The following is a 121,767-nucleotide window of genomic DNA, read 5'->3' on the forward strand; positions in this document are numbered from 1 at the left end:
GCTGAGGAATTCTGGGAGTTGAAGTCCACAAGTCTTAAAGTTCCCAGGTTTGGACACCCCTGGCTTATGACAAGTGAATGACTTATAGATGAAGGAAGACCTGTGCCTCACGGAGGCAGGCATCCCAACCGGTTTGACAAAACTTTGATTTATTTTTATTTTATTTTTTTCTATCCCTCCGCTTATTTTTTGGTTATTTTATTTAGTATGTCAAACATGTAAAAGGTAACGGGTATAAGTACAAACATAAATATGAACCCAGGAAATGGGTTCGAATAAATGGAGGCAGTAGAAGAGGGACGGTAGGCACACTGGTGCATTTATGTGGTTATATATATCAATATAAATATGCGCTTATATTTATCACACAAAAAGACTCCGGCTAGGACACTTTCTTTGGATAGCCGCAAGATGGCTCTCATTTTAAATATTAATGACCTCTCAATTAATGTCTACGTATATAGCTGGTGACTGAAGCGAATAAACCATTAATCATGTACTTTATACGGACAGTCAAGACGCCTCTCTACTTTCTTGGCTCTAGGGGAGGGCGGGGCTGCCAAACCTCGCTCCAATCAGAGCCCGGAGAGTAGAGGGGTGTGGTGAAGGGCGGGACTGATGGCAATGATTAGTTTAGATCAGGGGTGTCCAAACTTGGGAACTTTAAGACTTGTGGACTTCAACTCCCAGAATTCCCCAGCCAGCCATGGTGGCTGGGGAATTCTGGGAGTTGAAGTCCACAAGTCTTAAAGTTCCCAAGTTTGGACACCCCTGGTTTAGATTTTTCCCCCTCCTTTTATTCCACGGATTGTTCATCAGCGGAGCAATTTCAAAGTTTTCTATGACTGGAGTCCAGTCCCATAGCTCCGATTTATTTCTGGAATGGCATGGGTGTGATTTATGCTGGGATAGGTTTCTTCCCGTTTGGAACGCTGGTGTGGAAAAAATCTAGACCCATTGCAGATTTATTTATTTATTCATCCATTCATTCATCCATTCATTCATTCTGTTGGAATGGATTCAGTTTGGGTTCAGCTCCAAGTGGGGAAAAAGACACTGGAAACATGGAGGCTGCTTGGAAAGATGAACAGAAAAGGGGGGGGGGGTTGTCACATGTTTCCAGATGTTGGCTAAAGAAGAAAATAGAACCAGATGCTGAAAGTTTCTGGCTTTATACTCTCTGACAGATTCTAGTGGGGCCCTGCAGGGGCAACTCTTTAGGCTGCGTTTTGAGTCCAAGTTTGGTTGAGTTCCCAGATGCCATGTGGTGAGTTTTTATAGAAGGCTGATCCTATCTTTGTTATGTACAGTAAACTAGCTCAAGGCCCCTAATGGGGCATTGACAAAGGTGGGGGCTATTAAGAGTGAGCCTCCTTCCTGCCTAAAACATGTTTCTCCATTTCTGATTCAGGGAAATATAATATTCTGCCTTTTTCAATATTTCCCAGGATATTTCATTTTTCTAAGAGAAGGGTGGGTGCTAACTTCCTACAATTCATTCATTCATTCATTATTTCTCTATGGATTTAAGGAATCACTTTCCTCCCTGACAAGCTTTTTAAATAGTATGCCATTTAAAAACAAAATAGAAAGGACTTTGATTGTGGGCTGTCAAGTCCACGTTGACGTTTGGATTTTCTCCAGGTTTATTTATTTATTTATTCCTCATCCCACCTTTATTATTTTTTTATAAATAACTCGAGGCGTAACTTTTCTCCGTGGCTGGTGTTCCTGAGCCCGTTCATCTTGCAGCTGGCTGCCTTTTCCTGCCTTCCACTCTGCCTGGTTGGGCCCTGTAGATTTCTCAAGAAAACTAGAGCTTTGCATGTACACTTGATAGCGTAATTTGCTAGACCGTTGCATTTATACTTTATCCCTGGGATGAGAATTCGTTGACTTCTCATACGCGAATGTGACTTTCCATTCTCATAACTCTTGATAAAACACCACTCCGAAGAACGGTCGCCTCTTCCCTTTACTCCTTTTGATTATATCTAAGGGCCGCCGTCTCCCGGGTGACGCCGACGCGGGTGCAGGCCAGGCGCCTGAATGCGCATGCGCCTCCCTTCCCCTCCCCCTTTTAATCGCCGCTCGGTCTCTGAGGGGAAAAAAGATGCAGGTAAAGGCCGAGGCGGCGGCGGCGGCTTTGGGCTGATGGGGCGGGGGTGGGGGGCGGTCGAGGGGCTCCCTCCGGCCAGCCGTGGCCCGGTTTCCTCTGCCAGGAACGCACTCAGCGCCTTCCTTTCCCTTCGCCTCTCGGGCGCCCGCAGCTTTCCCGGTTGGTTAGGACAGGCGGCTATTCAACCGGTGGGGTTTGCTTCCTCCTGGAAGAAGGGGGTGGGGGGGTGAGAAACCTGTGGAACGCTTGCCTGCCTGCTCAGAGGCAGCTGGGGGAGAAGGAGCCTCCGTCGCTGAAAAGCCTGGACGGCGTTTGCCTGGAATGGTGTATCGGGCTGGGCTGGATGACCTCGCAGACCCCTTCCAGCTCTGTTAATTCTTTTCGAACCATTGCGGCCGTTCCTCTTTCTCCTTTTGGCCTTCCATCTTTCCCAAGACCTCGGGCTCTTCTCATTCGTTAGATGGCATAAGAAATAATAATAATAACAATAATAACAATAATAATAACAACAATAATAACAATGATAACAATGATAACAATTATTATTATTATTATTATTATTATTATTATTATTATTATTATTATTATTATTATTATTATTATTATTATTACAAGGTCAAATTGATGAATGGTTGACAACTGGAAAAACATACTTGATTCAGAAAGATGCAGCTAAAGGAACAATACCTGAAAACTACAGACCAATAACATGCTTGCCAACAACCTTCAAATTACTCACAGGCATTATTGCAGATAACATTATGGATTATTTGGAAACAAACAACATCTTGCCAGTAGAGCAAAAAGGCAACAAAAGAAAGAGTAGGAGCACAAAAGATCAGCTCCTAATTGATAAAATGATATTAGAAAATTGTAAGAAAAGAAAAACGAACTTGAATATGGTCTGGATTGATTATAAAAAGGCATTCGACTCATTGCCACATAGTTGGATCATAAAATGCTTAGAAACAACTGGCATTAGTAAAAATATTACATCCTTCACTGAAAAGGCGATGAAACAATGGAGAACTGAGTTGGCAGTAGGGAATGAGAACTATGGAATGGTTAATATCAAGCGCGGAATTTTCCAGGGTGATTCACTTTCACCTCTTCTCTTCATCATCGCGATGATCCCACTATCAGTAATCTTAAAAAAAATGAAATTAGGCTACCAAACAGCCAAAGAAGCTGAAAAAATTTCACATTTATTATGTATGGATGATTTGAAACTCTATGGAAAGTCAGAAATAGAAATCCAATCACTGACAAACACAGTCCGAGTATTCAGCACCGATATTTCAATGCAGTTTGGCATGGAAAAATGCGCCACTGTATCCATAAAAAGGGGCAAAATCACTACATGTGAGGGAATTGAAATGCCCAATGGCCAACTAATTAAATGCAACGAAAATGAAGCCTACAAATACTTAGGCATTCTGCAGTTGGATAACATCAAACATGGAGAAGTAAAAACTATTGTCAGGAGAGAGTACAGGAGAGAGTAAGGTGACCAACTTTTTTATAATGAAAAGGAGGACAAATAAATTGGAAAAAATATATCGTAAATAAAAGAAATATTTTATTCATTGCAACAATACACTAAAATATGATATATGCATAATAAAAACATTTGCAACATTTTACATTGTAATTATGCTTACATGCCTGTTCATTATTATTTAAATGAGTACTTTTCCATTGAATTAATATTTTTTGTCAATGTATCATCTTCTAACAATATACTGGAAATATCTGAACAAGAAATATCCTTCATATGGAATTTTACGGCAAGTGCTGCAGCTAGAGTATCAACATTCAATCTCGATTTCTCACTTGTCGAAAAATCATTGGCAATTGAAAAAAACTCTTTCAACTGCTGCATTAGTTCCAGGACAGCACAACGTAAATTGAACAAGTATAAATAAATGTTCACATGGAATATGTTCATTTTTGAAATGGCTGAAAATATCCACCCATCTTTTATCAATTTCAACATGTTGATTTCCCATTGTATTAATTTTTCAGAATTTAAATATACATTCAGTCTTCTGATTTCTTCAAAGAGACAATTGTCGTCTATTTTAGATGACAAAGCCACTTGCACGCGGCGCTCTCTCTCAAGGTCTCCCGTGCGGAGCGCATGCGTCTCATAATCGCGTCTTATACCGCACTATACCGAGTCTTGACGAATTGTCATGTCAAATACAAATACGTCACATAATGCGCAACAGATTAGTCTTCAAATATCAAAAAGGAGGACATGTAGGAGGACACTTTTCAAGGGAGGACAGAACTTACAAAAGAAGGACTGTCCTCCCTAAAGGAGGACGGTTGGTCACCTTAACCAACAGAGTTAGGAAAATTTTGAAATCTAAATTAAATGGTGGAAATACAATCAAGGCCATAAATACCTGGGCAATACCAGTTATAAGATACACATCTGGTATAGTTAACTGGACACAAGCTGATTTGGACATTTTGGACCGAAAAACCAGGAAACTAATGACAATGCACTACAGTTTACATCCACGTGGTTTAAGCCCTCCGGAGGCTTCAGGGACCTTCAGGAGGCGTCCCTGAAGTCTCCAGAGGGCAAAAAAATGACCCTATGAGTAAACCGGAAATTACTTCTGGTTTGCTTGTAGGGTTAGTGTAAGCCCTCCGGAGGCTTCAGGGAAGCCTCTTGAAGGTCCCTGAAGCCTCCGGAGGGCTTACACTGACCCTACAAGCAACCTGGAAGTCCATTCCTGAACTTCTGGTTTGCCCATAGGGCCGTTTTTTTGTGCTCCGGAGGCTTCAGGGAAGCTCCTGAAGCCTCCGGAGGGCCTTCAGCAGGGTGGGGGAGGCTCTTTTTGCCCTCCCCAGGCTCCTCTAAAGGCTCTGGTGCCTGGGGAGGGCAAAAATGGCTTTAAAAAAGGCTGAACTCAGCTTGCCAACACGCACATGCTCACTGGCCAGCTGACAAACGACTCCACATGCCACCTGTGGCACGCCTGCCATAGGTTCACCATCCTGGCCCTATAGCATCGTTTTGAGGGTAGAAGTTGAAACAATTTATGTTCAGGATGTGAGGCGCCTGTTCTACAGATTGAAATAAAGCCTTAAAAATAAACTTACACATGTATATCCCAAAGGTGGTTTTTTTTAGGAAGCAACTGGACTTTTTTTTTCTTTTGAAGACGTTTCGCTTCTCATCTCAGAAGCTTCTTCTGCTCTTCCAGGACGTTGGGGAATGGAAGGATTTCTATTCCTTGCAGACAGCTGGTCATTTGTGTCTTTCTAGAGGGTCCTTGAAACCCTTTGAGGTTTATCTGTGTCCTCAGGGTCACCTGAGTGGCGCTCTTGCTTCCTGTAGTCTTCAATTCCCCCTCCTCTTGAAATGTATTCCTCCTCCCACACCATCCCAAGGGGGTTCATCCCAAATTGTATAGCTAAAAGTCAGTAGAGATTCTCGGTCATCCAGACCATGGAATAGAAATCCTTCCAGTCCCCACTATCCAGTCAGAGCTGAAGAGGCTTCTTGGATGAGAAGCTAAACGTCTTCAAAAGAAAAAACCAGAAAGTCCAGCTGCCTCCTGGAAAAAAAAGCCCCTTTGGGACAACCATGACCTGGAGACCAAGAACCTCTATAAACTTACAAATGTATAATTGTCACTTTCCCTCCACAGCGTATATTCACCCTGTCAGAGAAGGATGCGCCCAGTGCCCCTGTGCAATTTGCCTGGCAAAAAACCTTAGGAAACTACATTGCGGTTACAGGGTAAGATAAAAAAGAGAAATGAATTAAAGATCCTAGGTGTCTGGATTTGATATTGCAGAAATGAAAATTGCTTGTATTCCTTTGTTTATCTTCTTCCCAAGAGATGCAAAAATTTTGTCACTGATTTTAGATGCGCGTGAAAAAGGTTACTGTAATTCTTATGAACTTTTCTTTTATGTGTTTAAAGGTACAGTCATACTGTCAAAGTCTTTGATCGCCATGGTCAAAAGAAAAATGAAATTATTTTACCGGGGTAAGTTTTAAATCTCAGTTGTTGACCTTAGTTGATGATTGGTGGTCTAAATTCAGTTGATGATCTAAATGTAAAATCTCACTTGTGGATGATCTAAAACAGGTTTTGAAAACAAGGTATCTACCCAAATAGATTTTCTCCATCTAGTGTGCCAGTATCTTTATGTGTAGTTTGGGAACAGGTTATAAAATATGTGTAAGGCCGTAGTGTTTATTAAAGAGCATCTGGATATTTTTGTCCTTTGACAGGAACTGCATCGCTATGGATTGGGATCAAGATGGAGATACTCTAGCAATTATTGCTGATAAATCCAGTGCTATTTATCTGTGGGATGCCAATACAAATAAAACCAGTTTGATGGATACTAGCATGAGGTAATTTATTTATCAAATTAATGTAATGTAATGTGATATATTAGCAATAGCACCTTGAGACAGTCAGGATCAAACTGCTGGTAGTTGGCAGAATTAGTCTGAAATGCTGCATTCTAACCATTGCGCCACCACAACTTAGATAGCAATAGCACTTAGACTTATATACCACTTCATAGTGCTTTGCAGCCTTCTCTAAGCAGTTTACAGAGTCAGCCTCTTGCCCCCAACAATTTTGGGTCCTCATTTTACCGACCTCGGAAGGAGGGAAGGCTGAGTCAACCTTGAACCTGGTGAGATTCGAACTGCCAAATTACAGGCAGCCAGCAGTCAGCAGAAACAGCTTGCAGTACTGCATTCTAACCACTGTGCCACCACAGCTCTAGAATTATATAAATATATCAGGTAAATTATATCTATGTATTTAAGTGACATCAATCTGATTAACATCTATAATATCTCAATCACACATTTTTAAGAACATTATTTTTAAAGGTAATGTAATGCCATGTATTTCAAGGGTGTCCTCATTTGGTGTAAGCGTCCATCTCACTTCCACCTTGGGAATTTGATTATTCTCCATACGGAGTAGATTACCTGCAAGTTGGCATCCTCTGTGTGCCACTGTGTTATGTAATTTGCATGAGGAATTACAAAAAACTTAACAAAAGACATCTTCCAATAAAGATGTCTGCGTTGAATCCTAAAGATTTGCTGTTTGGTCCATGTTGCTAACGAAGAAGTGCTCCAAAAGAGTTTCTCCTGTAAATAACCATAATACAACACAACACAACAATATTCATGCACGTCTACCTGTATAGACTTACTCTTGTACCTGAAGGAGTTGGAGTTCAGTCTGTTTTTAAAATACTTTCCCTTCACCCTAGTCTTTTGTTGTCTTCATGGTTATGGATAATTTCTCCAAAGTCGTCTCCTTGGATTATTATCGTTTCTTCCATCTTATTTCACTTCTTCCTTCTCTCTCTTAGAAGAACAATTTTAAGCAAGGGCAATGACTGTATTTTTAAAGAATTTATCCAAATGCAAATGTTGTTTGAATTTGGTAATTTAAAGGTATGGGGTTTGATATGAGAGTCTTTTATCGTTCTATTTTCTGTTAATTTTATGAGTCGTTCGTACCAAGAACTGTGGATAAATATTGTGCACATAGTTCAGGGGTGTCCAAACTTGGCAACTTTAAGACTTGTGGATTTCAACTCCCAGAATTCCCCAGCCAGCTCTCCCCAGCCAGTTGAAATCCACAAGTCTTAAAGTTGCCAAGTTTGGACACCCCTGGTTTAGGTAAAAATATATATATCCAGAAATCGTAAGTTTGGACACCCTTGACATAGTTTATACTGCATTTTCTATTACTTTATTTATAATTGAATCATGCTAGTTACCTGCTCTGGTAACTAGTCTCTTTTGATAGAGGGACTGTTTGTTGTACTGTTTATTCCTCAAAAATAAAGTTGTAATCAGCTAAATATTGTTTAATTCAACAGAGGTTATTTTTTATTTTATTTTTATATTTAAGGGAACCAATGTCTTTCTTGTGTTGGTCAAAAACTGAAGCCTTACTAGTTGCTGGAACAGCTAAAGGAAATGTACTAATATATAATCGCCAGACTTCCCGCAAGATTCCTATCCTTGGTCAGTAGTTTGAAAACTGTGGAGGGGTATTTTCTGAAGAGTGGGATTTCAAATGTAACAGGTTCAAATCGGAAAAAAGCAAATGTGTTACCGATAGCAGAGAATACTTGCGGTTCAGGATTGAACTGGGGAGTTCTTGGTGTTCTCTGACCTGGGTGGGTTTTTTGCAGATATTTCATACCTAATGTGGGGGGGTTTGCTACCAGACGCACTGAAGAAGTTACCTATTTTGGAAATGAAACATCTGCGAGAAAAAAAGCCAAAGTCAGCACAAAAGCAAATGTGTGCAAGGGAGAAGTAATTTATATCCAATAGGTAAACAGCTCAAGAGTGCAGCTGCACACAAAAGTTGTGCTTTAAAACTGTTCACTCATCATCCGGTTCAGAAACAAAAACAGAAATAATTTATTCCCAAGTTATTTCAGCATTTCTTACACCGAGAATGTTTGTGGAATGTTCAGGCTGACATATAAATTGCATTTTTTTCCTTCCGGCGTTTGGCCACTGGAATATCTCGCTGGAGTCAATAAAAGTGGGGACATTTCCTTTTCTAAAGCCAAGTTGGGAATTTATTTTTACCATCCTACAACAAATTGGCAGAGGTTAGCAGTATTAAGATAGCTTATCTTTTTCAGGTTATGCCTTTGGCTTAGTGTTTTTTCCCCCAATCATTTTGGAATCTTTCTCTCATTCCTTTATTTAAGTTTTATTAGTTAATTCTGTTGAAAGCTATTCCAAGCTTTTGGATTAAAAGGATGAATATCTTGATAACCATTTTTAGGCTACTCCAGAGCTTCGTTTTTGCAATCAACTTGGCATTTATCACAGGCCTTTTGCTTTTACAAGTCAAGAACATACTCAGTCCATATTTTGGAGACAAGACAGGTTTCTCCAGTATTTTCCTTGAAGACAGAATTTTAAGCATGAGGAAAAAAGCAGAATTTTACCCACAAAGTTAATTACTATTTAAATAATTATATAATTAATTTTATATTATATTTTTTAATATTAAAAATTGCCTCATTTTCCTGGGCGTTATCTGAAATACTAGTTATGTTTTTCTCCTTTCATGAATAAATACTCTGTTCTCACCTTTAGAAACAGCCTAATTTGGCCCTTGTGTTTGCTGGCTCTGTTGGGATATTTTTACTGATTTTTCTGCTTCTGTTGTAAATGAGATGTTGTGGTTTATTCGTCTTCTTTGCATTTCAAACATGTCTTCTCATTCTAAAGCTGTTGAAAGCTTGGGCCATGATAAAGAGTTATTAAGAAGCAAAAAGTGAGAGGGATATTGGAATCCTAGTCGACAACCATTTAAATAGGAGCCAGCAGTGTGCAGCAGCTGCCAAAAAAGCCAACACAGTTCTAGACTGCATAAACAGAGGGATAGAATCAAGATTACGTGAAGTGTTAATACCACTTTATAAGGCCTTGGTAAGGCCACACTTGGAATTCTGCATTCAGTTTTGATCGCCACGATGTAGAAAAGATGTGGAGACTCTAGAAAGAGTGCAGAGAAGAGCAACCAAGAGGATTAGGGGACTGGAGACTAAAACATATGAAGAACAGTTGCTGGAACTGGGTATGTTTAGCTTAAGAGAAAGAAGGACTAGGGGAGAGATGATAGCAGTGTTCCAATATCTCAGGGGCTGCCACAAAGAAGAGGAAGTCAAACTATTCTCTAAGGCACCTGAGGGTAGAACAAGAAGCAATGGGTGGAAACTAATCAAGGAGAGAAGCAACTTAGAACTGAGGAGAAATTTCCTGACAGTTAGAACAATTAATCAGTGGAACAGTTGCCTCTAGAAGTTGTGAATGCCCCAACACTGAAGTCTTTAAGAAGATGTTTGTCTGAAATGGTGTAGGGTTTCCTGCCTAGGCAGGGGGTTGGACTAGAAGACCTCCAAGGTCCCTTTCAACTCTGCTATTGTATTGTAAAAAGTTTAGGATTTTTCTGCCTGTCTTCTTTTACCAGGCAAGCACACCAAACGGATCACCTGCGGTTGCTGGAGCAAAGAAAAATTAATTGCATTAGGCGGAGAAGACAAATTAATAACAATTAGCAACCATGAAGGAGACACTATCAGAGTGGTAATAAATTTATATTTTTGCTATGTGCAAGAGATGAAAAAAAATACAGGAAAGCTTTGCACTTTTCCTCTATTTATTATTTCCTCTATTTGTTCTTTATAGGAATCCCCAAACAGTCATATTTCAAATCAACACCATAATCGGTTTAGGATTTGTTTTGAAATTACAGGTTATTAATGCAAAACATTAATTAAAACATTAAACATTAAAGGGACGTGGTGGCTCATTGGCTAAGACGCTGAGCTTGTCGATCAGAAAGGTCGGCAGTTCAGCAGTTTGAATCCCTAGCACCGTGTAACGGAGTGAGCTCCTGCTACTTGTCCCAGCTTCTGCCAACCTAGCAGTTCGAAAGCATGTAAAAATGTAAGTAGAAAAATAGAAACCACTTTGGTGGGAAGGGAACAGCATTCCGTGCGCCTTCGGCATTTAATCATGCTGGCCACATGACCCCGGAGATGTCTTCGGACAGCGCTGGCTCTTCAGCTTTGAAACTGAGATGAGCACCGCCCCCTAGAGTCAGGAACGACTAGCACATATGTGCGAGGGGAACCTTTACCTTTAATGCAAAACATCACTATCAGATAACTATAATTATGAAATACACCTTAACTGAATTATTAAATATACCTTTCTTAGAGCAAAACAAAAATCAAATCAGTGTCTCTAAAATACCCTCCAAAGGGTTACTGACAATTTCTCAATCAACCCGTTAGTGCCCTACTTCTTTCATTTTCCCATTCATATAATTCTTTACAAAGAGATGCTATAAATTCAGTTAATCCGGAATCTTATTCTTGCAGACAGCAGTGAGAGAAGACCCCAGCAACATGGAGTTTGTCAAGATGATGACAGATGAAGAGACAGGAGGAAGTGAGACCACAGTAGGTTATTAATGACCATCTAGAACTATATTACACCAGCCTTGCTTCATCTGCTGGAATGAAAGACCACTGAAAAAGAAAGAAATAGGAAAAAAAAGTTAATGCTGAAAAATCCATTTGAAATTAGCAAAACCAACCTCTTTTGCTCTGATTCTTAATAAGGCAGCTTGTTTCTGGGAGTTTAACCTGCAAAAGTGAAGTATATTCAATATTTTGCCACTCAGCTAATATATATATATATATTTGCAAACATCCTGTTTTTTCCATGAGACATTTACCCCTAATGTCTTGTTCAGATTTCATAGGTCAGGGGTGTCCAAACTTGGGAACTTTAAGACTTGTGGACTTCAACTCCCAGAATTCCCCAGGCTGGGGAATTCTGGGAGTTGAAGTCCACAAGTCTTAAAGTTCCCAAGTTTGGACACCCCTGTCATAGGTGATATGGCAGTATCGTTATACAAAAGATTTTGGACTGGCAAAAAATTACTGTATTTTTCAGTGTATAAGACACACTTTTCACCCCTGTAAAAGAGGGTGAAAATTTGGGTGCGTCTTATACACCTAATGAAGCCCCGCCGGCCCCCACCCTTTGACCTCTGCCTCCCAGCAATTTGTCTCCTTGCAGCAAACAGCAAACAGCCTCTTTCAGTTTCAGCTTCAGCACAGCCTGATTAGCACAAGCAGCTGATTGTCGGTTGGATCAGCCTCCCAACCATCAGCTGTTTCAGGCTGCAGGGATTGCCATTGCAGCCTCCGTGTGCCCCATTTTTGGCCTCCGCATCCCATTTTTGGCCTCTGCGTGTCCTATTTTCAGCCTCCGCCCGCCCCATTTTTCACTCATTCTGAACCCCGCCAGACAAGAGAAAGTTTTGACTATTTATATTGGAAACATTCTTGCCGTCATTCAATAACTTTTCTCTTTTTTTTCTCAGGTGTGCATTGTAGTTGGACAAAAAACATTATATTTTTTTAACTTCAAAGATCCAGACAAGCCAATTGAACTGGCATTTCAAAAACGTTATGGAAAGATAGTAGCTTACAAATTGTAAGTAACCCCTAAAGTAGTAATGTTTCTCTGGAGTGACTGTATTGGTCAGTTGCAACAAGAACAAAAAGAACAAAAGAGTACTATGTAGCAACTTAAAAACAAATATGTTTTGTTTTGTTTTTATGAACTGAAGCCCACTCTGTCAACCTATGGCAGTTTAATTCATAATTTTAAAGTTTGAGTTTTGGTTGTTTTATTTAGTTAGATTTTGGAGGATTACTGTATTTTTCAGAGTACCAAAGTTTTGAAGAGGCAAATTAAAAAAATTTTTTTTGCACTCTGCAGACCTCCCAAAAACGGCTCGTTTTTCTCGAAAACAGGCCGATTTTTTTTTCAAAAAAAGGGCATGAACAGCCTTTAGGAGGCTTGTAGAGTGCTCTTGGGGTGGGGGGATGGGACAAAATTGGGCAAAAAATGACCCATTTTTTGCTCATCTCTGTCCTCTGCAGCCCCCAGGAACACTTTGCAAGACTCCTAAAGGCTCTGCATGGCCATTTTGGTGAAGAGGGGGTTTCCGGAGGCAAAAATGCTGTATTCAGTGTATAAGACGCACCCAGATTTTCAGCCTCTTTTTTGAGGGAAAAAGGTGCATTTTATACTCCAAAAAATATGGTGTATATATATATATATATATATATATATATATATATATATATATATATATATATATGTGTATGTGTATGTGTATGTGTATGTGTATGTGTATGTGTATGTGTATGTGTATGTGTATGTGTATGTGTATGTGTATGTGTATGTGTATGTGTATGTGTATGTGTATGTGTATGTGTATGTGTATGTGTATGTGTATGTGTATGTGTATGTGTATGTATGTATATATATATATATATATATATATATATATATATATATATATATATTTAATAAAAGATTTGAATACTTTACAATCTAAAATGTAATATCCCTGAAAGAGATATGCAATTGAGTCTCTCTCAGCACCTTATCTTTTGGTAGAAATGTAAGTTAATTTTTGGATAATTTTTGTTTCTCTGATCACGTTCAGTTCTACAGTCATTTTGCAATTTAAGATGATTTCCGCATTGTTTCTGCCAGGAGTTACAATGCCTGCGGGGTTTTTTATTTTTGGCTCTATTTATTGTTTTTGCAGGTATGGTGAAAATTATATCATGATTGGTTTTTCCCTGGGCTATTTTGTGGTGATTTCAACGCAGGTTCAAGAGATTGGCCATGAGATCTTCCAAGCTTCTGATCATAAAGATTCCTTGGCCGGCATTGCGATCACTGAATCATTAAACAAAGCTGCATCATGTGGAGATAACTGGTGAGGCATAATATTTCCACGTAAGGTCACTTGAATAAAAGTACGGTTCTCAGATAATTTTTTTTAATTTCATGAGAAGACATGCTCTTAGTACCTTAGAATTTTACACATGCAGAATTTCTTAAGAATGGAAAGGGTTCCTGAGACCCAAATGGTTTAGAATTGCTAGCCTAAACAAAGTAGCCAAACGAAAGACTGACTGCGCAGCTCTATGTATTTTCTCACCATTTAAGTTTAGCTGTGAGAGTTAGGTTTTTTTAAAAAAAAAAATCGATGTTGCCAGTTCAATTTTGCAAGCAGCTCTCAAGAAATTCTGTATTTACATAACTCTTGTTGTGCAATTTATTGTTAGAGTGAGACTACTGAAGCAATCGATTTTCTTTTTATTGTAGCGTCAAGATTCACAACTTGTCAGATCTGACGGAAATGTGCGCAATCATAAACTTAGAGGATGAAAATAAAGGTTTGACAGCTTCCCGATCTGATAGCTTTCCGGTTTAATAGTTTGTGTTGGATTAAGCAAGATTGATTTTTCAGTATCTTGGGAGTCTTTGGAGGACTGAGAAGGAGCAGTATCAAATGTGATCTCAAGTGCTTCATCCTGCTATTCGGTTCAGTTTCCAGCTAATAACAAATCTTAGAAAGCCCTTAATACTGGAATCACTGCAAAAAAAAAGAAGATAGTTTGCTGAAGCTATAGCATCCCCCAAGTCAGGATCTTTAGGAAGTTGGGAATTTTTAATTTCTTCCCCTCTGTATGTGAAGGGAAGAGGGCAGAACACAAGGCGAAGTACCAATGCAAGTGATTCCAACTTTAGAGAATTATTGGATTGGCAGAGCTCAGGAATTTCAGGAGTCCTCCCTACCTGTGTACCGTAATTAAGGTCTTAAAAAGAAGGTCTGTTTCTGCAGAATAAGTAAGAAGCCATAACCAAACAATATCTTAGACCCAAGCTACCTGCAGGGCCACCTCTTTTTGGTCAGTCCATCCTGCAGGATTCCCATTTTTGGAAATCACACCAAGTTAGGCTTTTTCTAAAGATGGGATTCTTAGTGTGAAAGAAATGTCTGGTGAGGTTGAGATAAGTTCCCTTTTCATGACCGTTTGGCAGAGGGATTAAACCTTCCTTTCTACCATGTCCTTTTAGAATTTCAGAGATTTATCATATTTAAGTATTTACTTTAGTTTTATAAATGTTGGAATCCTAGTGGGCAACCATTTATATTTGTGCCAAAAAAGGCAACACAGTTCTAGGCTGCATCAACAGAGGGATAGAATCAAGATCCCGTGAAGTGTTAATACCACTTTATAAGGCCTTGGTAAGGCCACACTTGGAATCCTGCATCCAGTTTTGGTCACCACGATGCAGAAAAGATGTGGAGACTCTAGAAAGAGTGCAGAGAAGAGCAACAAAGAGGATTAGGGAACTGGAAACTAAAATATATGAAGAACAGTTGCAGGAAGGACCAGGGGAGACATGATAGCAGTGTTCCAATATCTCAGGGGCTGCCCCAAAGAAGAGGGAGTCAAACTATTCTCCAAAGCACCTGAGGGCAGGACAAGAAGCAATGGGTAGAAACTAATCAAGGAGAGAAGCAACTTAGAACTAAGGAGAAATTTCCTGACAGTTAGAACAGTTAATCAGTGGAACAGCTTGCCTCCAGAAGTTGTGAATGCCCCAACACTGGAAGTTTTAAAGAAGATGTTGGACAACATTTGCCTGAAACGGTATAGGGTTTCCTGCCTAGGCAGGGGGTTAGACTAGAAGACCTCCAAGGTCCCTTCCAACTCTGCTATTCTAATGTGTTTTTGTAAACCTGTTGGGGGATATAGACTTATAAGTAAGCAAATGAAGCGTACGCATGATAAAAGTTATTCCTTAAGAATCTTTTCTAATCTGCCAGTCATTGGATGTATTGGAAATACAACAGAAGCAGCTCAAAGATACAGGGGTTTGAAAATGTATTTTTGCGTAAGACCTTCTTTTGGGGGGGGGGGGGCTTTCCAAGACAAACGTAACTATTCAACGTGGCATCATTAATATTTTAGGTCTAGATCAGTTGTCATGGACGGATGATGGACAATTGTTGGCAGTGTCTACCAAGCGTGGATTCATCCACGTATTCTTAACCAACCTTCCCATCCTCGGAGCCTCGTATGGCACAAGGATCGCCTTCCTCACCTCCCTTCTCGAGGTCACGGTGGCCAACTACATTGAAAGTGTATGATGCTTTATTCCTTTATAAAGTTCCAGTTGGGATAAATTAGCCCCTCAGGACAAACCATGTGGTCATTTGAGGGGCTGCCACAGAGAGGAGGGGGTCAAGCTACAGTATTTCCCAAAGCACCCGAAGGCCAGATAAGGAATAATAGATGGAAACTGATCAAGGAGAAATTCAACCTGGAAATGAGGAGGAATTTCCTGACAGGGAGAGCAATCAGCCCATGGAACAGAAGTTGCCTTTGGAAGTTGGGGGAGCTTCATCCCTGGAGGCTTTCAAGAAGAGACTGGACTGCCCTCCGTCAGAAGTGGTGTAGGACAGGGCTGTCAAATTTGCGGCCCACGGGCCAAATGTGTCACGTGCTGGGTCACACCCACTCCTGCTTTAGCAAAGGGAGAAAAAGTCGTGATACATCATGTATCATGTGCCCGGAGATTGCAGTTGGTCCAGAATGCAGCCGTGCGGGCAATTATGGGGAGAACGAGGTTCTCCCATATAACACCTCTCCTGCGCGAGCTGCACTGGCTTCCTGTGGCCTACCGGGTGCGCTTCAAGGTGTTAGTTACCATCTTTAAAGCGCTCCATGGCACAGGGCCTAGTTACCTGCGGGATCGCGTTCTGCCCCACACATCCCTGCGACCTATTCGCTCGCACAGAGGGACTTCTCCGGGTGCCGTCCTCTAGAGAGTGTCAGAGGGCGGCGCCCAGGAGTAGGGCCTTCTCTGTGATGGGCCCTACCCTTTGGAATGACCTTCCCCCAGACATTAGGACAACAACTGACCTCCGCTCCTTCCGCACGAAGCTTAAGACTCACCTGTTCCGACTAGCCGGCCTGGCTTAATTTAGAGCTTCTCCACCTCTTGGGCATTTTTAATTTTTAATTTTAATTTTTAACTTTAACTATCATTGGGGTTTTTAATTGTTTTAAATTATTGTAATTTATTTATTTATTGTTCCACCTCCTCCATATTGTATTGTTGTGACCGCTGCTGGTGTACGTCGCCCCGAGTCCCTTGGGGAAGAGGGGGCGACTAAGAAGTCAAATAAATAAATAAATAAATAAATAAATAAATGTGACGATGCCCTGACAACGCAAGTTTGACACCGCTGGTGTAGGGTCTCCTGCTTGGCTGGGGGGGGGGGGTTGGGGTTGGACTAGACCTGCATGGTCCCTTCCGACTTTGTTAATCTGTCTGTCCTGACAGGAACCACCGATAAGAGTTTCTGTTGAAGTTGAGCCCAACTTTGTTGCCGTTGGGCCCTACCACTTGGCTGTGGGCATGAATAATCGGGCATGGTTTTATGTCCTTGGAGAGAGCAGTAAGTATATCACTGGTTCCCTTATTTCTCAGGAGGCTTTCCTCACTCAGCTTATCAAATGTCATCTTCATCGTTTAATGCCGTGCTGTTTTTTACCTGGGGGGACAGCAAGGCTCAGTGGTTAAAGGCGCTGAGCTTGTAAGCTGAAGAGCTGGCAGTCCGGGTTCGAAACCTGAGTTCCGCAAAATAGGGTGAGCTCCTGTTCCTTGCCCCATCTGCTGCCCACCTAGCAGTTCAAAAGCATGTGAGTAGATCAGTAGGTACCACCTCAGTGTGAAGATAACTCTGTTCCGGGCTCCTTTGGTGTATATATTCGTGCTTGGCTAAAATGATCACGGAAATTGTTTTTAGACAACGTTGCCTCCCTCAGCCAATGAACGGAGATGAGCACATGACTGACAGGGAAACCTTTACTTTTACAGGTAGTCCTCAACTTACGGCCATGATTAAGCCCCAAATTTCTATTGCGAAGTGAAATGTTCGTTAAGTGAGTTTTGCCCCATTTTACAACCTTTCTTGCCACAGTTCTTAGGTGAATCGCTGCAGTTGTTAAATTGGTAACCTGGTTTGTTAACCAAATCTGGACTTTGCTTGTCAGGTGGTCGCAAAAGGGGACATTGCATTTGTCATAAATATGAGTCAGTTATACCACATGGTCAAATTTTGATCACATGGCCATGTGCAATGGTTGTAAAGGTGAAAAATGCTCTTAAGTCACTTTTTTTTCAGTGCCATTGTAACTTTGAACAGACACTAAGCGAACTGTTGTAATCCGAGGACTGCCTGCACTTTTGTACCAGAATTTGTCACTCTGGAGGCTGTGATATTTCATCTTCGCAGATGTTAGATAGTCGTAAGCTTCACAAGTTCAATCTACGCTTATCAAAGGTTCAGAGGTATTTTAAATTGCTTGCATTTTTTTTTTTAAGTATAAAAACATTTTTTTTTGCAGGAGTAAAAAAGCTCAAGGACATGGAATATCTGGGAACAGTAGCCAGTATATGTCTTAATTCTGATTATGCCGCTGCACTTTTTGATGGTAAAGTCCAGTTGCATATGGTAAGTGTGTTAAGAACTTTGAATCACCTGTAGTTTGTATGAAGTATGGATAAACAGACTCATTTAAACACTGCAAGCAGAAAACTGAGCCAGAAACTTCTGTTATATCACAGACAACAGTAAATTTATTTTTATTCCAATCGAGGTGAAAAAGCCAAATTACATTTTCCAATGTAATTTGGTGGTAGGAGAGAAAACAAGAAGATAGATTCACTAGAACGTTTGAGTTGAAATGATAGAATTACAGGTCAAATACATAGCTCTTATTCAGGGGTGTCAAAATCAAGGCCCGGGGACTGGATCTGGCCCACCAAGTGCTTAGATCTGGCCCACGGAACTTCCCTGGAAACAGCGAAGGACCGGCCTGCGGTGCCTCTGCTAGCGAAAGCGGAATCCAGAAGGCCACACGCGGCTCTCCTGAGCTCTGTTTTTGGCTGCAGCAGCCTCCTGCAACCCTCTGTCAGCGAAAATGCGCTCTGTTTTTGCTGACAGAGCGCTTCGACCACCACAGGTGCCCCCGACATGAGTGACATCAAGCTGGCCACGTCCCTCCTTCCCGAGGTGAAACACAACCCTGATGTGGCCCTCAATGAAATTGAGTTTGACACCCCTGCTCTAATTGGTTTGGTTTGAAAAATCTGAAGGTTTTAGGGCAGTTTGTGCTTTCCTTTAACAAAAAGAAAGGATGATTAAGTTGATTTCTGATTTCCTTAAATTGAAATTAGGCATAAATAAAACCTGTTAGGTTATTATTCCGAAACCAAAAGTTCTTATTATTATTTTAGATAGAAAGTGAACCTTCGAACACTCAAGAGGAGCGGGAGACTAGACTGTTCCCAGATACAGATGATAAAAGTAAAATTCTGTGCCATTGTTTAACGAGTGAATTCCTCATCTATGGTACTGATGTAAGTATAGATCTGTTTCCACTCTCCCATTCATTACAGCAGCGTTGTTTTGATACGTATATTATTGCCATCTTTTGGCAGTCATAGAGTTTGTGATACTGATAGAACCGTGATGGCGAATCTATCGCATGCCACAGTAGCACATGGAGCCATTTGTTAGGGCACACGAGGCGTTGCCCTGACAGCTCCAGCACCAGCTCACTTTGGCCTCCTTTTAATGCCGTTTTTCGCCCTCCGGAAGCTTCAGGGAAGTCTCCTGAAGGCTCTGGAGCGCGAAAAATGGCCCTACAGGCAACCTGGAAGTGACTTCCGGTTTCACCTTAGGCCTGTTTTTTGGCCCCCGGAGGGCGAAAAATAGCCCTATGGACAAACTGGAAGTCTGGGTTGTCCATGGGGCTGTTTTTCGCCCTCCTGAAGGCTCTGGAGGGCGAAAAACAGGCCTACAGGCAAGCCGGAAGTCCATTTCTGAACTTCCGGTTTGCCCGTAGGGCCATTTTTCATGCTCCGGAGGCTTCAAGGAAGCCTCTGGGGGGCCTCCATGGGGGACGGGGGGAGGCTGTTTTCACCCTCACCAGCCTCCTAGAAAGCTTCTGGAGCCTGGGAAGGATGAAAAATGGGTCCATCACGGGCCAAAAGCGGGTGGGGGGGAGGGGGGAGAGCAGGGGTTGTGCATGCAGGGGATCACATGCATAGCATTATGGGTGTGGGCATGTCCGCACACGACCCCCCTGTGCTCCCCTCGCTTTTGGCACGCGATAGGAAAAAGGTTAGTCATCACTGTGCTATATATAATATTTTATGTGTTTGTGTACATTTTATACACACACACACGCATCTTGAAAGGTACCGTATATGTTTGAAATTCAGTACATTTTTCAGATTAAAAGTCTTTTACAAGTCACATATAGACAACAAATGATACATTTATAATCATATGGTTTATATTTTGATAAATTCATCTCTTATTATTATATTTGTTTGCTTTCCCTTCCTTTCCTTCCCCCTAGACTGGCCTTATTCAATATTTTTACATTGAAGACTGGCAATACGTCAATAAATATCAGCATTCAGTCGGTGTGAAAAAAATATTCCCAGATCCCAATGGAACCAAATTAGTTTTTGTGGATGCCAAAAGTGATGGGTTTGTTTACTGTCCTGTAAGTCATTCCATTTCCTTTGTCCTTATATATTTTCAGTTGGTTTCTGCATGTATTGCACTCTTACCTCCCTCCACCCCAGTAACTTCTTATGTGACTTTTAACAAATAATGTAAATTTGTTGACACTTTTTTTCCAATGAACTATGTATCTTCTTCCTCTAAATAGAATTTACCCATTATGGGATCAAGATTGCAGCTGAATTTCTATGTCAGCATTATATGAAAAATTTGATAATGGTTTCAATATTCCTGAAAGGCTTCAATGTTATCCCGATTTTTTATACTTAAATAACAGTGCATTATTTCTGTTCATAAAATAAACACTTTCTATTTCGAGAGTTTTTATTTTATGACCAAGAATAATGTTTTTATATCAATAAAAACATCCTCTATTTGAGGGGAGGAGCCGAAGTTGCGACGACACGACGTGCGATTTCAATGCTCTGAGATCGCAGTCGATACTTTTGCCACTGGGTGGTCCAAATGGACCTAAACCATCCCGCAGAGACCGTGAACAGGAAGAATACATCTTGCAGATCTCAAGGACATCACAAAGTCCCTGATTGATCCAAGAGAAGTTCTTCAAGCCGGTGACAAAAAATCCAGCCATTTGGCTGATGAAGTCGGGGCGGCTCCAAAATGGAAGGATATTGAAAGAGAAAGTGTTTCCAGCTGGTGAGGAATTTTTATTGTTTTAAAAGTGACTGCCTATAAAAAACCTGAAAGTTAATTTAAATAGGAGAACAGAAGAAGCCATGGAATTAAATTTGGACTGGTTTTGGACAGTGGGTTATCTTACTTTTTAAACGCTATCCTCATGGATGGAATTTATGCAAGCCTTTTAAAACGAATGGATTAAGTTTCCTTCTTCTATTTTTTTTTCTTTTACTACTCTTTGTAATCAATGGACTAAAATTCTCCTCTTTCATTACTCTGGGTGTTTTTCTAACTCATTTAAGAATTGGACTTTTAAAAATTTGAAATACATAAAAGATACAAAAAGAAACAAAGAAATACATTGTAACACTGCTACTCGGAGGCTAGAAATTTGTGTATTGGAAATGAAACACTTTTTTCACTGATTATTCAGGCTTGGCACTCCAAGGTCTCACAGCTTGTTTATAGAGAGTGATAAAAAGAAAAGCACATAGATGTTCCTTTGAAGTAAAGGTGAAATGTTATTGTGATGCTTAATTCTGTTAAAACCTTCTAAACTAGAGTAGCAGTGTTTGTTAGCTGGAGATAATGGCACAATTTCAACAGCAGAAATAAGTTTTAAGTCTGCAAAAGACTCTCAGAAATACAGAAATTATCAGATACACGTGAGAGGATAGAGAAGAAGTTGGAAGTTTTAGTGCAACTAACAGCAAAATAGGATGAAGAAGTTGAAGATACTAATCAAATGGAAAAGGTGATGGTTAAAATCCTAAAAATCAAAGAGGAAAATGAATATAAAGAAATTAAAATTGCTGATATTTATGGCGATTGGTTTGTCTCTGAAAATGGAAAGAGTGGAATACTGAAAGAGGAATTAAATGGAGGGGAAATCTACCCCAGATGGCAAGATACAGAAGAAGGGAAAACAAAAGAATTTGTGGATTTAAAGAGAGAAATCTTATTAGCAATATCATTGATAACACTACTGACAGTCAAGATAAGCTGATTAAGGAAACAGAAGAAGGGCATCGAAATTATGTGAGAGATTCTATAAGCAAAGAGTTGCTAAGAGGAGTCCATACAAAGTTGATTAAGAAGATGATTAGAGGACCAACACCACAAATGGCAGAAGATATGAAACTGTTTTGCTACTGGAAAGATACAGGTTGATAGATGGAAGAGTGTAATTTAAAACTAGCTAAACTTAGTGAAATTTAGTGACAATAGATATAGTTAAATAAATAATTGATAATGATAATAATGTATACAATGTGTAGTGTTATGATAAGTAATAACTGGATATGAATATTGAATGGTACCCATGAAAGGAAGATTAGAAACTCTTTTGGATTATATACAAAGATTAATAAAAAAAAGAATTAAGTTAGATTCAGTTAAGTCTTGATTATTAGGGGAAAATGATATGATGCAGGATATAGTCAAATAAAGGGGGGATAATGGTAATAACGTATATATATGTATGGGTACAACACAAGGAAATGGGATGTAAATTGTAAACAGTGATTTGGAAAGAAGGACAGAAAACTTTGTTATTAAATATTATGGATGTTTAGCTAGAATAGGACATAAGGATTTAGTGTCATTGGAGGATTTTAGAAATAGTAAATGAAATGCCAGTCTGTGGTTATGTATTAAATCTTGGTATATTTTATGATGAAGGACGTTTAAACAATTATAGTCAAATGAAAATGGAGGTATGATGATGGTAACATGTATAAATATCTGAGTTAAAATACAATATGAATTATGCTTGATGACTGTGGAAAAGATGCACGAAAGCCTTTTGTAACCAACTGATACACTTTCTACAGTATGTAAAGAAGGAAGATTTTATGTGTTGTGTTTGTTTTGAAAATTTAAAAAAAACCTTTATAAAAAAAACATCCTCTATTTCCTGATTTTGGATATTGATCTATAGAGCTAGTCCTTGACTTACAATCATTCACTTAGTGACTGTTTCAAGTTACAACAGAACTAATAAAAGTGACCTGTGACCGTTTTTCACACTTACGACCGTTGCAGCATGCCTGTGGTCACGTAATCAAAATCTGGACTTAGCAACTGACTCGTATTTATGACAGTTGCAGCATCCTGTGGTCATGTGATCCCTTTTGCCACCTTCTGACAAGCAAAATCAATGGGGAAGCCACGTTCACTTAACAACCATGGTGCTAACTTTTAACAGCTGCAGTGATTCACTTAACAGCCGTGGCAAGAAAGGTCGTAAAATGGGGCAAAATTCACTTAACAATTGCCTCACTTAGCAACAAAAATTTAGGGGGTTCTCTTGTGGTCCTATGTCGAGGACTATCTATACCTTTGGTCTGCATACACGCGAAATGGATATTAAGCATTTAATGATGCTTTCATATTAAAGTATGTAGATAATGCATCGAAATGACCATGATGTAATAGAGTTAAATATCATGGCTTTGGTTATAGGTTGGAATACAATTGATAAGGTTAAAATGCACTTTGGATAAAATATATCCGTTTACAGATAATATAACTACAAAACATGGAAATCCCCATTTGAGATTAACAATGGAAAGTGATAAGAATGTAAAATAAAGCAATCCTGGTTTATATCTGTAAACAATGTTTGTCTTCCTGTTGCCTTGTGACCAGGATGCTTTTATTGAGATCCGTAAACTGAGATTAATATTTCCCTAATTCTTTTAAGTATGTGAACTCAGAGACGGGAGCTATACCCATCTCATTGCTCTAAAAGTCGTCACGTAGCACACATACTTGAAACTTTTATGTCCGGCTTTATTTACAAACTAATTTTGCCTTGCTGTCTTTGCAGGTAACCGATACAGCCTTCGAAATTCCAAATTTGCAACCAACCATCAAAGGCATTCTGTGGGAAAACTGGCCCCTGGATAAGGGTGTATTTGTGGTCTATGACGATAACAAAATATACACTTATGTGTTTCATAAAGATACCATACAAGGTATTGCAGCTGCGTTGTTATTTCCAAATGATCCTTAGAGTTTTATAGGGTAATATAAGGAAACAAGAAAGTACCAGAATTTCACAACTTTAGAGATTAGGATTAGAAGAAAGACAAAAAGGTGCAGGAATGAGGAGGGGAAAAAACCTCATATAATATGCTAGTTTGTGTATCTTGTTTATCATAATAATGTTCTGTGCGACAATGAAGAACTGTAGAATTTCTGATCTCGTTTATTTTGTTGTTTGGCATTCAGCAAAGTTAAAACAATAGATACAACAAATATTAATTTTATTAAACATTGTAACATTGTAAAAGGCACAAATATATACAGTATAGTGTATCTGAGTGCACGCGGGCACACACACATGTATATGTGTATGTATATAATATATATGTGTGTATATATATGTGTGTATGTATATGTATACATATGTATATGTACATATATAGGGCAATGCAGGGACGCAGTGGCTCAGTGGCTAAGACCTGAGCTTGTCAATCAGAACCTCTGTTCGGTGGTTCGAATCCCTAGCGCCCCATAATGGAGTGAGCTCCCATTCCTGGTCCCAGCTTCTGCCAACCTAGCAGTTCGAAAGCACGTAAAAATGCAAGTAGAAAAATAGGAACCACCTTTGGTGGGAAGGGAACAGCGTTTCCTGCGCCTTCAGCGTTGAGTCATGCCGGCCACATGATCACGGAGACGTCTTCGGACAGCGCTGGCTCTTTGACTTTGAAACGGAGATGAGCATCGCCCCCTAGAGTCGGGAATGACTAGCACGTATTTGCGAGGTGAACCTTTACCTTTTATATAGGCAAAGAGCAGTTGTTAATTACAGTGGAGCCAACTCAATAACTTGCAAGTGGTATCTTTGTAAAAAAAGATAAGGGTAACCTCACTTCAGAGGGAAGAATGTTCCATAAAGCAGGGGCCATTGCAGAAAAAAAATTACTTATTAAGTAGGTATTATTTATTGGAGATGGGTTAGAGTGGTGCGGTGACCCAGAGCTGGAGCTCTCGCTTCACAATCAGGAGACTGTGAGTTCGACCCTAGGTAGAGGCAGATATTTCTCTCTCTGGGCACAATGAGAATATATCTGCTGAACAAAACTCCGCATTGGTGACAGGAAGGGCATCTGGCGAGTAAACACTCAGCTAGCTGCAGTCAGTTGCCCAGACTCCATCCTGCAAGGGATTGTGTTAAACAAAGATGATGATTTATGGGAGATGGGTTAAAGAGGGGGAGTGGAAATCATTTATAACCACTTGCTAGGAGCATGACTTAAAATCTGTGCCCCTCTGCTCTTAGAGCTTAAGGGAAGAGGGTTTGGACACAGTAGAATAACATCTGACTACTTGTACCGGAGAATCCAAATTACGACCTAAGCAATCCCATAATGCCTTCTGGTGGACATTGTCACCTCTTTGAATGATTCACATATTATGCTAAACCAGAGCAGGGCATTTTATGACCTATGGGCCACATCTCGCCTTTTGACTGTCACAACGGTGGTCGAAGGGGTGACAGCAAGGGAGTGGTAGCTCCCCTCCATAACAGTCCCAGTTTCTCATAGGACTCCTTGGGAAAATTAATTGCTCACCCCCGTGCCAAACCATGGGGCTAGCTTTACACATTATTATAAATCATGGTTTATAAACAACCACAAGTGGACTCACGGCTATATAATTTTTAGCAACAGAGCAGCATTTATCAATTGGTGGTTTTCATTCCTGACTGATTCTTAGGCAATAAGGAATGTGTACATTGTGTGTGCGTGCATGTGTGTGTGTGTGTTTACCATAGAAACGACTTCAAAGAAAAGCCAGAAAGTCCAGTTGCCTCTTGAAAAAGCATCTTTGGGGTTTACCATAGAGTTTTGCAAAGACTAGTTGTAAGAAACCGAAAACAATGCTCTTTTTCTTCGGAATACAATCCTTTGGTGTCGAGGTCATTTTACACAAATTGCAAATTCTATTTCATTTTCTCTCCTAGGATCTAAAGTGGTCTTGGCAGGAACAACCAAAGTTCCTTATTCACACAAACCTCTGCTCTTATATAATGGAGAATTAACCTGTCAGACTCACAGTGGGAAAACCAACAGTATCCTCCTCAACACACATACTTTTCTGGGCATTCTAAAAGACCAGAGCTGCGATGAATTGAAACAAATGCTAAGCCAGACGTTACTTTTGAAAAGGTGAGTCACCCCTTGATTGCAGCGTGGAATATTTTCAAGTGTACGGAGGTGGCCTCAGCCTCGTCGTTAAGTTTTAATGTTACCCGAACTAGGTTTTCCGAGGCTTGGGAGATATGCAAAGCTCTGAATCAAGTGTCCAGTTGGAATGAGCTAGGCGAGGCCTGCCTTCATCACATGGAAATAGAATTTGCAATACGGGTGTACAGGACAAACAGAAACGTTGGAATGGTTACGTCCTTAGAGCAAATCAAGGTATGGATTTCTGTGGTTAAGTATTGACAATTCTGTCTTTTTTTTAAAAAAAATCGTTTAATTCAAATTTTTAAAAACTTTGCGCTTGGGCTGGGCAGTAAATTAGCACCATTTGCTGCCCAGCCCAAGTGCAAAGTTTTTAAAAATTTTGAAAAATGCCCTTAGGAGATCATTTAGCAATTAAAAATAAATCTGGAGACATTGTGCTGAAAATAACGTCCACCGAGCAAAGCTCAAATATTCTCAAAATGCTAAATCTTTTAATGTGACGATTCCCTGTATGTATTGGTTTTTTTATTGAGCTATATCTGCACCAGATAGAGATTCGGTCCATCATTCTCATCCAGTGCATTTCTTCACTTTATGCTGTTTTTTTTCTTTGAGGAAGAAGAAGATATTTCACTTCTCATCCAAGAAGCTTTATCGGTTCTAGCTCCCACCATCTTGTCAGTACCCATGAAGCTTCTTGGATGAGAAGCGAAACATCTTCTTCTTCATCAAAGAAAAAACAGTCTCGGTGCCTTTTGAAAAATTATATTTGAGTCTCCTCTTCTCTCCCCTCCCCTCCCCTCTCTTACTTCTTTTCCCTTCCCTTTACATGCCACTTGTCTCGCTGGCACGCAACTCACAAGATACTGTTTTCTCTATTTCATTAGTTGTTGTTTATTTTACTTCTACGTAACAGTAATTAACCACAGAACTACATTCGTTTTAATAAAATTTGAGAGCTGCCCACGTCTTCTTTTTCAGGGCATAGAAGAACACAATCTTTTAGCGGGACATCTTGCCATGTACACCAATAATTTTAACTTAGCTCAGGATTTGTATCTGGCATCTTCTTCTCCCACTGCCGCGCTTGAGGTAAAAGCTTAACCACCCGATATTTCACTGGAGGTCATCCCTCCCCCCTTTAAACAAATACACTGTATTGCTTGGGGAAAGGTAGTTGTAATTGGTTAAAATCTGTACTATTTGTGACATTAGATGAGGAGAGATTTGCAACAGTGGGATAGTGCCCTTCAGCTGGCTAAACGTTTGGCACCGGATCAGATCCCCTTCATCTCCAAGGAGTATGCTGTGCAGCTGGAATTCACGTATGTTCTCTCTGAAGTGGCTAAATATATTTGATACATAACAAATTTTGATTGTTATATGGTTGAATTAACCATAAGAATCTGTTTTCAAGAGTCTCGAATTAGAAAGCCTCGCATTTGTTTAATATCTTTATGGTGTCAAGACTGAGGCAGTTCTCGATTCCTGCAAATAGGATATTTCTTAGAGAGAGAGAGAGAGACTGGAGTGGACCCCTGGCCCATCTAGCCCAGCAGTCTGTTCTCAAAATGGCCAACCAGCAGCACAAAGAAGCCCATTGGAGTTATGGGCAAAGCGCTTTCATTGTCAGTCACTTCCATCCTCAAAACTTCCATGAATGGATCCAACCTTTTTTTTTGGGGGGGGGGGGAAGCCAGCCTTGTTGGTAGTCAGTGCCACATCCTCCTCTTTTAATGACCCCATAATCCCTTGCGGGGTGGAGTCTGGACTACTGAATGGAGCTGGGGGTTTACTGGCCAGATGCTCTTCCTGTCGCCAGTGCTGAGTTTTATTCAGATACATTCTCATCATGGCCAGAGAGAGAAACATCTGCCTCTACCTTGGATCGAATTCGAACTGAACTGTGAGCTTCAAGAACTCCACTAGTCAGACTTCCAGTCTTCTCCCAGCGCAGGAGCTCTCCGCCACAGAGCGCAGCGACGTTTAATTTGCCGGAATTGACTATCGAAGCCGGGTGGAGGCAGATTTGCCCAGTAAAGCAAAGAACGGCCTCATTTCAGCGGGGCGGCGTGCGGCAGAGCTCTAAGAAGCCCAAGCCGCTTGATTTGTTTGATTTTAAGCGCACGCTGCTGCCTCAGCTAATTTTGAGAACATTTCAAGCTGCAGCAAGGATGTTGAGAGGCGAGAGCTCCACCTCTAGGCCACTGAATCACTCGGTAATCAGGACCACATCTCCTGTGTATAATGACTGCAAATGCCAGGGAAATACTCAGACATCAGGCTCCCTTGATATGTGTCCGTTATACGAGCGGTCCCAAACCTTTGTGGCTTAGCAGCCCAGCTGGGGGTGGGAAGGGGAGAGAGGAACCGGGCCATGGGAATAGTGGGCCGGCACTCACATGAATGAAACTGTGTGTGCACCGCCCGCCGGTCTGCTCTCACATGAATAGAATTGCACATGTGCATCGGGCCGCTTCTCACGTGGCCTAGTTCCAAATAGGCCACAGACTCCTGCATTATACCCACGAAAGAGAGGGATGTATATTTGTATGTGATGCAACATTCAATAGTTTGGTGTGTTACATCTTTCCTACTTCAAGCCACAAAGCACATCAACAACATCACACCAGCATAAACACAAAGACCACTTTCCGAGTTTTACTCCTGTCGCTGGGGGTCTTTCCAAACGCTCTTGCCATAATCTCTTTCAACGTCTTCCTTGTTTTGTAACCTTTCAGAAGATTCTAAATGTGGCTGACTTTTAATTTTAGGGGTGATTACGTGAATGCTTTGGCCCATTATGAAAAAGGACTCACAGGCAACAATAAGGTAATCCCCTCTTGGTGAGGGCTTCAGGGTGGATATTCACATGTCTAATTATATTAACTTTAGGATCTCAAATAATTTAAAAATTGATTGTGCCTTGGCTACATTAGAAAACTTGGTCAACTGAGCTGTGAATATTGAAGCAAACTCTGTTAAATATTTGCAAGTGCATAAAATCTTATGATTTCTGGATATATATTTTTTACTTAAACCAGGGGTGTGCAAACTTGGCAACTTTAAGACTTGTGGACTTCAACTCCCAGAATTCCCCAGCCAGCTCTGCTGGCTGGGGAATTCTGGGAGTTGAAGTCCACAAGTCTTAAAGTTGCCAAGTTTGCACACCCCTGACCTAAACACTATTATCACCATTTGTCAAAGAAAATAAGTGTGTTCTTACACAGATTCAACCGTACTTCATAGCACTATTTTTACAAATAGTGATTTTTAGAATAATTATTTTGTTGAGGCCTCTTTCCACGAGAAACAAAATAGTCTTTCTTTAGTAGGTGTGTTTCAGAATTGGTGTTATTTATATCCAGTGTGAACAAATGTACTTGAACCAATACAATTTTGAAGGTGAAGTAGAATACTGTATATAATTCTGAAGTGAGTTAAGTGCTAATCTTTAATACAGGCCCAACATTGCTCTTACTCAGCGAGATGATTCTTAAGTGAATTTTGCCCCATTTTACGACCATTCTCGCCACAGTTGTTAAGTGAATCCTTGCCGTTGTTAAGTTAGTAACAGGGTTGTTAAGTGAATCTGACTTCCACATTGACTTTGCTTGCCCGAAGGTCGCAAAAGGGATCTCGCGACCATAGGATGTTGCAATCGTCATAAACGTGAGTCAGATGTCAAGCATCCAAATGTAAATCACATGACTGTGGGGAGGGAAGGATGAGGCTGCAACGGTCATAAGGGTGAAACTGGTTGTGAGTCACTTTTTTCAATCCCGTTGTAACGGTCACGAAACACACTGTTGTAAGTCAAGGACTACTCGTACGGCTCTATATTTTACAGGACGTTTTTTAAAATGGTGCTTTTTGGCTCCGTTTGCGATTTTTCTGTCTTTCTCTTGATTGTCAGTTCCAAGAGCACGATGAGGCCTGCCTGGCTGGAGTCGCGCAGATGGCGATTCGCATGGGAGACATTCGGCGCGGCGTTAACCAAGCCATCAAGCATCCTAGCCGAACGTTAAAAAAGGACTGCGGGGCTATTCTGGAGAGCATGAAAGTAAGCTAATAAAGGATACCACAAATATTCCTCGTTTTATCATTTTGGTTGCTAAGCGAGACAGTGAATTTTGTCCCATTTTACGCCCTTGGTTGCCATAGTTTTTAAGTGAATCACAGCAGTTTTTTAGCCAGTAAAATGGTTGTTAAGTGAATCCAGCTTCCCCACTGATGGGGAAGTTTGCAAAAAGGGATCATGTGACCCCCTGCAATCATCATAAACATGAGCGAGTTTCCAAATGCCCAAATTTTGATCATGTGACACTGGGGATCCTGCAATTTGTCGCAAGTCAGAAGAACAGTAAAAAGTCACTTTTTCAGTGCCGTTGTAACTCTAAATGGTCGCTAAATGAATTTCAAGTGGAGCACTCTCTGTAGACTGGGGGGGGGGGGACTATGGCCCCTTTATGACTTGTGGACTTCAACTCCCAGAATTCCTGAGCTAGCATGGGAACTTGGTCCTTTTATGACTTGTGGACTTCAAGTCCCAGAATTCATGGCTGGCTCAGGGATTCTGGGAGTTGAAGTCCACAAATGTTAAAAGGACCATAGTTCCCCACTTCAGCTGTAGACTAAGAAAATTTTCACAAAATGAATTATGCTAAGCTGAACATCTGTATTATTATTTTTTATATATCTTAGCAATTTTCAGAAGCTGCCCAGCTTTATGAAAAAGGACAATATTTCGACAAAGCAGCTTCGGTATACATACGATGCAAAAACTGGTAAGTGTTATTTTGTAATTGCAGATTATTGTTATTTGCCTTTCATACCATGAATACTTTAGAATATGCTAATTCTCTTGTGTCGTGCAATTCATTTGCAGCAGATTTACAGGCTCAGGGATTGAATTAGTGGCCTTGGAGCACTCTTATTTTATTTTTATTTTATTTATTTTTATCCCAGAAGTTCTGAAGAGGTTCAAGGTATAAAACTGGAATAATGTCTGGCCCAGACTGGGGCTTTATTATTCATATTTATTTATTTGATGATCAGTTTCTCAGTAACTATTGTTATCTGGGTGATACATAACAAAATAAATAAATGTCTCTACAGTAACAATGATTTTTCAAAATAGGCATTTCGTAACCAAGAATTCTAAAACTCATGATAAATACCTCTTGATGAGAGGCACACATGTTCCATGGCATTATTGCGTTAAGACCCACAATGATGCTAACTATTTTGTACTGTTTTAAAATCCCATTGAAATAAGTTGTTGGAGTAATGTCTGATTCAGATAATCCTTGAATTATGACCAGAACTGAGCCCAAAATATCTGCTGCTAAGCGAGATATTTGTTAAGTGAGTTTTGCCCCATTTTACGAACTTTCCCACCATAGTTGTTAAGTGAACCACTGCAGTTGTTAAATTATTAAAACAGTTCTTAAGGGAATCTGGCTTCCCCAATTGACTTTGTTCATCAAAAGGTCGCGAAAGGACATGACATGACCCCAGGACACTGCAACCGTCATAAATACGAGTCAGTTGCCAAGTGTCCGAATTTTGATTACGTGACCACAGATATGCTACAACAGTTGTATGTTTGAAAAAAGTGACTTTTTTTGGCACTTCAAAACTGTAACTCAAGGACTACCTGTATCTAAACGAGAAGTCAAATTCATTTCAAGGTCACCTTTAAAGTTTTGAGTCTTTTGTATTTTTTTCCGTATGTTATATCCTAAATTAATAAAATTGTTGCAACATTAAAAATAAAGTTTTGAAACTCGTAATGTAATTAAGCAAATTATCTTTATGCTTGATCCGATGCAATGAATGGGGAAATGTGCCTACTTAATTTCACTTAAAAAAATACAATTTATTCCTGTTGTTTAGGACCAAAGTTGGTGAGCTGCTTCAGCATGTGTCTTCTCCAAAAATACACCTCCAGTATGCCAAAGCAAAGGAAGCAGATGGCAGGTACACCTTCCTAGAGTTAATGTTCCAATATGTTTGCTACGCCAGCAGTCAGGAAGCCTAGCTACGCTCAGTGGGATTAGATGTGCAGCCACAACATCCACAGGTTTTTACTCCTTTTAGAAGATCAATGAGCACCACATTGTGGTTGAAACTCTGCCTTCCTTGGGCACAAATGCAGCAACACAACATACAGAAGGGCTGGGTTTTTTCTCCTACGCCACCACCTCGATGGCCAAGTGATTTTTTCCCAGTTCTTTTTCTTCGACTCTGGTACAGCGATATCAATCAATTGTACATTTCAGTTTTTGACAGCTGTGATATCTGGCGTGTTGTGTTCCAAATGATGATCTGTCTGTATTCGAAAGTCCCACAAGATCATTTCCTCCTCCCTCCCCTCCTCCTCCTTATTCTGAACTGAGAGGTCCTTGGTGCTCTCTGAACTTGGCTGTTTTCTTGCAGATAACCAAGATTAACCAACTAAGATAACCAAGATTAACCAACCAAGATAACCAGATTAACCAACTAGCACTGAAGAAGTTATTTAGTTGGATAATGAAATGTCTTCAGTAAAAGCAACCAACTTCAGGAAGCACCAAGGGCTCCTTATTTCAACCTTGTGCTACAAATATTCTCCTTTTATTATTATTGTACTGTTTGATGTTGAGAAACTGTGGCAAATATATAAAGCCCAGTTAAAGCTTATTCATATTGCATTAGACCTTAATTTAAGATGCTGTCTGAACAGCTGCAAAATAACACCCAATAAGATTTTAAGATGCAAAAGTGATTATGACTTAATGCAAATTACTGGACATAACTACTCAATGTGACGAAGAGTGTTATTTATAACTCTGTCAACCAGGGCAATGAACTATGTGCTTATTGGCAGCCTTACCAGGTAGACCAGGGGTGTCCAAATTTGGCAACTTTAAGACTTGTGGACTTCAACTCCCAGAATTCCCCAGCCAGCTCTGCTCTGCTGGCTGGGGAATTCTGGGAGTTGATGTCCACAAGTCTTAAAGTTGCCAAGTTTGGACACCCCTGAGGTAGACAAACAGGGAACAAAAGTTAAGATAAATCTACTTTATTGTAAGAACAACAGTAGCAGAATCTTGCAGGTCTAAAAATACAGTTCTCACACTGTCTCTTTTATAACTTGAGATGTTAAGGATCTCTTGTTCCGCTGCAGGCTCGTGCTCTCTTGTTTGTCTGTTCCCCATGCAGCATCCCTTTGCCCCGTCTCCCAAGGCTACGTGCCATTACAATTATTTAATGACCATATTTTTACACATTTAATTTAAAATTAGCCTTAAAATTCCCATGCCACAGTTGAACTTACACTAATGCCCGATGATACGTCCTCTAGATACAAAGAAGCTGTTTTGGCCTACGAAAACGCTAAGCAGTGGGACAACGTGATCCGGTTGTATTTGGATCACCTGAATGATCCAGAAAAAGCTGTAAGCATCGTCCGGGAAACCCAGTCTCTTGAAGGAGCCAAGATGGTAGCCAGGTAATCGAATGATAATTTAGTTATTATTTAACGATCTCTGAAATCATTAAAGAATTGAGTGCATTCTTTAATAATTTAATAGATCTAGGAATATATTAATGAACGATTTAGTAGATTTAGGAATACAACCAAATTAAATCTGTTGAGATACATTAGACTGACTTGAATGAATGGAATGAATGGATGAATGGAATGAATGGATGAATGAATATATATGGATACTCTCAGTCATCCAGGACATGTCTGTCCCAAACGGGCTTTTTCAAGAGGCAATTGGACTTCGTTTTTTTTTCTTTGAAGACGTTTCGCTTCTAATCCAAGAAGCTTCTTAATGAATAATGGAGGAAGCTGAATAATGGATGAAGGAAGGAGAGAGACAAAGGAGGGAGGGAGGAAGGAGAGACAGGAGAGAGGGAAGGAAGGAAAAGAAGGAAGGAGAGACAGAGGGAAAGAGGGAAGGAAGGAAGGAAGAAAGGAAGGAAAACTGTGTTCTCCTTTCCCTACCTTACATTTCCAGGGAGTTAAGATGGAGTCAGCTTAAGTTTCTAATGTCGTCTTTAACTCCCATGCTTAAAATATCTTCTGGTAAATGTCACCACGTGTTTTCTGTAAGATCATCACTCTGGTTTTCCAGAAAAAGCCCAACATATTTATTTCCTAATGTTGCAGGAATAATTTTCAGGATTAATCGAATCTCCCTAAGTATGTGTCTTGTGTGAGTCTGAGTGTCTAAAAGTCCAAATTGGGGGCTGTGACCACAAAGTCAATTTCCTGCTTTTTTTTGACATCATAGAGCTTTTCAAAAAGGAGCGGGACGTTATTCTCATAGTCACTGCTATCTTCCTGACTTTTTTGGACATAACAGATGTCCCTGGAAAGATGGTTCAACACTCCAGTCTACAGAACGCAGAGCTTTGCATTTTTAGAACAATCAACACATTCACAACTGGTATCCACTTAGCTTTCATCATCGTTTTTCCGGCTGCCATATTTGTGCACGGGATGCTTTAGGGGAGGGCAACCTAAATTCGTATTTAAGCACAGCCCAGTGGTATATTTTTTCCCCTCTCTGTTGAGAAATATATCGGGTATAATTGAACTTGGTGTGATTGCCATTTACGCAAGCTAAAAAGCAATTAACCTATGAATCTTTAGCTGACTTTGCTGCTAATTATGTTGTGAGTTCTTGCTGTCAGCATACTTTGGAAACAAGAGTATTCCTCTATGGGTTTTTTTAAATAGAGAGATAATTTGCAAGGTATGCATGTCTTAAATTGCGGAATCCTGGACAGCCTCTAGAGGTGTTAACATCAATTTAATAATAATAAATTAATAATAATAAATTTATTATTATTATTATTGTTATTGTTATTATTATTATTGTTGTTATTGTTATTGTTATTATTAATAATAATAACAATAATAAAAATAAAAACGGTAATTTGGGGAATGAGAAGATTGCGGAATCCTGAACAGCTCTAGAGGTGTTAACATCAATTTAATAATAATAAATTGATAATTGATAATTGATAATCGATAATTGATAATTAATAAATAATAATAATAATAATAATAATAATAATAATAATAATAATAATAATAATAATAATAATAATAATAATAATAATAATAATAATAATAATAATAATAATAATAATAAATATAAATAAAAATAAAAACGATAATTTGGGGAATGAGAAAATTCTTCTGTGGCAGTTATTTTTGTGTTCAGGTTTGCGCATTCCTGTTTTGAATTGTTCTTGCCTGCTTAGGAACATAAAGCTTTGGGATTCTGTTCACTTTTCCTTTTAAAAAAACATAACGAAGCCTTTATTCTTCTTAGATTCTTTCTGCAGCTGGGTGATTACGAGTCTGCCATCCAGTTTTTAGTGATGTCCAAGTGTAACAACGAAGCTTTCGTCCTGGCTCAGCAGCACAATAAGATGGAGCTCTATGCTGACATCATCAGTGAGTATTGCAGCCTCATGTACCGTATTTTTCGGCGTATAAGACACACCTTTTTTCCCTCTAAAAGAGTGTGGAAATGTTGGTGCGTCTTATATATCGAATACAGCCATTTTGGCCTCCTGAAACCCAGCCCCCACATTCCATATTTGCGAAAAACGGAGACATTTTTGCCTTCCCCTAGCCCCCATAAGTACTCTGCAGGCTTTAGCAGGGCTGAGGGAAGGTAAAAATGCCCCCATATTTGCAAAAAACAGTCCCTTTTCAACCCATTTTTTGCAAAAAAACGGGGGTGTTTTTGCCTTCCCCCAGCCCTGTGGAAGCCTGCATAGCTCTTCTGGGGGCTGGGGAGGACAAAAACTTGTTTTTCTTACTTACCTTTTCGAAATCTTGGTGCGTCTTATACACCGGTGCGTCTTATTCTCCGAAAAATACGGTAATTCTACAGAGCAGGTAGAAGAAGCAAGAGGAACAAGTTTATTTATTGGTTAACTTGAGTTGCTGTCTATCTCGCCGTGGGGGCTACTCTAGGTGACTTGCAACAGTTTGCAACACAGCCACAACAGTGTCATTGTCGCATGAGCTACTGAGACCCTGGCATGGGCTGACAACATTTATGTGATGATGTCATTGTACATTTGTCGTGTTGGCATCGTCACAGTTTGTTGCAGATGCGGCTTGTTCAAGTTTTTAGTAGTAAATTAGCTTTTAACGACTGCATGGCATTAGGATGTTGCTGTTCAACATTTATTCAGGAACCTTTTAAATGCAGGCAATTTCAATGAGGTGTAACATTTTGTTAATTCCAAACAGTTTGTTAGGAAGCACAGTACAACTTACTCCTTAAGTATTTTCATTAAATTATTATTTGGTAAATTCTATCCTATTGCAGTACGGTAGAAATTGTAAAGTTAGTGGTTCCTACACATTTTTTTGCAAAGTATTCTTTATTAATGATTGGAGACTTGGTTTAATTTTTTCAACCTTTCCAAATAATTCTAATCCCTTGTGAAATGTCCAAGAGCATATTTTCAGAGCCCAGGAGATGGAATTGGTGTGTGTAAGACATTGCAAACCTCGCTTAGTGGGTAGCTGCTCCACTCACAGGAAGAAAGAGTAATGTTCTTGGTGCTTCCTTCCCATTCCAGGTTCTGAGGAAACCACTAACGACGATTACCAAAGCATCGCCTTATATTTTGAGGGAGAAAAGAAGCATTTTCAGGCTGGCAAATTCTTCCTACTCTGTGGTCAATATTCCAGGGTTAGTACAACTTTAAACAATACCAATAGCACTTAGGCTTATGTATACCGCTTCATAGCGCTTTTACAGCCCCCTCTAAGCAGTTTACAGAGTCAGTCAATTGACCCCTACAATCTGGGTCCTCATTTTACCGACCTCGGAAGGATGGAAGTCTGAGTCAACCTGGAGCCTGGTGAGATTCGAATTGCTGACAGTGGGCAGAATTAGCCTGTAAACCTGCATTCTAACCACTGTGCCACTAGGGCTCTTTAATTCTTGTTTTGTCTTTAATTCTCTTTAATTCCTGTTTGGTCTTTCTGTGCCTCTCCAGAAAATTCATCAAACAGGGAATGGGTGGGGAGAGATAGTTATTTCCGGGTGTCAGTTTTCAGTGCGCTAAATAGAAATATGAATCAGTAGGCAACTTCTTTCTTCAGCTACATAGATAGTCCTCGACTATCCTCATGTTACGTGTTCCCCTTTTGCAACCTTCTGATAAGCAGAGTCAATGGGGAAGCCAGATTCACTTAACAACTGTGTAACTAATTTAACAACTGCGGCAAGCAAGGTCGTAAAATGGGACAGAACTCACTTAGGTGTCTTGCTTAGCAGAGGAAATGTTGGGCTTAGTTATGGTCATTAGTCAAGGACTACCTATGACTCAAATGTCATCCCTTCCTTCACTCTTAGACATACCTGTCTTGTAAACGAATCACTTCCAACACCATAAATATTTTGCCAGATGATCGGATTGGATTTTGATGCAGATTTTAAGAATGAGAGTTGATATGAAATTTGAAGCAATGTATGTGACACCTTTTCATCAAAATGTTTCTTTCTACAGGTTAAATATTAAAACAGATGGTTAACAGAGGAATTTGAAGATTAGTATAATGTTTGGGATAACCTAGTTTTTTTTTTTTACATATATACTATGGTCAGATGTTGGGTTGATTTGATTGTCAAATAGAGATCCCCTCACCTGGAATATTTATTTAATACAATATTTTTGTTAAATTGGGATGGAAAACCTTATATTTGTAGCCCATTATGCAAAGGGGAGGAGAATTTTTTATTCTTTTTTTCTCAGCATACTACTAAGGTGGATTCTATATATTTAATGTTAAATTTATTTGATATTTAGGTCATTTTTTCCCCTTTCTTGTATATGTTTTTTTCTTTCTGTTGTTATTCTGTTTTGCATTTTATTCTTGTTTATAAAACAAAACAAATATATGTATTTAAAAAGTCTGTTTCTTCTAGTAGAAAACAGTATGTGCGAATCTTATCTCTTGTTTCTATTATTGTTATTCTAATTTGCTATTCACCGATCACATGAAGGGAAGATGTGGGGGAAATAAGTTATTAGCCATTTAATGGTATGTGGTCTTTTTTTTTTCAGGCGCTGAAGCACTTTCTGAAAAGTCCAAATACAGATGATAATATGGCCATAGACATGGCAATTGACACGGTAAGATAATGTCATTTAGGAAGAAAAAATGCATCTCGGAGGTGAAATCTAGCAGGTTCTGACAGGTTCTGGAGACATTTTGAGTGTTGAGAGAACCGGTAGCGGAAATTTTGAGTAGTTCGGAGAACCGACAAATGCCACCTCTGGCTGGTCCCAGAGTGGGGTGGGAATGGAGATTTTGCAGTATCCTCCCCCTGCCACGTCCACTAAGCCACACGCATCAAGCCACACCACGTTCACCAAGCCACACCCACAGAATTGATAGTAAAAAAAAATTGCATTTCACCACTGATGCATCTGACCTTTTTTAAAAAAACCAAACTTCAATGCCACCACTACAGTAACATTTAATATAACATAAAGTTATATTTTACACCACTTTTTCAGTTTATATCCTGCTCTTGTTTCAGACCAAAATTTATACTGGTTATTTTTCAATATGCAATGGATTTTCAAAATGCAGTATGAACAGAACGCTCCCTCCTGGTGAATCACTTGTAAAAAGTCCTCAGTGGCAGGCTGATGCTATTTTAATTCGCCTTTATAAAAGTTGACTTTCCATTATTTCTGCCTACTTTTGTGATGTTCCATTCACTTGTTTTCGGAACAGGTGGGCCAAGCAAAGGACGAAGCCCTGACCGACCAGCTGATCAACTACCTTATGGGCGAGAACGATGGTATACCAAAGGTATGGACATCCAGCCAGAACTCGTCATCCTATTTTTCAACTATATCTGTAGCACGTTTAATTTTTTCAAACTGGTTTACTGGCAAGTGAAACCATTTCAGGATTTTAACCCTAGAGCACCAGGAGGCCTGGCCCTGCACTCCAAAATACGACCCAGGGAAAATTAGCATAGGTTGAGCCTTTGCTGTAATATTTACAGTGCCTTTCCTATATATGGATATTTGGAATGACTGTACTTTTATTTTTAATTCTGATAGGCCATCGTATTGTTCGCAGGGGTCTGTAGACCTCTCTAGATAAATATTGATATTAAGAGCAAAGAGAATAATTTTTAACACAGCTAAGGATGATTTCAGCCTGTTTTATCTGGCTGAGGGAGTTCTGGAGTTGACGTCCACAGGTCTTAAAAGTTGTCAGGGTTAGGCACCTCTGACCTGTCTTTTTAAAAATATCATATTTTTCGGAGTATAAGACGCACCAAGGTTTTGAAGAGGCAAATTTAAAAAAAATGTTTTTCAACTCTGCAGACCTCACAGAAGGCCCGTTTTTCGTGAAAACGGGTCCGTTTCCCCCCTCCCCCAAAAGGGCATAAATAGCCTTTAGGGGGCTTGCAGAGTGCTTCTGGGGGGCTGGGGGGGCAAAACCGAGCAAAAAGCAGCCCGTTTTTCACAAAAATTGGCCTGTTTTTTGTCAAAAAAAAAAACCATGCATAGCCTTTAGGAGGTTTATAGAGTGCTCCTGGGGACTGGGGGGGGGGGGCGCAAAATTGAGCAAAAAAACCAGCCCATTGTTCACTCATTTCTGCCCTCCCCAGGCACCAGAAGCACTCTTGAAGCCTCCTAAAAGCTATGCAGGGCCATTTTTGCAAAGGGGGCAGGGTTACGGGAGGCAAAACATGCTGTATTCAGTGTATAAGACGCACCCAGATTTTCGGCCTCTTTTTTTAAGGGAAAAAGGTGCGTCTTATAATCTGAAAAATACGGTAAATCACATCCTCTTATATACCATACAGAAATACAAGTAGTCCTCGTCTTACAACCATTCATTTAGAGACCGTTCAAAGTTACAACGGCATGGAAAAAAGTGACTTACGACCGTTTTTCATAGTTATGATCTTTGAAGCTTCCCCATAATCACCTGATCAAAATTCAGATACTTGGTTCGTACTTGTGGCCGTTGCTATGTTCCAAGATCAGGTCATCCCCTTTTGCGACCTCCTGACCGGCAAAGTCAATGTGGAAGCTAGGTTCACTTAATAATTGGGTCAGTAACTTATCAACTGCAGTGATTCACTTAACAATTATGACATGAAAGATTATAAAATGGGGCAAAACTCACAACAAATGGTTCACTTAAAAACAGAAATTTTGGTCTCAATTGAGGACATAAGTCGAGGACTACCCGTAACTTTGAATTTGGTTCAAATTATGACGCGATCCACAGATATTTTTCAGAGTCCTCCTCCCAGTGCAGTAAACAGGCCTGCTACTAGTTTGAAACAAGCAACTACCGTTTTTGGAGTATAAGATGCACCTTTCCGCCCCTAAAAGAGGGTGAAAATTTGGGTGCTTCTTATACACTGAATGTAGCCCCACCCACCCACTGGCCCCCACCCTTTGGCCTCTGCCTCCCAGCAATTTATCTCTTCGCAGCAAACGGGCCGGATGCTTCAATAGGCTATAACAATCCCTGCAGCCTGAAATAGTGGATGATTGGGAGAAATTGAAGGTGAAACTTGCTGTTTGCTCCACGAGGCAAATTGCTGGGAGGCAGAGGCAGATATTTTTTTTCTTGTGCTAATCAGGCAGTTTGCTGTTTGCTGCAAGGAGGTAAGTCAATAACTATAAATACCTATAGAATGTTCAAATTATTAGACTTATTTTTGAAAGATTGCTTTATTATTATTCTAGACAACTTAACAAAATGAAGAAGCTTTTTAAAATACTGTAAATGTTTGATCTGAAGAGGCCCAATGCTATTGTTTTAAAAAGTGCTATTCTTTTAAATAGCAGAGAATAACATACAGTGGGGCAAAAAAGTATTTAGTCAGCCACCAATTGTGCAAGTTCTTCCACTTAAAAAGATGAGAGAGGCCTGTAATTGGCATCATAGGTAGACCTCAACTATGAGAGACAAAATGTAAAAAAAAAACCCAAACAATCACATTGGCTGATTTGGAAAGACTTTATTTGCAAATTATGGTGGAAAATAAGTATTTGGTCAATATCAAAAGTTCATCTCAATACTTTGTTATATATCCTTTATTGGCAATGACAGAGGTCAAACATTTCCTGTAAGTCTTCACAAGGTTGGCACACACTGTTGCTGGTATGTTGGCCCATTCCTCCACGCAGATCTCCTCTAGAGCAGTGATGTTTTGGGGCTGTCGCTGGGCAACATGGACTTTCAACTCCCTCCAAAGGTTTTCTATGGGGTTGAGATCTGAAGACTGGCTAGGCCACTCCAGGACCTTGAAATGCTTCTTACGAAGCCACTCCTTCGTTGCCCGGGCAGTATGTTTGGGATCATTGTCATGTTGAAAGACCCAGCCACGTTTAATCTTCAATGCTCTTGCTGATGGAAGGAGGTTTGCACTCAAAATCTCATGATACATGGTCCCATTCATTCTGTCCTGTACACGGATCAGTCGTCCTGGTCCCTTTGCAGAGAAACAGCCCCAAAGTATGACGTTGCCACCCCCATGCTTCACAGTAGGCATGGTGTTCTTTGGATGCAACTCAGCATTCTCTCTCCTCCAAACACGACGAGTTGTGTTTCTACTAAACAGTTCTATTTTGGTTTCATCTGACCATATGACATTCTCCCAATCCTCTTCTGGATCATCCAAATGCTCTCTAGCAAACTTCAGACAGGCCTGGACACGTACTGGCTTAAGCAAGGGGACACGTCTGGCACTGCAGGATCTGAGTCCCTGGTGGCGTAGTGTGTTACTGATGGTAGCCTTTGTTATGTTGGTCCCAGCTCTCTGCAGGTCATTCACTAGGTCCCCCCGTGTGGTCCTGGGATTTTTGCTCACCGTTCTTGTGATCATTTTGACCCCATGGGGTGAGATCTTGCATGGAGCCCCAAATCGAGGGAGATTATCAGTGGTCTTGTATGTCTTTCATTTTCTAATTACTGCTCCCACAGTTGATTTGTTCACACCAAGCTGCTTGCCTGTTGCAGATTCAGTCTTCCCAGCCTGGTGCAAGTGTACAATTTCGTTTCTGGTGTCCTTCGACAGCTCTTTAGTCTTCACCATAGTGGAGTTTGGAGTGTGACTGTTTGAGGTTGTGGACAGGTGTCTTTTATACTGATAACAATTTCAAACAGGTACCATTGATACAGGTAATGAGTGCAGGACAGAGGAGCCTCTTAAAGAAGAAGGTACAGGTCTGTGAGACCCAGAAATCTTGCTTTTTTGTAGGTGACCAAATACTTATTTTCCACCATAATTTGCAAATAAATTCTTTCCAAATCAGCCAATGTGATTGATTGGGGGTTTTTTTACATTTTGTCTCTCATAGTTGAGGTCTACCTATGATGCCAATTACAGGCCTCTCTCATCTTTTTAAGTGGGAGAACTTGCACAATTGGTGGCTGACTAAATACTTTTTTGCCCCACTGCATACTTCCAGAAAGCACATCAATTTTAACAGCATCTGTATAAGTATAGTCTGAATTATAACACTACAAACAGTTGTCTGTACTGTTTGCTGTTTGTTGCAAGGAGGCAAATTGCTGGGAGGCAGAAGCAGATTTTTTCCCCCTTCTTTTCCTCCCCAAAAGCTAGGTGTATCTTATACTTCGGAGCAGCTTATACTCCGAAAAATACGGTATTTTAAAGGCTGCATTGTGTTATCTTATTTAATCTTAGTCATTGTAACATTTTATTTTTATTTTTTTCTACCAACTGTTTTGTTTACTTACCCAAACCTCATTTTTTTCCCCCCAATGGCTTTACTGTAACTTCTGTAGTCTGTTTCTGTGAGTATTTTTATTTTAATTATTCTAAACCATGATAGTTGCTACTTGAAGATTTTGAAAGAAGTGTTAATGCCGCATCCCTTTGGCTGTGCGTTGTAGAGTCACTGTATTCCTTCCTTCCAAATGGGCTACCCTCACTTGACCCAAATGGTAGCCAAAGCTCTGAATCCAAAGACTGATGCTTTTAAAGAGGCTTTATTAAGCTGGAACTGGGCTATTGGCAGGAGTTTTTATGGCAATATTTTAGGTTGGTTCAGTTAGCTGTAGAGACTAATGGAGGTGAACTTAAGAGAAATGCCCAAGTACCACTGCTTAGCCCAGGAGTGTCCAAACTTGGGAACTTTAAGACTTGTGGACTTCAACTCCCAGAATTCCCCAGCCAGCCATGCTGGCTGGGGAATTCTGGGAGTTGAAGTCCACAAGTCTTAAAGTTCCCAAGTTTGGACACCCCTGGCTTAGCCAGTTTAGTTCAGTTTATTCATTAGCCCGTAGGCCATATACAGAATTCCAAGTACAATTTTTTAAAATAAAGCCTTATAAAAACAATTTAAAATGAAATTAAATGCAATAATTTGATAGATTGATAAATAGGATAAAATGATATTCCAGGATCCCCCTTGCAATGTACCCCAATCAGTCCCACATATGCCGATCTCAGCCGAACCACTTTACTCAAGTATTGTGCCGTATTAAAAGTTCTTTTCAAATTCTGGGTGCATATAAGGCATGTCATTTTATATATTAATATTGCATATTAATATCTGGTTCCCAACGAGTCACTCATTTAATATACTAGGTGACAACCCGGCAGTGCCTGGGTATTTATTTATCCCAACCCTCCTTCCATGAATGTCGCTGCAATTTCTAATGTTGGATTTTCTCCCTTACCAGAGGGGGGGGGGGGCTTATCGAGCACTGTGAAGGCATTACCATGGCAACTCCACTGTGCTGTACAGTAGAAACCATTTTAAGGCACAACAGGCTGTATCTTAACAGAACACACACCCCAAGGTGTGTCTGTGTGTGTATATGTGATATATATATATCACAATATATGTGATATATATATCACAATCAGACTTGCAGGATTCTGTTATAGCGCTAAATGAAACAGGGAACTCTATCCTTGTGAAGTAGGACCACAAGAACATTTATATCAACTATTTAAATAAGACTATGAAATGAGAGCAGACCCCACCCCCTTCTAGCACTGATGACATTACCTTGTTTGGTAATGAAACATCTGCAAGAAAACCACCAAGCTCAGAGAGCACCAAGGATGCACACTCTTCCTCCTCCTCCTCTCCTCCTCCTTTCTCTTTTGCACAAACCCAACTTCCTTCTAGCACTGATGATGTTACCTAGTTTGGTAATGAAACGTCTGCAAGAAAACTACCAAGCTCAGAGAGCACCAAGGACCCCAGAGTTCTCCTCCTCCTCTTCCCTCTTTCCACAAACCCACTCTTCCTCTTCTTCCTTATCCTTTCTGCACACCCCACTCCCTTCTAGCACTGATGATATTACCTAATTTGGTGATGAAACGTCTGCAAAAAAGCCACCAAGCTCAGAGAACACCAAGGACCCCTCAAATATATTTTTTTAAACTTTCTGACAGATTGCAGAACCACCTGCCCTGGCTGCCCTATGCTTGTATGGTATAGACATTGATGGTAATTGAAAAATGCCTCATAAAAACCTTGCCTGGCACCATTGCTCACTGTGCGCTTAGCCAGAACAAATGCAAAGCGGGTTTATTGTACGAAGCCTTCCTAAACATCCAGCCGGCGATCGCTGGAACTTGGCCTACTCTGAGATGCAACTCTCTCTTTTTCATTCTAATGAAGGAAGCCAAATATCTCTTTCGACTCTACATGGCATTAAAGCAATACCGGGAAGCTGCTCGGACAGCGATCATCATCGCTCGAGAAGAACAGTGCGCAGGTATGGCTCTTTGGGGGGTTCATTTCTGGACAGCCAATCTGACCAATACGACACAAGAGGTCACGGAAGAAAGTGTAAGCTTCCAGCAGTTTCCCCGAGCTTCTGAAATGCCAAAGAGACGGAGACTTGCAAAAATATCAGCTTTTATTTATGGCCATAGCAAACGCTGGGTGACAAAACTATATCCAAAACATAGAAACAAATGCACAGAAGGAATAGCCGCCCCCTGCAAGAGGGGCTCAGAGGATTATATACATTTTAGGCAGATAGAAATAAAGTTTATCCAATCAGAGACAAAGATTCGTTGCCAACATGATCTTTAAAGCGTCCTTTTGTTCAAGCTCCTGTCTCCGTCTACCTTATCTATGGAGTATTCCTATAGCCTTCTGTAGGGGGTGGCAGCCCTCCCTTTTGCCAAGTTGTTTTTCGGCACAATGCTTTAAGGATTTATGAGCCAGGAAAACTCCCTAGTTGGGTTCCTTTATCTATGGGACCTGATATTTCCGCGTAACAATTTCTTCTATGTTTTCAAGAATGTGCCTAGTTTTGAAGCCAAGGATAGAAGCGAGGCACAGCAGTGAGATAACATTTGCAGTAATGCCATCCAGTATTAAGGTTACCATTTGCCAGGCTAGAAAACAACTAATTTCTAACAGTATACAATAATATAAGCAGAAGCCAATAACAAAGCTTAATTCTTAATAAATGATTTCTAGCAGTCTATCATATCAGAAGCAAACTGCAAATATCAGTTTAATCAGTAACAATTACATAGTAACATAAGCAATTCATAATAAAAAGAAATAACCAATATTGGTTCATATTGATTCATATACTCCAGGGGTGTCCAAACTTGGGAACTTTTAAGACTTGTGGACTTCAACTCCCAGAATTCCCCAGCCAGCCATGGCTGGCTGGGGAATTCTGGGAGTTGAAGTCCACAAGTCTTAAAGTTCCCAAGTTTGGACACCCCTGATATACTCCTTCAAAAGAAAAGGGGACACAGGGACATGGTCTTTCCACTGTTAAACTTAAAACGCGTTAAAGGCAGAGTTTATTTTTCAGCGTTTCCTCTCCTGTTTATTAAGAGCGTTAGCTGTGCTTTCCCTTGCTCTTATTCAAGGTATCCAACCTTGGCAACTAATACCTGTGGACTTCAACTCCCAGAATTCCTCATAAATGGCTGGGGAATTCTGGGAATTGAAGTCCACAGGTCTGAAACATTGCCAAGGTTGGAAACCCCCTGGCTCAAAGAGGCATAACCACATTTTTTTATGACAGCATTGCTCTGGATTAAACCAAATAGTTAGTTTAACCTCCTAAATGCCCAGCAGGCATCTCATTTGGAGGATAACATCACTGGAAGATAAGTCTATTTTTGACTATTAAATTTTCACATACTGTGGGCATTCCACAAACCTTTAAATTTAAACCGTTTTCCCCCCTTTGTTGCTGGACTTTAACGTTTTATAGTCAAGCACCTTGCTCATGTGAATTTGTGGATCAGGCATTGTGGCTGTAATGTCTTGGACAAATCAGTAACTAAATTTTAATATTTAGCTTGATCTTTTAGCATTTAAGAATAGCCTATTTTACTGAAATTTAATTGCTGTTTTGGTTTCCTTTCTCTCCATTTTGGTTTTCTTTTAAAAAGGGCATTATCGAAAAGCCCACGATGTTCTCTTCAGTATGTATTTAGAATTAAAAGTGCAGAAAATTAAAATACCCTCTGAGATGGCTACAAACTTGATGATTCTACACAGTTACATTTTAGTAAAGGTAACTACTTTTATTATATATGTATTAATAGAGAAAGATTAAATCCAAGCTAATGAAACTTAACGCAAACATGATGTGGCCATTTCTCATACTTACTACCATTGCAGCATTCCCCATGGTCACATGATCAACATTCAGAGGCTTGGCAACTGGCTTGTCTTTATGACAGTTGCAATGTTCTGGGATCATGTGGTCCCCTTTTGTGACCACTGACAAGCAAAGCCACATTCTCTTCACGACCTAGTTAGCAACTTAACAATTGCAGTGATACCCTTAACAACAGTGGCAAACAGGCTTGTCAAATGGGACAACACTCACTTAACGAATGTCTCACTTAACAACAGAAATGTTGAGCTCAATTGTGATCGTAAGTCGAGGACCACCTGTATTACAATAAGGGGAAAGAGTAATCAATTCAAGGACTTGTAGCGAAGAAAATTACTGTAAAATCCTGTAAATTGCCACGAAGCTCAACAAATCTTTTAATGATCATCTGCTTTTTTTCCTTGTTTACTCTGAATGGCTCCTAAATATTATGAATAATGCCTAACTCCCGTGTATATTTCAGATTCATGTTAAGCGTGGAGACCACATGAAAGGAGCACGTATGCTCATTCGCGTTGCTAACAATATCAGCAAGTTTCCATCTCGTAAGTGTTTTCCAAACCGGGAATCTGTCCCCTTTGAGGGATTCAGGGATATTTACTTCTTCTTCATTAAAGAATTGAGCATTGCAGCTTTTGTGTTAATAATCGTATTGTGCTAAATACGATTCCTATTCTGTCATACTCGTTTCATTTCCTCGATAATGTGATCTATATCATCTTAATTCTCTGTTTTTATTTTGTTTTGGAAGGGTAACAGGTAAAAGGGATTTTTTCCCCCAAGTTATCTAGACTTTTTGCTATAAATAAAAAATTGCCGTATTTTTCGGAGTGTAAAATGCTCCGGAGTATAAGACGCATGTTAGTTTTTGGGGAGGAAAATACCCTGTTTCCCCGAAAATAAGGCCTCCATGGATAATAAGCCCAATCAGGCTTTTGAACACATGCGCTAAAATAAGCCCTCCCCCTGAAAATAAGCCCTTCCTGAAAATATTGCAACACAGCAGCAGCCATGAGGTGACCACGCCCGCCGTCTCTTGCACCTCAAAAATAATAAGACCTCCCCGAAAATAGGGCGGCAAGAAATATAAAATTCTGCCTCTGCCTACCAGCATCCATGGTATTCATCTGGCTAGCGTCCTGTCAGTGTGTGAGAGAGTTGAGGGCTGTTTGGAAGCCAACAGTATTTGCTGTGTGAGCAACAAGGAAGGAGACAGCAAGGGGCCTGGGCGCAGCTTGTTCTGTACTAAAGCTGCATGCTGGGCTGATATCTGAAACTAAAACTGAAAGTGAAACTTCTCTGCTGAACTACCACATTGGGAAAACTGTTTCTGGTATCGTACATTTACTTAATGCGTTATCTGTATAAATAAAACTGTAATGTTTCTTTGTTCAAAATCTCAAATCTCTGAAAGTGCTTCACCGATTGCTTTGACATTTTGACACAACGTTGCATTCGAATACCTGCATGTTTTTATATATGTATATTATATACTGTAGATGTCACACCTGTGACAGGTAAAAACATGCTTTTCACCCCTTTCCTCCCGCTGGGCCTTTGCTGTCTGAGGCGGGGTGGCGTCCGTGCTATCTCTCGGCCGCCTCCCCCCCGCCCTTAAGCCAGCCTCCCCCTGCCCAGCCCAGCAGAGCTCCAGAGGAGGCGGAGCATCTCCTCAGCCCGGCCGGCCGCGTTCTCTCTCCACCACCCCCTCACAGTGAGCCACCTACGGCCTCGCCAAGGTGGCTCTGACGGGGGGCGGCGGCAGCAGTGTCAGCCTGAGGCGCAGTGGGGCTGGGGTGCCCACTGGGTGCCCTGTGAGGTGGTGGCTGCAGCGGCGGCAGCATCTCTGGATGGGGCCACAGCTGGCGGGGGCTGCCTTGCGTCCTTCCTCCTGCTCCTCAGGGGCCACCGGCTGCCTCCTCTTGCCGCCACCACTGAGGCAAGCTGGGTCGGGGGCGGCAGCCACCTTCTCCTCCTCTCCTGCTCAGCCTGGCTGGGCTGGCACCTGAGGGAGGTGTCATCATCGTCGGTGGCATCGGGCTTTCCGCCAGCCCCAATGCAGCAGCAGCCACAGCAGCCAGACTCAGCGGCGGAGGTGCGAGAGAGGAAGAAGATGGCGCAGCCCGCGATGCTGCCTTGGCGGGCTGGCAGCAGCAGCACCGGCTTGAAGGATTTCCCGCCCGACCTGCTGGCCCAGCCGATGCCGCCTCCCCCGGCCTCCGATGCCGCCTCCATCTCGGTCTCTTCCTGCCCTCCTGGGGCATCTTTGCCGCAGAGCCTGGCACTGCTCTCGCAGGGAGGAGGAGGAGGCGGGGGTCCAGCAGTTGAAGAAGAAGAGCGGCTAGCCTCAGCTCCAACAACAGCATCGCCGTGGACACGGAGAGCTACGACGACCTGGACAAGTCGCACATCGAGGACTTCTCCTCCTCCGAGATCCTGGACATCTCGCTCTCCTGGGCCACCGACTTGGGGGAGCCCGAGCGCAGCTCCTCCGAGGAGATGCTCAACAACTTCCACGAGGCCGACAGCCCCGACACCGTCTCCCCCAACCAGCCTCGCCCAGCCCAGCAGCCCCGAGGCCTGACCAACAGCAGCACCCACCTGCCGCCCCACCACGCCCATGGGAGACACCCCCAGCCTCCCTCCCACGCTGGGGTCTGGAGGGGCCCCATCCAGCCCATCATTCCGGAGGCTGCCCGTTGAGGGGAGCTTGGAGAGCGCCAGGCTGGGGCCTGCGGGAGCGTCCTCTGTGGCGGCTCTTGCAGGGGCCACCGTGGCTCACTTCCACACCTCTGCTGGGGGAGCCATGGCCGGTGCAGCGAGTGGCAGGGCCTGCCAGGTGGGCAAGACCCTCACGAACCTTGCCGCTGCTGGTAACGGCATGGCCCTGCCCGGAGGGAACCATCCTGGGAATGTTTCTTTCTTCGCATGCTTTTGGTAAATGTGCCCAGTCCAACGTCTTTCCAGCAACTGAAAATTGTTTCTCGCATGGACAATTATATGTTGCATGTTCTAGAGCAGGGGTGTCCAAACTTGGGAACTTTAAGACTTGTGGACTTCAACTCCCAGAATTCCCCAGCCAGCAGCTGGTTGGGGAATTCTGGGAGTTGAAGTCCACAAGTCTTAAAGTTCCCAAGTTTGGACACCCCTGTTCTAGAGTCAGCAAACCAGACAATCTCTATATCTGCACAGACAATGGAACAACCAAAAATATTGTATCCCCACAAGCATTGTGAAATTAAACATATTAGAAACTTGCGCTTTCTCTTTTCGTTCTTTTCCATGTAACCAGACTGGGCCACAGCTAGCATTATACATAAAGAGAAGTGATTGACTCCTGCTGAATCAGATGTCTGTTGATTTCCTTTCAGATATTGTGCCCATCCTGACCTCAACGGTAATTGAATGTCACCGAGCAGGACTGAAAAAATCAGCCTTTGCTTTTGCTGCCATGTTGATGAGACCAGAATATCGGAGTAAAATTGACCCCAAATACAAAAGGAGAATTGAAACCCTCGTCCGGTGAGCTTATGCTTATTCTCCCTAACCAAGGTTGGGGAACGCATTGATGCATACCTGGCCTATAAGGCAATCTTATTTATGCTGATTTAGTCCGTCATCCGGTGAACACAGGTAGTCCTCGACATACGGCCACAATTGAGCCCAAAATCTATGTTGCTAAGCGAGACATTTGTTAAGTGAATTTTTGCCCCATGTTATGACCTTCCTTGTCACAGTTGTTAAGTGAATCGTGACAGTTGTCCCAAAGGTGCTTTTTTCAAGAGGCAAAACTGGACTTGGTTGTGTTTCTTTTGAAGATGTTTCGCTTCTCCTCCAGGAAGCTTCTTCAGCTCTGACTGAATGATGGGGGATTCCTGGGTCGTAGATCAGTTGGAAGAAGGCAGATGGAAAATTAGCAGGAAAAATGCCATGAACACATAGCACCACGTTTGAGGTGTAGTGTATCTTATAAGCCAACAATGAGATTGCTCCCAGACCCATCGGCAGAGCCTTGATGTTACCCCACATTCCTATATGGGCTTATTGCAGGGGTGTCCAAACTTGGGAACTTTAAGACTTGTGGACTTCAACTCCCAGAATTCCCCAGAATTCTGGGAGTTGAAGTCCACAAGTCTTAAAGTTCCCAAGTTTGGACACCCCTGGCTTATTGAGTCTGAAAGGAATTAGCTAGATTTGTTTTAGCTATGAATGTACGGAACAAGGAGATAACTCTTCCCGACAATCAATAGCTGTAGGAATAGCACTTAGACTTCTATAGCACTTCACAGTGCTTGATAACTTCTCTAACCAGTTTACAGAGTCAGCCTCTTGCCCCCAACAATCTGGGTACTCATTTTACCAACCTCAGAAGGATAGAAGGCCGAGTCAACTTTGAGCCAGTCAGGATCAAACTCCTGGCAGTGGGCAGAGTTAGCCTGTAATACTGCATTCTAACCTCTGCACCATCAGGGGAGGGAGGGAGGAAGGGAGGGCAATAGAGCTTACACAGTGTGTTACAACCCTCTCTAAGTGGTTTACAGAGTCAGCCTCTTGCCCCCAACAATCTGGGTCCTCATTTTACTGACCTTGGAAGGATGAAAGACTGAGTCAACCTTGAGCCGGTCACGATTGAGCTGCCAAACGACTGGCAGTCAGCAGAATTAGCTGCAGCCCTGCATTCTAACGATTGCACCACTGCGGCTCTAATCGAATTGGAAATAGATTGGAGGGCCAAGAACCTTAACAAAAATTCTTGCAATGTGACTTACCGTAGCAGAAAATGTAACTTATAGGCAAGGAAATCAACTGAGAAGTAAAAAAATGGATCTTTTTTTTCCCCAGAACATTTTTATTTATTTTTTATTCTCTTACATACCATTTTAAGTATACATTCACGTAATTATTTTTCTTCTTTACATTTATCATTCTTATACATTTGTTATTCCATTTTATAGGTAATAATATACATATACAGTTTGGGTTGCTTTGTTTACCATCCCTTCCTCCTTTCTCTCCTTCCCTCCTTCCTCTTCTTTCCCTTCCTTCTTCCCTTCCCTTTCTCATACTCCTCCTCTTCCTCTTCCCCAACCTACCCTTTCTCCTTCTCTTTCTCACCCTACCATCCTCCTCTCCTTACCTCTTTCTTCTTTCCCCCATCTTCCTTTCATTCTCTCCTCCTCTCTCTTTTTCTTTTCTATTATTATAGGTGTCTCTTTCAGGCAAATAATGGGCTTCTTCTTTTGCTATCAGGCGGCCGGACACCTCCGAAGGGGAAGGGGAAGAACCAACCACGCCGTGCCCGTATTGTGAATTCATGCTCCCCGAATGCGAACTTCTATGCCCAGGATGCAAGAACAACCTGCCATATTGCATTGCGACGGTGAGTACATGACGAGCAACGCCAGGACTTCCATCTTTCAGCTCCTGAAACTGAGCCTCCCCTCTTTGCATTTGGAACCTGAGCTTTGAGATCACAAAATCTCAATTGTGTGCTTCAAAAAGCCTCAGGGTCTGATTGAAATATACAGACAGTCCTCAACTTACGACTGCAATCAGGAGCCCAGAATTTCACTTGCCAAGTCGAGACATTTGTCAAGTGAGTTTGGCCCCGTTTTACGACATTTTCTCACCACATTTGTGAAGCGAATTGCTGCCGTTGTTAAATGGGTAACCCGGTGGGTTAAGGGAACCCGGCTTCCCCGTTGGCGTTGCTTGTCAGAAGGTCGCAAAAGGGGATCGCGTGACCCCAGGGACACTGCAACCGTCGTAAATATGAGCCAGTTTGCAAACATATGAATGTCAATCGTGTGACCGGGGGATGCTGCGCTGGTCGTTAAGTGTGGAAAAATGATTGTAGTCATTTTTTCCAGTGCCGTTGTAACTTTGAATGGTCACTAAATGAACTGTTGTAAGTCGAGGACTGCCTGTAATTCCTTCCAAGCAAGGCATTTAGCTGTGGCCCTTTTTCCATTGATGTGTTCCCCCCCTTGCAATTCTTCCAGGGACGACATATGATCCGAGAAGACTGGAGTCTGTGCTCCCATTGCGAGTTCCCAGCCCTCTATGCAGAGTTCAAAACGTAAGTTGTCAATCTTTTTCATTCTCCGATTGCTCACATGCCGAGAACATTTTCTGTTGCGACAGCCTGCCCCGAAATTCTCGAAACTACTCCCACTTATTTCGTCTGGATGCTGGCCCTCGGCAGTTCTCATTTTCACATCGTTTTTATCGCTTTCATCTTCCTACATCATTTATTTCAGCCAACAGCAGCCAAATACAAGTTTGTTGCTATGTTTGTGTTTGCAGGACCAATTTTCGCCAGAAGCGCCATTGCAAAAAATGTCCTATTGGTTGCATTAGGAGTGATCCGACAGCATAGATCCACCTGTGTTTGAGATTTTATTTATTAAGGGATGATTGATTAGGATCACATAATAAAATGATTTCCACTTAGGAAATACCACTCTGACTTTAAACCAATTTGTATAGGCAAATAACTATGTACTCCTCTATTTCCTGAACATTATTTTCCTTGATTATCTGGGATAAAGTCTACCAGCAGAGGTGATAAGTTTAGATATATTGTACATTGGCAGATAAATTTAAGGGGGGGAAAACATCTCTCCCTAAAACTAACACTTGCCTCCATTTAAGATGTTGAAATGTGCAAACCTTTGCTATAACGTTTTTCAGAAATGGCATAAAAATCAGAAATAAACCTAATTTGCTTTGTGAATGTGTCTGTGGTTACACAGACCCACAGAGAGGTATCTGATGTTGTCTGTGAATGTGTTCTAATGTTCAACAGTACGTTGACTTTACCAAAACATTGTACGGTCTGCCAAAATATGACCTAGTATGTCAAATTAGTGACTACGTATATATTTTCCTTCTCTTTGACTTTCTGTCAGTCTTCTTTCTCTATTTGGAAAATGTCTAGTTTGTTGAAACATGGACATATTAATACCCGTGTTTTCCCCAAAATAAGACTGAATCTTATATTAATTTTTGTTCCAAAAGGTGCATTAGAGCTTATTTCCAGTTAGGTCTTAGTTTTTGGGTAGGGCTTACATTACTCAGCATCCTGAAAATTCATGATAGGGCTTATTTTCTAGTTGTGTCTTATTTTTTGGAAAACGGGGTATTTTGGGACATCTGCCCTCTGATTATTGTGACTAATAATAAATTGCAGACTTGCACACTGCCGATTTTATTCCGCTTCTATCAGCTGCTTGGGGACACATAAAACATCATCCATTTTAAGGCACTGAGGTGAATCCGCTCTGCCACCGTCATAGCTTGTGGGAGGTAGTGAAAGTGTCTTCTTTCAATAGTTTGTTGCAGAGCGAAGGCGCCTGTCCCATGTGTTCGGAAAAAGTCGATGCCGCCAGCCTAAGCAGAACAGCCGATTGCACACCGTACCTCAAGCCTGAAGTGGAGCAATAATTTGAATCAAGTGGCTCAATCTTTGTTTTCATGTATAGAACTCAGAATATTATTAAAGAATGTTCATTTGTATGTATCTAAACCAGTAACTGGCCTATTCTCTCGTGTGCGCTCATTTCCCCCAGTTTTTTTTTTCTTCCACGCAACGAAGCTTTTTCCGATGCAGTGTGTATGTGGAAGGACGCTGATCGTGTATGCTGGGCCCTCTTCCACGATACCACCGATTCTGCTCACTGATTTTTCTCTGCTTGACGTCTGGAAAATGTGCATTGGTAGTCGCGTAAATCAAAACCTTCTACGCTTAATGTACAGCTCCAAAGGAGTGAAGATGAGACATCAGGATGTGACCAAGGGCACTGACTCTCCACTCTGCAAGGATGCACTGTACAGTTGAAGTACAGTTGAAGAATGAGTGAGGCCGCTTGTCTTTGATCACTACTGAGCCATGGTGGGGCAGTGGTTAGAGTGCAGTACTACAGGCTATTTTTCCTGATCACCGGCTACCAGCAGTTTGGCAGATCGAATCTCACCAGGCTCAAGGTTGACTCAGCCTTCCATCCTTCCGAGGTCAGTAAAATGAGGACCCAGATTCTTGGGGGCAAGAGGCTGACTCTGTAAACTGCTTAGAGAGGGGTTATAAAGCACTGTGAAGTGGTATATAAGTCTAAGTGCTATTGTTGTGTCCTGCCAGCGGAGCCGATTGCAGACTCAGACAGTGAGGAGTTTGGGGAGGAACATGGGCCAGTCCTGGAGTCTGGGGAAGGCTCTGACGAGGGCTGTGTTGGAGACAGAGACGGGTCCAGGGCCTTCTAACAGTTATCAGCTGCCTTTGGAGTTGGACATTAGTGGGGCAGAAAAACAGCTGGAGCCTGTTGCCAGTATGCACATGAGCGGAGCTGCCAGGAGAAGGGAACATTTAAGGAACAAGGGTCGACTTAGGACTAAGGCCACAGGTGGACGATTAATGTCTCCTCCCATAGGGAATAAAGAGGAGCGAAAGGGTAGTGGAGTTTGCAGGAGACAATCAGTTCAGTTCATTAGGGTGAAGATCAGTTTCTGACTTCTTGCCAAGGAATTGCTGCTACAGCATGGCGTTTGGAAGATATCGGCCTGGCAGCTCTCCAAGCCTGATGAAGGTCTGTAGCTGTGAAATCTCTTGAAAGTCTGTTGGCCGGGACTTTGCTGGAGAGGAATTCACTTTATAAACTAAATAAAAGGGGTTTTATCGGGACGAGGTGTCGGATTTGTGCTTTTGGGAAGCCTAAGTCAGAACAGCTGTTGCTATTGCTCTCCCTGTGTTTTAAATTGGAGCAGTCCGAGTTTAATAAACCAAGCGGGTTTTTAGTGAAATGGTACCACTCAAGATACCGCACAAGTTACTTCAAGTAAATGACTTACGACCACAACGGAGCCCCACATTACTGTTGTTCAGCGAGAGATTTGTGAAGCGAGTTTTGCCCCATTTTACCACCTTTCTTGCTGCGGTTGTTAAGTTCATCGCTGCAGTGGATAAGTTCGTAACGCAGTTGTTAAGTGAATCTAGATTTTCCCCGTTGACTCCGCTTGTCAGGTGGTCACCGAATTCCATCAGTTGTGCAAGCGACTGCTGCAGAGATCAGCTCCCAGGCAGATTATATAGGACACGTTTCATGTAACGTGCAACACATTTTAAAAAATAAAAATAGGTTAAAAATATGAAACTAGTTTTATTGCAACTTTTACACGGTGCTGCGCTGTCATATACAAAAATGAATAACTGATTAGGGTCTGTTCATTATATGTTATATACATGGGTAGCAACATATGAGCATTAAAAAAAAAAGAGGAGCTTTGTGAAGGGAAGCACTAGCAGCTTAGACTCTTTTTCTCCCAGAGCCTCTTTCTGTATTTACAGGAATTAAACAATATAAATTCTATTTGCCTCTTTTTCTGCAAAAAAAAAAAAAAAAAAGAGATATATATATATAATATATATATGTAATATTTGCTGTTACTGTGCAGTGTTTGGCAACAGGTGCAGAGTTTGCCCAATCATTTACTGTGCCCCCAGTCCAATCTGCATAGACAATTTATTTTAGCTTTTTTTCTTTGATTTTCCTTTTTTCTTTTCTTCTTTCCTTTCTGCTTTTGGCGGCTTGGCAGGTTTGGTCTTTTTCTGTCAAAAAGAAGATAATTTTTTTTTAAAAAAAAAATGCAGACTGAATCACGGTGCCTGTAGCTAACTCTGCTTCACTTTTTGGTTGCAAATATTTACTAAAACCTCCCCAAAAGGACACCCTAACATATGTCTAACATTTCCAAACAACCAGCAAATCACAGGGAATGGAAGTAAAATGCAAGCAAAATATAAGGGGGAGAAGACAACAGTAAAAAAAAAAAAAAAAAAAAAAAGGGGTGGTGGTGGTAAACTATGACTAATCTAGAACCAAAAACCTTTTCAAAAATATTGTACAGATCGGTCTTTAAGTCAACCGTAAAAAGATTTCTACGCTATGACGGCTGGAATTTTGAGGAACGGTCACAAGGCCCAATTTGTTCATCACTGTTTAAAGTTCAGACATGTCTCAACATGCGGTCATCCACCGAGGACCACCTGTGAATTTGCATATTTAAACATGCTGCCGAAGGGAGCGATACCTTAATCATTGCATCGTTTTCCAGGCTCCCTTGCTCAGTCTCGACTTCGTTCGATTCCAGTTCTTCACTCATTTCCGCATCCAGTGAGCCCGCTCGTTTCGACTTCGGTGCAATTTGCAGGGAGTACGGCGTAAGATGTGCGACTTTGTTGTAGGCGCGTGTGAATGCCGATTTGACCTGTTGAGCCAAACCAATGAAGAATTTTAAGCGTAAGATCCCATTTTTCGTTCACCACTGATTGACAAGGTGCAAATTGCGTGACACCAGCTCCTTGTTTAGGCACTATCTCATGGTTAAGCAGCCATTTGCAAATACAACAGGAACAAATTCGTTTCCTGAAAAATTTCACATTTACGAGCACATGTTTTTGCAGTTGACAATGCACACGAGTGAGAGTAATACTGACATAGAGGGTGAGGGGACTTTTATCTGAATGAGACAAGAGCAACCAGGGACCTTCTGAGCATATATATTTATATCTTGTATCTCTCTCTCCATCCACCCATGCTGGGGAAACCTTTTCTTATGGTTGCTTATTTGCAAGAGCCACCTCACTTGTATACTACATCAAAGAATCACCATTTAACATCTACCTAATTACACTACCAAAGCAGCTGGTTGGAGAATCAATGAAACCCATATTCTCCTGTGCGCTGCTTGAGGAATCCAAGCACGGGTTAACTTTGCCCATTAGCCTAAAGACTGAGTTATGTAATTGTTGACCACGCCTCCTCTGACTGGGATAGTTCATTTTTTTAACTCAGTCCAGCCTTAAAGAGATGCAAAATTTTTCACTCCAGCCTTGCTAGAGACCTCTCTATTTCCCAGGCTGATCCTCCCTCACCACCACTCAGCCTATAGCGAATCTTCTGTTCTGGGTGAGGAGGAGGAGGATGTTGCTGCCCTGGAGTTGTTTGATGATGACGGTCTGGTGCAAGACACATCTGCCTTATTTAAATCGCTTTTGTATAAAGCTAAGGCAACTACCAAAATGGGAGGCGCCACTACTCAAGTTAGCACTGCTGTGGGCCTTGATTCCACAGACCGATTTTTCGTGGAACAGGTGCAGGAACAAGACGTCATACCCTTCCCGAAGCTGTTTCTGGACGTTCAGAAACAGTGGTCCCAACCGACTGCTGTTCCCCCACCTAGTAATGGTGACAGGAAGCTCTACGCTTTCACGCCTGAACTGAATGAAATCCTTCAGTTCCCTACTGTGGATCCCCCTGTAGCGGCTTTGGCCTCCCCGGCCTTGATTCCTTCTGAAATTTTGGAGGGTCTTAAAGCCAAGGATCGTAAGGCTAAACTGGTCATCCGCAAAACGCACCAGGCGGCTGCCTGGGCGTTACGGGCAGCCACAGTAGGATCTTTCCTTAATAGGACTTTGTTAGTTTGGTTACAGCAGTTGCAGGCTAGGCTTGCCCCCGATGACCTCCGCCTACACCTGGATGTAAATAAACTGGTGGCAGCGCTGGAATTTTCCTCAGATGCTACACTCAACGCGGCCAAGTTCACATCTCGTGCAGTAGCGTCTAATGTAGCATTCCACCGCCTTCTTTGGCTTCGCAATTGGCAAGCAGACTTACGCTTCAAATGGCGCCTAGCTTCCACCCCCTTCAAGGGCGGCCCTCTCTTTGGGGCCGTATTGGACTCTATTTTGATTGAAACTAGGGATAAGCGTAAAGTGCTTCCTTCAACAAACAGGCACGTGGACAGGAGACACCAACCATATAATAGAAGGCAGTCCTTTCGGGCCGGGGACTCTGGGTACAATGCTGCCCCATATGTTCCTCACTACACCAGGCCATTCACTGAGCAACAGGACAGGGTTCAGGACCGCTCCAGTGCCAGAGAAGGGATCACCAACAGGGTCAGCAACAACAGACCCGGTGGCCATTTTGTGGCACTAATAACTGGTCCTTTCGTAGGTACCGGTGACTCACACGAGGTGGGGCCTATTGGTGGGCGCCTAACATCTTTCACCTTCCAATGGGCAGAAACAACCTCGGACAGGTGGGCGCTTCAGACCGTGAGGCTGGACCTCACTCTGGAATTTCTCGCTATTCCCCCGAGGCGTTACATCAGGTGCCCTGTGCCAAGATGCCAGGCAAAAAGATGCCTGATGGACTCCAAAATTGAATATCTCATTCCCATCAATGCTATAGAAAGGGTACCTCAGGGACAAGAAAGGCTAGGCTTTTACTCTATCCTCTTCTTAGTCCCCAAAAGTTCGGGAGGATGGCGAGCCATCCTAGACTTGAAATGGCTCAATCTCTATCTGAAATACCAGAGGTTCAAAATGCAATTGCTCAAAAGCATCCTAGCCTGCATTTGACAGGGTGATCTACTGACCTCTGTAGATATCAAGGAGGCATACCTCCATGTGTCGACACATCGAAGGTTCTTGTGATTCTAGTTTACGGGGCGCCATTTTCAATACTGCGGCCTGCCATTCGGCCTTTCATCGGCCCACGAACCTTCACAAAGTTGTTGGCGGTGATAGCGGCATCCCTTCGGTTGATTCTTGTAAGGGTCAACTGTTATTTAGACGACATCTTGATACTGTCATCTTCCCCAGATCAGGCAAGGAGGGATTTGCAGACTACAATCGACGCCTTGCAATATCACAGCTTTGTTTTGAACTTTCCACATCCCTCCTCCCTCTCAGGACCATCATCGACTCCCAACGGTGCGTGGTGTCACTTTCCAGGAGAGATGCCAAAGCCTTCAGACACTGGTGAGCCAGGTGCAAACGCAGCAATCTCTTCCCCTTGCGGTCCTCTCCCAACTCTTGGGGAAGATGATCTCATGTATAGACATTGTCCCATGGTGGAGGTTTCACGCACAACCTCTCCAGTGGTTTCTGCTCCCGTTTCAGAGGGCTCACACCAGCCGACTCACAAACCAAGGTCTGGTTGCCTCCCAAGGTGTTGTGATCGCTCCGCTGGTGGACATCCTCCAAGGGTGCCTCTTCAAGGAGCCGGACTGTGTTGTAGTCTATTCGGATGGGGTGCCCATGCCTTGGACCGAGTGACGCAGAGTCGCTTGAGCGCCAAGGAGTTGCGGAACAGCATCAACTGACTAGAGCTTCGAGCAATCCGCCTAGCCTTTCGCAACTTTCGAGACCTGGTGACAGCTGACCATGTGTTGGTTCTCACGGACAATGTTGCTTCCAAGGCACATGTCAACCGCCAGGGAGGCACCAGGTCTCAGGCCTTGATGCTGGAAGCGGAACGTCTTCACCACTGGGCATATCATAGACTCACCTGCTATCACTTCGGACAGATCACATATCGGGCACAGCCAATGTACAGGCGGATTGGTTGAGCAGGACCACAGTAGACCAGACGGAGTGGCAATTCCATCCGACTCTATTTCAGGTACTGTCTCACCGCTTCGGCCATCCCCAAGTGGGTCTTTTTGCTCAACCACACAATACAGGTACGAGCCCATTTAAGGACGTACCTTGTGGCATTGAGAGCGGCCAAACGTCAATACTGTGCCACTCTCATTGCATCCGCGGAGAACCGCCCTGCCGCCCTGTTTCGGGTGTCCCACTCCCTCTTGTTTCAGAGGCCGCGGGAGGCCCCTTTACAGGGCAGGGCAGAGGAATTTGGTAAATATCTGCAGGATAAAATCGCTCAAATCCGGAGAGACTGGGTTCCTGTCAGTGATCCAGTGGAGACGCCCATGGCGAGTCTTGAGGCTTCTATCTGGGAGGAGTTTGACTTGGTTGCCATCGAGGATTTGGACAGATTGCGTGGACGACTGCGACCCACCACATGTTTATTGGACCCGTGTCCCTCCTGGCTTGTACTGGCATCCTGGGAGGTTACACGAGACTGGCTCCTGGGCCTAGTGAATGCTTCGTTGGGAGAGGGGTCTCTCCCGGCCGCCTTGAAAGAGGCGGTGGTGAGACCCTTGCTCAAGAAGCCTTCCCTGGACCCTTTGGAGCTGGCCAATTATCGTCCTGTCTCCAACCTTCCCTTCTTGGCGAAGGTTGTAGAGAGTGTGGTGGCCTACCAGTTCCCACGACATCTGGAGGAAAATGATTATCTAGACCCGCGCCAGTCCGGCTTCCGCCCCGGTCACAGCACGGAGACGGCCTTGGTCGCGTTGGTGGATGATCTCTGGAGGGCCAGAGATAGAGGTTGTTCCTCTATCCTGGTCCTATTAGACCTCTCGGCGGCTTTTGATACCATCGACCATGGTATCCTGCTGCGCCGGCTGGAGGGGTTGGGGGTCCGGCAAGGGGGGCGTTCCGCCAGGTTCGCCTGGTGCGCCAATTGCGCCCCCTACTGGACCGGGATGCCTTGCGCACAGTCACTCATGCGCTGGTGACGTCTCGCTTGGACTACTGTAACGCTCTCTACATGGGGCTTCCCTTGAAATGCACCCGGAGGCTGCAGTTGGTCCAGAACGCAGCCGCGCGGGTAATTATGGGGAGTACTAGGTACTCCCACGTGACACCGCTCCTGCGCGAGCTGCACTGGCTTCCTGTGGTCTATCGGGTGCGTTTCAAGGTTTTGATAACTATCTTTAAAGCGCTCCATGGCTTAGGACCTAGTTACTTGCGGGATCGTATTCTGCTCCATACATCCCTGCGACCAATCCGCTCGCACAGAAAGGGCCTCCTCCAGGTGCCGTCCACCAGACAGTGTCGAGGGGCGGCGCCTAGGAGTAGAGCCTTCTCTGTGGCGGGCCCAGCCCTGTGGAATGACCTCCCCCCGGATATTAGGAATACCTCTGACCTCCGCTCCTTCCGTATTAAGCTTAAGACCCACCTATTCCAAGCAGCTGGCCTGGCTCAACTTTGATTTAACCATATCGCTCCTGACGGGTTTTTAACTGGGTATTTTAATTACATTTAATTTCTAGGGGTTTTAAATACAGTATTTTAATTGTTTTTATCAATCGATCTCCTCCTTATGTATGTATGTATGTTTTAGTGTACCTTTGTTATATGTTTGTTTTGTTTACATATTTATTTTGAATGTTTCGTTGTACGCCGCCCCGAGTCCTTCGGGAGAGGGTGCGGCTAAGAAATAAATATATTATATTATTATTATTATTATACACACCTGTCGAGATTCTTCACCAGGTTTTACATACCGGAAGCAAAAGGCACCGACGCCCTTCGCAGCCCCTGGTCTTCTATACGCTTCCTGCCTCTCCCACTCATACTGCTAGTCATCCAGAAGATTTTGTCGGAACAGGCGGAAGTTCTCCTGGTCACACCAATGTGGCCCAGACGCCCTTGGTACGCCGACCTCATCCATCTTTCAATATCCCGACCGTGGAGGATTCCAGACAACCGGATAACTCTTTCTCAAGGGGCTCTCATCCATCCGAACCCCCAGGTACTACAATTAGTTGTGTGGCACGTGAGCGGGCTATCCTGATTCATCAGCACCTCTCTGACAAGGTCATCGCCACAATCCAAGCGGCTCAGCGTCCATCCACGACACGGACTTATGAGGCTACCTGGCAGGCCTTCTGCAGATGGTGCCAGTCAGTCTCTGTGGACCCGATTATGGCATCCATCCCACAGGTACTAGACTTCTTACAATCGGGCATGGACAAAGGGCTAACGACCAGCACTCGCCATCAGAAAATTGCAGCATTGTCGACTGTGACTGGAGGTGGCCAGGGCTGCTCCCTCGCTCACCATCCGAGGGTCCGGTCCTTTCTGAAGGGCGCATCTAACCTTAAACCGCCAGTGGTCCACTGTTATCCTACATGGGATTTACCCCTAGTGCTTAGAGCTCTCACGGCTGAGCCATTCAAGCCCATTTGTACCATGTCTCAGATTGTTGACCCTCAAAACCGTCTTCTTGATAGCGATTACATCCGCTAGAAGGGTCTCAGAACTGGCAGCAGTATTAGTACGTGAGGATCTCTGTATATTCCATTCAAACAGTCACCCTACGATTGGATCCAGCATTCCTGCCAAAAATTAACTCACAGGGCACAAGAACTTATTCTTCCAGACTTTTGCCCTCAACCGTCACACCCTTAGGAACGAAGGTGGCACCACCTCGAAGTTCACAGGGCGCTCCATTGCGATGCAAAACACAGGGCGTCATTCAGGAGATTGGAGGTGCTTTTCGTGTCTTTCCAGCTGGCATCCATGGGACAGAAGGTGTCCTCAAACACCATCGGGCGCTGGTTGAAGGCGTGTATTGCCCTCCCATACAAATGCCATAGGAGTGCGGCCACCATGGCAGCCTGGGCAACGCAGGCCTTGGTGAAGGACATATGTAGGGCGGTGACCTGGTCTTCGCTGTCGCCCTTCATCCGACATTATAAAGTGGACAAGTATGCCTCGGCGGAGGCTTCCCTTGGATATGTCTTACAGAGGGTTGTATCATCATCCACGGCCCCTGACCAGCCTATGTCTAGCCCTTGAAACTCATTGCTTTGGCATGTCCCATGCTTGGATTCCCCAACCAGCGCACAGGAGAACGACCATTGACTTACCTGAACGGTCCTTCTATGTGTGCTGCGAGGGGAATCCAAACCTGCCCTCGGCTTTGGCTGGTCCCGGCATTGGCATTGATTTCACACTCACACGCAGGCAACATGTCTACTTACCTACTTGTATGCTGATTCATTTGCTTCTCTTGGATCGGCTGAGCCTTCGTACAAAACTGAAGTATCCCAGTCAGAGGCGGCATGGTCAACAATTACATAACTCAGTCTCTAGGCTAATGGACAAAGTTAACCCATGCTTGGATTCCCCTCACAGCGCACATAGGAGGACCGTTCAGGTAAGTCAACGGTCGTTCTGATCTCTTTATGGGGGGGGGGGGGAATCAGCATTCTCTTTTGCAAGCCGACATTTGTACTATTCTGGTGACTAAGAGACGTAACATGCAAGACATTCTAAATGACAGAAAGATCACACTTTTTCTGCGTCAGTGGCAATTAACCACGAATGTCAATTGCCACGATTGCCTGAGTTTCAAGAACTATGTGTGTGTTTAATTGACTATCCCTTGGGAGCTGGCTACGTATTTTGAAGTGGATTACTCAAAGCTCTTCCTTCAAGTAGTCAGCATTGACTGCAGGAATAACCAATCACGTGCCTTGGAATCCAATTTGGAAAAGGCGCTGGGCTTCCCTGCCCAGCTGGTGACCTCCATGAGGTTTTCGACATCTTCCTTCAACAAGCAGTAAGAATCCATGAAGGTGACAGCGTCCCGGACTCCTTCTGAGCCTTGGCACGCCAATGGTCTCACCACTGCATCTCGCAGGTAGGACAGATAGTCCAGGTTTACAGATCTCTTACTCGTGTGTGTTCTGTGGGGAGGGAGGAATATAGTTTAGCCAGAAGCTGGAATGGGCCCAGACCTTGCCGTAAGCGCCCTCCACTCCCAACTTGAAAGACGTACAATAAAACCCGATAAAATAAAAAAAGGAATGCAACCATTACAAAACGAGAAAGGATGGTAAATCTGGTGAATTCACAGCCACGCCTAATCTGAACCACCTTAACATGAGGCCCAGGAGGACAATCTGGTCTTTAAGGCCTTCTGGAATGTTAGCAAGGTGGGATCTACGGGAATCTCAGAAGATCATTGCGGAGAAGGCATGCTTCCGTGTGCCCAACGGAAGAAATGTTTTCATTGAAGGGATCACAGAATGCAGGAATTCTATGGAATTGAATTGTTGTGGCCCCCCAGTGGAACTGGCAGCAAATTCAGACAGTGAGGAGGTTGGGGAGGAACCTGGGCCAGTCCTGGAGTCTGGGGAAGGCTCTGATGAGGGCTCTGTGTCGGAGGCAGAGAGGGGGCCAGGGCCATCTAACAATTTTCAGCTACCTTCGGAGTCGGAGATAAGTGGGGCAGAACAGCTGGAGCCTGTTCCTGGTGTGCGCATGCGCAGAATTGCCAGATGAAGGGAGCAGCTGAGGAGCAAGGGTTGTCTGGGAATAAGGCCACAGATGGATGGTGAACGGCCCTCCCAGAGGGAATAAAACAGGGGTGTCCAAACTTGGCAACTTTAAGACTTGTGGATTTCAACTCCCAGAATTCCCCAGCCAGCTCTGCTGGCTGGGGAATTCTGGGAGTTGAAGTCCACAAGTCTTAAAGTTGCCAAGTTTGGACGCCCCTGGAATAAAAGAAGAGGAGCAAAAGGGGAGTGGAGTTTACAGGAGACAATTTATTCATTCCTGCATTCTTGCCAAGTATTGCGGCATCTGAAAGATCTCGGCCTGGCCACTCTCCAAGCCTGATAAAGGTCAGTAATTGTGAGCTATCTTGAAAGACTGTGGGAGAGGAAAGACTTTGGTGGAGAGGAATTCATTGTCAATTAAATAAAAGGGGTTTATCGGCACGAGGACTTGGCATCGTGCTGCTGGGGAAGTCTAGGCCAGAACAGATAGATGGGCTTCCAAAGAACCAGAGGCCTGGGCTACGTGGGGCTTCATGGGTTAGAAACAGCCCCTTGAATTGCACCTACAAGCATGAAAGGAAAGATGGCACAAGGGAGTACTAAGGCATGCACATCATTCTCCACTGCATTCTGGATCACTTGAGTTCCCACGTGGTTTTAAGGGACAGTGCCACGTCCAGGCCACTGCAAGCATGAAGCCATGAAGGGATTCGGTCACAAGTGATTGAAGAGCTTCTCGGGCTAGGAAAGGGCACCACTCTGAGAGTTCTGGTCTCCCAGCTCCTGCTTGAGGATCAGGTGACGGCTCTGGCCAGGAACACCTTTGCAATGGGGCAACGTTCGCTTAGCAACTGTCTTACTTAGCAATGAAAATTTTTGGGATCAACTGTAGTCGTACGTCGAGGACTGCCCGTAATTACCTGAGACTCATATGCATGGAAAGCTCCTGTACGATGCGGTCGTGCTTTCCAGTGGATGAAAATTTCCCCAACCAACTTGGGAAACTTGGAAATTCTTGCAAATAGCCTCTCATCAGCTCCCCAGGCAAGACGCTTGAATAAATCGCCTGAAAAAGGAAGGAAACGGTTTTAGCACTTTCTCTATTTTTGCTAAAATACAGTTGAGGCGGCAGAGCGAAGGACCAAGACCAATTAAGCAAAAAGATTAAAGTTGAATTTAATAACTCCATCAGTGATTCAGAATTATTCTATTTAAATTAATAAAAAGGCAAAGATTCCCCTCGCACATATGACCTAGTCGTTCCTGACTCTAGGAGGCGGTGCTCATCTCTGTTTCAAAGCCAAAAAGCCAGCGCTGTCCGAAGACGTCACTGTGGTCATGTGGCCGGCATGACTCAACGCCGAAGGTGCATGAAACATTGTTCCCTTCCCACCAAAGGTGGCTCCTATTTTTCTACTTGCATTTTTACATACTTTTGAACTTGGGAGGTTGACAGAATCTGGGACAAATAATGATAGCTCACTCCGTTACGCGGCGCTAAGGATTCAAACCGCCCAACTGCCGACCTTTCTGATTGGCAAGCTCAGCATCTTAGCCACTGAGCTAATTTTGATTTAAAATCAATAGAAAGGGACATTCTTCTAAAAGCATTATTCTGAAACCCAACAGATCTGTAAATTTTTATACTTGTCAAATCTAGTATTAATTTCACCTGCAGCTCTGATTTATAGCATCTTATCCATAGGAAAGGTCTCAAATGCTCTAGAAATGTGTTTACTCTCCTCGGCCTTCTGTTATTTGAAAAGAGAATATGAAGAATACAAGCCTATACATTGTCTTCCAAAAAAATAAACCATACATAATTATTGTTCTTCTAACAAACATGACATTTACGAGAAAGTAAGTTCTAAATCTGAAGCTAGATAAATTAGCACTGCTTTGAGGTCCTAAAAATGTGCTACTCAAATCAAACTGTTTGTTAGTATGCAATCCAACCACAATTAAACAATTAAACAATTAAAAAAGCTGACATCTCTTGCAAATTATACACTATATTGCCAAAAGTATTCGCTCACAACTGATTCTGATTATATGGATGGGTGAGCGAATACGTTTGGCAATATAGTGCATTTCAAAGCTTATGGTACATAAAATAACTGGATAAAATAAAATATGCTAGATAAAATATTTCAAAGCTTATGCTAGGAAAAAATAAAATTCTGTATTCATTTTCTGATACTTTTCTTTTCCAAGCCACTCTGGTCTAGTGCAGGGGTCGACAACCTGCAGCTCTGGAGCCGCATGTGGTTCTTCAATCCCTCTGCTGCGGCTCCCTGTTGCCGGTTGGTTCCACAATTGCTAGGGCTTTCAGTTAGGCAGAGGAAAAAGGACACTGTGCTAGGAGGAGGCTCTATGGTGGGGGAACCAGACTTATGGTTGTTAAGGGGGAAAAGGATGCTGTGCTAGGAGGAGTCTCTGTGGTGGTGGTGGGGAAACTACTTCCGGTCGGCAGAGGAAAAAAGGAGGCCACACTAGGAGGAGACTCTATGGTGGGGGAAGTCGGCACCAGAATTGAATGTGGGGCTTCCAGTTAAGACCCTTTGTGGCTCTTTGAGTGTTTAAGGTTGCCGACACCTCATTTAGTGGCTAATGCACCAGGCTAGAAACCAGGAGATCACGAGTTCTAGTCCTGCCTTAGGCATGAAAATTGGCTGGGTGACTTAGTTTTAGTTCTGCCTCAGGCATAAAAGCCAATTGGATGACTTTGGATCAGTCAGTCTCTCAGCCCAACCCACTTTACAGGGTTATTGTGGAGAAAACAGGAGAAAGAACGCGCATTCGGTACATTTGCCACCTTGAGTTATTTATAAAAATAAAAAGGTGAGATAAAAATAAAACTGATAATGTGCCATTAAGGCACTATCAACTCCTACTTAAAAACACAGGTAAATCCCTCGGGTTTTGCAGGGAAAAATAACGAAGAATGAAAAAATAATAATCCGAGCTGGCTTTTAAGATGACTGCATTATTATTATTTTGCAAGAAACAACTTTTAACTGCAATCCCATCTACGCCTAGAGCAAAAGAGCAGCGTCACCTGAGTGGGCAGAAGGCTCCAGTTTTGTCGTGTGCGAATCTGGCGGTCAACTAAATCGCCATCGCAGATGCTGTCGGCGGTTTTGCTAAGCAGGATGAGTTCTTTCTTCAAGTTGTTCCTGGAAAAGACAGAAGACTGCCAATGTTTATTGACGGTCTTAAATTCGGACAACTCCTGTCAACATGACGATCCGAAACTCACCCAGCAGCGGCGGGCTTGACGTGGATGTAGTTTTCTTGGACAAAGAGGGGGCCCAGAGAGTAATCGTGGAAGAACAGATCTGACTTGTCTATAAGAGACAGGTGAGAAGTCTCTTCTCCCTTGGCGAAAACCTTCCTCACCACATCGAAAGGACCCTGGAGAAAGGAAAGTCATTGAGGGAAACTGCCAAGAGCGTGGGTCAGATGCGCCCGAAGCACGCAAACCGTCGGTCGGATGAGTTGACACTTGTATCAAACACCCCCTTACAACAAGTGAGTTAGAACTTCATTATATTAAGGGGGTGTTATGTCCTACAGTTACAATTTGCATCACCCAAGTTGGGAAGTAGTGGAGAATAGATCTCCAATGCTCTGAAAAATATACCTTAAAATATATAAAATATAAAATATATATATAAAATATGCCTTATCTAGAATGTGTATTATCATCATTATTATTAAACATGAAACTCAATCAACTGAACATTCAAAAATACCAGTGACTGGTGCTAATGGTTGATAGCGGTTGCTGCCAGCGTTCTAGGTATCAACCAAGTACCTTCTTAAAATATAAGATGTTCCGAGTAGCACAGTTTTTGGCAGTTCTGCTGGTGTGATTGCAGGAAGCTGCAATTTTTGATGTATCTTATAAAATTATTGCACATGGTGCCAAGTTCCCCCATGACAATGGGTATCACTGTTACATGCTTCATCCATCATCGCGTAGTTTCGATGGCCAGGTCACGGTATTGTGATTTTTTTCAGTTCTTTTTCTGACTCTGGCATCCTGGTACCGCGATGTCCATAAATTGTACATTTCGGTTTTCGACAACTGTGGTATCTGGTGGTGGTTGTTGTTATTATTATTTCATCGCACAGCCAGATGTTCAGTCTAGGTTTGGCGTTTTTGTCCAAGTCCTTACCAAGGACCTGGGATAGGCAAATCTGGATGTTTGATGGTGTTACAGTTATCGTCGCAGGATGGAAGCAGTTCCAAGTAAAGGCGCCTTCTGCAATTCACTGAAGACAGCTTTGTCAATGCCAATGGTGGTCTTCAAGTGGTACTCCAGTTGTTTTGGGATTGCTTGCACCCAAGGCACCTATTACTATGGGTATTAGCCTTGCTTGCCTTTGCTGTAGTCGTTCTATTTCTATTTGTAGGTCTTTGTATTTTGTTATCTTCTCCAGTTTATTCTCTTCTGCTGTCTCCAGGCACTGCCACATCCACCATACAGACTTTTTTTGCCATTATTATTATTATTTCTTTTATTCATTAAACATGAAACTCAGTCAACTGAACATTTAAAGATGTGTCACAAATACCACTGACTGGTGCCAATGGCTGATACGGGTTGCTGCCAGCGTCCTAGGTATCAACCAAGTATCTTTTTAAAATGTATGATGATGTTGTTATTGTTATTATACAATATTTTCATTTGTGGCTTTGGTCTCTGAGAAGGATGACTTCACCATCTCACAAACTTAATGATGTCACTTTAGGAGAATCCTGAATTATATTTTTTGCTACGTGCCTATGGAAAGACTTGGTTTTTATGTCCACAAAGCATGGGGTCAACAACCGATGTCTCTTCCAATTTGCAAACCACATTATCTGCATTATCATGGGTTGCATTACCCCCCCCCCCTACTTGCATTGCAATCAGGTGTCATTTCCAAATACGTCAATAAGCAGGGACTTCCTTTCTTCCTCTGCAAAAGTGAGGTTCTTAAACCTGAAAAATCTTTCTTTTTAATGTGATCTGTACCTAGGTGCCACTGAGTTTTTAGTAGTGTCATGCGAAATGTTTCACATTCAAAGCCCTTAAAAGATCAACAAAGTTCCTCTTTGAGATCAAATCGTAGTTCTATTCCAGTTAAAGGCGACTTAAAATAGAGCTTGGAACACTTCTGCAAGTGTTGCTTTGGGGCAGAGGTGGTATTCAGCAGGTTCTGACAAGTTCTGGAGAACCGGTAGCGGAAATTTTGAGTAGTTCGGAGAACCGGTAAATACCACCTCCGGCTGGCCCCGCCCCTGATTTATTCTCTGCCTCCTGAGTCCCAGTTGATTGGGAGGGATTGGGGGTTTTCAGTATCCTTCCCCTGCCACGCCCACCAAGCCAAGCCACGCCCATCAAGCCACACCCACAGAACTGTTAGTAAAAAAATTTGAATCCCACCACTGCTTTGGGGACGTTTCTAGGAAGGTTTAAAGAAGTCATTTCAAACTTAGAAGGATTTTTAAATGCCTCCAAAACCCTTCCTGAAGTGCGTTGCACGGACACGGGCCTTCGATTACACTTACCAGCTTAATATCCTTTTTGGCTTTGTTGGCATCTTCTTTGACACCGTCATAAGTCAAGGTTTTGTCTCTGGCACACCACATGCTAAGATTATGCAGCACCTTTTGACAAAAAGAAAGCACAAAGCTTCAGGCTTCCTCATAACGCCCGTTGAGTAAGGAAAAATCCACATTACAACTTTCTTAATAAACAAATGCTACAGATCAATTATTACCCACTGGCCATCTCGTTTTATAAAATAATTCCTTTCTTTCAACAACCCCCCCCCCCACTCCTTTTCTGTAGCAGTGGCTCCTGCTTCCAATTGCACCACATCAAATGCGTCTGGTATATCAGATGTCAGTCCTGACAGGTAACTCACCTGCCTGATATCCTGATTAGCTGCCAAAATGAGTTCGTTCATTGCCGGTGGTGGAACTTTTAATCCTTCTCTGAAAGCGATGGACATCATGGCACCCTGCAAAAGCCATTTGTTTTGTATGAGCAAATAAGAGAAAAATTGTAAAGGACTTAAATGTAAGGTAAAAGTAAAGGTTTCCCTCGCACATATGTGCTGGTCATTCCCGACTCTAGGGGGCGGTGCTCATCTCTGTTTCAAAGCCAAAGAGCCAGCTCTGTCCGAAGACATCTCCATGGTCATGTGGCCGGCATGACTCAACGCCGAAGGCGCACGGAACGCTGTTCCCTTCCCACCAAAGGTGGTCTCTATTTTTCTACTTGCATTTTTTACGTGCTTTCGAACTGTTAGGTTGGCAGAAGCTGGGACAAGTCACGGGAGCTCACCCCGTTACGCGGCGCTAGGGATTTGAACCACCAACCTTTCTGATCGACAAGCTCAGCGTCTTAGCCACTGAGCCACCACGTCCCTTGGAATTAAAAGGAAACTGTTCATTTACAGAGTTGGAATTGGGCAATATCAACCAATGTCTTCTTTTTCCATTAAACAGATCTGTATGCATTTCTGTAGAAATATGAACGCACAGAAATCTGTCTAAATCCCCAACTGTCTAAGGGTGTATGCAGAGTTCAGGGAAAAGTTGCAAAATAATAATAATAATAATAATAATAATAATAATAATAATAATAATAATAATAATAATAATAATAATAATAATAATGAGCAAGTTCCGCTTCCTGCCCTAGCAACTAACTTTTTATTACAGGTAGTCCTCGACTTACAAGAGTTCATTTAGTGACCATTCGGAAGTTACAATGGCACTGAAAAAGTGATTCATGACCATTTTTCACCCTCACAACCGTTGCAGCATCACAATGGTCAGGTGATTTCCATTCGGATGCTTGGCTCACATTTATGACTGTTGCAGTGTCCTGGGGTCCTTCGGATCCCCTTTTGCGACCTTCTGGCAAAAGTCCACGGGGAGGCCAGATTCACTTAGTAACCGTCGTGTGACTAACTTAACAGCTGCAGCGATTCAGTTAACAAGTTTGGCAAGAAAGAGTGCAAAATGGGGCAAAATTCACTTCACAATTGTCTCGCTTGGCCACAGAAATGTTGGGCTCCACTATGGTTGTAAGTCGAGGACTACCTCTATTCTTATTTCTTCTCCTTGATTGGACAACTTCAAATTGCGGTTAAGAATGTGACTTCAGACACAATGTTCCAAGGGAGATACATGTTAAGTTTGTCAGGAGATCCACAAAGAATGAGGTACTTGCGACCCAAAGGGAGGGACCACTAAAATATAAAGATGAAGAGATCACCATTCTCAAACAGATCCCGAAAAAAATAAGAGATAGAAGGAAGAAATTTTCCTCCCTAGCAAAACAATTGTATGAAAAAGGGATCTGGTTTAAATGGTTGATACCAGAGGGGATGTTAATCTTCTGGGAGGGAAATAGGATCAGAATTAATACAGTTCAGGAGGCGGAGGCCTTCATCAAAAAGAATTTTCTGCTCTCAGAGGAGGAATTGAATGGGAGTAGTGAAAGAGACAGTAAAACACAAGACAGCAAGACTCAAGACGGGAAGGAGGGGGGCACTGAGGCTCTCTCCAGCGACAGGGAGGAAGAAGCAATATCGAAAAGGCTCAGATCACAAAAATAAAATTATTTGGAACAATAGCAGTTAGTGATATATTAGAAAATGACAAAGAGAAACATATAGGAACACAATACTAACAATATAGAGTAAGATTTGGTTTACTGTTTTCTTTTATAATTTTGTCTGTACAATGTTATATATGAGTATCGTGCTGGGATCTCTACCAACAGTATAAAAGCTGCCAAAAAATTTTGTATACCTATTTACCCTCCCCTATATATTTGAAAACCAAAAAAATTTTGTTAAAAAAAAAAAAAGAATGTGACTTCAGATTGTGCCTATAGAAAAACAGCACATCGGGGAACGAATCCAAAAGGCTCCAACTTCGTTTAGTTCAAGTCACAATTTCCGCAAGCTTTATTAAAGGCGTTATAAACCACCTTCTATATTCATTTTCAAAGACAGTGCATCTATTCAGCATGCTAACATGTGCCTGCCCCAACCCTTAACGCAAACCCTACAAATGAATCAATGAATATAGCTGGAGATAAAAACATATTTGTAAGGATGACAGACCAGCCAACGTTCCAAGCAGAACATTTTACAATGTAGGTCCCCACTCAACAAACTGACGAGGGGAAAGTAGCCAAAAATCATGAATGAGTTTTCTTCCAGGGGCCATTATCTTCTACTTCTCAATGAATCACCCCCCCCCATCTAAAAGAAAATAGCCCCCCCCCCCCCCCCCCCCCCCCCCCACGTACAAGAAGAGACCAAAAGCTAGCTTCTGGAAAGGATTCTTTACCTTGATCTGTTCCATCCTCGGCCTCGGAACACGAAGGTCAAAACAATAGTGGACCAGAGAACGGATCTTGGGATGGTTCCGATCGTTACACATGCAAATGATTGGAATTTTTGTGTGCTTAATAAGGTCAATTAGCTCCTGCAAAAAAAGGTGGGATACAATGAACTTCAGAAGTAAAGGTAAAGGTTCCTCTTGCACATATGTGCTAGTCGTTCCTCACTCTAGGGGGCGGTGCTCATCTCCGTTTCAAAGCCGAAGAGTCACCGCTGTCCGAAGACGTCTCTATGGTCATGTGGCCGGCATGACTCAAAGCCAAAGGCACACGAAACGCTGTTATCTTCCCACCAAAGGTGGTTCCTATTTTTCTACTTGCATTTCTTATGTGCTTTCAAACTGCTAAGTTGGCAGAAGCTGGGACAAATCACGGGAACTCCCACCGTTTTGCGGCGGTAGGGATTCGAACCGCTGTACTGCCAACCTTTCTGATTGACAATCTCAGCGCCATAGCCACTAAGCCACTGCGTCCAGAACTACTGTAGTAACTACTCAACAGACTGGTCCGCATTGAATAGGATCTGGCAGATCCAAATTCTGTCACAAAATTAAGATTCCCAGATTTTTTTAAACAGGTAAATTGAAGCAACCTGGATATATGTATATTTATATTTTGGTTAAGTATAAACATTCCTTTACACGCCGGGTTCGTGCGTTCCTTACCTGTATCCCGCCTCTGTCTTCATTGCCAGCCATCCCATCCACCTCGTCCATGATGAGGACGTGTTTTGCGCTGACGGAAGGTGACACCCCTAAGGATGGAGGAGGGGGAAACAGGAAGAAATGGTGTGGAAATCGGATTACTGACCGAGGACGCAGCTGTAGAACTGCTGCTACGGTTTAATGCGGAATTACCATGTTGAAGCAGCAGTTCTGTCAACGAGGAACTGTTTGCGGTCTTATGCGTTTGGCTGCCGTTTAATCCTGAACAGGGACCTCCCCGCCTCCATTTAGATCTTCCAACTTTTAACCAAAAGCAAAACTCCGCAGGGAGACAGTGAGGAAGATACCTGAGCAGAATCCTTTGATGCTGGTGTTATTCAGAGATTCGGCCACCACCTCTTTCAGGCTGTTCTTGCTGCGAGTGTCGCTGGCGTTCAACTCCACGTAACTCAAACCGAGTTCCTGATTTCGGGAAACAATGACGGCAACAGCGTTGGGAGAGGACATTAAATCACAGCTTTGGCCACAGGCTAACTTTTACAAGCAGACAAGAGTCCGATCCACCCAGGGGTGGGATTCGGCCGGTTCGGACCATTTCAGGCAAACCGGATTCTAATTTTACATCTGGTTCGCCGAACTGGTAGTTGCAAGAAGTGGCTGGCCCCACCCTCCCCTCCCCAGTCTCCACACGGCCTGTTTTGGATGCCAGGTAAGTGCAGGGCCCGCATGGAAGCTCTGGGAGGGCGAAAACAGGCATCCTGGAAGTCCGGAAACGGGCGAGCTTCCGGCCTCCAAAGCCTGGGGGGAGGCCACTTTCGCCCTCCCTGAGGGTGGACATAAACCTCTGGAGCCTGGGAGGGTGAAAATGTCCCCCCCCCCCGTCGTGGTGCAGGATGCCAAGTAGGTCACGCCCACCATGGCCACGCCCACTCAGCAACTGGACAGAGAACCAGTTGCTAAAATATTTGAATCCCACCCCTGGATCCACCCCTTTGGCACATCGCTCATTTCAGGTTAGCAATGGAAAACTAGATTAAAGTCATTTTGATTCTGGAAAACAATTTCAAATTAAGCCACCAGTATTAATTGTGTCGGTGGAGAGACCCAAGGCAGTCTGAAACAACACTTGAAGTCTTCCATCTTGGTTTCGTGGTTGCCACAAGCACACTTAATCTGATGTCCAGGGCCAGGTGCTAATTTCGAAAATAATCCCATAATCTCTGTTAAGATTTGCAAGACAATTTGGAACCTTACAGGAGAGGGAAACCAAGAAATCAGGTGGACAACCTTTTAACGGTTGAAAAGCCGTGGTGCGAATGCCGGTGGAGACATTATACAGGTAGTCCTTGACTTACAACAGTTCATTTAGTGACTGTTTAAAGTTACAACGGCACTGAAAAAGGTGATTTATGACAGTTTTTCAATTTACGACCGTTGCAGCATCCTCATGGTCACATAATCAAACTTCAGATGCTTGGCACCTGCTTCATAATTGGACGGTTGCAGCGCCCCGGGGTCATGTGATCCCTTTTTGCGACCTTCTGACCAGCAAAGTCAATGGGAAAGCCAGATTCACTTAACAACCCCGTTACTCACTTAACAAATGCAAGGATTCGCTTAACAAGGGTGGCAAGGAAGCTCGGAAAAAGGGGCAAAACATTTCTTAACAAATGTTTGTTCACTGTTCAGTCCCCGTCCCCCCAAAAAGGAAACCCCATTTCATGCAGATCAGATCTGTCACCTCTTCCCCTGGCAAAAAAACCCACCTGTGTGAAAACCCAACTCACCTGGCAAACTAAAGATGCCGTTGTGGTTTTGCCTATTCCCGGGGGTCCGGAAAGCAAAGCTGCTTTGGAATTAGCGCCATCGTCTTTGCTTCCAAACTTACTGGATTTGACTGCGGAGAAAATGGAAGGAACGTTTTAGCCGGTTATGGGACACTGTGACGACGACAGGTGTAACTCAGTGCCTTCATCCGATAAAATAACTCCGATTACATAGCCTCCGGAACAATTACCATGGCCTCGGGAACATGCCATTCAATGCTCTTTTAAGAGACATCGGCTTGATAAATACAGCAAGAAAGGAGCTTGGCAGATGTTGCCAGATACCCAGTTGAGAAAATGCTGCAGTTGTGAAGAGGGTTCCTTTTGTGCATTCCTGTTACAAGTTTGCCACCAAGCCAAAACAAAGATTATTAACAGACTGTGCATGGATATCTGGGCTTGGCATTTTTAAGGACTTTTCGGCAAACCTGGAAACAGTGACTCAAACGATTGATGTTTCTTCTACTGGTGCTATTTTAACCATGGAATTAAACATGAATGTCTTAAAGATAATGGGAAAGGTTCCCCTCGCACATATGTGCTAGTCGTTCCCGACTCTAGGGGGTGGCGCTCATCTCCGTTTCAAAGCCAAAGAGTCTTTGGCTGTCCAAAGACGTCTCCGTGGTCATGTGGCTGGCTAAAGGCCAAAGTCACACGGAACTCTGTTCCCTTCCCACCAAAGGTGGTTTCTATTTTTCTACTTGCATTTTTACATGCTCTCGAACTGCTAGGTTGGCAGAAGCTGGGACAAGTAACAGGAGCTCACTCCGTTACGTGGCACTAGGGAACCGCCAAACCGCTGCCCTTTCGATTGGCAAACTCAGCATCTTAGCCACTGAGCCACCGTGTCCCTTTTTTCTGCGCCGTTGTAACTTTGAACGTTCGCTAAACAAACTGTTGTATGTCGAGGACTACTACAAAAAGAGCGTGCCCAAAAATGCCATTACCCTGTTTGTCTTCCAAAGAATTCTTCTGCCAGTTTTTAAGCCAACGCAAGAGTTTATTAGCGCAGCTCTGCTCGCCTTGTTGCCCGATGATGCTTTTGAGGGAGGTGGGCTTGTATTTGTCCACCCACAATAACACTTCCCCTCCACTTCTATTCGTTTCACGAGCTGAGCTCTGCTTGTCTTTGGGAACTTGCTTCTTCTTCTCCTCCTCCTCCTCCAGGAACTCCAGCCCTCTCCTTACCACCCCGGCTTCCTGTTTGACGGATTTCAAAGGCTCCGTGTTTTCCGCAAGGAAGGTTTTCTTTCGGGAATCGGAGTTCGGCTTCGCAGGGCTCGGTTTCCTTTGGTGGGCTTTCATTTCCGGGGACGTTTTTTCCACCTTGGACTTTGTTCTCTTCGCCTTCAAAAAAAGAAAAGGAAAACAAGACCTCGTAAACCATGGAACGCAACAGCTCGGACTCATAGATAGGGTGAAGCCAAAATCAAACGTGCCCTTTTTAGTGCTGGGCATAAACCCAATTATTGCAGTCCAATAAACCCAATTGTAGAATTATTTGGGAGCCGATTAGGGGGTTCACTCAATTATATTATACATGCCAAGCCAAGGAAATTCTTCTCATTTCTTTTGGCAACTACCAGATTTATTCTGGTTCATAATGGTTTAGTTCAGATGTCGGTGAACTTAAACACTCAAAGAGCCACAAAGGTCCTAACTGGAAGCCCCCCCGTTCCATTCTGGAGTCAACCAGAAGTCCGGTTCCCCCACCATAGAGTCTCCTCCTAGCCCGGCGTCCTTTTTCCTCTACCGGTCTTAACTGAAAGCGCTATCAATTGTGGAACTGACTAATGGCAGGGAGCCACAGCAGAGGGATGAAAGAGCCACATACGGCTCCAGAGCTGCAGGTTGCCGACCCCTGGTTTAGTTTATAGAGGATAGTTATTGTTCTCGACACACCAGAGAGGCTATTAACACAGGGGTAGCCAATCTTGGCCACATGAAGACCTGTGGACTTCAACTCCCAGACAAAGAAATGTCTCTCTCTTGCCCTCTCAGTTCAATTCTGGGAGTTGTGCCAGAGGTGGCACGGAGCACCCTCTCCGTGGGCACGCGAGCCATCACCCAGTTCAGCTCTGCCGTGCATGCATGCGCCTACTGCCGGCCAGCTGGTCTTCAGGTCCCTGCCATGCATGCGTGGGGTGCAGGGCGCATTGCTTTTTGCGGGTTCAGGGGCATGGACGCATTTGTGCTCAAACACGTACGCTTTGGGCACTTGGTCTGGAAAAGGTTAGCCATCACTGCTCTAGCAGAATTGTGGGGATTGCTGGAAGTAGGAATGTCTAGCCGGGAATCACTCCAAGGGGTACCAACCTCTGTTTCAGCTGCTATTTCATACTTGGACCTCCTGCCTGGCGTATTTCGTATCAGGTCGAACAAGCCATCTTCATCGATAATTTTTGTCCCTAGAGCCGATGCCTGTCAGCAAAATTCAGATTGAGGCTAAGTCATATTTCTACAGTAGCTTCTGCATCAAAACATTTGGAGAAACAGATAGGGGGAGGTCAACCTATTCTCCAAAGCACCAGAAGGCAGTCCCAAAGGTGCTTTTTCAAGAGGCAACTGGGCTTTCCTTTGAAGACGTTTCGCTTCTCAACCAAGAAACTTCTTCAGCTCTGACTGGATGGTGGGTTATGGAAGGATTGATACTCCTTGCAGACAGCTGGAAGTTTGCATTCATTTAGAGACCGTTGAGGCCATTTGGGGGTTTATCTAGGCCCAGCCTTCATGATTTTCTAAAAGAATGCAAATGACCAGCTGTGTGCAATGAATATAAATCCTTCCACTCCCCACCATCCAATCAGAGTGGAAGAAGCTTCTTGGATGAGAAGCGAAACATCTTCAGAGAAAAGCCAGGAAGTCCAGTTGCCTCTTGAAAAAGCACCTTTGGGACAAGCGTGACCTGGATGATGGAGAATCTCCATAGACACCAGAAGGCAGAAGAAGAAGTGATGGATAGAAACTCATCAAGGAGAGGAACAACCTAGAACTAAGGAGGAATTTCCCGACAGTGAGAACCATTAACCAGTGGAAGGTGGAACTATTAACCAGTGGTTTTCCTCCAGAGGTTGTGGGTGCTCCATCACTGGAGGTTTTAAAGAAGAAATCAGAGAGCTGTTTGTCTGAAATGATGTCTCCTGCCTGAGCAGGGGGGTGGACTAGAAGGCCTCCAAGATCCCTTCCAACTCTTACAGAAAGGAAGGAGATCTCCTAATTATACAAGCAAAACATCTCTGCAGCCAAACAGGTTCTACTAAAGTGTCTCAGCAGGTGGAGATGTGATCACAGAGCACTAACTAGGCTTAAGGGATTACTTGCCTTTTCACACTTGGACATGCCACAGTCACGCCCTTTAACAAGGTAATTGGTCTTCTTGCTGATGTTTCCGGTGACTTTACCCCCGTAGCGCTCAATCAGGGACTTGGCCTCGTCGCGTTCAATCGATTCAAAGATTCCGGTAATCACAAACGTCATGCCTTCCAAGCAATTTTCACCACCCTAAAATAACAACAACAACAATAATAATAAAAAGGTGGTAAAGTCCAAGACTTTTACAAGATACATCCACAAATTACAGCTTCCTGCAATAATACCAGCGGAACTGCAAAAAACTGTGCTACTCGGAACATCTTATATCTTAAGAAGGTCCTTGGTTGATACCTAGGATGCTGGCAGCAAACTGTATCAACCATTAGCACCAGTCAATGGTATTTGTAATGCATTTTTGAATGTTCAATTGGCTGAGTTTCATGTTTAATGAATAAAGTATAATAATAATAATAATAATAAGGTAAAGGTAAAGGTTTCTCTCGCACATGCATGCTAGTCATTCCCGACTCTAGGGGGCGGTGCTCATCTCTGTCTCAAAGAGCCAGCGCTGTCCAAAGACGTCTCCGTGGTCATGTGGCCGGCATGACTAAAGGCCGAAGTCACACGGAACGCTGTTACCTTCCCACCAAAGGTGGTCCCTATTTTTCTTGTATTTTTACGTGCTTTCGAATGGTTAGGTTGACAGAAGCTGGGACAAGTCATGGGAGCTCACTCTGTTACGCAGCGCTAGGGATTCAAACTGGCGACCTTTCTGATCGACAAGCTCAGCAATTTAGCCACCGAGTCCCTCATAATAATAATAATACCAGAGGCAAATAAATAAATAAACAATACCAAAGGGGGGGGAAGGGCGGGGGAGGGAAGAGCAGAAGGCTTAAATTGTGGGGTTAACGAACTGCAAAGCCTAGAGAGGCATCTGAGAATATTATTCAAAGGAAGAATTGCCTTCTTGCCTCGATTTTTTTAAAGACTCACTTGGGGTATTTCTTTCGAGCCGAGGGCCTTCGGACCTTCTCGGTTGAGGAAGCTTCTGTAGGCCATGTAATTGGTCCGCTTCTTTTCAGCAGAATCCTCGGGACTGACGGACTTCAAAAGAAAAGAACAAAATCCAGTGTGTAGGAGATATTTTTTCAAATTCTACTTGGGTCAATCTTGGCAAAGGAGGTCTGGGGAGAGAATCTCCAACTTCTGCATTCAACACTCCACCACCCCGAAGTGTTCACACCCGGGATGTCCATCTTTGGTAATGTTAAGACTTGTGGACATCAACTAGTGGGGGATTTTAACTACCCTGACATCAACTGGGAAACAAACTCTGCACCAAGTGGAAGATCCAACAGGTTCCTAACAAACCTAGCAGACAACTTTGTTTCCCAAAAGTAGAGAAGGGAACAAGGGGATCAGCCATATTGGACTTAATCCTCACTAACAGAGAGGAAATGATAGAAGGTGTTGAAGCCACAGGAACCCTGGGGGCAAGTGACCATGCAATATTGGAATTCAACATTATGCAAACACAAGTAGTAGAACAAAGTCAAACTAGAGTCTTGGACTTTAAGGGAGCTAATTTCAATAAACTTAAGAGAGCTTGGGAAGAATGTCATGGATGAGAATTCTCAAGGGGAAAGCAACTCAAGAAGCTTGGGAAATTTTGAAAAATGAGATTACAAAAGCTCAGTCTAGCACAATGCTAATTAAGAAGAAAAATAACAACTCCCAAAAGAAACCAGCATGACTGCATAAAGTACTCTCTGACAAATTGAAAGACAAAAAAGTTAAGTATAAAAAGTGGAAAGAGGGGGACATAACTAAGGCAGAACATCAGCAAATAGCCCGAGCCTGTAAAGATGAAGTGAGGAAAGCTAAGGCTCACAATGAAGAAAGGCTTGCCACAAAAGTAAAAAATAACAAAAAAAGCTTCTTCCAACATGTTAAAACAAGAAAAGAGTTAAGGAAACAATTGGTCCATTGCTGGGAGAAAGTGGCAAGAAGGTGACAAGCAACAGGGAGAAAGCAGAACTATTTAACTCATGTTTTGCATCTGTCTTTACACAAAGGGATAAAACAGTCCAACCTATCAAAAAGAGAACCACAAAAATCAGATTAGGAACACAAGTTGAAATAGGGAAGAAAATGGTAAGTGAGCACCTGTCTACCCTAGACGAGTTCAAATCACCAGGACAGGATGGATTACACCCCAGGGTTCTGAAGGAACTGGCAGACGAGATCTCAGAACCACTGAATTATATCTTTCAGAGATCCTGGAGCACCGGGGAACTACCAGAGGACTGGAAAAAAGCTGATGTGGTTCCCATCTTCAAAAAAAAAAAAAAAAAGGGGGGGGGGGGAGATCCAGGAAACTACAGACCTATCAGCCTGACCTCAATACCAGGAAAGATTCTGAAAAAGATAATCAAGCAACGAATATGCGAACACCTAGAAGCAAACAAAATAATAGCCAAAAGCCAACATGGGTTTGTCAAAAATCTTATTGCATTCTTTGACAAAGTGACAAAATTAGTGGACCAGAGGAATGCCGTCGATATAGTTTACTTGGACTTCAGTAAGGCTTTTGATAAGGTAGACCATAACGTACTACTAGATAAAAGTAGTAGAATGTGGATTAGACAGCATCACCACCAGATGGATTCGTAACTGGCTGACCAACCGCACTCAACGTGTAGTCCTCAATGGAATTGCATCTACATGGAGGGAAGTATGCAGTGGAGTACCCCAAGGCTCTGTTTTAGGCCCAGTACTCTTCAACATCTTCATCAATGATTTGGATGAGGGAATAAATGGGGAACTCATCAAATTTGCAGATGACACTAAGCTGGCAGGAATAGCCAACACTCCAGAAGATAGGCTTAAGATACAGAAGGATCTTGACAAACTTGAACATTGGGCACTATCTAATAAAATGAAATTCAATGGTGAAAAGAATAAGGTTCTACTTTTAGGCAAGAAAAAGGTACAGTATAGGCAGTACCTTGCTCAATAGTAGTAACTGTGAAAGGGATCTTGGAGTCCTAGTGGACAACCATTTAAATAGGAACCAGCTGTGTGCAGCAGCTGCCAAAAAAGCCAACACAGTTCTAGGCTGCATCAACAGAGGGATAGAATCATGTGAGGTGTTAATACCACTTTATAATGCCTTGGTAAGGCCACACTTGGAATACTGCATTCAATTTTGGTCACTGTGATGTAAAAAGGATGTGGAGAGTCTAGAAAGAGTGCAGAGAAGAGCAACAAAGAGGATTATGGGGCTCAAGGCTAAAACATAGGAAGAACGGTTGCAGGAACTGGGTATGTCTAGTTGAATGAAAAGAAGGATTAGGGGGAGACATGATAGCAATGTTCCAATATCTCAGGGGTTGCCACAAAGAAGAGGGAGTCAAACTATTCTCCAAGGCACCTGAGGGTAGAACAAGAAGCAATGGGTGGAAACTAATCAAGGAGAGAAGTAACTTAGAACTGAGGAGAAATTTCCTGACAGTGAGAACAATTAATCAGTGGAACAGAAGTTGCCTCCAGAAGTTGTGAATGCCCCAACACTGGAAGTCTTTAAGAAGATGTTGGATAGCCATTTGTCTGGAACGGTATAGGGTTTCTTGCCTAGGCAGGGGGTTGGACTAGAAGACCTCCAAGGTCCCTTCCAACTCTGCTCTTATATTGCATTATTGTATAACTTCCAGAATCCTGGTTGTTGAAGTCCACAGGTCTTAAAAGTTGCCAAGGTTGGACATCCCTGGGTTACACAAAGAGAGTCCGATTGAATGAATGAATGTGCTTTTTCACCTGCAGCAGTTACTAAATCACATTGGAGCATTTACCGTTCTTATATTGAGTATTTATTGATTAGCCCTTGGGCCATATCAAGGTACTGTTCTTATATGGCTGTGATGGCGAACTGTGGCAGGCAGAGCCCCCTCTGCGGGTACACGAGCCGTTGCCCCAGCTCAGCTCCACCGCGCATGTGCGCATGCCTCCTGCCAGCCAGCTGATTTTCAGGTCTCTGCCATGCATGTGCCTTACTCCCAAGTCGACCCCTGTTCTTTAGCTGTTCCCTTCATCTGGCAACTCTGCGCATGTGCACCCTGGGAACAGGTTCCAGCTGTTCTTCTGCCTCACTGATGTCTGACTCTGAAGGCAGCCGATAACTGTCAAGACGGCTCTGGCCCCATCTCTGCCTCCGACACAGAGCCCTCATCAGAGCCTTCCCCAGACTCCAGGACTGGCCCAGGTTCCTCCCCAACCTCCTCACTGTCCAAATCTGCTGCCAGCTCCACTAGTGGGCTACAACACAATTGCTGATAGAGTTGTCCATCTAACAGTGATGGCTAACCTTTTTCCCATCACGTGCAAAAGCGGGGGGAGCATAGGGGGGTCGTGCACGGGCATGCCCACACCAATAATTCTATGTGTGCGACCCCCCCATGGCCCTCACTTCCGGTTTGCCCATAGGACCATTTTTCGCCCTCTGGAGGCTTCAGGAGGCTTCCCTGAAGCCTCCGGAGGGAGAAAAAAGGCCCAATGCGCAAACTTCAGTGCTCGCTCAATTAATACCCACTGATACCTTTTCAATTTCAAGAAGTCTGTTCCCGAACTTCCGGTTTGCGGGTTGGGTTGTTTTTCGCCCTTCAGAGGCTTCAGGAAAGCCTCCGTAGGGAAAAAATAACGGCCGAAGTTGAAGGCCAAAGTCAACTGGTGCATGCTGGAGCTGACAGGGCAATGCCTCGCGTACCCTAACAAATGGCTGCGCATGCCACCTGCGCCACGCTTGCCATCACGGACCTAGGACATGAATACAAGGGAAGTGCAGTGGTTTTCCTTCAGTGTCGTCTTTCTCTGGTGGTAAAACCTATGAAAAGCTTTTAAACCTATTGCTCAATTTCTTTCAGTTCCATGGACAGACATAGCGATATTTGTAACTCAAGTTTGAACTGTGGGGTCCTTGGTGCTCTCCGAGCTGGGTGCTTTTCTTGCAAACATTTCATTACCAAACTAGGTAGCATCATCAGTGCTAGGAGCGAGTGTATATAATTAAAAAAAAACACCAAATCCCTCCTTTCTCACACTGATGAGGTTATCTAATTGGGTCATAAAACGTCTGCCAAAAAAAACCACACACACACACCCCACACAAGCTCCGAGCACAAAGGAGCTCATAATCATTCAAAAATCTTTCCTCAGGATGTTTCTCAGACCTACCTTGGATTGTTCGGGAGAAACCTTTGTGGGTGTCTTGGTTTTGGGTGAAATGTTTTTTCCTGCTGGAGTCCCAGTTCCTTTCCTGAGGTTCTCTCCTTTTGAGGTCCCATTTTCGATTTTGACAGCCTCTGCTTGCTGCTTGAGAGGAGTTAACCTGGAGGAAGCCTTGGATGAGCCCCTTTTATTCCCCCAATCCACCTCCTCCTTCGTAGTGGAAGATTCTGGGTGGAGACTTGACACCCTGACACTTTCGGAGTGAAGCTGATCCTTGGCGGAATAAGGTTGAGAATCTAAGGCAGAAGCGGTAGGTTTCCCTACAGAGAGAATGACAGTTTTAAGGATAAGCAAAGGTGACACAGAACCTAAGATAAAGGTAAAGGTTTCCCTCGAACATATGTGCTAGTCGTTCCTGACTCTAGGGGGCAGTGCTTATCTCCCTTTCAAAGCCGAAGAGCCAGCGCTGTCCGAAGACATTTCCGTGGTCATGTGGCTGGCATGACTAAATGCCCAAAGGCGCACGGAACGCTGTTCCCTTCCCACCAAAGGTGGTTCTTATTTTTCTACTTGAACTTTTTATATGCTTTCGAGCTGCTAGGTTGGCAGAAGCTGGGACAAGTAACGGGAGGTCATTCAGTTACGCAGCACTAGGGATTCGAACTGCCGAACTTTCAGATCGACAAGCTCAGGGTCTTATCCACTGAGCCACCGCGTCCCTTTACAGAATCTAACAAAGCCTTTAAAAAAAAAAAAAAAAGCAATTACCTTTGTGAGCCTGCTTAGTTTTTTCTGCTTCACCCGATTTTGACTGCTGAAATTCTTCTTTTCGAGGCTACAATAAGAGACAGACATTGTGTCTTGATTTTGCTTTAGTATCACTGGGATGAAGTTATTATTGGCAACAATTTCAGAACAGTTCTACAAGGAGGCCAGCTAACTGATATTTCCCCCAAACCATCCAAACAAAACATTCAACATTCAATTTGTGACACTGGTTTCCCTCGTATTAAGCAGATCCAGAGCAAGCAATGGGATTTAATCCGGAGTCTGGAGACCAGGCCAGACACCAAGCCTCTTTGTTCATCAGACAAATTGGTGGGATGAAGCAATTCAGGGGAAGGAGAAGATAGCCTCAAGTTTCAACTTCACTCATTGCATATCAAACATCAGTTAAGCAATCAAGATTAGAAAACCATTTACTTTATAAAGCAACTAGCTGATAAGCCAGTGTTGCCCAAGCATTTATTTATAGGGAAAAAATGTCTGGACCAAACGTAATTTCTAGTATTGGATTTTCCCCCTTACCAGAGGGAGCCCCCTTGTGGAGTACTGTGAAGCCGTTATCATGGCAACTCCACTGTGCTGTACAATAGAAGCCATTTTAATGGTTTCTACTGTACACAGATACTGTCTATCAGGGCAGCCTCCATCAGTAACCAAGAAAGAAACCACTCAACTCCGTTTTTTTCAGAATTAAGAGTACTTTTATTGGTTATGAGTAGAAATCAGCTAGCAAAGCAAGATCTGAGGCAAAAGCACGTGTAATCATAGATATCAATGTGACCCAACTACCTCCCCCAAGTAACCCCAATCCCCAGTCCAATCCCCACACCCCACAGGTGTCATGTGGGCTGCAGCTTCAAAACCCATCATCAGGTTGGTGTGCCGGATGGTTGGCCTTGGCGGCAATTCCACTATCTGCAGCATGCACAGTAGATGGTGAGAAAATCACTCCCTTCTTCATTCACTCCTGTGCTTCAGCTTCCCCTCCCAAATACCATGTTATCTCCCCCCCTCCCCGTTTCAATGGCAGCCGAAAGCAAGCAGCAAAGCAGAGGCTGACACTGTCCCATAATTTAAAATATATATATATAATTTTTCACTTACCTTTTTCTTTCTGGGCGTTTCATCCAACATAGCCAACGTTTGTGCAAATTCTTCGTCTTCGTGCAATTGTCTTTCCCGCTGCAAAGAGTGCAAAATGTATTGTGAAATTGCCCATTTCAACCCACTGCTGGAGAGAAAAAGGAGGCCGGCTCTGTCTGCCTGTCTCCTTACTCTGGAATAATGGGGGCATACCCCAAAGAATTCTGGGAAACACGTCCCTTTTGCTCCTTTGAGTAGTGAGGGCTTGTGAGGCTCATTGGGAAACTGTTGGGAAAAGAATCCCCCCCCCCAATCTCATTTAATTCAATGGGCTAGAGCAGGAGTCTCCAGACTTGGCAATGTCAATACTTGTGGACTTCAACTCCCAGAATTCCTCATTCAGCCAAGCTGGGCTGGGGAATTCTGGGACTTGAAGTCCAGAAGTCTTAAAGTTGCCAAGTTTGGGGATTCCTGGGCTAGAATAGGAGTGGGTGACGATGCCCCTTTTTATGACCTGTGGTCTTCAGCTCCCACCCAGCCAGGACCTTCAACAACGTTCAACAAGTTCCTATTTGGCTGAGGAATTCTGGGAATTGAAGTCCAGAGCTATATTTATATAGACGCTAGGTGGAGAAAGATACACCATCTTATTTGGAATCAGAGATTTAAGTTTAGTGGCGTTGGAAGAGATTGGGGTATGGAAGGAAGGCCATGCACCCTTCATAGACATGAATAAACAAACACAATTCTGAAACTCAATTATTTCCAGGTGCAAATACAAAACCAGATCTGATTTTCAATGATTCAGTTGAACACAGGGAGAAAAAATGAGTCAATTTTCTTCTTCATTGTGTTTCGACACAATACAACATCCTGTTATTATCTTCTTCTTTTTTTAAAAGAAAACTAACCTGTTTTCTCCAAGTAGCGCTGGGAACATTACCCAAATCTAATCTTCAGCCAAGTATAACCTCAAAACTTGCCTCCCCACACAAGTCTGATATATAACATTATTAGCAAAACTCCCACAGGCTCTATTTTTATATTGTAAGCAGGAGGTTGTTCAGCTAAATAGATAACGTTCATATTTCTTATTTTAGTAGTAAATTGAAGCCAGGCTAACAGTAATTGTAGAAAACAGATAAAGAAATGTATACACACACACACCTCTCTCTCTTTCTCCCTCTCAAAGACACCGACCCAGACATTTAATCTCTCCAAATTAACACAACTCTGCCAGCATTTTAATTCTGAAATGCATACAGAATATTTATTTTCCTTGTGTGCTATAACTTTTTTTTTAATTGCATGCCTATGAAAAATTGAAGCTGTATTGCAACAACCTTCTTCCCCGCTGGCCAATTGGATTGAAAAGAATAGCCATGTGAAAATAAAATGATACATTGCGATAATATGAAAGCGGGAAAACGGATTTACAAAAAATAAATCACTTCATCCTTAGGAGGTAATGATCACCTCTGACCCAAAACTGACTCATACAAGCAAAAGTTTCATATTTTACCACCTCTTTATTTCAATGCATTTGCAGCTAACCTATTTATATCAAAGCCCTTTTCTTAATGACCGCAATAAAGTGATTTGATTTGATTTGTCAAAGCCCAAAATTGCTTCAAAGGAGCTAAATTCATAAGCGAGATCCAACCACTCTGATGTCACATTGGTTCCAATTCTGGACACCATCTCGGATAGAATAATTTCTGGACATTACGACTCTCTCTAACCCCTCATGCTTATAAATTGAATTGGAAACGAATAAGCTCTCAACTGGAAACCATCTGTGACTCTGCAGGCATTGCCAATTTCTGATGGTTTAAACTTTTCACAACATTGAGTATTAAAATCATCGCCACCTTGTTTAAAATCTTCCTGATGTGCTTTCTTAAATAAATGTGTGGCCGGATCAAATACTTGTCAATTTGATTTGCAAGGGAAGTTATTTTTAGATGGTGATTCATCTCATTTTAAACAGTGACTAATTCTCTGCTACTTTTGAATTATTATTTATAACATGGGTCTGTATTTACGGTATATTGTTTTTGAAAAGGCAACCAGCTGGGACTTCTTACTGGCAGAATAAATATTTAACAAGCAATAACAAGAAGTAGGGTGAAAGAGAAGGATGAAAAGACACATGCATGTTTTTTAACCCACAATAATCACAAATTTTACTTTCAATATTACTTTCAACTTCTTTCAATATTACTTCCCAATTATTAAGTCTATTTCTTGTAGAAAGCATTGTGGATTTGTTTTAAAATTTCAATGATTCTCATGCAAGGCTACAAAATTCGTGAGTTTACTCACAAATTTACAGAGAGTTTACAGTTACTAGAACAAAGTTTCAGAAAAAGCTAGTTTACAAAGCAGTTCTGATCAGTACAGCAAAAGCACAAAGCTGATAAAAGTGTATGGCCACAGTCAAGTTAATTACTTAGGACAATATTTTTCCAGGATCTCAGGTTTATAAAATACAATATCGCAGCTACTACCTCATAGTCAAGCATGCAACAGTCAAAGATGTTTCAATTTAAGAATTAGTAAAATAAAATTAGTATAGAATCCTTCAATCTGTGATCAGAATCTCCACTGCTTATTAGTTGAGTTTGTTATGGCAGAATCTCCTACAACAGGGGTCCCCAAACTTGGCAACTTTAAGACTTGTGGACTTCAACTCCCAGAATTCTCCAGACAGCTGGCTGGAGAATTTTGGGAATTAAAGTCCACAAGTCTTAAAGTTGCCAAGTTTTAAGACTTCTGCCCTAGAACCTGCCTAGCCTGTGGAACAGCTTGCCACCAGAAATTGTGGGTGCTTCATCACGGGAGGTTTTTAAGAAGAGATTGGGCAACCATTTGTCAGGAATGGCGTGGGGTCTCCTGCTTGAGCAGAGGGTTGGACTATATGTCCTCCAAGGTCCCTTCCAACTCTGTTATTCTGCTTTTATTTTTGCAGCCTGGATCAAGATACCTATTTTACTCCCACATGTTGACTGTGTGAATGTAACAACTATTTCTTCCTCCCTTCCTCCCTTGCAGGTATGTATCTAGAACAGTGCTGGCTAACCTTTTTGTAGCTGTGTGCCGAAAGCGTGCGCCCGCTCGTGACAGCGCTTGCTCGTGCCCACACTCATAATGTAATGTGCCCCCCACGTGCCCCCCCTCACATGCGCCCCACTCCGCTCACCCACACTTTGGGCTTGGAACGCCTCCTGCACCAACGCGGAAGGCAAAACGGGGTGCAAGGGCGCTGCAGGAGCCCCCAAAATGCAATGCATGCGCCCTTCCCCTGCACATGTGCATGCATGTCCCCCGCATGCACCCCCCCACCTCGCATGCACGGCAGAGACCCGAAGATCAGCTAGCCAGCGGGAGGCGCGCCCGCAGGCATGGTGGAGCTGGGCTTGGGCTGGCGTGCCCGCAGAGAGGACTCTGCGTGCCATAGGTTTGCCATCATGGATCTAGAACGTTGATGCTGAGAATGGATACTGTTCCTGAAGGCTTTCATTAATTCTCCCTAGAATTCTTTTTGGTTTCTGGAAATCAATGTCACTGGGCTAAGGAGCCACTTAAAATCAGGTACAGGTAGACCTCGACTTACGTCCACATTTGAGCCCAACATTTCTGTCGGTAAGAGAGACAGCTGTTAAGTGAATTTTGCCCCTTTCAGGAGCTTCCTTGCCACAGTTGTTCAGTGAATCTCTGCAGCTGTTAAAAGTTACTAACATGGTTGTTAAGTCAATCTGGCTTCCTCGTTGACTTTGCTCGTCAGAAGGTCACAAGAGAGGATCACGTGACCCCGACATACGTCGACCGTCATAAATGTGAATTGCCAACTGTCTGAATTTTGGCCACGTGAATGCTGCAAGGGTCGTAAGTATGAAAAATGGTTACTTTTTTCAAGTGCTGTTGTAATTTTTGAACAATCACTAAATAGACAGCTGTAAGTCAAGGACTAGCTGCATGGAAATTCTACAAAGGAGGATAGGAAAAGCAAAATTTTCATGCTTTTCTCTTATCTTCACATTTATTCTGCCAGCAGCTGCCTTGGACCCAAGTTCTATCTGCGAATGGAAGACTTCCTTCTATGAACAAAAACCCAGCTTGATGCTGGCCAAAATAAAGACGAAGTAAGAATTTTAATTTTTAAAAAGTTTCACTGCTCCATCAAATTACGATGGAAGTTCAGTGAGGATACTAGAAATCCCTCTTGGAAACCATGATTCTAAGAAGAATCCTGCAGAAATAGAGAATGAATGAAAAGAGAGCATGGCACACGAGGTTGAATAGGGAGAGTGTATTACATATCATAACGGCAGCGAGAATAACATAGGCACAAAATTGGAAGAATAACAATATGCCAACAGAGAGGAAGGTTACAATGAAAGAGATGGAAACATTTACAAAAGAAAAGGAGGAAACAGAATATTATATGGTGTGGAATGAGTGGAACATGTGGCTAGAGAACAGGTGCGAAGCTTAAGGAAAGACTAAATGAAGAAGACACAGAAATTAGCAATGTATAAGTAGAGGTGAACAAACATGTATAAACGGAATGCAGGACTGTAAATTAAGGACTGTATATAATCGCATCGTATGCATACAGACAAAGAGAAACTGAAATAAGGGGGGGGGGGAAGTGTATTTACAATGGATGTATACTGAGGTGGAAATGTTGCATAGAAGGAAATTGGGAAAAAATTGTTTTGTCTTTTTTTTTTTAAAAAAAACTGTTTAATAAAAATATTTTATTAAAAAATATGTAAAAAAAGGAACCGTGTATTAAATAGTAAGTTATGTAAGGCAAGAGAATTCTACCCGATGTTACCTTTGAATTCTCTTCCAGCTGTAGTTCTTTAGCGATAGCCTCATCATTGATGGTGGGATCCTTGCTTTGCCAAGGCTGCATCACATCCAAAGAAGAAGCAAAATGAGTTTAGTCCGATGTTCATATTTACATTCTTCTTGTAACTCAGTTAAGGTCATCCTAGTTTAAGGCCGATTTGCTGTTTTGTCTTCTCTATGGGACACATTTTCAAATTACTGCTCTCGGGTTTGTTTGCTCATTCGTTTTCATTCATTCACTCATTCGTTCAATTTATGCCACCCATAACTCTGCCAAGCGACTCTGCCTGGCTTCCAATACCCCAAACGACAGAATGAAACAATTGCAGGACCAAAACACTGAAACATCAGACGTTGAAGTCCAGACGATAAGAACCAAGGTCTAATTTAAGCGGATCACAGAATTTTTTTGTCTCTATAGGTCAGTGATGGCTAACCTTTTTGTTGTCACATGCCAAAAGCATGCGTGCAGCCACGCCCATAATGCAATGTGCAAAGACCCCCCATGCCCTACACCCCCCTATGCATACGTGTGTGATGTCCTCTCGCCACACCCGTGCTCTCCCCGTGCCCCCTCCCCCTGTACATGCATGCATGTCTCCCACATCCCACCTCCCCACGCGGCATAAACCCAAAAATTAGCTGGCCGGTGGGAGGCGCGTGTTCATGCATGGCGGAGTTGAACGGGGGTGACGGCTCACATGCCCAGAGAGGGCTCTGTGTGCCATCTGTGGCACTCATGCCATAGGTTCGCCATCACGGCTATAGATGGTCCTCAACTTACAACAGTTCATTTAGTGACCTTTCAAAGTTACAACAGCGCTGAAAAAAAAGGGGACCGATACCCGTTTGTCACACTTCCGACCGCTGCAGCAATCCCCGTGGTCGCGTGATCAAATTCAGATGCTTGGCAACTGATTCATATTTATGACAATTGCAGTGCGCTGGGGTCACGTGGTCCCCTTTTGTGATCTTCTGGTAGGCAAAGTCAATGGGGAAACCAGATTCACCTAACGACTGTGGCAGGAAAAGTCGTAAAACGGGGGCAAAGCTCACTTAACGAACGTTTCGCTTAGTAACATAAATGCTGGGAGTCAGTTGTGACTGTAAACTGTAAAGGGTTACCTGTGGTCTGTTTACAAGGATGTAAGAATTAGGAGAATTTCTGGCTCATAAATAATATCCCTCAGTCAGGGGAAGCAGTAATATTTCCGCTTTACTCACTTCTTTTCGTTTGCTTGATACCAGCTTCTTCTCTGACCGTTGAACGCTAACCGTCCCAAAGTAATCAATGACGGATGTTGGTGTCAGTTTCACAGGAGATAAGGGTTTGTTTTTGACTTTTGGTTTGGAATCTGGCTGGGAGGCTCCCGTCGTTCCTTGAATCGCCTTCACCGGCTTCTCAAACTGTTTAACTTTCGGAGGGGGGTTCTTCCTAACAAAGTCCTCATCTTCATCTGGGGGGACACAAACAAAACGAAGGGACAGGGATTAATGATTTCCCAGGAAAAGAGACACCCAGCAAGGCCATCTGGTTCTGAGCTTGCGACATTTTCCCCAAAAAGAAAGAAATCTCTCATATCTCTCTTTCAGACTTTCCTGAATAAATTTTGCAAAAGGAGAGAAAAAAAAAATCACCTTTATTTGTTCAAATAGATTCTGCTTTTAAGGTTGAGTGGGAAGGGTGGTGGTTTCAGGGGCAGAAAATCTCCTCCAGGAAATGCTTTAATTTTTAGGTAAAAGTTCCCTTTGCACATATGTGCTCGTTGTTCCCGACTCTAGGGGGCGGTGCTCATCTCCGTTTCAAAGCCGAAGAGCCAGCGCTGTACGAAGACGTCTCCGGGGTCATGTGACTGGCATGACTCAAAACTGAAGGCGCACAGAACGCTGTTCCCTTCCCACCAAAGGTGGTTCCTATTTTTCTACTTGCATTTTTACATGCTTTTGAACTGCTAAGTTGGCAGAAGCTGGGACAAGTCACGGGAGCTCACTCCATTACGCGGTGCAAAGGATTCGAACCGTCAACCTTTCTGATTGACAAGCTCAGCGTCTTAGCCACTTAGCCTTTTAATTTTTACCAGCTGACCAAAATAAGAATTCCTAACAATTTAAAATGGGAAGGCCATCCTGTCTGGAGTTGAATCTGAGACCCAATAAATATTCAGGATTCAGTATTTACACCCCTTCAGAGAGAAGCAACCATCGGTGGTATCTCCATTAAAAAGGTATATTTACAAAAAAATTAATTCTCAAAACTGGCAGACAGGGTCCCTATAGAATCATTTTGGTTCTGAAAATGAATATTTCCAGGCCCAACTTAAAATATGATTAGACCATTTTTCAATTATTGTCCTCCAGTCAATGATATACGAAGAGGATTTTATGCTTTCCTGCAGCGACATTAAAATTGCATGTAATTCTAGCATGAGTAATTCAAGTAACATGATTAAGGCTCTTTTAAAGGAAAAATGTCAAACTCTTAAGCTATAATAAAAACATAAAATTGATCCCCTGAATCTATTCAGGCCTTAGTCTCATTTTTCACCCTAAAGAAACTTAAAACAGATATTAATAGATCTTCAAATTATTGTGACAGCAATTCTAACCACTGCCTCCCGCTATCTTTACATTTTATTTTTTTAAACCTAACAGCACTGTGATTAAGTCCTTCTAGCAACCCTTTAAAAATATTTATTGAAAATTAAAAACTTTAAAATACAAATAACTGTAAAAATAGTTTTGTATAAGTTACAAATCCTTTTGGACAGTGCTAACATAATCATTTGTTATTCAAATACATTTTTATACATTCCTAATTATTCCTATATCTATACATCTACCCTATTTTTCGGAGTATAAAATGCACCTTTTTCCCTCAAAAAAGAGGGTGAAAAACTGGAAGCATCTGATAACTGAATACAGCATTTTTTTTTGCCTCCCGAAACCCCACCCACTTTGCAAAAATGGCTGTGCATAGCCTTTAGGAGGCTTCCAGAGTGCTCCTGGGGGCTGGAGAGGGGAGAAATGAACAAAAAAATGGGCCGCTTTTTGCTCGCTTCTGTCCCCCCCCCCCCAGACCCCTGGAGCACTCTGGAAGCCTCATAAAGTCTATGCATGCCTTTGTTTTGACAAAAAAAGGGCCCGTTTTCGCGAAAAAAGGACCCATTTTTGGGAGGTCTGCAAAGTACAAAAACTTTTTTAAAAAATATGCCTCTTCAGAATCTTGGGCGTCTTATACTCTGAAAAATACGGTATGTTTCTAAGCTATACATTTCATGTTCCTATTATTTATCCATTGATACCAGTTTTCCCAAACTGTATACTATTCTGAGTCTTCGTTGTTCCTTAACTCCAATGTGAGTTTATACATCTCTGCGCAATCAAGAATCTTTTGGATTATCAAACAGTCTGTCGGCATGGTATCACTTTTCCAACATTGTGCGAGCGGTATTCTCTCTGCCGTAATTATGTATCTAGCAACTTTTAAAAGAACAGGCAGCGTAACTTTAAAAAAAAATAGCTCAAAAGAGATAAAACATAAAGAAGATATTTTCTTTAAAAATGGAGCTGGTGTTACAGTTGAAATGGAGTGGAAATAATTCCAATACTGTGTGTGTGTGTGTGTGTGTGTGTGTGTGTGTGTATATATATGCTGGTTTTGCTGTATTCGGGTCTTTTCCCGTGTAAGATTGAGATTGTCTTTGCAATGTTTCAGCGAGATCTCACTCGCCATCACTAAGCCAAAGACCACAGCCTGAAGATGGCGAGTGAGATCTCGCTGAAACATTGCAAAGACAATCTCAATCTTACACGGGAAAAGACCCGAATACAACAAAACCAGTGTGTGTGTGTGTGTGTGTGTATGTATGTATAATATATGCATGTGTGTGTGTGTGTGTATGTATGTATGTATGTATGTATGTATGTGTGTTACAACCCCTGGTATGCCCAAGTATGGGAGGGAACTCACTACTCCCCCTTTCTGTCTATCTGCTCACTACAGGAGACCATCCAGGCAGAAAACCATATTTTTAATGGTGCCTTTTTATATTTGTGTTGTATTTGTGCTGATAAATAAATAAATAAAGGGAGACTAGTATAGATCTATTTCAAGCTATTTAGCTCTCATCAGCTAGCCATACCCTTACTGGGATTCGAACCTGGGTATGGCTAGCTGATGAGAGCTAAATAGCTTGAAATAGATCTATACTAGTCTCCCTTTATTTATTTATCAGCACAAATACAACATATATGTATATATGTGTGTATATATGTTTGAATATATATATATATATATATATATATATATATATATATATATATATGTGTGTGTGTGTGTGTGTGTGTGTGTGTATAAAATGTGTGTGTGTGTGTGTGTGTGTTTTTGTGTGTGTATTTTGCCTACCTCTTTCCAAACTACTTAGCCAATACTGAACATCTTACAGCAGGGGTGTCAAACTTGATTTCATTGAGGGCAGTGTCAGGGTTGTGTTTGAACTTGGGGGTGGGGGGGGCGTGGCTAGCTTGATGTCACTCATGTCGGAGGAGGAGGACGCCTGTGGTGGCCCGAGCACTCTGCCAGTGAAAACGGTATTCGGGAGGGTTGCGCAGGCTCAGTTTTTGATGGCAGAGGGTTGTAGGAAGCCGCTGCAGCCGAAAACGGAGCTCAAGAGAGCCGTGTGCACCTTGGGCCGGTCGTTCACTGTTTCCAGGTCAGCCCCATGGTCCAGATCTAAGCACCCCGCGAGCCGGATCTGAGTTTGACATCTTGATGTCTCAAATCTTTGAATGGAGGCCTACCGTATACTCCGAAAAATACAGTAATTTACTGAAATGAATTGATTTGTGGCAAGGAAATGTATAGAAATATTGTTACAGGAATCGTGTTCCTTGGAAATTAAGAATAGGGACAACACTAGGAAACTCTTAAAGGATTACAATATCCCCATTTTAAGCTCTAACCTTGCTTCAGATTCAGCATGTATGCGAAGACAAACAGCGGAAGACAAGTCCTTCCGACCAGCGATTATTCTGCCCTGGAATAGATTCCTCGATTTCAGTTGGGTCTAGACTCAAGGCCAGGTCATCAATTGTACAGCTAGTCCTCAACTTACAACAGTTTGTTTAGGGACTGTTCAGAGTTACAACGGCCCAGGAAAAAATGACATGACTGTTTTCCACGATTACGACCACGGTAGAGTCTCCATGGTCACGTGATCAAAATTTGCCCGCTTGGCAACTGGTTCGTATTTATGACCAGGGTCACGTGAAAGGAAAATCAATGAGGAAACCAGATTCGCTTAAGAACCCTGGTACTAACTTTAAGAACTGCAGTGATGCACTTAACAACGGCAGCAAGAAAGGTAAAATGGAGAAAAAACCCACTTCACCCATGTCACGCTCGGCAACATAGATTTTCGGCTCAATTGTGGTCGCATGTTGAGGACTACCCCGTCCATGACTAGTAGCAGGCTGACCGTTGAAAAATAAAGTCGATAATTTTTCAAAACATTTGCTGCGGGACCAAGAAACCCAATCAACTGCCAGCAGATAAATCAGCCTGTGTGTGTGTTACAGGTCATTTATTCTTATCACAACTAGACAAAAATGTATTCTGACTTCACAACTGGCCTCGACCAAAGTTTTGGTGCAGATGTAGAAATCCACTTCCAAGGTTGTTTACAGTGAAGACAAAAGAAATCATAAGAGCTGATTAAAAAAAAAACAGTGCAACAGTAACTTTCCGTCTTTATCTAACTGAGATAAAGGCCCTTTGATCGTCGTTAAGATTAAAAGGCCCTGGGAACAATATGTTCTTCGGGGTCATCAGACCAAGAGGCTGTTATCTTGGAATGCAAGGGGATTGCAAGGTTGGGCAGGCGATCTCAGAGAAAAGGCACTCCAAAGTTTGCTGAGATTTGCAAGGGGGAAGAGGCCACTTGGAGGCAACCTCATCCTGCACTTTTGCCCTCCTGGATTTCATAATCAGCCAGGGACACAGCAAAAGTTGTGTTGCAAAAGTCCCCACGCACCCTTTGGAGGCACAAAAGGGCCATCAGACCCACTGGTGAGGCCCGTCTTAACTTTCCATACAATCCTTCTGGTAGAGCTAGCGAAGGCCACGTGGGCAAGGCGCCAAGATTTCCCACCTAGGACAAGATCGTGGCCTCCAGGAATGTCCAAGCCCATCCAGAACCTGTCACTAAGGAACGGAAGTCGAAATATCGCAGGAGCAAAAGGCAACGGAACTGCAGCGTCCAGAAATTCAGGCTGCAAATTGCAATCACGTGACTGCAAGTCACTGTCTGTGCATACACATACATAGGTGTATACATATGTTCATGTGTATGCATATCTATGAATGTGTTTAGGTATGTATGGGTATACAAAGAGACCAAGGGAGGGAGGGGGAGGGAGGGAAGGAGAGGAAGAGAGGGGGAGGGAGGAAGAAAAAGAGGGGGAGAGAAAGAGAGAGAGAGACAGGGAGGGAGAGGAGTGTTCTGCTTGAGCAGGAGTTTGGACTAGAAAACCTCTAAGATCCCTTCCAACACTATTATTCTATGCCCGGGATGGCGAACCTATGACACGCATGCCACAGGTGACACGCAGAGCCATTTGTCAGGGCACGCGAGGCGTTGCCCTGTCAGCTGGCCAGCACGCATGCGCACCCTGGCCAGCTAAGTTCAGCCTTTTTTAAAGCCATTTTTCGCCCTCCCCAGGCTCCACAGGCTTTATAGGAGCCTGGGGAGGGTGAAAAGAGCCTTCCCCGTCCCCCCGGAAGCTTCAGGAGCTTTGCTGAAGCCTCCGGAGCACAAAAAAACAGCCCTATGGGCAAACCGGATGTTCGGGAACGGACTCCTGGTTTGCTCGAAGGGTCGGTTTAAGCCCTCCGGAGGCTTCAGGGAAGCCTCCTGAAGGTCCCTGAAGCCTCTGGAGGGTCTCCGAGGGGGCGGTGAGGTCTCTTTTCGCCCTCCCCAGGCTCCTATAAAGCCTCTGGAGCCTGGGGAGGGCGAAAAAAGCATGGAAAAATGGGGGGGGGGGGGAAACACCTCACTTGCGCACATGCGTACTGGAGTGTGTGTCGCGTGTTGCATTATGTGTGCGGCACGCCCGCACACGAGCCCCCTGTGCTCCCCCTCCCTTATAGCACGCGAGCCAAAAAAGGTTTGCCATCGCTGTTCTATGTTCCAAAACCCTCCAGTCTTAAAAGGTTTTGAAACTACAAATTTCTAGACATTCCGCCAAAAAGGTCTCAGAAATTCCAACAGTTATTAACTACCTTTCTTTAAATATACAGTGATTTAAACAAATATAATGCTTCATATACATTTAAAGCTAAGCCCACTTATTCATCAAACACAAATCCAGTTATGCAGCAACTTTGCAATATACCACAAATGTAATTTCCTCAACCATCATTTTACCATATGACTTCAATTTAAAGAAACCCCCCAAATTTATTTCCAGCGGAACATAAATCTCACACCTTAGTTATGGTGGGTTACCTGTTTCTGAAACGTAAACCACAGGATCCGCCTTCAGCAGCTTAGCAGGAATCGAAGAGAGCTTTCCCTCTGGTGGCTTAGATTTTTTGATTGACGGTACCTCCTCTTCAGAATCTGAATTAAACAGCATTATTTTTTTTAATTTATCCATCCACAAGTAAAAACACTCTGAGAGAAACCCTTCCAGGGCCACTTCGGTGTTGGTCTAAACCTTGGCAAATTTAAGATATCTGGACTTTAACATCCAGAAATTCCCTGCCTAGGCTAGATTACCTGTCAACATTGTTATTGAATTATAAAGTATTATAAAATGCAAAACACAAAAGTAAATAGAAAAGCAGTGGGGAGGAAGAGGGGGAAGAGAAATGAGGAAGGGTGAGAAAAAAAGAAGAAGCAGCATTGACTTCTGACCCTCTCTGTTGCAGTAAAATAAGGCATTAACATCAAATCCCAACTTTTTGCTTTTTCATAATAATACGAACAAGCCACTTCTATAAAGATCTATCAATCTCAAACCCAAAATCAAAGTTTCATTCTTTGATTGAGCCAGCGCTGTCCAAAGACGTCTCCGTGGTCATGTGGCCGGCGTGACTCAATGCCGAAGACGCACAGAGAGCTGTTCCCTTCCCACCAAAGGTGGTCCCTATTTTTCTACTTGCATTTTTTACATGCTTTCTGACTGCTAGGTTGGCAGAAGCTGGGACAAGTAACGGGAGCTGACTCCGTTACGCAGCGCTAGGGATTCGAACCGCCAAAGGGCTGACCTTTCTGATCGACAAGCTCAGTGTCTAAACATAAATGCTGACTACCATAAACTTCTTCACTTGGTACATATCTAAAAATGTTTGTTTTCATATTTCAAATGTTCCAATGTTTCTATATTATGACTGCAGGATAATTGCTTTTTCTGATCCGCCTCATTCATGGAATGTCCTAATGCTGTATCACGGAACAACGGGTACACTAAACAAGAAAGACACACCCTGTGTCTGGGGACTGGAGACTAAAACATATGAAGAACGGTTGCAGGAACTGGGTATGTTTAGCTTAAGAGAAAGAAGGACTAGGGGAGACATGATAGCATTGTTCCAATATCTCAGGGGTTGCCACAAAGAAGAGGGAGTCAAACTATTCTCCAAAGCACCTGAGGGTAGAACAAGAAGCAATGGGTGGAAACTAATCAAGGAGAGAAGCAACTTAGAACTGAGGAGAAATTTCCTGACAGTGAGAACAATTAATCAGTGGAACAGCTTGCCTCCAGAAGTTGTGAATGCCCCAACACTGGAAGTCTTTAAGAAGATGTTGGATAGCTATTTGTCTGAAACGGTATAGGGTTTCCTGCCTAGGCAGGGGGTTGGACTAGAAGACCTCCAAGGTCCCTTCCAACTCTACTATTGTATTATTGTATTATTGTTGCTTTCCAAATATTTTGGATGTCAGTATCCATAATCCTCCATCCTCAACGGGGAAGAGTTATGGGAGTCAGCTTACATATTAAGAGTGTGTAGATCACAGAGAAGGACAAAATCTTAGCAATCGTTTACGATTTAAATCATTTACGATCATTTATGATTTAACTCTAATCAAACCTCAGAATCGCAGAAAGTACAAGAGATTTGAAAAAATGCTAATTCAGAGTTCTTGGATCACATTTGCCAGTTAAACGGAGGACAGTGAGCTGAATGGGGAGCTGAATGGGGAACAAGCCCAACCTAATAGATCAGTGATATTAATGTTATGTTTGAAACTGGTACCCTCCAGATATATATTTTTTACAGTATTTTCCATCATTTCTGGCCGTGATGGCTGGCACTAATGAAAGCTGTAGCTGAAACCATCTGAAGGGCACGGCATCGCGGAAGTCTTTAAATAAAAGTTTTGCCCAATTAATTTCACGTGAGGGGAGTGATTTAATCCTGAATCCAGGGAGGCCTTAATTCTAGATACACACTTTATGCAATTAATGAATGAAAATTATTGAAAAAAACCTATGGAGTTTTCCCAGTTGTTGCTCCCAGGGAAATCTTAGCAAGCAGAAACCATTGTAGCGACAGAAAATAAACCTGGAGCGTCAGTTATAAGGCTTACCTGAATCATAAATGATCCTCTTTTTCTTATTCGCCTTTTTTTGCTTGAAATCCTCTTCGCGAGGTAAACTTTTCACCTACGTAAAGTGGCTCGTTATTCATCAGAACTATTCTGTCAATATTAACTCATTTATGCAATGCTGCATGAATCAATAAACTTACCTTGTACGGGACCCATTTCCATCACCCTAAACTAAGTATTCATAATGAGAGGTCACTTGCATTCCCACTTGCAAAGATCTTGCACTCCTCCTAAAACACCAAGCGACCACGACCCAATTCCAGTGCCTACTTTTCCATCCTGTGTGTGTGAGGGACACAGAGGCATTGAGGGACATGCTAGGCCCATAGGTGGTTTCCCAGCCCCTAGTCTTGGTCCCGTCCTCCACCCAAACGGGGGGTGGGGGTGCCATGACCGGATCCTCCCTGGATACGAGGTGCAAGGTTGCTTTACTGGATGCTCCAGCCCGGTCGGATCGGGGTGCCAACTTGCAAAGCATCCTTGGCCTGCTCTCGAGTTGCCATAGGCAAGAGCCACAACCAGCACATTCCACACATACCTTTCTCAAGGCTGTATCCTAGATTACCTGCAACAGCCTGAGGGGCGTGATCTCTACAGGCCCCAAAAGTGCTCTGTTAATAATAATGTGATTTATGACACACCCTGGGGGGAGGGGGAAAACAGGGTCATAATTGGGACGTAAATTACGTGGGGTCAGAGCTGGCTGCACTTGGTTGCTTGCTGACATGTTGTTCCTAATACATAACTGGATTTCTTTTGAAGCTTGGCTCGAGGCTCATGATTTAATTAGTCGGAACCCTGACAGCAAGGCAGCTTTGACCCCACGCTAGTTTCTTCTCAATCAGAGGAGCTCTTGTGCCAGCCCCTCGGAGTTGGCACAGCGTTTGGTTCTGGGGGCTTGGTCTCCTGCTTGGCAGACTTCATCACTGACTTTGAAGACTACATCACTGAAAGCTTTCAAGAAAAGATCGGACAGCCACCTGTCTCAAATGGCTTAGGGGTCTCCTCCTTGAGCAGGGGGTTGGATTAAAAGACCTCTAAGGTCCTTTCCAACTCTATTTTGATTGACTGATCTTCCACTAACCCACAAAATCATTTATTTGTTTGATATACCTGCCAATCTGGTTTACAACAAGTAAAAGCAACCAAAATATAAATTTAAGGACAGCAACACATGAAGCATAATATCTCTGAAGTATAAAATGATCCAGCCAATCATCAGGGAAAGTCTTGGCAAATTAAACATTCCAAAAAAAAGATACCACTGCAAAAAGATCAGAAAGCCATCATTAAACATATTTTAAACTAAACATTATATACCTACCTTGATTTCTTTTAGCGTCGATGTTCCCCCTGAATTCCTCTCTTTATTCTGGGGTTTCTCCTTTCTCGCAATGTCACATTCAGGTTTCTTTCCTGGAGTTACAACGCCAAAGAATTTACGGATATCCTGGTAAAGGAAGCCATAAAACAACATCAAATTCAATCTTTTCTTCTTCAAAATTTCAGGACGTACACCTGGCATACAATACCTATCGTGAAGCATAAATGCCTGTGATTTAAGAACTGGACTCAATTTTATTTTCCAATTTATTGAAAACACTATAATCTGTTAGCAAATTTAAACAGTGTAACGCTCAGCCATATACTGTAAATCCTTGAATCAATTTCTCTTAGAAATATTGACTGCAATTTAATCAGTACTTGGAATATTTTTAGTCCTTTGCTCTACATCAGTTAGTGGGGACGACACACAGACTATGTAAGCCATTTATGTTCAAATGTATAGGTGCAATCTCAACAGATATAATTTGATGCTTAAACTTCCAATACGTCTTTGGAATAAGATTATTAAAACAAGCTTTGGATCAAAACTAATGTACATCTTAAATAGGATTTAACGAGATTTTTAAAATAGCAAGTTAAAGACCCTAGAGTATATGCGGCTAAATTGTGTTTACTTTGTAAGGATGGCAGCTTTAACCCATTAGATTTTCAACCATGCCATTGAGGTTTCATTTAATACTTCTATTTTGGGGGGAAGTAAGATATGATTTCTCTCTTATTTGAGCCTGTTTGAAGAGCAACTATATAACACCTTTGAAATCTTGGCAGTTTTTAAAAGACAAATATATTAAATCAGGGATCATTGTTACTTGCTTTCAAAACTGTGGCCACACTTAGTAATTAATTGCTAAATAATTATATTTTTGATCCTATATCACGTAAGTTGATGTAGGATCAACTTACATGATGTTATATATTTTATAATTTAAATTTGAAAATAGCAGGAAAGATGTTCCTTTGGAATGCCTAGCGAAGAAACTAGTACATTAAATGCACAGATTTTAATCGGTGTTTTAAAAGAGATTACTTTTGTTTGACTTATGTTAGCTTGAAAAAAACTGATATAATTGAAGTATGCATTAACTACCAATAAAGAATATGGCTTAGGTGCTGACTTCCGGTTCCGGCTGCTGATCGTGACGGGCAGGCTCTGCTCGCCCCGCGCTCTTCTGGTGGGCCCCTCACTATTTGGGGGGCGCAGGATGCTCTGTAGAGGCTCCTGCCGAAGGGGCGGCGTAGCGGGGGATCCCCTGAGTCGGCAGCGGCCGGGGGGGGTCCCGCATCGCCCTAGGCACCGGGAGGCATGATGGGGAGGCGCTGCGGCGTCTTCGTGAGGAGGCAGCTGGAAGAACACACTATCTGAAGGACGCGGTTGCTGTGTGGTGAGGTGGAAATTCCCCCCCCCCCCCGTTCCCTTGCTTGTTTGAAAAAGAAAAAAAAACCTGCCAGCTGCTTCTAGAGTTGTTTTCAACCCAGCTCGGAGAAGCGTGACTGGAGGGAGGGGGATTCCCCCCCCCTCGGACAGGCGGCTATAAACGGTTTTGCTCTCTGCCCTAGAGGAGGAGGAAGGGAGAGAGCCATGCAATGATTTCACGCTCATAACGAAGGCGGATTTTGGATTGTAATTTTACAAATGAGGTGATGATCTGAAAACTTTGGAAACTTTGAAAACTTTTTGTTATGCCCTTCAACTCCAAAGCTGGCAGGGCAAGATGGCACACTTGTCGTCTTTATAGACATTGAAATTTGACTCCACCCATAGAACTTCAAGCTTCCTGTCTTTGTCTCCGTGACACTCGGATAAATCTCTTGTTGTATTGGACTCCCTTGGAACAAAGGATTTTACTATTCTATTGCCAGAAGCTGTAATTAGAAAAAGTTCCCTTCTGCTTGGACTCCTTGCCTCCTAATCTCTCTTGGCGGTTTTCCTCTTTAATTGTTTCCTCTCTATATTGACTTTGAACTTTTTCTGCTCACTATAATGCCACCTAAAAGACCACCCCCGGGGAAGCCGGGCTTTGCTGTCTCCGCCCCGACATCTACAGTATCCAGTCCCAGTGGACAACAGACATTAACCTCCCTGATGCAGCCTAAGCTTTCTGAGACAGACTTCCAACAGATGTTTCAACAAATTTTAAAGGGACAGGAGGACATAAAAAGTCAACTAAAGGAGATGAAAGAGCAGCTTAAAGAGAACCAAGACCAAGTGAGTAAAAATTCCAAGAGACTGGATCTTTTGGAGGGGGGGGACGGCTGAGATGAGGGGGGAGGTGAAAGGGGTGCAGAAGGGGAACCATGAGCTTGAGACCCACCAGATGAAGATGGAATTTGAAAGAATGTCCTTTTTCCTTAAGTTTCAAAATGTGGTTGAGGCAGATGATGAAGATTTAAGGGACATCATGACAAACCTTTTGGCTGAATATATCCAAAAAGAAAAACAACAGATGGGGTGGGACTTGGACCTGATTTATAGAGTAAACTCAGCATATGCTAGAACACACAACGTTCCTAGGGAGGTACACATTAAATTTCTTAGACTACAAGAGATGAGATCCTGAGTGCACAAAGGGGGCAAGCTTTGAAATATCAAGATAGAGAAATAACCATTCTGAAACAGATCCCTAAGAAAGTGAGAGAGAAAAGAAAAAACTATTCGCAATTAGCGAAGAAGTTATACCAGAAGGGGGTGTGGTTCAGATGGTTGATGCCTGAAGGTATGTTAATATTCTGGGAGGACACAAGAGTTAGAATCAATAACACCACAGAGGCTCAGGCCTTTATGGAAAAAAACAAAGTACTCCTGGATAAATCCGACGATTTTACTCCAGATTTACAGGACACGGGAGGGGCCGGAGCCCTGCTGGCGGGGGGAGAAGGGGCAATACCAAGAAAACTCAGATCACAAAAATGAGTAAGAAAATCTGCTTGATATAAATTGGTTGAAATTATTATTTGAATTTACATGCTGACAAAATATTGTTACTTAGTTTTAAACTAATTTATGTATAAATGAACATTATGAGTACGGGGGGTGGGGACACCTTCTACATATTGTAATTGCCAAAATTCGTAACTTATTCCACCACCCCTTTCCTTTTTATTTTTTTAAAAACCAATAAAACTTTGTTTTTAAAAAAAAGAATATGGCTTAGGTGCTGAAGAAACTCTTGAGAGTCTATCTACACTTTAACAAAACCCAACACAATTTTATGAAGTATTTACAAGGTGAAATTAAATTTACCATCAGTTATATTTGATTTGCAGAAGGAAGAATTAGAACAATATTGAATGCTGGAAAATCAATGGGTACATATATTTGAAAAATGCAAACATACGCTTCCGATGATTTCTGAGTGAGTTCCTCAAAAACAAATTTCAGATCTATTGGACCACCCAGAAAAGTGTAAAAAAGAAAGGATAATAGATGTCTTATAATGTCACCAATAATAAAAAAGGGTGAAGGAATTATAAGTGACGTAGGAACCTATGACTTGTATTGTTGTATGATTCTTGATGAATGTATTCGATTCTATTTATCTTTATGTACACTGAGAGCATAGGCACCAAAGACAAATTTCTTGTATGTCCAATCACATTTGGCTAATAAAGAATTCTATTCTATTCTATATTTTGTTCTGTTTCTTATTGCATTCCATTCCTTATTCTATTCTATTCTATTCCATTCCTTATTCTAATCTATTCTATTCCTTATTCCATTCCTTATCCCATTACATATTCTATTTCATTCCATTCCTTATTCTATTCTATTCCATTCCATATTCTATTCCATTCCATATTCTATTCCATTCCATATTCTATTCTATTCTATTCTATTCCATTCCTTATTCTATTCTATTCTATTCTAGTATAGTGTAATGATGGCAAGGGCAGAGATATGTACTGACAATAGAGACTGGATATTCAGGGGAATGGAAGGATCATATTCCTTTGCCGTCATCTGGCGGTTAGCACTCTCCCTGAGGGCTCTTAAGGCCACTTGAGGGGTCATCTTTTCCCTCAGGGTCACCTGAGTCGGAGTGCAGTTGGCTGTGGAGCATGTGGCCCTCCTGAGCTCCATTTTCATGGCAGAGAGTTACAGGAGGCCGTCGCAGCTGGAAACGGAGCTCAGGAGCCCGTTTTTGCTGGCAGAGCGCTTGGGATGCCACAGGCGCCCTGACACGAGTGACACTGAGCTGGCTGTACCCACCCTGGCCATGTCCATACCGGCCCCTTGAGGTCAAACACAAGCCTGATGTGGCTCTCAATGAAATTGAGTTTGACACCTCTGGCATAAAGCATTGCTGCACAATCCAGATTTAATAAGCTTAACAAATGAATTAAACCTGTAAAAGAACGTTGGTCTTACCTGAACGTTTTTTTCTGGAGTAGTGGAGGGAGGGGTCACAGCAGGTTAACACAGCCTGATTGGTCCATTTGACTGAGAGAAAACTTCTTAACCTTCGCCTTCTCCCGTTGGTTCCCAGTTTCCGCGATGTCACGGCCAACAACTGCAAGTCAAACACAAACAAGAACAAGCCCCCCCGGGGCCTCCCGATTCTACACCTCCCGGACCCTGTCTAACTAACTAACTAGGGCGGGAAATGTGACCCCTCCCTCCACTACTCCAGAAAAAAACGTTCAGGTAAGACCAACGTTCTTTTTCCAGTAGAGTGGAGGGAGGGGTCACAGCAGGGACATACCCACGCTACGTCCCCGGGCGGGCCGACTGGGTCCCAGGTGAAGAATCGGCCACCACCCTCTGAAGGACCCTCCGGCCAAAGGATGCCTCAGCCGAGGCATAAGTATCCAAACGATAGTGTCTAATAAAAGGTGTGGGGGAAGCCCAGGCCGCCGCCCTACAAATATCCTCGAAAGGTGCCCTGGTGGCCCAAGCCGCCGAAGTAGCCGCACTGCGGGTGGAGTGCGCAGTGATCCCCGATGGGGGAGTCTTCCCAGAAGCCCCGTAAGCCTCAACTATGGCCAACCTAATCCATCGTCCGATGGTGGAAGAAGACACCTTACATCCTAACGAGCCTGGACGAAAGGAAACAAATAACGCTTCCGTCCTCCTAATGCCCTCAGTTCGCTTTAGGTAAATGCGAACAGCCCGGCGAACGTCCAGCTTATGCCACACCAACTCCCGCTCTCTCGAGGGATTGGGACAAAAATTCGGGAGCACGACCTCCTGGGCCCTGTGAAACTGTGAATTCACCTTCGGAATGAACGAAGGATCCAAGCGAAGGACCACCCTGTCCTGGTGTATTACACACAGGTCACTGCGTGAAGAAAGGGCCCCCAACTCTGAAATGCGCCCGGCCGATGTAATGGCCACTAAAAACACCACCTTAAGGGTAAGCAGACGCATGTGTACCGTCCTAAGTGGTTCGAACGGGGAGCTCGTCAGAGCCTGGAGAACCAGGGTCAGATCCCAGGTTGGAAACCTATGAACCGGAGGCGGACGGATGTTAGCCGCCCCCTTCAGAAAACGCTTAATCAGTGGAGACCGGGAAAGGACGGGGGAACCCTCCCCCCCCAGAATGGTGGCCAAAGCCGCCACTTGACGCCGGAGCGTATTATGCGACAAGCCATCCTCCAACCCCTTCTGGAGGAACTCCAACACGTTTGGGACGGTAGCCCTAGAAGGATCCAACCCCAAAGGAATGCACCACTTCGCAAACGCTTTCCATGTGGCATTGTAAATTCTAACCGTGGACGGCCTCCTAGACGCCTCTAAGGTGGCTATGACTCCTGACGAAAGTCTCTGCCCCCTCAGGATCCTCCGTTCAAGAGCCAGGCGGTCAGATGGAGCCACTGAGGCCCTGGGTGATGTAAAGCCCCCTGACTCAGAACGACCTCCCCCGGGGGAATCCTCCAGGGGTCTGCTACCGACAGCTGGACCAGGTCCGCGAACCAGGGTCTCCTCGGCCAGTATGGTGCTAACAGAATAACGAGAGCCCTCTCTGTGACTATCTTCCCTATCGTACGGGGAACGAGGGGAAGGGGAGGAAAGGCATAAAGGAGACCCGGGGGCCATCGGCTCCTGAGAGCATCCGCTCCTTCCGCCGACGGAGACTGGAACCGGGTAAAGAACCGGGGCAGCTGAGCGTTGTCGGGGGAGGCGAACAGATCCACCCGAGGTGTGCCGAACCTGCTGCATATCTTCCGAAACAACTCCGGGCCCAGTTGCCACTCGCCATCGTCTAGGGTTGTGCGACTCAGCCAATCCGCCTGAAGATTGGACACTCCTGAGATGTGCTCCGCCACTATGGAGGCCAAGTGTCTCTCCGCCCACAAGCCCAACGACTGCGCCTCTCGCCAGAGAGAACGTGAGTGGGTGCCCCCCTGGCGATTGACATGGGCCTTCGTCGCCACATTGTCCGTAAGCAGGAGGACATGGCGCCCCCGCAGGTGATGACGAAAAGTCCTTAGGGCAAGCCGCGCGGCTTTTAGCTCCAGCCAATTGATGTTGTGGCGGAGATCCGAGGCAGACCAACGTCCCTGGGTCATGTCGGAGTCCATCACGGCCCCCCAGCCGAAGAGGCTGGCATCCGTCGTCACTGTGACTCTCTCGGGCTCCCAAAAACAAGCCCCCTGTTGCAGTGCTGGGGACAACCACCACCGAAACGAGAGTCTCACCTCCACCGGTAGAGGAACTGGACGCAAGGAGTTGCTCATCATCCTTCTCTGGACCGGGATCAAGGCCCACTGGAGAGGTCGCAGGTGGAGCCGGGCCCAGGGCACTATCCCTATGCAAGAGACCATCTTCCCCAGAAGTTGAGACAAGGTCAGGATGGAAACAGACCGACTTTTTTGTACAGAGGAGACCAGCTGGCGAAGGCTGGACAAGCGCTCTGGAGACAGACGGACCCTCCCTGACTCGGAGTCTATCACTGTCCCTAGGTGTAGAATCTGCCTGGATGGGGACAGGTGGCTCTTGGGAAAGTTCACTGAAAACCCCAACGCCTGAAGCCAACGGATCGTCAGCCGAAGATCCGACTTGGCCCTGGGGAGGGACCCTGCCTGAACGAGGACGTCGTCCAAGTAGCACTGAAGTCTCACCGGAATGGAACGCAGGTAAGCCGCCAGTGCTGCCAGGACCTTGGTGAACGTCCGCGGAGCTGAGGCCAGACCAAACGGGAGAGCCCGGTACTGGTAATGCCTGCCCCGGTGAGAGAACCTGAGATAACACCGGTGAGACTGAAGGATGGGGACGTGGAGGTAGGCCTCCGTCAAATCTACTGAGGCCATGTAATCCCCCTTCCGAATGCCCTGCAGAATGGATTTCAGGGACGCCATCTTGAACCGCCTGTATACTAGGTAGCGGTTTAGGCGTTTCAGGTTGAGGATTGCCCTCCAACCCCCCGAGGGTTTTGGAACTACGAACAGATGGGAGTAGTAGCCCAGACCCCTCTCCGGCTCCGGAACGACCTCCACTGCCCTGATTTCTAGAAGATGGGCGACCGCGAGGTCCATGAGATGACGCCGCTTCGGGTCCCGAGCCGGGGGAAAAACTTTGAAAAAACTTGGGGGTTTGGAGAGGAATTCTAACCTTAGGCCGTGGCGAACGGTCGCCCTGACCCAACCGTCTGACGTGATCCGATCCCACTCGTCCGCATACAGTGCCAGGCGGCCTCCGATGGGATGACTCGGGTTCGAGTCATTTCCCTCTGCGGAAGGGGCGGCCGCCCCCCCCACGAAAGGGCCGCTTGGACTGCGGCTGATATCTAGAACGGTCCTGAAAACTCTGTCTATGAAATGACCTGTCCTGCCTGTATGGTTGGTATCGCTGGTCCTGATCCCTGTCATAAGACTTGAACTGGGGCCTGCGATAGGGATGACTACGGGACTCCGCCTTCTTGGTGGATGTGGGCATAACTTTCTTTTTATCTTTGTTTTCCACCAAAATCGGGTCTAAGGAAGCCCCGAACAAATTTGGACCCTCAAAAGGGGCAGCTACTAGGTCCCACTTGGCTTTATAATCCATCTGCCAGTTCCTGAGCCACAAAAGTCTACGAGAGGCCACAGAGGTGGCCAAAGCACTTGAACCAAATCTAACTGCGTCTAGGGTCGCATCAGCCGAATACTGACACGCTGCCATTATTTTAGCCAAATCCTGGTGTGCGCGCTCCTCCTGGATCGGAATGCGCTCCTGGAGCCGGCGGAGCCACATGACCGTAGTACGGTTAAAGTACGAGGCAGCAGCCGCTGCCCGCACCGCCCATGCTGAGGCTTTAAAATTTTTACGTAAAGTGAGCTCCGCCCTCTTGTCCTCTGCCTTAAGTTTGTCAGCCGCGTCCCCCGAAACTACTGGAGAGGAGGAGACTAAAGCTGCTATGGGCTGATCTATAACTGGAAGCTGAATAGCCTGCACAAAAGACTTTTCCATGTTGTAGGCGCGACGGTCGTTGCTGCCAGGTGGGGAAAAGTTAGAAGGACGGGCCCATTGGCTAGTAGCTACCTCTAAGAAAAGAGGAGGGGCAGGAATCTCCTCCTTATTGGTGGCCGTCGCTGAGAACATGACCATGTCCGGATCCGTGGGCGGTGGGACCGTGGGGTCCCCCGTGCCCACCTTTGTGGTCCTCCTAGCCTTCTTAAGCAATGGTTTGAACATGGCCTGGAGGAAAAGATTGGAAGAGCGAGGCGGCTCAGGAGCCGCATCCTCCTCCTCAGAGAACCCCCAATCGTCCCTCCGTGCCTCCCCCCTAGAGGAGACCTCACTCATGAGGGAAGGCGAAGAAGCCCTAGATCTGGACCTACTAAAGGGAGTAACTCGACTGTGGTGGTAAGGTCTGTCCCTTTGGGAAATGCCCCTAGAAATGGCTGCAGAAATAAGCCTTTTGAGATTCTCAGGGAGGTTTTCGAGATCCTCCTCATCTTCTTCTGAATCATAGTCTGGTGCCACATAGGCCCTGCTGGATCTCCTACCCCTAACTGGACCTGCAGAGGTACCTTCCAATGGATCCCCCCTATCTTCTTCCCTAATCCCCGGGAAAGCAGAAGGAGAGCGAGGCGCCCCCCGCTCCTGACTCCTAACAGATCTGCATGGGGAAGCAGAGGAAGAGGAAGAGGAAGGGCTGAACCCCCTAGCCACCGGTGGGGGAGGGCATGAAGCTGCCACGTGTGGGGATCTGGATCTGGGCCTAGGATCCCTGGCCTGTCTCTTCTCAGCCCTTTCAATGACCTTCTCGATGGCCCTGGATCGCCTGAGCTCATCCCTTTGCAGAGCTCTCGAAGGCCTGTCCTCAGCTGAAGGCCTAGAAACCCGAGGCCTAACTGGGGGAGTGGGCTCAACCTGATCTTCGCCTGCCTGAGCTGGCGCGGCCTGCTGGGACTCAGTTCTATCTGCCATCCCCACTCACGTGCTCCAGAACGAGGTTTTTGGTAGGAATTGCCCTTCAGCTGGTGAGAATCGCCTGCTCCGGGCCTCCGGTAAAGTTGCAAACAGCACAGCCACGTTTTTCACAGCCTCTCCGTGTTGCAAGCCCCAAACACGTGACTCAAAATGGCCGCCGGCTTCTTTTGGGCGGTGCTTTCAAAAGCGCGCCTAAAAATGGCCGCTCACCTCGCCCTTATTGCCAATGCCTGCAACTGCAAGCTCGCTTTCCCAAAACACTCTCTAAATCACCGCTGAGCTCCTAAGCCCCTAGGAGCCTTCCAAACCAAGAAAAACGATTCCGCGCTGCTGCCGTGGGCTGTAACCGGCCCGGGAAGCTAGCGGTTCAAATTAGAAGCCGAAAAGCCGCTTTCGCGCCGAAAAGCCCCAGCGCGCTGCGAGCCTCACCGGAAAGTTTTAAGAAGACAAATTAAAGCACGTAGGATCGCCCGGCACACCCGAGACCCCAGGCACCAGTCCGGAGCGATCCCTTAAGAGAGGGGGAGGAAGCGCCCCCCCCCCACTGACTATCTCAGCCTCCTGAGGGCAGTCGAACAACAGCCCTGCAAGGCGGACCATTAGAAAAAAAAAAAAAATTTTTAAATAAAAAACTCCAAATTCAAGGTGCCAACAACACTAACACTGACTAATAAAACCCACTAAAACTCTACTACTAGGAACCAAACCTGTGTCTTGGACCTTGACTGAGAGGAAACTGGAAACCAACGGGAGAAGGCGAAGGTTAAGAAGTTTTCTCTCAGTCAAATGGACCAATCAGGCTGTGTTAACCTGCTGTGACCCCTCCCTCCACTCTACTGGAAAATGTATTAATTATTGTATAATCTTTTTTTCTGTTAATTAGAAAGGGTATTTTATGTTTAGGATATTTAATTAACACCACATATTTTGGGACTTTTTGCTTTGGATGTATAATTATTATTCAGTATTTGTTCTTTTGTATTTCTGTATTTTGAGAAGTTACATTAATAACAAAAAATTACTGAAACTTATTACTTAATTTTAACTAATTTGTTTGCTGAGAAATTATTCCATTGGATTCAACAAAATTAGGACTGGACTATACAAACAAGCAGCTAATAAAACAGTAAAACAATGAGTGCTATTTCATTTCATAAATGAAAAACATAGGTTCAGAGAGAGACTCATTAATTCACCCAGAGAGCAAATAATTAGAACATATTACAACAGCTCCTTGTGAAAAATTTGTGGACATGGAAAGAGTTGCACAGAAACACAAATATATGCATTTCCAGAATGTAACTTGCAACATATGAAAGTATAATCTGTCAATATTTTTATTCTCCATGGCTTCTGCAAACTTTGAATGCTATGTCACATAGCAAAACAAAATCTCCTTTGTTATCATTCTACTTCAAAAGCAGAGTAATAATTCTAATACTTCCAAATCAATATGTACATATTAAAGTGCTTAAATATGATTCATGCATCTGATGCCACTCAGTTAAAGTGCCCAGCTATCCACTGCATTTTATGGTAACTACATGCTTTTGAGTTGATGATAAAAAACAGTCATATTTATTTACTTTAGGTGCCAGACTATATTATCCTACAAAAAGATTTAAATGCATTCTCATAACCAATTATATATTTATCTTATGTTGTCTTGCAACTCAACATTAAGTAAACTAAGATCATGGCATCCAGCCCTCTCAATTCCTGGCAAATAGATCAGGAAGAAATAGATTTTACTTTCCTGGGTTCCAAGATCCCTGCAGATGGGGATTGCAGCCAAGAAATTAAAAGAGGCTTGCTCCTGGGGAGGAAAGCTATGCCAAATATAGACAGCATCCTAAAAAGCAGAGATATCACCCTGCCAACAAAAGTGCGTATAGTCAAGGCTATGGTTTTCCCAGTTGCAATGGATGGCTGTGAAAGTGGGACCATAAGGAAGGCTGAGGGCCAAAGAATGGATGCCTTTGAACTTGGTGGTGGAGAAGACTGCAAGGCCATCCAACCAGTCAATCCTAGAGGAGATCAACCCACTGCTCTTTAGAAGGCCAGATCCTGAAGAGGAAACTCAAAGACTTTGGCCACCTAATGAGAAGGAAGGACTCCCTGGAGAAGAGCCTCATGTTGGGAACGATGGAGGGCAAAAGAAGAAGGAGACGGCAGAGAAGGAGGTGGCTGGATGGAGTCACTGAAGTAGTTGGCATGAGCTTAAATGGACCCCAGAGGATGGTAGAGGACAGGAAGGCCTGGAGGAATGTTGTCCATGTGGTCACGATGGGGCAGACACGACTTTGCAACTAACAACAATCTTATGGAGATGGTCACTTAGACTTGGATGAAACTGTTGAAGTTTGAGAAATGCTTTTGCAATTTCTTTTTTTATATATAAACACAGCATGCATACGTTCTTTTTAGAAAGCAAGGATAAAAAAAATGAGGTTGCAAGAAAAAAATAAACTGTCTGATGTCTTTCTCCTCTCACATTAGAAACGAAAATGTTTTCCTCCCAATTGTACCAATTTTATCAGAGCACAAACACAAGATTAAAGAAATGTGCACATGTGAAGCCAGGAAGTGTGTGCTTTGGCACACATCTGTATTTACAAATACCGAGAGAAAAGCTAAATGTTGTTAAGAGGAAAGAAGCCCTTTCCAAATATTACTCAACAGAAAAAAATAAAGCACTGGAAATTGAAGGATTGTAGGTATCAGTTAAACTATAATTATTCCAAAGCAATGAAAAAATATCCACTTTCCTACATGGTCTATTTTTAAAAAGATGGATAAAAATGCATGTTGCATTGCAGTTTAATCTTTTCCAGATGCAAAAGAGGCACACTAATGCTTTGTGCACTACATAAAATGGTCACCAACACAGCAGAACCATAAATTTCATCCTGTGCTCAGTTTGCTACTATATTAGAGAGTTAGTTGACATCATGAGCATTCTTTCTCACCTAATTACATACAATTGTATAAGATTGGACAAAACATATCAAATTGAGATTTTAGAATATCAAAACATCATAAAAATCTAAACATTTTAGAATATCAGCCTGCCTTGAAGATGCTAGCTTCCTAACAGAAGAGACAAAGATTGTGAAACCACTATCTATATTTAATACAGCACACAGTTATTGTACCTGCAGAAATGTTAATAGCCATGTTTACCAAGAAAGTCATTCCTATTGGGTCTTCAAGGACTTGCTCCTAAAAATGCATGCAATTGAAGGTCTAATCTATTGGTATTGATAACAGTCTGTATCCTTGCCCTACATCCTTCTGAACCCAGACAATTATTGTTAACTGATACCCGGAGAATAAGTAGAGAAAAACAAGAGGTTTGACAAGCCAAGTTTGCAAGTTTTCTCATGCAAACATCTCAAAAGCAACAAGCCACTTCTAAACACAAACTTGTACTCATTTTAAATGTAAAGGCATTTGTGATCATTTCCACTCCATTCTATGAAGGCAGGATGTCTTTTTATCCATTAAACTGAACATCAACTGAAGAAAACACGGACTATTGAGGACAACTGCTCTCATCCTAAACTGTTTGGGGGAAGTGATTTTAGAATTAACAGGACAAGGGAGACAATGAATCATTCCTTATAAATTGCTATAAAAGCAAAGTATATAAAAGCTAGATGTAGGCCAAATGTAGCTCTTCGGACTGACAAATACTTCCAATTTGCAGCCATTAAATCAATCCAAACGGCAAGAAATTCCAACAAGCTCTGATTTGCAATAAAAAATATTTGGTCTCTCTGTGTGTGCAATTTTAGCAGATGAATATTTATAAAGGCAATGAGAACAGCACTAATATACAGTATCCTTATAAATAAGGAGAATGGGACACTACAGAGAAAGGAAAGGTATCACTTTGGGAGGGGGATATCCTAAATTATAGGCAGTCCTCAATCTATAACAGTTCATTTAGTGACCGTTCAAAGTTACAACAGCACGGAAAAATGTGACTTATGACCGTTTTACACACTTACGACCATTGCAGCATCCCTATGACCACGTGATCAAAATTCAGATGCTTGACAATTGATTCACATTTATGACGGTTGCAGTGTCCCAAGGTCATGTAATCTCCTTTTGGGACCTTTTTTTTAAAACAAGTTTTATTATAATTTTTCTTTTTTTCCACCATACATATTTTATGGACAGAGTGTTGACCAGGTCACATCTTATACATCATATTCATGATCATAATTTCAATATATTTTAATTTTCCCTCTTCATCAATATTCATCTCTTTTATATAATCCTTTATCTTCTTCCATTAGTTCATTTAAGCTTAACTATCATTGCTATACATCTTTTGTTTATGTCTTCAACTAAGTGTTATTAATTCATTTTTACAAATTAATCATTTTTCATCATAACTTTGTTATTCCAACTCCAACCCTTTTGGGTCCTTCTGACAAAGTCAATGGGGAAGCCAGACTCACTTAACAACCAGGTTATTAACTAATCAGCTGCAGGGATTCACTTAACAACTGGGGAGAAGAAAGGTGGTAAAATGGGGCAAAACCCACTGAACAAATGTCTCATTAAGTGAGACATTTGTTCAGTGGGTTTTTACCCATTTTACCATCTTTCTTCCCCCCAGTTGGTAATTTTGGGGGTCAAGTGTCGAGGAGTACCTGTAATTTTAGGACACAGAAAACTTTTAAGACCTGTGGACTTCCAACTCCCAGAATTCCCCAGCCAGCAAGCAACTTATACAAAGTTTAATTTAAAAAAGCGGGGGAGGGGATGAAATACAGAAGAACAGTTGGAAGGGGCCCTAAGAGGTCTTCTACCCCAACCCCCTGCTCAAGCACATCTAATGTAGATAAATGTAGATAAAAGTAGATACACGGACTGATATGCGGAAGCTTGGCTTGACTTTTATTCCCTGGGACCGAAACCCAAATCTGTTCCCTGGATCGAGTCTGAGGGAGAATAAAATGAAATTTCAGGGGGGAATAAAAGAGGAAAACAAGAGCCCGGTCGAAGGTTACGTGCCACGAGAGGCCCCTTCCCCTAAGACGGCCAGCCCTGGCTCTCGAGACCCCCCTGACCGGTCCCGAGGGCTAGGCCCGGGCGAGCAAGCCAGCCAGCCACGGCCTCCCTCACCATGTTCCGGCCTGACAGGAGGTTCCGCCGTTGCCCTCAGGACGCTTCCCGCGGCGGCGCGGCCATCTTGGCGCCAATGGCCCCGGCGGCGCGAGCGCGCTGTGACGTCACTGCGCCAAAAACAAAACCAAAAAAAGCGCGCGCGCGGGAGCCTCGGCCCGCTGCTGAGGTAGAAGTGAGGCTCCCGCGGCTTCAGACCGCCCCGCCCCCCGCCCCGCCCCCTTTGACTCTCGTCCGTGAGGAAAGCGGGCCAGGGTGGGATGAAGGAGGGGAGGGATGGAGTCGAAGGAAAGGCTGCCGTTCCTCCGGGCGGCCGCTAGAAGTTAGTTGTGGGGGGGGGGGGGCGGCCGCATGTGGTATTGCAGCCGAAATGGCGCCGCTCTGTTTGAGTCAGACGTGGACGGAGAATCGACCGTCGCCCAGGTGGAATTCCCTGGAGGTACAAGATTAGGAAGCCCCTGGGATATTTTATAGGATCCCAGATTTTTAAGAGAGAAAGAGAGAGAGAGATGATGGATGGATGGATGGATGTGAGAGGGATAAATGATAGAGATAGAGATGATAGAAATAGATAGATAGATGATAGAAATAAGATGTGAGAGATAGATAAGATGTGAGATAGAAAGATAAATGATAGAGGGATGATAGAACTAGATAGATGTGATAGATGATAGATAGATAGATAGATAGATAGATAGATAAGATGTGAGATAGAGAGATAAATGATAGAGGGATGATAGAAATAGATAGATGTGATAGATAGATAGATAGATAGATAGATAGATAGATAGATGTGAGAGATAGAGAGATAAATGACAGAAAGAGATATGATAGAAATATAGATAGATAGATGATAGAAATAAGATGTGAGAGATAGATAAGATGTGAGATAGAGAGATAAATGATAGAGAGAGGGATGATAGAACTAGATAGATGTGATAGGCAGACAGACAGGCAGACAGACAAATAGATACTATTGAAAGTCAGATAGATAGATAGATAGATAGATAGATAGATAGATAGATAGATAGATAAGATGTGAGATAGAGAGATAAATGATAGAGGGATGATAGAAATAGATAGATGATAGATAGATAGATAGATAGATAGATGATAGATAGATGTGAGAGATAGATAAATGACACACAGAGAGATATGATAGAAATATAGATAGATAGATGATAGAAATAAGATGTGAGAGATAGATAAGATGTGAGATAGAGAGATAAATGATAGAGGGATGATAGAACTAGATAGATGTGATAGATAGACAGACAGACAGGCAGACAGACAAATAGATACTATTGAAAGTCAGATAGATAAGATGTGAGATAGAGAGATAAATGATAGAGAGAGGGATGATAGAAATAGATGTGATAGATAGATAGATAGATGTGAGAGATAGAGAGATAAATGACACAGAGAGAGATATGATAGAAATATAGATAGATAGATAGATAGATATAGATAGATGATAGATAGATGATAGAAATAGGTATATAAATGATAGAGATAGAGATAAATGATAGAAATAGATGTGAGAGAGATATAAATGATAGAGAGATAGATAGAAATAGATAGAGATAAATGAGATAGATGATAGAAATAGATAGATGATTGATAGATAGACAGACAGACACATATTCATCTATGTATCATTTATCCATCCATCTAGCTAGCTAGTCGGTATACCTATGTATCTATATATCTATGTATGTAGGTAGGTAGGTAGGTAGGTAGGTAGGTAGGTAGATAGATAGATAGATAGATAGATAGATAGATAGATAGATAGATAGATAGATAGATAGATAGATAGATGATAGATAGATAGATAAATAATCTCAGGGATGTCCAACATTGGCCCCTTTGCAACTCTCAGGATTTAAAGCTTAGCTGTTCAAAGCATAATTTCTCCCTTAAGCCCCGCAGGGTTTGACCTCCTCTCCTTTTCTGGTTCAAATCCACATGAAACTCCTGGGTGAAATCACTTTTTGCTTTGTGGGTGGACAGGTCTTCTGCTGGTGATAGCTCAAGTTTATCAAGTGGATGATTCTAGATCAGAGAAGGACTATGGATCTCTCTCTCACGCACACACTCCACACACTGTGGCTTTGCACTGTGTTTTAACTGTGGTCCCAAAAGCTGCTAGTCCTCAACTTACGACCACAACTGAGCCCATAATTTGCCCTGCTAAGCAAGGTATTTGTTAAATGGGTTTTGCCCCATTTCATGACCGACCTTGTCACAGTTTTTAAAGTGAATCATTGCAGTTGTTAAGTTAGGAACACGGTGGTCAGGTGACTCTGGCTTCCCCATTGGCTTTTCTAGGTCAGAAGTGTCGCCAAAGGGGAATATCTGTGACCCCCCCCCCCCCCCCGGACACTGCAAAAGTCATAAATACGAGTCAGTGGCCAAGCGGCAGAATTTTGATCACATGACCATGGGAATGGTGCAATGGTCATAAGTGTGAAAAACGGTCATAAGTCACTTTTTCAACGCCATTATAACTTTGAATGGTGACTAAATGAATGGCTGTAAGTCAAAGACTACCTGTGTCACCATGTATAAGCCAGGAGTCGGCAACTAAACACTCAAAGAGCCACAAAGGTCCTAACTGGAAGCCCTCCGCTCAGTTCTGGAGCTGACCGGGAGTCCAGTTCCCCCACCATAGAGTCTCCTCCTAGCATGGCGTGCCTTTTCCTCTGTTGACCGGAAGTCCAGTTCCCCCACCATAGAGTCTCCTCCTAGCATGGCGTGCTTTTTCCTCTGTTGACCGGAAGTCCAGTTCCCCCACCATAGAGTCTCCTCCTAGCATGGCGTGCTTTTTCCTCTGTTGACCGGAAGTCCAGTTCCCCCACCATAGAGTCTCCTCCTAGCATGGCGTGCTTTTTCCTCTGTTGACCGGAAGTCCAGTTCCCCCACCATAGAGTCTCCTAGCATGGCGTGCTTTTTTCTCTGTTGACCCGGAAGTCCAGTTTCCCCACCATAGAGTCTCCTCATAGCCCAGACTTTTTCCTCTACCTGTCCTACCCGGAAGCCCTATCCATTGTTGAGCCAACTGGTGACAGGGAGCCACAGCAGAGGGATGAAAAAGCCACATGCGGCTCCAGAGCCGCAGGTTGCTGACTCCTGATATAAGCTATCTCTCACCCAAACTCACACTTCATGATTTGGCGCTTTGTTGAACCATTGCATGGCAAGAACCAGTTGCCGTTCAAGACGATCCCAGTTCATGTTTATAAAAGGTATTCATTAACCTCATTTGCAACATGAAACAGGAACGGGAGCAGATTCAGTTCTTCTATATTCAAAAGAGAGGAGGTAGCAACATTACAGTTGACCCTGATAAAGAAAGCAAATTTGATTTATGGTTCCATTTGGAAAGTTTGCTATTCGATCCTTGGGTGGTTGAGGGGAAAGAAGGGAGGGATTATTTCTGCTTTTCTTTCTCTCACTCTGGAGATGGTGTGAAATATCTCGGTCTTGGAGCCTCAAGATTTTCTAGCAGGGGAACTCCCATAACAGTATAGGCCCGTGATGGCGAACCTATGGCATGCGTGCTACAGGTGGCTTGCAGAGTCCTCTGCGGGCACACAAGCTGTTGCCCCAGCTCAGCTCCGCTGTGCATGCGCGCACACCTCCCGCTGGCCACTGATGTTTAGGTCTCTGCTGCACATGCACGGGGGTGGGAGGATGTGAGAGACATGTGCGCATGCACTAGGGGGCCAGGCACACATGCACACGGGGTGGGGAGTGTGGGAGGTAGCAGGAGGGCAGGGGGTTGTTGCGCACGCATTGCATTATGGGTGCAGGAACGCACACGCTTTTGGCACACACCGATAAAAAGGTTAGCCATCACTGATATAGGGCCTATGATGCTTAACCACAATAGTAGAGCAACTCAAAAGACAGAGTGGAAGGCTGCCTGTTCAATCAGAACAGAGTTGGAAGGGACCCTGGAGGTCTTCTAGTCCAACCCTCTGATCAAGCAGGAGACTCTAGACCAGTGTTTCTCAAACTTGGCGACTTTAAGTCCTGTGGACTTCAACTCCCAGAATCCCCCAGCCAGCATAGCTGGCTGGGGAATTCTGGGAGTTGAAGTCCACAGGACTTAAAGTCGCCAAGTTTGAGAAACACTGCTCTAGACCATTTCAGACAAGTGACTGTCCAGTCTCTTCTTAAAAACCTCCAGTGATGAAGCACCCACAATTTCTGACATCCAAACATGCTGGAAAATCTGTCCTTGTGGGAAGCAATTGTATATTTCTGTCCCAGGATGACATATTTCTCTTTTTTTGAAAAGGATAGAACTGTTGGCGAGGATCTATATGTTGATAAAATCTGTGACATACATTTTAACATGCATTCTTATACCTCCACTTTAGCAGAGACCCATCTTTGTACAATTGATTTTACAGAGTAATGGACAAGCAAGGTTGTCACTTACCTGTTGATAGTTTTAGTTTGTAATTCTGTGGAGTTGTTTCCTGTAATTTTAGGTTGTTTTTAATGTTATAAGTCAGGCAGCTTTATACACTATATTGCCAAAAGTATTGGCTCACAACTGATTCTGATTATTTGGATGGGTGAGCAAATACTTTTGGCAATATTGTGTGTGTGTGTGTGTGTGTGTGTGTGTAATTAGATTTTTAATCCCATTTGTATTACTTAATAAGTAACTCAAGGTGATGAATGCACATAATACTCCTTTCTCTACTATTTCCCCCCCCCAACAACAACAACCCAGCGAGGTGGGTCAGGTTAAGAATGAGTGACTGGCCCAAAGTCACCTAACTGACCTTTGTGGTTAAGGAAGGATTAGAACTCACATTCTTCTGGTTTTTAAGCCGGCATCTTAGCCACCACACCAAACTGGCTCTATCCTATATTTCACAAATAAATAGTAAATGTATACCCCAAAAAACAATATCACTTATAAATGAGAGAAAATGTCCAAGGATTAGCCTGATGTCAGATTTAAAAGAACCATTTTTCTGCTTCGTCTGAAGGCTAGGGGGGAAAAAATGAGTAACCACTCATTCAAGCCAATTTACAGCATCCTGACAATACTGAAACTCATCTGCTTTTGTGTAGCTGTTGCCAAGGTCACAAACATTTCCAACATCCAGAGATATGAACAGCTGCTGACTGTTGAACGAGTGTTTCTCGTACATTATGAGCCTCAAGAGCTGAAGACGTGGTTTTTTTTAATTGTTGTTATCCGTTGCCGCTTTCGCTCTGCCCTTTTCCTCTGGCTGAGAATCGGTTAAAAAGTGGCATCTGATTCCTTACTTGAGGCCATTGTGTCTCAAATACAATTACTTTCCATCCCCTTTAAAAATAATCAAATCAACAGCTAGCGTCCTCTGACAAGCTGGAGCTCTGATTCACAGCTATAAATTGGGAAGGCGTTCAGGATCAGATACCCTACCTGTGTTCCCCAGTGGCCATAAGAAGCAGAGCAAACAAGAGGATTGCCTTGCCTCT

The 121,767-nt window shown here is 43.2% G+C and overlaps 2 protein-coding genes across 2 annotated transcripts; one reads left to right on the forward strand and one right to left on the reverse strand.

Moving 5' to 3' along the window:
- The first annotated feature begins 2,079 nt into the window (after positions 1–2,079).
- WDR19 (WD repeat domain 19) lies at positions 2,080–54,199 on the forward strand. The gene is made up of 36 exons (XM_081958944.1): positions 2,080–2,119; positions 5,788–5,879; positions 6,067–6,132; positions 6,381–6,506; positions 8,041–8,156; positions 10,132–10,247; positions 11,048–11,128; positions 12,061–12,173; positions 13,303–13,476; positions 13,869–13,939; positions 15,527–15,699; positions 16,905–17,019; positions 17,972–18,078; positions 18,864–18,986; positions 19,994–20,143; positions 23,633–23,780; positions 25,775–25,979; positions 26,072–26,231; positions 26,982–27,092; positions 27,216–27,325; positions 28,775–28,832; positions 29,917–30,063; positions 30,705–30,787; positions 31,899–31,982; positions 33,349–33,495; positions 35,339–35,463; positions 36,609–36,721; positions 38,103–38,171; positions 38,782–38,859; positions 44,691–44,787; positions 46,442–46,566; positions 47,135–47,216; positions 50,043–50,193; positions 51,922–52,051; positions 52,674–52,750; positions 54,006–54,199. The coding sequence occupies exons 1-36, from the start codon at positions 2,114–2,116 to the stop codon at positions 54,115–54,117; spliced, it is 4,041 nt and encodes a 1,346-aa protein (XP_081815070.1). The 5' UTR covers positions 2,080–2,113; the 3' UTR covers positions 54,118–54,199.
- A 1,604-nt stretch (positions 54,200–55,803) lies between these two features.
- Positions 55,804–116,373, reverse strand: RFC1 (replication factor C subunit 1). Its single transcript, XM_081958949.1, has 25 exons — positions 116,281–116,373; positions 101,764–101,889; positions 100,419–100,494; positions 98,331–98,444; positions 92,050–92,282; positions 90,809–90,883; positions 85,987–86,064; positions 84,865–84,931; positions 84,103–84,416; positions 79,867–79,977; positions 78,880–79,059; positions 77,875–77,979; positions 76,506–76,905; positions 75,520–75,629; positions 74,080–74,194; positions 73,733–73,821; positions 73,016–73,153; positions 70,570–70,665; positions 70,211–70,309; positions 67,910–68,064; positions 67,709–67,826; positions 65,571–65,716; positions 63,843–64,056; positions 56,755–56,931; positions 55,804–56,272 (listed from the first exon to the last, which is right to left on the reverse strand). The coding sequence occupies exons 1-25, from the start codon at positions 116,281–116,283 to the stop codon at positions 56,192–56,194; spliced, it is 3,420 nt and encodes a 1,139-aa protein (XP_081815075.1). The 5' UTR covers positions 116,284–116,373; the 3' UTR covers positions 55,804–56,191.
- Positions 116,374–121,767: the final 5,394 nt, after the last annotated feature.

The sequence above is a fragment of the Natrix helvetica genome, assembly GCF_964273705.1.
Source record: "Natrix helvetica genome assembly, chromosome: 7".
NCBI classification, from domain to species: Eukaryota; Metazoa; Chordata; class Lepidosauria; order Squamata; family Natricidae; genus Natrix; species Natrix helvetica.

Coding starts and splice junctions, on each gene's coding strand:
- WDR19 (XM_081958944.1), top strand. Junction 30,064..30,704: donor CTATTCTGGAGAGCATGAAA/GTAAGCTAATAA, acceptor TATATATCTTAG/CAATTTTCAGAAGCTGCCCA. Junction 47,217..50,042: donor TATCAGCAAGTTTCCATCTC/GTAAGTGTTTTC, acceptor ATTTCCTTTCAG/ATATTGTGCCCATCCTGACC.
- RFC1 (XM_081958949.1), bottom strand. Junction 68,065..70,210: donor CCAAAAAGGATATTAAGCTG/GTAAGTGTAATC, acceptor TCCTTTCTCCAG/GGTCCTTTCGATGTGGTGAG. Junction 56,273..56,754: donor AAAACGATGCAATGATTAAG/GTATCGCTCCCT, acceptor TCTTTTTGACAG/AAAAAGACCAAACCTGCCAA.